This window comes from Polyodon spathula, chromosome 6 (genome assembly GCF_017654505.1).
Source record: "Polyodon spathula isolate WHYD16114869_AA chromosome 6, ASM1765450v1, whole genome shotgun sequence".
Lineage (NCBI taxonomy): Eukaryota > Metazoa > Chordata > Actinopteri > Acipenseriformes > Polyodontidae > Polyodon > Polyodon spathula.
Genome location: NC_054539.1, coordinates 4,946,649 through 5,090,827, shown reverse-complemented (window position 1 = coordinate 5,090,827; position 144,179 = coordinate 4,946,649). Strand labels below are relative to the sequence as shown.

Sequence of the window (144,179 nt, the reverse complement as noted above, 5' to 3'; positions counted from 1 at the left end):
ATCAAACATTGAATGTCACAGAATTTTCTAAAGTTGAATTCAGATAAAGCAGCGGTTATGCTTTCACAGAACCAACTAAAAGAAGATGTGGGACTACATAAGAGCATAAAGTTTACAAACGAGAGGAGGCCATTCAGCCCATCTTGCTTGTTTGGTTGTTAGTAGCTTATTGATTCCAGAATCTCATCAAGCAGCTTCTTGAAGGATCCCAGGGTGTCAGCTTCAACAACATTACTGGGGAGTTGGTTCCAGACTCCCATAATTCTCTGTGTAAAAAAATGCCTCCTATTTTCTGTTTTGAATGCCCCTTTTATATAATCTCCATTTATGACCCCTGGTCCATGTTTGTTTTTTCAGGTTGAAAAAGTCCCTTGGGTCGACACTGTGAATACCTTTTAGAATTTTGAATGCTTGAATCAGATCGCCATGTAGTCTTCTTTGTTCAAGACTGAATAGATTAAATTATTTTAGCTTGTCTGCTTATGACATGCCTTTGAAACCCGGAATAATTCTGGTTGTTCTTTTTTTATAGCTTCCCCATATTGTCTAGATGAAAACATTTCTGAGTCAACATAAACACCTAGGTCATTTTCATAGATCCCTTCTTTAATTTCAGTATCTCCCATATGGTATTTATAATGCACAATTTTATTGCCTGCGTGCAGTACCTGATACTTTTCTCTATTAAATGTCATTTGCCAAGTGTCTGCCCAGTTCTGAATGCTGATCATTTTGAATGACCTTTGCTGCTGCAACGGTGTTTGCCACTCCTCCTATTTTTGAGTTGTCTGCAAATTTAACGATGTTGCATCCTCAAAAAAATCAAGCAGGTTAGTTAGACACAATCTCCCTTTCCTAAAACCAGGCTGACTGTCTCCCAGGATACTGTTACCATATAGGTAATTTTCCATTTTGGATCTTATTATAGTTTCCATAAGTTTACATATAATAGAAGCCAAGCTTATTGGTCTGTAGTTACCTGGTTCGGTTTTGTCTCCCTTTTTGTGGCTCGACCTTTGCAGTCTCTCATCAAAACTTAAATTTGAAATTAAGAGTTTGGGGGTTATCTCCGATCCTGATCTATCATTCGAGACACATAGGGAAATTACTAAAGTATTTATTTACCATTTGAGAAATATAGCCAAACCAATTATTTTCATATCTGATGCCAATACATGCCTTTGTTTCATCTAGATATGATTATTGTAATGCACTTATTTCTGGCGTCCCAAAACTCATGGCATGTCATTTGCAGCTTCTTCAGAATACCGCTGCTAGAATTCTGACTAAAACCAGGAAAAGTTTACATATTGTCTCTATTTTGGCCTCTTTACACTGGCTGCCGGTGCAGTATAGAATAGATTTTAAGATTTTGCTGTTAACTTACAAGGTCCTGAAAGGATTAGCACCTAGTTATTTGCAGGAGTTACTGACCCTGTATCTTCCAAACCACACTCTGAGATCACAGGATGCAGGGCTGCTGGTTATTCCGAGGGTCAACAAAAGTAACACAGGAAGTAGGGCTTTTTCTTGTAGAGCTCTGAAATTATGGAATGCTCTGCCTTCGTTTGTCAGGTAAGCTGGGACCATTGCAGTTTTCAAGTCAAGACTAAAAATGCACTTTTATAAAATGGCTTTCTTATCTTAATGGGTTTTAGTGTAACTTTAAAATTGCTGCTTTTGTATTATGTGTATACCGTTATTTAAATATGTTATTAAATAGTCTGACTGTGGCAGTTGTATGTGTGACATGCTATACAAATGTATTGTGGTTTGTTCTTTTTTTCTGCTATGTACTGCACAGTGCTTTGCGATACTTTTGTATAACAAGTGCTATATAAATGCAATAAATAAAGAAATGGAGCCAATATAGAATATTGTATACATGGGGGTCTGAAGGTTTTTGGAAGGAAATGAGGGACTGAGCCTGGAGATGTAAAGATATACAGATGTAAAGATATAAAGAGGCCAAGGCTAACTTAAATCCGATATTTTCAGTCACGCTACAACATATTCACACACTCTCTCTCTCTCTCTCTCTCTCTCTCTCTCTCTCCAGTGCGATCCTCTGAGAGTCTGAGAGAGAGAGAGAAAGAGAAAGAAGAGAGAACGAGAGAAAGAGAGGAGAACGAAGGCGAGAGAGGAGAACGATAGAGAGGAAGAATCGCTCTCTCTCTCTCCGAGAGCCTCTCTCTCTCTCCTCTCTCTCCTCTCTCTCTCTCTCTCTCCTTGCTCTCTCTCTCCTCTCTCTCTCTCTCTCTCTCCTCTCTCTCTCTCTCTCTCTCTCTCTCTCTCCTCTCTCGCTCCCACTGACATTCCTTAATGATTTTTGTGCAATGAACAGCAATCATGCCGCAATACGGGACACGCTGAGTTGTGAAATCCCGTTAGGAGTCCAGCAGAGCTTGACCTTTGCCGACGTTGTGATTTTTCTCTCACCGCCCCCACCCTCATTTCCACAAGACGATGAGAGAGAGAGAGATGATGAGTCTCTTATTCCCTAATGCAATTATAAACTGTCACTGAAGATGTCAAAACTCTGATAATTATGCCTGTTCCTTGGGACTTTATTACTTGTTAAAAGTGTAGGAGGCTGATTCCAGTTATAATACAACTATGGCATATTCAAGTACTGTACTCTATGTAGTACATATTATAAAATTAATAACCAAATTTGTGTTGCAAAAAAAACTTTTAGCGATATTGTGAACATATGGTGTCAGCGCATTAGTTATTTGCTGGTCTTAGCCAATATTCGTAAAGCTAACAGTTTGGTTATAAAACCACAAAAAGATGAAATGATGCTTCGGGAGGCTTTGGCTGAATAGATCCATATAACAGCGGGCAAGGTTTATAGTCATCAATTGTGGAATGTTAGCTTTAACCAATGTATTCTTCAGAGTGATGATACTGGTGTAATATGAAGCACAGATGTGACAACCAGGGACGGGAACCCACACATGACCAATTCATTTATTAGTGTGTTCTAGAATAACTTTTCATGTTTGTTGCAGATTTTGAAAGTTAAATGCAAATGTCCTACTTAGAAAGGTATGCAATTAGAATATTAAGTCCTTGGCCTACATTTTCAAGTTGGACAGCAGTAATATTCAATCCATTCAATTGTGAGGGGATTTTTATATTCACTGAATTTGAGTCATTTAAGTAGATTCGACAGTTTTTTGGATATTATTGTCTCAAAACATTATTTGGTCACTGAAATGTACCTTTTTTTATTACCAAAGGCACAATTCAGTATCCATGTTTAACCCAACAACACGAAAGTGCTAAATAATAAAATCACACTTACATTGACAAAGGCATGCCATGTAAAGCACTTTGGAAGAGGCTAGCTAACATATTCAATAATCTCTTTCTGCTAACATTATCACCGGAGTGGGCTCAGTCTTACATCCACATATGAATAAGAAAAGCCCAGAGGCAAATGTGTGGTTTGATAATTCAATGATTTACTAACTCAAGCACTGACAAAGCTTCTGGGTGCTAAGTTTGTTTCTGAGGTTTCCAGGTAACTGAAAAATGCACTTGTTCTGTGCTTAGAAATACGGTATTGTGCAGGTCTACTGCGCTGTACAAGACAGAGAGGTATCCAGCTCTGAAACACTAGAGCAGGAGTCAGAGGCTGTGGTTCAAGCACAGGGTTGCACACTTTTATTGAATGAAATACTTTTAGCCATACGAAAATAAAAGTTGTCTATTAGGAGTCTAACAGAATAGCTCTATATAGCAGAGCAGGTAGCTCCCCTCTCTCCAGGAGTCCAAAGCAGAACTAACTGCAGCACAAAAGGTCAGGCTTAAATACAGGAGGAGTTAGGTTAAACAGCTGCATTCACATGCAAGTTAAACAGATTATTAAGGCTCAAAATGAACTCTTTCCTGGGACATCTATAAAGGAATAAATGTAACGGAGAATAAAATCACAAAAATAAACACTACTTACAAATGTGGGGTGCGCCCCTCCCCCGGAACCCCATCATTGGAACTAAAAAATAATCCCAAACAGAAGAAGAAAGCAGATACTGTATTTGCTTGAATTAAAACTCCTAAAAGGTGCACAGTGATGGCACTACCTACAGTCGAGCACAGTGCCAGTGTGTCATGCACCTCAATCCATGGTATTCAACGCGTAGTCACTAGGGACTAGCTCGAGGCTACCAAGCTCATTTCACTCATGACCTGAACCAGAAGGGCTAATGAATCAGTCAGCTGCTCATTTACTAGTCTTTCACTAGTAATCTTTATCTGTGTTAGATACCCAGGGAGAAAGATTGTCTATTGGAATAGATAGACCTATACACAGTCTCAGGCAGACTGCTAAAACCATTATTTGAAAAGCTTACAAAAAATAATGAATTTGCACACCCCCCAGCCCCCCCCCCCCCCCCCTCGATTTAAATGTGGAATGTATGCAATTGCCTAGGTCAGAGTTAAGATATAATACATTATGTTAGCTATGGGTTAAGGATAGGGATAGGGATAGGGTTAGGGTTAGGGTTAGGGTTAGGGGTAGTGATAGGGTTAGCTTTAGAGTTAGGTATTGTTATTACAGACTTTGTTAAGTGAAGTATTGCTTTTGGTGTGACATTGACTGAGTTCTAATGTTCAAGTAATGCTCCTAGGAATCTCAAATTCCCAATTAATGTCACACAATTGCAGGAGGCTCAGAGGCAGTTGCTATTTTAGGTAACAGGGCATCAAAAAGAGAAAGACAGAGGAAATAAGGATTTTAAAAAATGTGGTGCAAGAGATTGGGAATATATAATTACTGTGAGTCAGCATAAATTGATCCAATCATGTATTTGATATATATAGCTTTACCAATATTCTTTTGAGTGGCAACAGCAGATAAGTTTTTCAAAGCAATGTAAATATAAGCTCTGTCCTTCAATATTCTATTTCTGATAGTCTTAAGTTCAGGCATTTTGTCATAATAATTTTACATAATGATTCAGTGGTTTGTTTGATTGCTTGTTGGATAGCGACTGGATTTGGAGCATTATAAAAGCAGCAATAAGGTTTGAGTTTATTAGCAGTATATTTAGCAATCAGTAGGTTAGTGTGAATGATGGACACCAGGCGCCTCACACCCAGTCATTCTGAATGTATTCCTCTGTTGCAGTACTTCTTGGAAAGGTTGTTACAAATGCAATGATTCAAGCACTCAGTGGAGTCTTCAGTGATTTATTTTCATCCAAAGTTTTGCTCCTCTGTTTATCAAAACTTTTTGGAATTTATGACACCTCGAAGGAACAAAGTTACAGTCGACTCAGTGAAAAATAGAATTTGCATTTATGTATTTATATATTCTATGAACCAAATGATTTCCCTTATGAATCCCTGGAAGAAGGCTCATATTTTATTCATGTTTTCTGTGTGTGTGTGTTCTTTTCATATTCTTTTCATCTTCAGACTTTTTCCTCATCTCTGTGTGCTTCATAAGAAATACATACTTTATATTTGTAAATAATTGTTCACAATGTTGTCTGGTACTATCTGTTCATTCCATGACTTTACATACGCCTACATGTTTGTTTGTATTTCCTCACATACTAGACTGATATTTAATTGACTATGTGGTTTTGGGATCACTAATTCCCCGGATTTAACTAACTGTGTATTAATAAACAATGAGCCCTGCCTTGTGCTGCTCCTGGTATGTTTTTATGTGATTTTCCCATTCTTGCCTCCTTTTATAGTAAATTTATATGAATTGATTCTGGACCCTCCAGTTGCAAAGGTGGTGGCAGAAGCACGTTATCGATTAATTAATCCAGTAGCCGATAAAATCGATTACAGTATTCAAGACATTTCAGTTTCCAAAAAAACTCCCCTCTTTTGGAAGCTCAGTGTTGACAGGTAGGCCTCCTATGTACTATAATACAATCTATTATAACTAACACACCTGGTGTCTCTGAGGTAGATGTCTGTAAACTGCACCTCGGGCCATTTCGTTTGGTCATTTACCCAAGCATCGGCTGGGAGCTTGTAGGGACAGTCTTTGAAATTTGGAGCCGATAACATCACTGCACTTTCCTTAATGACATCTGACAGGCTGTCCATGTCATTGTACATGTCTCAAGTGGATTTAAATTATTATTATTTTTATTTAGTTAATTGTTGTCGCTTGCATTGAATATATTATAGGCTACTGTTGTGTTCATAAACCGCTGTAATTGCCATAGGCTTTATAGACTGGAACAGGGCTGTCCTTGTGTTGTCCAAAGTCGCATGTTGAATTAATTTTTTCAAAGTTTCCCCTTCACTACTGTCTTTATAGCATTCAAACACCGCTGTGGGTTCGATTGACAGAGGTACCACCAACATTTTCTTCACCCATCACAATCGCTTGGTTTCTAAGTGGAAGTGACGAGGTACCGACCACAAGAATACAGCTGCCCCGAGAAGTTTTGTGGATTTTCCAGCATTGTACCTTAAAATGTTATTCATTGAATCTAAGTCCTAATCATAGATAAAGTTCTACCTGATTAAAACCAAATGACCACAAAAGCATTTTAGTTACCTTGTCCAAAAGTTGTAATCCACAAGGTGTTTCTAACACGTTGTAAGTTCCCTGTGTGGACCAGCAAACACTCTTTCATAAACTGGAAATTTCAGTAACTGGTGACCACCACCGTGTTGGGAAGCATGACAATACTTTCAACTAAGCGTTTCCTGTAACTGTTGGTCAGTCTCTAACATGGGTTTTGAGGAATTTTGGCCCATTCCTCCTTACAGAACTGTTTTAACCCGTGACATTTGAGGGCTTCCTTGCGTGGACAGCTCGATTCAGATCCTGCCACAACATTTCTTCTTCTGCAGCCATTCTTTTGTAGACCTACTTGTATGTTTAGGATCATTGTCTTGCTGCATGACCCACTTTCGGTTCAGCTTCAGCTCACGGATGGATGGCCTGACATTCTCCTCTAGAATCTTCTGATACAATGCAGAATTCATGGTTGTGTCAATGATGGCAAGCCGTCCAGGTCCTGAGGCAGCAAAGCAGCTCCAAACCATCACACTCCCACCACCATGCTTGATGGCTGGGATGATATTTTCCTGTTCGAATGCAGTGTTTGATTTTCACCAAACATAACGTTTCTCATTGAGGCCAAAAAGGTCTACGTTTGACTGTCCAGAGAACATTGTTCCAGAAGTCTTGTGGATTATCTATGTGCTCTTTGGCAAACTGCAGTGGTTTCCTCCTGGCTATCCTTCCATGAACACCATTCTTATTCAGTCTTTTTCTGATAGTTAAGTCATGAACACTCACATTAGCCAAGGTGAGAGTGGCCTACAGATCCTTGGATGTTACTCTGGGGTTTTTTGTGTCTTCCTTGATGATTTTCCGGTTTGTTCTTTGAGAGGTTTTGGTAGGACGACAGCTCCTGGGTAGAATGACTGGTCTTGGACATTCTCCATTTGTAGACTATCTGTCTGACAGTGGATTGGTGGAGCCTTAATTCCTTAGAAATGGTTTTGCAGCCCTTTCTAGACTGATGAGCATCAATAACTGTTTTTCTGAGGTCCTCAGAGATTTATTTTGATCGTGGCATGACCAAACTCACAGTTTCTGATCTTTATATCGGGTGGGGCCTCCCAAACTCACCCCTGAAGATGTGCCTAATTATTTAAACACCTTATTCTAATTGTCCCCTTAATTGAGCTCATAAAACCCGGGGTTCACTTACTTTTTCACATACTCTGAATCTTAATTATCCATTGTTGGTCTAATTCATACATCATTTTGTTTCAAAAGGCATAGAATTGATTAATATAAACCCTATTAGATATTTAAGAAAAGACCAGTTTTGATTCAAGAAGGCTATCATGGTAAAACATGGAATTTCCATAATTATCATTGGGGTTCACAAACTTTCTCGGCACTGTGTGTATGTGTGTGTGTGTGTGTGTGTGTGTGTGTGCGCGTGTGCGCGTCTATATATATTGTAATACAGCAGGGAGGGGGTTAAAATCCTCCCTGCTAAAAACATGTGCGTATGCACATTTTGTTAATTGTTTTATTATTAATTATCCCCTGCACCTGGTAGCTATTGTTAAATTAAACTCAGTTGCAGGGTATTTATAGAGAGCAGCCAGTCTGTCCGGGGCTGCTGTGAGTGAAGAGCCCGGTTGCGGCAAAGCAATCGTAAAGTGTCGTGGTGCCGAAAGGGTACGTGGGCGTGTGTGCATACGTCTTTTTGTGAACCGGTAAACAGGTTAGCTGTCGGGTCCTGAGTTAGTTAGGTTCCGATGTGTTAGTTAGTGCTCTGAATAGGAGCTAGGTGTTTTGTTTTGTTTATTTTGTTTGTATTTTGTGTATTAAAAATAGCGCGTAAGCGCTTAAACTCAATTTCTTGTGTCCGGGGTCTATTATTAAAGGGGCAACGAACGATGTGAGTTGTGCAATCTATTACATATGGTGGCAGTGGTGGGATACCATAACAAAACAAACAAAATAAACAAAACAAAACACCTAGCTCCTATTCAGAGCACTAACTAACACACCGGAACCTAACTAACACAGGACCCGACAGCTAACCTGTTTACCGGTTCACAAAAAGACGTATGCACACACGCCCACGTACCCTTTCGGCACCACGACACTTTACGGTTGCCTTGCCGCAACCGGGCTCTTCACTCACAGCAGCCCCGAACAGACTGGCTGCTCTCTATAAATACCCTGCATCTGGGTTTAATTTAACAATAGCTAGCCAGGTGCAGGGGATAATTAATAATAAAACAATTAACAAAATGTGCATACGCACATGTTTTTAGCAGGGAGGACTTTTAACCCCCTCCCTGCTGTATTACAATATATATATATATATATATATATTTTATATATATATATATATATATCTATACACCCACACCACACACACACACACACACACACACACACACACACACACACACACAAATCTAGTTGTTTCTTTATTTGACTTTCAGAGCTTTTCATATCAGTAGTTAACAGACCACAAATAAATAGACAAAAAGTGGCGTATCAAGTTTATGTAAGTTCATACTGCAAGAAGTACTGCAGGGACCTGCAGTTGGGTAGTGGAAACAAAACAGACACAAACAACCTAGCAACCACTTCCTGGACCTGCACTTGAAACCACTTCCTGATAAACCAGTATAGTGGATTTATCAAACGTACCCCTTGTGCCTTTGCATACGAGAGACTGATTTATCTCGGCTTGAAAACATTATCATGTTCAATGTACATCCAGATAAGAGTTTCGTTTTCACTTGGAGGAACTTATCCCACTCGTTAGCATTCCTTTTAGATTAAATCGACACATTAGTGGTGATCTCATTCATCTAAACAGTAAAATATTACAGTCTTAAAAAGGAATATTTTGCATTTGCAGAGCTTCTTCCCGTTTTTAGTGATTTCAAGGACTCAGTAAATAACTGACACTAACTGCTGATGTGCAGGCCCACATTAGGATAGTAATTTACTTATTACAGCACCTATAGTATTGTAATGAACTGTGCCCTCGGAGGTGAAAGCAGAAGACAGACATGTTGCCAGGGTGCAAGGAATAACCAATTTATTGGTGAAATTAACACGGTCCTTGTTCAGGCCAAGAACACGTCACAAACAGAATAAAACCCTAACTCCTTCCTTCACTCACTCTACCCCAGTCTCACTCCCAGGCCCCTTCCTCTACCAGTCTCCCACAGGCCCCATCTCACAGGCCGTCTCCCCCCGGGCTCCGCACCTGAACCCTCCCACTCTACCTCTCTTTCATTCAGCTTTCATCCTCCTCACATTCCTGCGTAGGTGGTACTTATACCCCCCCCCCCCCCCCCCCCCCTGCTGCTCCCGCCCACCTTACCCAGACTGACCAACCAGGTCTATCCCTGCTCTTCTTCCATTCTTGGTGACGTGGTTGCCCCCGTAAAATACATGTAACATGTACACAGGACAAGACAGACAAGACAAAGAAACAGGACAACATACAAGTCCAGCAGACACAGAACGGTGCCCGGATCACTGTACACAGCCCCCCTCTTAGTCGCTCGTCCTCAACTGAAATACTACAGCTATAAAACCCCAACATGCTAGATTTACAGTAATTTTAATTAATTTAAGAATGTAGAAAGCATGCAATTTACTTGACAGTTGTATTTTCCTGAACCAGCTCACCAATCTACAGTGTCTTGAACCAGCAGGACTGGTTGAAAACCAATCACCAGCTCCACCACCAGTTCATAGCAGTGCTGGAATTTCCATCAGGAAAGTTGTGTACAGCAACCCCAGGCTGAGTAAGCCATAGGCTGAGATTAGCTGGTAGTACTTTATATGATTATACTATGTACCAACCTACTGCCAAATAAATAGTTGTTTACATTTTAGATTAATTTAATTACCACTTTCCCTTTCTCTAAACTTAAGCAGGATCAAATATAAATATTGCACAGCATTGACGTTAGTGGGGCATGAAGTTTACATTTTTTATTTTTTATCTTGACATTTTTTATTTTTAACTCTATTTGAAAAAGTTAATTGTAATACTTTGCTGTATGACTATTGTCTATTACGTATCATATAATGATGTGAATTTATGAACAGCAAATAATGTAGTATTTGTCAGTTAAATCATTAAAATATCCCTAGTATTGCAAAATAATAAAACGGGTTAAAAACTTTAATACAGCAAAAAAAATAAAATAAAAAAAATAAGGCTTACAGCTATAAAGTAGTTTAAATAAATACGGATACAGTATCTCATAAGTTGCCTCTTATCAATCATGTATAAACTTTACATTATCAGAGTACATACAATAGGCAAGTACACACAAGCGTGGGTATTTGAACAGCAAGAAACTCTTCTAACAGCAGTATGACATCATAACAAGCAGCTTCTGCGTCTTTGCATTGCCATTGGTCGCTAAGGAGGGCTCAGCATTACTTGCTTCCTGCTGGTGCGGTTACCTGGGGTGTGTGTAAAGCTGTTAACGTCACATACAGGGTGAAGTCATTGCCACATCAGCTTCTGAAAAAAGCAATGAATGTTCAGTGACAGAGAAAAGGGAAGGGAGAGAGAAGAAAAACAAAGCCAGACCATACAAACTAATCTTGGCGGGATTATAGCGTTTATATTAATATATAACACAGTCCCTGTAGACGGTCAGGACAAAACAGAATATCATTAAGGGGAAACCGTTCTACTTGTTTTTAATTAAGCGCTGTAAGATGTTACAATCTCTAGCCAGTAACTCGTGTGTACGGCTGATACAAAGCAATACATCGGCATGGTATTTCTTTTTTCTGGTCCTCGGCTATGTACTGTACTTAATCTTCGGGGCCATGGTTTTCTCCTCGGTCGAGCTGCCTTATGAGGACCTGCTCAGGCAGGACCTGAGGAACGCGAAGAGGCAGTTTTTGCAGGAGAACGAATGCCTTTCAGAAGAGAGGCTCGAAGAGTTCTTGGGGAAGGTACTGGAGGCCAGCAACTACGGGGTTTCGGTGCTGAACAACGCGACAGCTAACTGGAACTGGGACTTCACCTCGGCTTTGTTCTTTGCTAGCACTGTCCTGTCCACTACAGGTATGCGATCTTGCGTTGAGCATATTAAAAAAAAAAAAAAAAAAAAAAAAACACGGTAATGTGATCACCACCATCACTGTAATATAAATATGCTTAATTCATAAATCCTTTTATTCCCGTTGAGTTAAATACACATAGTCGCCGGGGCTGGTGCTCTGCTGTTTATGCCGAGTGTTTTAATGCGGTAGTGTTGAATTTCGTGGGTGCTGCCATCTAGTGAGCGAGTGCATCGTGGAATGTTTAACCTGTGAATATGACCAGTCTGTCAAAGAACGCAACGCCCGATTTGTTGGAAGAGATCTGTTCTAGTCAAGATCTTATACGTAAATCTATCTTTCTATTAGTACAGATGATTACAAACACTTGGTTTGTAACTCTGTGCCGTATACCTTGTTACATCAACTCAAAGTATTTTTTTTTCCTTAGGCCAGGTAAAGCAATCCCCTCTTTTGTTATAAACGTTACATGTTTTGGATCGGAGATGTAATAATAAACATTAAGGAAGATATTTATTTCTCAAAATAAATATCTTTAGCTACCGGTCTACTCATTGAACTGAACTGATGGACCTGTTTATTTTTTTAAATACTGCTTAGTTCATTCTTTTGGATATCAAAGATACAGTGTGTTACTTTAGCCAAGCTTTCAGAATAGGAGTTAATTACATTATTAATTGTATTATTCTGTTAGGGAAGTTTAACATTAAAAAATGGGAATGGTCTAAACTTAACCTTTAATTTTAATAAATATTTTTATAGCATTGACACATATAGGCACATATTGTCTATGCAATTACTAAATTAAGGAACACAAAAGCAAGTAAACTCAGCTTTATTTAAAAAATCTGTTTGAATGGATATGTCGAAAAAAAAGGAATAGCTAACCTAGGAATATTGAAAACCCTGCAAATTTTGGACACCTGGCAACCTTTACTAATTTGAAAGATTCATGTTATTTTAAAAGATGTCTTACTCTTTTTTTTCTTTGTACTCAGATAACCAATTAGTTAACTTCCTTTTGTTTTGTTTATTTAACGCATAGATTTGTTGGACAAGTTGAAAAAGACTGAAGGTACATTTACTTTTCTTTTTCTTTGTCTCATGATATTCAATTAAAATAATTTGTTGTGTTAATAAAGCATTTGACAAAAAAGAAGAGAATCAGCGCCCAGGCCTTACTGTGTGAAGAAGTGCTAATCGTTTTTACTGTGTGAAGAAGTGCTAAGGGTTTTTACTGTTTGAAGAAGTGCTAAACTTTTTACTGTTTGAAGAAGTGCTAAACGTTTTTACTCTTTGAAGAAGTGCTAAACGTTTTACAGGTTTTGCACGTTTTTGTGTTGACATTTATTTGCTACCTCTATTTAATTGTGAGTTGTACTGAAACGCTAACAAATACTGCAGTGAAAGTGTGACGTTGTTGTTTTTAATTATAACAATTCTTTTGAGACTTTGGAGAAGCAGCTTACATTTTGATCACATGCTCTAGTTAAGAAATTAATACTGTATGTTATCTAGAATACAAGTCTTCGCACTTAAACCAAGCCATACTTGTATGGATTTTTGCATATATTTTGTAATATTGCCATCATAAAAACCATTGGTGAAGTACAGATGAATATGCTCCAGTTTGTTTTGCGAACATGTTACTGGTTTCTAAGTAAATGTGAAATAGAGTACCAGACTGCCTCTCCTACTTATTTGTTTGGCTCATTCTAAGTCATGCCATTCTGATTTCATCTTGACGTTTTGTTTAAATTACTCAGCCATACTAGACATGCCGGCATGTAGACCCGTGTTAAATACAGAGCTCAATTCGGTTGGCCGTGTTTCACAGTCACTGTATTTCTCACATTTCGTGGTTAAATACCATATATTGTATGAAAGTTGGAATGCCACAGGCCACAGGGCAACTGGTTACAGTACTGAGGCCATAGAAGTTGCAGAATAAAAGAGGGAGACTCTGAGTTAACTCTTACGAAAGTTTACCATAGTAAAAGCATATCAAAGTATAAAAAAGCATACTGAAGGTGTGCTAAAGTACAGGCAAGCATTGTAAAGCCCAGAGAGGTACGTTTGAGTATTTAAAAAAAATGAAGTCCAGTCATTTTGTATTTGCTGCTGGCAGCAGCGGTGCGTTTATAGATCATATTGTGACTCTATCTGTAGGCCTTTTACCATCCAACTTTTAAGCTCAGTAAAACTTATGCAAATAAGAAAATATACGTGACAAACGCTATGGAAAATGTTTTTTGCTCGCACGACAAACTCGCTCGCTAGAGGTGGTTTTATTTTTTACTCACAGCGACATTTTATTTCACACCTATATGGTCGTGCGAAGGAATACAAATTTTACCGCTCTTTGGGTGGGCATATTAAACAATATATGTGTGTGTGTGTGTGTCTGCGCATGTGTTGATATGGCTATATGCTGTACTGTATAAATAAATAGCATTACACTTACTCGCCATTTCATTAACAGTCCGTACGCTGTGGAGCTTTTTAACAACAACACAAACATCTTTCTGCATTTGTAACGGTAGCAGGTAGCGTGACCAAAAACAACAATAGACTTCTGTATCCTGAATACATCAGGATACAGAAGTCCTAGGTTGACGTTACCGTTGGTGAATAAGCGGTTCGCAGTTCGCTATTAACGCTCACTTTAGTCCAGCTCGTTATTCAAGCCTGCAGTTCGCAATTCCAGCTTGCTATTCGCTATTCCAGGTTGCTATTCATTTTTCTACTTTGCTGTTCGTTTCTACAGCTTGCTATTGATTTTTCTAGCTTGCTGTTCATTTCTACACCATGCTATTGATTTTCACGTGCTATTCAATTTTACTTACTTATTACTAGTTACTTTCCAAACTGAAAAACAGCCCCAGGGACAGGCAGGTTACCAGATGACATGGACTGGAGTTAGTAAGAGCTGAGCCGCTCATCATTTGCATATTATATATTTATTTTGTTCACAATAGTTGTAAACTTAAGCAAAATGAAGCGTTCCAAATATTTGCACCATAGATTTATTTTTACCCTGTGCTTTCTAGATATCGGCTCATTACATTTTCCCTCCAATTTTTAATTATTTCTATTTTTTCCAGTTTTCAGAAATTGGAAAACTGAACATATTGTTAGTTCTTCATTTTTCTGTTTTTTATTCATCTACAGTTTGAAAATGGTGCATCGTGTAGTGGCCTGATACCTAGTCTCCTGAAACCAAGTTCCAAGCAACAAAGTGGCTCTGTGTACCCTCAGCTTTAAAATTAAGTTAAAAACTGTTTTTTTTTTTTTTTTTTTTTTTCTTAATAAGAGCGTTCATTTTATATTTATTTATAGTTATTGCCATGCGGGATGTACGTTTTATTGATGGTTTTGTGAACTGCATGTGTGGTAGCAGGGCCAAGGTTCATTGATTTTTTTAATTAAAAAAAAAAAAAAATATATGGAAAATCATCTAGCGAGTATATTTCTTGCGAATAACCTGAAAAAGTAACGACACATGCAAATTAGGCTGTGACATCACAAAACATCAAAGGGAATTCCTTTTGACTCGCTAGAATTTGCTGTGGATGGAAAACAATTTTTTTCGCCCTTGTTAGTATTTTTATAGTAATTTTAGAAAGTAACTTATTAACTCCCTCAACAAGTGGATGGAAAGCGCAGTAATGCGCTCCAATCTAATTACTTTGAGAAAAAAAAAAAAAAAAAATCTGATTTAAAGGAAAAGTTTTCTATTCTCCATTACAAAAAGGAAAAGTGACAGTGGACAGATTCCATCTGTTCTCGATGCAGGTTTTAACGCATTGAAAACAGATCCGGCTAAAGATTTTCTTACTATGTACCATGTACCATTAAGCCATTACTTCAAATGGATCATGACCTTATATTTGTAATACTGCAGATATAAGCAGTGGGATAATCTTGGAATACTTTACATGTAACAAATGGCAGTACTCAGAAAAGTCCCCTATGCCCCAATGCATGGTGAATGTTGTACAGGTGGTAGCTGATACAAAATACACTATACGCAACAACAACAACAACAACAATAACAACAACAACAACAAAAGACTTCAGTCACTTAAGAGATCAATAGTGATGCAGTCACCCCAAAGGCTAATTTTTCATATCAGACCAGCAAAAGAAATCTGCTTGCCAGAGAGAAACAATTCAAAAACGTGCCTTTTGTGCATGCAATTATTTATTGAAGAGTTAGACAAGATGTATAGAATGTATGCAGCATGTATAGAAGTAAGGATTTTTAGTTTCAACTAATTGGTAACATGTATATTTAAATCAATTATGTTAATTACTAGCTTGCATGCAGAGTTACATTTCCACCTTCATTGTGTATTGCATTGCATTTTCAGCAGCCAAACTAAAACAAATAAATCAGTTTCCATCATGATAACGCTCATATTGTTCTCTAGAGAGGTTTCCCTGACTACGCTGCTCTCAATACATGTCTGAGGATCTATTTTGAAGGTATACTGTTCAACACTTCTGCATTTATTTTGGTGGATTTTCAGAATTTCAGCCTACTTCAAACTGGTTTCCTGTTTTGTTCTGGAGACACAGCAATTGGACAGCTCTGTTCCCACCAATCAAGGTCCACGGTTTCTTCAATTTCAGCCACATTCTCACATAAAAATCATGCATTTAAGCCTACGCCTGGGTTTAGAACAGACCCCAAACTGTTGAACATGTATGCAGTAATAAAGTTAACACATGTAAATATGACGATGAAGATAATTCTGTTATTGATGTTGTTGGTGGAATAAGTATGCACATTTATACTTCAGAATATGGGAGTGAATGAAAACACAAGCAACGCAATTGATCAGCTAAACTTATGCAAAAGCATTCAAGTTAGAATACAGTGAGCTGCCATATAAAGATGTGAAATTTAGAAAGGAAAAATGCACCAAATAAAGTTACCAAACAACAAATGAACAACTCCTCCATTGTACTGATGTGTGAGAAGTCTTCAGTTGTTGCTTGTTTTCTCCTTTCATAAAATATTGTTCAAGTAACTTTTCTCTCTGTTGTTGATTAATACTATTTTCATTTAAATGGTGGCTGTATTTACATCCACCTTTTTTGTAGGACTAGCAGTTATTGTAAGAAAGGGTTAAGTTCAAAAGTAACAAAGCAACTATAAATCATTTCTTTCAAATGAAGACTGCAGAAGTGCAAGAGGGAGCTTTAGGTTTGGTGTGTTGTGTAAAAGCTGCTGAGGACCTTTGGGGCCAGTGAAAGGACAGATGTAGGTCAGCAACTTCAGGGATGTAATTAATCAGGGGCTGTGCACTGTTGCTTTCTGTGCAGGCTTCTTTCCACTCAGCAGGTTCAAGGACTCTATAACAAAGCACATTGATTATTAGAGGTAAATGTCTTTGCGCTTGTTACGGTAAAGTAATCCAAGTGGACCATTTGTGTCTGGGAATAAACAGCCGTGGAATTGCATTTCTAAACTGAAATTGTGAAAATGTTATCGGTACAATATTGTGCCGTACTTATCATTTATTATGTATTTATTATTATTTTTTGTTTAATATTTTCATTTTCATTCCAAGATTCAAATTCCACTTTATGACTCCATAGTGGTCAAACCTAAAGGTAAAACATACAGAGGCTTGCATCATGAATCACATGCAAACCAGCATTTGTTTATGTGTGTGTTGTTAATATACACAGAGAATGGTTTAGCAAACCATTAAACTTTTATGTTCAGTAGCTTCAATGATTTACAAAATGCCATCCTAACAATTTAAGGTGGCTTGTAGTCCAGTAGCTAAAGAAACAGGCTTGTAACCAGGAGGTCCCTGGTTCAAATCCCAGCTCAGCTACTGACTCACTGTGTGCAAGTCACTTAACCCCTCCTTGTGCTCCATCTTTCAGGTGACACATTGTTGTAAGTGATTCTGTAGCTGATGCATAGTTCACACACCCTAGTCTTGTATCTTGTAAAGCACTTTGTGATGGTGGTCCACTATGAAAGGTGCTATATAAAAATGATTATTTTATTGTTAATAACTGCACAACCTATGAATGTTAGGGATTATTACTGAAGATCCATTATATTTTCTACTTCATTGCACTATCAAGTTACATTTACTGTATCAGATAAAATAGGACAGTAAGTTAGCGCACAAAATTCAGCCTATAACTAATGACAAAAATATGAACAATTTTGGTGACAGGCAGGGTTAATTCAGATTTTAGTGTCCTCTATAGTACTAAATCAGTGTAATTGCCAGTAACTTCAGCTTGTGATCTGTTTAAAAGAATGACATGTTCAGACCCTATTGTCGGAAACAAAGGCACTTTCAAACATATCTCTACAACCATATCTGAATCCAAGCATAAAATGACATGAAGTGAAATCTTACCAAGTGATTCTGGGGAATTAACAGAAAAACAAAGACAATTCAGGTCAAAATAAAGAAGTACATTACACTCTGGTAGTACAGGATATATGTACATGCTCTTATTATTTATTTATTTTTTTAAACATGTTATGTTGGTTGTATTGAAATTGTGGTTTACAAAAAATAAAAAATAAAATTATCCAGTTTGGTAGCAGTAGTTTAACATAAATAATGGTGAGGATGCAGTCAGGGTCAAACAGGGACAGGGTTACAAGAAGGTAAACAGGTCATAGGGGACAGTTATGCCAAAGAATTCAGCTGACAGGCTTTGCTTGCTAGCCTCCATCTGGTCGCTACGTGTAAACCAGCTCTACACATTCACTTAAGAATTCTTTACCCCTTATCACCAGGAGGTGGAGCCAAGACCGAACCCTATGTTATATGGAGACTCATAATAAACGATTTTCACCTCCATGAACACAGTGTTACCCTTATGTATATAACAGGTGCGTCACACGACACAAAGGTTTGCGAAATGCAGAAAACTATTGGGTGAGAGAGGGGAAAAAAGTAGAGAGTGTAAGAGAATAGTTAAGGAATTCTAATACAAGACGAATATGCCAATCCCAGCTCTGGTCAATAAAACCTGTTTGTGTCCCATGTGTCTGCTCACACCCAAACTCAACAGTGATACTAAATTTGGAATCTTATCTCATACTTAAGGAGTTGGGCTGCCAGAATTTACCATTTTTGATTTCAACTTAGAGGGTTTGAAATAATTTTGGTTGTGCTGTGGGGTTGCTCACAAGATTTCTAAGGGTAACAATTAATATTTAGTCATGCTGTTTTTTTGACTGCCTCAGTAATACTGTGCTTTTTCCCCCCTCCATTTCAGGTTATGGCCACACAGTCCCTCTCTCGGACGGAGGAAAAGCCTTCTGTATAATTTACTCTGTGATCGGAATCCCTTTCACCCTCCTGTTTCTCACGGCTGTGGTGCAGCGTGTCATGGTGTACGTCACCAGGAGTCCGGTTACATACATTCATACACGCTGGGGTTTTTCAGAGCAGCTGGTCGCCCTGGTCCATGCTTTGGTACTGGGCCTCGTTACTGCATTGTGCTTTTTCTTCATCCCAGCATCAGTGTTCTCTTCTCTCGAAGATGACTGGAATTTCTTGGAGTCTTTCTACTTCTGCTTCATCTCTCTCAGCACAATCGGTCTGGGAGACTACGTGCCAGGGGAAGGTTACAATCAGAAGTTCAGACAGCTTTATAAAGTCGGGATTACATGTAAGTAACAAAAGAAAAGGGTGAGTTTTATTTGGAGAACTGGCATTTTCAATGCTGTTCTAAAGATCTGTATAGCCATGTACAGATCGCTATTAACTGATGTAGCAAATTAACTGTTTTTATTATTCACATCTTGGTGTTGGTTGCACTGTTTTCAAGTTGATTTGGTAACTATTAAAGTTACTCCTGAAAAAAAAAAAAGTATTCTAGCCAATGTGTTTCATAATATAGGAACTTTAACCCAGTCCTACAGTGGGTTTAGTCTTACACATATACATGTGGCTTACGGGAAGAAATTCTGTAAATGCTCCTTTTTAAGCATTGTAACATTATTTGGAAAACTTCTGAAGGCTAGGTGCACCTCGATAATCTGTCCCCCGGGATACCTGAAGCCAGGAAATCTGATCCTGTGATATATGGGAAGAGGGACTGAAGAAAGCAGGGAATTGTATCAGTTTTAGGGAATCAGAAAGGCTAAAGCAAATACAAATCATGCTTATCTTTAACTGACTGTTTAGTTTTAATTCACTTTTTTATTTTGCTTTTTTTTCCTTTTTTAGTTTTGCAAGTGCAGCAACCCTAGCAAAGTGACATTACAGTGCATAGAGTAGTGATGGGTGTAGGGAATTTACCTTCAGCAGATATTATCAATCTAGAGCGATGTAGTTCACAAGCATTTAGGTCGCTGATAACATGGTCAAGCAAAAAGTGTCTAAAAGGGAAGCAAGAGATGAGAACAGCATTTGATGGTCTTGCAAAAAGAAGTCTGCAAAAGCATCCACTGTCAGCTGGCTCCCTGCTCTTTCACAAATACTAGTTTAGTTATGATTTCTCAAAGGATGCCCTTTTTGAGCTTTTAATGCAGAAACCAAGCAGTACACATACACATGCTAATGTGAGAATGTATGATGTATCTTGTAGAACTAATTTCAGTCTAAAATTTAAAATACTGTACTTAGGCCTAGTGTCAGGAAAATGGTATTTCCCCATGAAGAGGTGATTGTATAGGTTTTTCAGACTTAATAATCTACCTATTAATGTGAAACATGAATCAGTTTTTATTAATTTAAAAGCACATGTATGCAATAAGAGTATTTTACATAATACAGTAGGATTTACTATTAAAACAACTTCCACTTGTCTTATTAATCTGTGTTTAAAACTAGTGTACATTTACTTTAAATAGCCCAGATTAAGAGATCTATAATAGAAAAGTAAATGTACTTTCAGGTAAATTGAAAAGAAGAAACAAATGATACAATACATGGAGGAACTTCTATATTCCACCAGTACAGTATGTCTCAATGTTTACTTGTACATTCAATTGATGTAGGTCACAGTGAAACATACTTATTGTGCATAAGTGCACAAGTGCAGGCATTACTGTATATATATTATACAATAGAGACAATTCTGTGCATGTTTTAATTAAATTGCAAATAAGGATGGTCTTTTTTTCTGATTTTGGAACAAACCGTTGTCCATTGGTTCATGTGACAGACAGAATAATTCTTGGTGATTAAATCTCCCTCCCGACCTGTGAGAGCACTGTGTAAAGGGAACAGAGTGCCCTGGACTGCATGGCCAGACAGTTCCCAGGGTTAGGCTGAAGTCAGCCATCTAGAAAGAGGGCAGAGCTAAGTTACACTAAATCATCGACCCGGAAGAGAAACGATGTGGCAGGCACGGATTGGAGGAGCGGTTGCACTCGTTAAACAAGGGGACATGATTGACGGTACAAAAGGGGACGTAGTGAAGTGATCTGTTCCTTTGTATGGTTAATGCTGAAACGGAAGGAAAACCTGTTTTGTTATCGTGAGTGTTTTTGTTTGTTTTTGTCGTGTCTAAAGAACTGCTTGTTTGCTGTTATTAGATGGCTAATGCGAGCCGGAGCTGTTGCAAAAGGCCAGCACTTACCCGGACAACATTGTTCACGATTAACTATGTTTGCACCACGAACACTATAGCACTCACTGTGGACTTGTGATTGTGTTTGTGTTATGTGTGGGTGTTTAAATATCAGGAGTATTATTTCAGGACCAACTGTTTACTGTTTTTGTTATCAGACTTTGGATTATAAAAATAAAACCCCATTGCACCTGGATTATCGTTGTCTGTCTGTTTATTGATCACCGCATCACTCCTGCACCTGCACACTGTTAACCACTTTGCCACAGTTGCTTTCTTTTTTCGTTCCTATCTCATGTCAAAAGGGTGATTCCCCAAAAAGAAATCTAATCACACCAAATGCATTCATTAATAATCTCAAAATTCATGGTTGTAGCTAGTGCAGTTTGACACTTGTTCTAACATATAAATTAAAGTCCTTTAAGAGGTTGCTTGTACAGTATATATTTTAGTTATGTCCCAATATTAAATTTATGTACTAATTTTTTTTCTCCCTTTTTTAGTTTATCTGATGCTGGGTCTAATTGCGATGTTGGTAGTTCTGGAGACGTTCTGTGAACTGCAAGAGTTGAAGCGGTTTCGGAAGATATTCTACGTGAAGAAGGAAAAAGCAGAGGACCGCGTCCACATCATCGATCACGAGCACCTTTCGTTCTCCTCCGTCTCCGATCAAGCTGCTTCCTTGAGGGAGGACAAATTAAACGAGCCCTTTATGGATGTACCACCATTAACTTACACTGCCTCTGACTTCTCTTCACTTAACAGATAGCATTCCTCTGTACATTAATGTTCAGCCTGCTGCATAGTAGTTGTTATTTTAATGCCTCTTTGGAAAAAAAAAAAAAAAAGTCTGTCAACAAATGATAATAACGGTGCCTGTACTCTTAAGGGAGAGGGGGTGTATGAATATGACTGTTTGCCTAATAGCTCATGTGAAAAGTTTAATATCCTGCGCATTTATTCATTAACTGTATACTTGAAATTCTAGCTTTGGGATATGTAAGGGATTTAAGGGAGAATGATGTAATATTTTAATGAGACAGCTCTCCAGTCTATGTGTACGATATGAAGAGGATAGTTTTTACTTTACAGGGGGATAGTTGACGTTCCATGTTCTCCATGGTGGTGTTTAGGTACTGCATTGTTAAATCAGTTGAATAGATTCCAGCATTTATTCTTTTGCTAAAGAGTTTAAGGGCTGGCCCCTGGTCGTGCATCACTAAAAACAGACTATGTCAAGAGTTTTTTTCTGATTTCAACGGACGGAAGTAAATGGTTATTAAGAAGTAGAGTAGCACAAGGTTAGCAAAATCTTGCAGCATGTTACTGAAATGCACCAGTATTCACTGTAAAATGAAATACATACTGTAAAATATAAATAAAGGGAAAACATTTATCCTCAAAACCTAGAATGTTAGCGTTATAGACATAAAGCGTTAGGGTTCTGGTATGTACACTGTGGGCTTATATAACTGCTGGTGTGGTAATGTTTTACTAGTAAGTCTTTAAAGGGGAATTTAAGCACAATGACATAATGCACTATATCATTGCATTTACGGCTACATCACAAAGCAGTGCATGCGCTGTTGTGGTTTTACCTTTACAAAGTATCTTAGCAATTTTTGGTTATTATTTATTTTTATTTTTTTTTTAAATAACAGTTTATATTAGCACTAGATAAATAAGCTACAATAAGTGCAGGAATTAAAAGGGATATGAAAAATGTATGATGATCATACCATTGGATAATTAAGTGAAACTGTCCACTGATATTTCCTGTTTTTTCCTGTAGCAGTTTCTAGACACATCTGTTGTAAAGCTGTCTTGTTTTTTAAGGTCAAGTTCTGTTGCAAGCTCTGAAGCCGGGCTGGAGAGGAGCTTATGTTTTCTCTGTCAAGCTTGAACTACTACTTCACCTTTTAAACATTTCTCTCTTGGGAGTGACTTAGCACAAGAATGTTACCACAGCTCTTCGAAATAATAATAATAATAATAATAATAATAATAATAATAATAATAATAATTGCTGTAAAAATGTGTTGTCATCAGGAGCCTGTATTTATTAAAGACACACTGTATTGAAAGTGAATTATGTAAATGAAAAAGAAAAGTTAAAATAAAGTGTTTTTTATTTATAAAATGTTTGTTTTTAATAGCGCATGACAGATTTAGAGCACAGTCACTGAATTCTGTTTTTTTTTTTTTTTTTTTTTTTGCTGAATATGTTATCAAAATATCTTGCCATAATTGCCCTGATAAGTTTACCACAATAATTTTGCAGTGTCAGTATGGTTATACTATATATTTACCACAGTTCACATGGTTTGTAAATGCCACATTTTTAATATACTTCATACCTTTACAATGCTTATCTAAGCCTTACCCTGCTTGTGTACACTTTGCTATGTGTGACAGGATAGCCGAGTGTCTAAGGTGGTCAGGAGGTAGGAAGGAGGAGTCTCTGAGCTGAAGAGCTGCAAATGTTTTAAATTTACAAATAAAAATGACAATCAAAAACACAGCGCACAGAGCCAAAACAAAAGGGTTAAACAAAAGAATCACACATCACAATCAATGAGCAGAAAATCCTTCACCCAAGTGTTGCACTATCACGGTGAGTTTGACCATAAACAGGAATGTTTGTGTGTGTGTGTGTGTCTTCTATAAGGGAGCACCCGTTTAACCCCTGGTTTACCTCTTAATCCCATATGTTGCTATATGTTGTGTACTTCCATTTGTTATCTGACTCTCAAATGTCCAGTTTTGTAGTAAACTGGTATTGCACTCGGTTAAATAAATGGTTAATGGCTTCAGTGACAGTTCCTGTCATCAACCGATCAACTGCTTCCCTTTTTCTAATCTCTCCATTCGACACGCTTGCTAATGGAAGTGCAAAACAGGTGAGATTTACTTAATTCGCTAGTTACTTAAAAGTGATTGTGTTTGATTGTTACTTAAAAATGATTGTGTTCGCTACAGTTACTTTAAAATGATTGTTTTCGCTACAGTTACTTTAAAATTGACAGCTAATGATGAGAAAGTAAGATCTTGAGGAAGTCTGGGCCTGGGCTTGTCGTTTTCTTTCACAGGTTTTCACAATCTTGTTTTAGTTGTCAGTTTGTATTGTGTCTTAATGGGTTCCTTGGGATCTTTGAAGTTAGAAGCTGCATCCACTTAGTTACAATAAACAGCAACAGAAGAAAAAAAAAACTGACAGAATATTCAATAATAACAGATTGATACCGAACAATACTTAGATTAGATTTACTTTGGAAAGTATAGCAACTTGCATATCTCCTTAGTTTAAACATTTACAGTAAAGGGTAAAAGGTGCAAGTGCCATTTTAATTTAATTACATTTTAACCACCATATATTAAATATATTTATTTCAAAAGCATGACAAGAAACCATGATAGATAAATCATTTTAATCCTAAGCGCGATCCCTCACAATCCATAAACCATATTTCTAGCGTATGAGAACAGTACAAGGCGATCTAGCAGGAGGCAGCTTGTATACTTGACAGATGCATATGTCTAGTGGACAGTCCTGTAACACTCTGCATTTCAGCAAGAGGCTAAAAGAATATGTCACTGCTGACCGTGACCGGGGGTTCCTATGGGGCGCACAATTGGCCGAGCGCCACACAGGTGCACCAGCGACCCATGTGGCCGATAGGGTGCCTGCGGTTCTGCAGTGGAGCCATCTGATCTGAGTTGTCCTCCGGCACTATAGGTCTGGTGGCCTCGCTGTGGATCTGCAGTGCGAAAAATTATGGATTGAGAGGACACGTGTTCCAGCCTCCGTTTCCTGGGTTGCCAAGGGGTTGTTGCGGTGAACCGGGATACAAATAACAATTAGGCATTCCAAGGAGAAAAAAAAGAAAAACATTGTCGTTGACAAAAGAAAATAATTAAATAAATAAATAAACATGTTGCCTAGTTCTCTACTTCTGTTGATAACAGAAACGAAATGCATTGTGCTAGAAAAAACTAATCAACAGTAGGCATTGATTTTTTCTATTGCATTTACCACGTTCAGCAGGTGAATGTATAGATGCTGCTCAGTTCTAAATGCAGGTCTGTTTGTTCATGCAGTGCCAGCATTTTTCTTATCAAGGCATCTGCTTATATAGACTCTAGACTTGCACATTATTTGCAAATATTGTACAATAAGGTATGTAAAGGTAACAGTGCACAGATTGAAGTTCGTTAATTGAAAGTTTTACAAGAAACATTATTTTAAAACGAGATGCACATATAGTTACAATTACAATCTTGAATTGCTTACACATCCTTGATGCATGGTGTCAGTGCTACCCATTATCTTGAGCAAAAAAAATAAAAGCAGGATGTCAAATGAAGACCTTTCCTAGGAGTAAGAGAACCTGCTGCAAAGATGGATGAGGAAGGGAGTAGTACGAATGAGACAACAAAACAGCAAGGTGAATATGAATATTTGAGGCTATGTTGCAGGAATGTTACTATATTGCATTTATGCATGCATAAAACAAGTCACTAAAAGCATTTTTCCCTTAGAGTCCACAAAAATACAATTATTTACCATTTGCCTCCCTCCTAGCATGTTACTCCTTTTTTGAGCAAATAATTTTTATTGAGCAAAGCCATTATATTGTCTTGTAAGGCAGCTATACTCAGTCTTGTCTGTAGGGATCTCATCTGAAATCTTTTTATGAAATGAAACACATTGTTACCAAGGTAACCACAGCTTTTAAAAAAAATATATATACGTCATCATTTATTGTAAGTTATTGCTCATGAAGCAATGGCTGTTTATGCTTATTACCCAAAGGAAATTGGTTGTGCATTAATATAATTTGATTTAATTTTGGGGAATAAATCTATTTATTAAAGGAAACCTTACTGAAACTAAGTACTTGTAACACATTTTTTTGTTACCACTCTCATTCCTGTATGTTAAAAAATCTGTTACAAAACATTAGGCCTACATTTATTACAACATACTTTTATTGCCTGTGTTAATTGCAATAGTTTGAACAGATTTGTGAATACAGCCATGTAATTATCATCCCCTGGTGATGTGAATGTAGTGGACACTGCCATATCCGGAGACCTAGGCAATTCAATTTGAATGCTATAGTGTTACCCAAGGTACTCCCCTCTAGATAATAAAGCAGACAGTTGCTGCTGAAAGCTGAGGAGTCAGTTATTTCATTTCCTGTTCCGTAATGAGGGGTCAGCCACATCTCTAGTCAGGATTTTTTTTTTTTTAATTCAGACTGGGATAAAACCCTTGGGATCTCGTTTTAGAGCAGAAGATTGGCAAAAAGAATAGAAGCCTCTTAAACACTACTTTCACAGGCTTATTTTTATATGGTTTCTCCTACTTAACTTCCCAAAATCAAAATACAATACACTTTAAAAATAGCATTGTATTTATAATTGGGCAGTGAAAAGGACAAGCTAGGTTGGGTAAATGGATGGTTAAATCTTAGCATAACAGTTTTAGTGTATAAATCAATCAGGAAGCTATTTCTCTGTGCCAGTTCCTTTTTTTGTCACATTTACACAGACTTCAATGTGTTGTTTTCTTTCATTAAGAGCGACGAGTCTCTCTTTACATTCAGCAGTCATCTCCAAAAACAAACCAAAAAAAAAAAGTTTGATTGAAACAATCTACATGTTAATGCCTAGTTTCAAATAAATTTAACAGTAAGAATTATGGCAATACCGTCACCGTAATATATATATATATATATATATATATAGATAATATATATATATATATATATATATATATATATATCAGTTAAGTCTCATAGAGTGGTGGTATTCGGATTTTCCACTGTAAAATGAACTCCACAGTGCTACAGTAACATGCTCTTACGCAGCACTTCCATTAGTGCTGGTACTGAAGTTTTTGAACAAAGAGGAATTGGAAAGCAATTTTAAACACTTAAATAACTTAAATAATTATAACCCACAATGAAAACGTTTACAGAAATAGTCTTACAATTCCCCATTCATGAAACATTATTTTGCACCAATGACTCATTTCTGTGCTCGGCTAGCTCTCTACCAAAAGTTTAAAACTCACAAATAGCATAGTACTGAAAACTTCAAGAATGTTTTCAAAATAAAAACATTTACAGAGATCTAGATACCCATCCCCCATGCACTGTAGACACGTACTGTGCTCACTAAACAATATTTCACAATGTAATTTCAAGACCATTTTGATTTTTAAACACATTAAGAAAAAAATCTGTGGAGGCTTCTGTTATTCAGTTTGCAACAAGGCCCCAAAATCGCAAAAGTCAAACCAGACAACATTACCTGAGAGTGGTGTTGCTAGGTAACGCTCATGGAGCAAGCTTTCCAAGCCTGCGAAAGAATGACCAGGGAACATTAACAAGACAGGCAGCAAGAGAACAAGCTCTGGTGAGAAAGAGCTCAGGAGACTGATCACCTTTAACCTAACAGAAGGGTTCTTGCCTTGCTTTACCTATTAGAAATTAACTTGCTTACTTGCTGGATATTCCAGCAATGCCCAGAGAGGCACATCCCTTTCAGATCTGGTAGTTTGCTGGGTTTCAGCTGATCATACTGATCCTAAATAGTGGAAGAGCTAGTTTAGCTGATTCAGTTGGAGTTACATTTCCTGACAAACAGTCTTGCAACTGGAACTAAGTCAATCCATGGTTCTTTACAGTGTTAAATGCATCTCATTTTGTAACACTTTACATTAAGTGTATCTAATTACAGTGTATTGACATAGTAGTTACTTAGTAAATACATGTGTAATGTTCTTAATGTGTAAAAAACCACACACATGTCTTATGACTGTATACTTATTATAATGACTAAGCTACTGCCCATTGTTGAGCCTTCATGCTTCACATCTGTGAGAAATACAAAACCCCTGAATATTACAAAACAATCACATGCAGACACTCAGCAATAAGCATAGCAAAAATAAAGCCATGTTATCTTAACACTGCCAATGAAAATGTATCACCTCCAGTCAGTCTAATTGAGAATCGCAAAATCTGTATTTTCGTCTGGAGCGGCTTGCTGAAAACTTAGATATTAATTGGAATGTCAGCTTAACCTATGTAACTCAAACCGAATAAAGACAATATTTGAGACATTGCAGAATGAAAACCTCAGAGCCCAGAGTGAAGTGATAATTGTGCAGAAGGTAAGAAAACTACAAGCAATGAGGTTATCACTGGAATAGAAGCAATTGCGTCCTAGCTGCTCTGCTCCTGTGAGGAGCTTATCATTTATTTAACACCCTTCCTGCTATCAACATGTCTTTTATCCCAGCAATTATCTATCAGTCCATGTACTTTCAATCATTTCTCCCTCATTTCTCTTACAGTATCATTGCCGGAAGTCAAGAAGCTTTCAAGCAGGAGGAAAATAATAGGCTCAAATGTTACTCCTGGCTCAGGTCTACCCCAAATGACCCTGTGCACGACCTTGGCTTGCTTTCCGAGATCCTCCCACCGTGTCTCATTGGTTTGATCCCCCGTGAGGGTCTATTTTAGGCATTGCTGCAGAAATCCCTTTGCAATCCAGTTTGTGTTGAGTCTTTTAATTAGGTCACTTACACCTGCAGAGTCCTGACTGTGACAAGCAACATTACTGTTCTGGTAGTTTGTAAGCAAATATGAGAAAACAGCAATGCTATTATTACACAGGAGCAAGGCACAGCAATGCCGTTATCACTGTTATGCTACAACGTTTTAAGTGTTGGAGCATTTTACCAGTAAGCAGTGGTTTTAGTGTCGTCTCTCAGCCATGCTTTATTCGCCGTTCTGTTGTTGAGTAATAACAGAACGGCTGACCTCTACAGAACTCTGGGTCTACTCTAAACATATGTGCACCTAAGGGGCTGATTAGATCAACCTCATTGGAAAAAGCCACAGGTTCATTTTTAAAACATTTTTCAGCACTGGGGAATCATCTTGGCTTGTATAACCCATCTATCAAACACTCTTATTTCACAGGACAGACATTACACAAACGCATTCAAAACTGATCTTATTTTTCACATAAATAATTATTTGGCATTGATGGAGGATTTCAACACTAATAAAAAAGGGTAGATTTTTTTAGTTAGTTTCATCAAACTATTTTATTGACCAAATCAGATATTCTTTTAGGATTAGCCCCCATAGCAGCTGAACAATCAAAATCAAGGAACATAGACCAAGCAGAAAAAAGAAGATTGAGATACTGGCAACCGTATTACATTCACACACCACTCATTAAAAATTACAGATCTTTTTTTTTTTTGTCTAATCCCAAGTCATACAGCATAACAGTTTCCATAAGTATGTGAATGATAATATCATTTAAGAAAAACTTAAACAATGAGAAGTCATAGGATACAATATCACCACCATACAGTAATTACAGCATAGAAGATCATAAATCATCTTGCAGTTAACTAGGCTGCATAAATGACCCAGTCTATTTTTTAATACTCAGTGAAACTCTGTCTTCCGATTGGGAACTAAATTGAATGTCATCTTTGTATCTCCCAGCCGTGTGTTCATGCGGAAATATTATACCAAACCATTCTGTTTCATGGAGGTAAATCGTAGCTGTCTGCCTACTTTCCAGTGTCAGAATAAAGAGTATATTAAAATGCTATAAGAGGAACATGTCCCAATAGAAACTGCACATTATTAAAGGAACGTGTCAATAACCCTCATAGTGATGGAAATCAACCACCATGCTGACACAATCATATGTAGTGTGTATTATATATAATACTAAATATGGACTGAGAGGAGGCGTATAATAGGAAATTATGGCCCTCAAGAGAAGAACTATAGTTACCAACAGGGGACTAAAATGCCCGAAGCCACAGGTAACTATACATTCTCCCTATGGACCTTTAGTTTCCCACTATGAGCCGAGATCTGCAGTCCAGATTTGCTTCATGAATCAGTCAAGAAAGCAATGTGTTTGAAGTCCACAGCACAGTTATTACAGGTTTTTTTGGCAAAGAACTGTCCGTCATAGAAATCTCGAAGGAATCAGTTGAGTGAAATTTTGAATTGGATTTGTTTGAATTTCAGGAAGGCAGAAAACACTGAAAGCGAAGTTTTTCTGACAATTTTGGTGTTTGCAGTGTCTTTGTTTTGTGGTATATTTTATAATAGGTTTCCTGTTTGCCATTTAGCTTTGTTGTGTAAAGAGAGGAAGGATGTTCAGCGTGATTACGTCATTTGAGTGATGACTATTGACCGTAAGCAGCATAACGGGGACAACTGTTAGGTCTATTTTGGTCATGTGATGTGGTTTTAACCAATGACAGAATTATAATATAATATAATTATAATATAATGTGTGTGTAATGGGCAGTGTCGTATGATACACTGCCGTTACGGATTGTGTTCATCCCGTTGATGAAATGAGGTTAAAAGCACTAAAACCGTTATACCTGGATAACCAGTTGAGCCTATGCCCACATGCTTTACACTCATACAGACGATCTCTAACAGCAGTCTACCACTCAGTAACCGGGGGCCTGTGGACCATGCAAGGGAAGGCATAGCTCGGATAGGTATGGGTGGCCACAGTCCAAGAGCCCTGCATGCTCGGCTCGAAGACCCGACAGCGCACCATCGCCCGCAGCCAGCATATGAGCCTGTCTTCGGTGGTGGACAAACCAGGGGGACCCACCATCAACATGGACTACTTCAAGTGGCCAGAAGTGGGGCAAAGCGCTGAGAGACTGAGCACTCCGAACTGCTGCAGCAACAAGTGGGGGGCGTGACCTGTGGACTCTGTGAGTGTGTGTTGCATCGGTTATTGGTTGTTTTTTGTTGTATGTAGTGAGTCCTATCCCACAAACATCATTTAATTTACTTCAAAACAGATAACATGTTTTTTTTGTAAAACAAACAAAAAAGAAAATGACCACGTACATCATTTACATCAATAACAAGCTCGCTTTAAATCAACTCTTAAAACCTACCTGTTCTCTCTTGCTTTCCATGCTCCTTAAGCCTGATATCTATTATTAGCTGCTGCCTCTATTTCACATATTGTTACTATCATGTATTCTGCACTTTCCACTGTATTTATTGTATTATTTCATGTATTATGCACTTTCCACTGTATCTACTGTACTATTTAATGTATTATGCTATTATCATGTATTATGTACTTTCCACTGGTATATCATGTATTATGCATTCCTCTATTTGAAGTATTATGTATTTTTATGTATTTACTGCATCTTGTAAAGCGCTTTGTGATGGTGTTCCACTATGAAAGGCACTATATAAAATAAAGATTGACTGATTGATTGATTGATTGATTGTTTTTGTTAGTTGTCTTTGAGAATGCTTATAAAAGCCACTGCGTTTAAATGTGGGAGCAGTTAAATTCAGATTTTTGCTTCCTCATCCACAATATTGTCGCCTTTAAAGCACCTTCTTTAATTACCCAAGTCCTCTCTAGCATATCACATCTGAGTTCATCAAAATGATATGAATTACATGCAGTATACGCTTATAGAATATAGTTCCTAGTGACTTGCCCCCTCAACATCTGTTTATAAATTACATCAAAGCAAGTAATGTAGACAGTGATATATAAATCATACAGTATATTATTGTAATGCAATATTAGTAGTTTTGATTTCAAGGCTGCTGGAAACCTAATACATCTATCATAATAACCCCTCTACCATAGTTCATAATTTACAATCGAACTGAAATTATTAAAATACTTATTTGTTTGTGTCCTTTAAAAAAATAAAATCAGGTTTTCACTTATTTCTCGGCGGGCGGGGGAGGGGTGGTAATCGTATCTTACTCATTGCTGGTCGCGTTGAAATGGCTTCATTGGCTGCTTCTGTGGTGAAAGCTGTGTATTTCTGACACACCATAGTTTCCTTCTCAGGTCGGGAACGAGAGCGTTTACACAGTCGTTAATACAATGGATTGCCCATTTCTCCTTAAGCTTTGACACATTTCACTCGTTTAACAAACCACCTTTAGTACACGTTTTTTTTTTCTTTGTGGTATCTCGTTTCTTATAGGGAGCATAGAGTTTCGTAATAAAAGGAACCGTTCAGCATTAAGGTAAGTATTATTTCAATTACATTGCTGTAGTACTGTACTGCGAAGGCGGAGTTTTACAAACTAGCGGTGCTCTCTAACTGTAGCCAAATGCGTTATATAATCATATACAACCCAACTATTTCTTGTCGTGTTTTTATTTTTATTTTTTTATAGATGTTAATAATTGAAATTGAAATAACATACCGGTAGTATCATTGTAACCATGTTATTTAAATTAGCCTACACTATGCTGCACATTCACATTATTACACAGTACAGTACACCCAAGTTGGTTTATAGGCTATGAGTATGAATGACAATGGTCTTGTTTTTAAAGGGATGAAGAGATCTCCTGACGTGAGCCCCAGAAGGCTTTCAGATATCAGCCCTCAGCTACGGCAGCTGAAATACCTGGTTGTGGACGAATCAATCAAAGAGGATTTAAAATCTTCCAGGTCTGTGGAAGACATAAACAGCGCATGCATCGGACTAACTTCAATCGAGGAGAGGATTTTAAGGATCACGGGGTACTACGGGTATCAGCCGTGGACTGCAATTTACAACAGTAAGCTCTGATTTCATTTGCTACTCTAGGTGTGTTTGAAACTAATTTTACATGGAATGTCCGAAACAAATCAACGCGCGCATGTTGCATAGAAATAATAGGCTATTATTAATTTATTCACAGTAATATTTAATAACTGTTTAATTGAACAAATACGGTAACCATATACTGTAGTCACAAAGGCGCGCAAACTCTAATTAAATATGTATCTGGTTCACAGCTTCTGTCTACTGGAAATTAGTTGACCCGTTTAGGTTAACAATAGCCAACCAAAATGATGATAAAACTCATTACATGTACCCTAAATCATGCCCATATATAGAAGCTCATAAATCAAGCAGTAAATTGGAGACCGTTTTCTAGGCTGGGAAAAGCTTGTGTCTATTGATTTATTATATATGTATATTGAATAAAAAAAGGTTAGCTAAACCATATTCATGAGCAACAGGTTTCTTCTAGGACAGCAGAGTTCATCATTTTCACAGGGACAAATGCCCTTTTGACAAGTGGCATCTATCAAAAATCCACAGTAGTTCATTGCTAGCTTTATTTATTGCCGACCTGTTCACAGTACGTTTGCATAAAGTTGAATAATATTTAAATACATTTTGAAATATTTTTTTGAGAAAAAGAGCCTTTTGGGTGCCAGGTATATGTTTGTTTTTCCAATCTCTTTTGCTGCAGTATGTGTGAGTGTGCAATGCACTGACCAAGGGAGGAGAGCCAACTTTTTTCTACTTGACTTTTCTTGCAGGCTTTGAGATTTAAGTGGAAGTTTTGCCTTGTTCAAGGTTTTTATACCTGTCATTCTGATAGTTTATGTGTTTTGTCAAAAGTCACATACATAAATATGCATTCCAAAAAAAGATTGTAAAAAGTCAGATTAAACCTATTTGTGGTTAATTATGTACTTAAAAAAATGTATATGGTATTACAGTAACTTGAGACCATATGTTCATTAGTGGAAGCATCTAACATTACCTTGACAGTGCAGCTCAGCATGCTTTTTCAGACCACCCTTGAGGGTGTCGTCCAGTTATGAGGTAATGGAAAAGAAACAGAGTCCCTGCAACACAGAGCATAAGACGGTCCCCAGTACCTGTGGAGCAGGACTAGAGCAGGAACCAAATAGCAGTGAACTGAGAAGGAAACCAATGAAGGAACCTTTATGTGCAACTTGAATCAATGCATGAGCAATGGCAAGAAAACACAATTAATTAAATCACTGCCTCATTGAATCACATCATTACTGTAATAAAAAAAAAAAAAAAAAAAAAGCTTTTGTCTGTCTGTTGCAACTAAGTCAGTTTCCTGAGTGCTGGTGTTTTTGTATTGTTTATCAATGTGGTAAGGATGGATAATTATAACAATAACTACACAGTTATTGTTTTGTTTATAACTTGTATTTTGGCCTTCGTGCCGTGTTTATTTTGCTCCTGTGTTTTGTGTTATTTTGTTAAATAAACGTGTCCATACGCGGTTCAAACTGCAGCTTTCTGTCCGTGGGTGTAATTCCTGCCGGTAGCCAGCCTGGGCCGTGATGCTCCTTGTCATGCAGGGGTTCCTATGTTTTTGTACTGTTCCTGAGTATTTCGTCTGGTTTCGCAGATTCTGATTTACACTAATCTCAGACTACCTGTCTAAGGCACTGTTGGATAGTCCAAGGTTAGTGCTAGCTGGGATCTGTGAAACCAGCTTTTATGTATCTTGTGGAACTTTATGTTTCTACTGCTAATATAATGCTAAAAGCAGAATAGGAAAGGTTAAACACCCCTGAACCTCTTTGATTGCTCAAACATCTGCAACAAGCATTTATTGTGGTGTGCATTGTTACAAAAACCTTTTTCTGTTACATTCTTTATTGTGCCAAAAACCTCACTGTCCCAAAAAAGAGCATCGTGCATGCACTTCGAGCTGGTCAGCAAAGCATGGTATCAAACTTTGTTTGGGCTTGTTTTCAATCCCCTTGGGTGCCAGTATTGAAAAACTGTGATTCCTGTTCAATGAAGAGAATAAAACAGGTTGTTATCCATATGAGTTGTTGGGATCTGTTTCTAGTAATAAAGTTAACAAGGTCCCAAAAACTAATGCACTTTCTCTCCCTAAAAATGCAGCAACAATCAGTTCTCTCGCCATCATGCATAGTTTTATACTATGTCAGGAAAACAGATTTTTTGCAATACAAATGAAAATATAATTTCTTACCTAAAACATTTCAACCAGAATCCTGAACTAAAATTGTGTTGATTTAATCTTCTATTTAATTGTCTACATTAATTAAATGTTAACCACATTACTTTCTTGTTCATTATTCCGTGGGGAGTCTTTGGGTATTCCAGTCTGTTTTTATTGACCTGTTCTGGATCCAATAGACAAACACATTTTGTTGTTGGATTGTGGTTATAGGCAAATCTGGTTAGGGATTTTAAATTATGAAGCTTTGGCTTTGAAAAAGCACACCGCATGAAAGAGTTTAATAATGTAGTTGTATTGCATTAGCACATTCAACAGCATACGTGGGTGATTGGTTAACTAAACTGTACAATTACCTCAGTCCTCTGTATTTTAGTTTAGATTTCTAGCCCAATATTTTATCCGAATGCAGGCTAAAGTTGATAAGATATTTCAGGTGAAGAGACTTTACAGCAAAGCATTTTGTGGTGAAACTCACTTACCTCTGTGTCACTGTGTGAACCAAATAAACACTGCTGTTTCTGCTTGAAGCAGTAAATTATATCTTCGTTTAACATGCCTTCTTGTGATGATAATATCTAGGGAAGTTTTCAGGTTTTATTTTTTATCACATGATGTACCTTTAAACTTATTTTGAGCTAATTCTGTTTCCTAAATAAACTCAAAAAACAGTGTCACTTGTTTTTACCTTCATATCTAGACTGAGCGTGCTTCTGTTTCACTTCATTTTTATTTTTGACAAAGGTGATATATTGCGTTAATTGCTCATCGCTGATCCTAATTGCATTTCATTCTTTTAGTCGCCTAGTTTATCATTTTGCTGTTGTTATTTTCAGTCTTTTAACAGGGTGTGCACACTGATAGCAAGTGCATCATTTAAAATCAACAACTAATTAACATTTAAAGGGAGGTAGAGATTTGGAAAATAAAAAACAAAAAGTTCAACCCTAATGATGTTTTACTGTAAACATTATAGAGAGCATATTTTAAGAGCATAGTTGGTTCAAATGCATGTATTTTTTTTTTACACCCCCATGCTATTTTGTGGTTCATGGGACTCTAAACCTTTAATACCTAAACCCCCCCCCCCCCCCCCCCCCCCCCCTCCTCCGCTCTCCACACCATACTCTCACCCACAAAGCCCTGTTAATGCAGTCAGCACCATATACTGCTAATATGAACATGCACTAAAATCTTTTCACAGACTCCCTTTAAGAAAATCAATGCAATATGAAATGGGAATGCCTCGAGGCAAAGCCTTTTGTTTTATTGTAGTTCTCCAGCAGAGAGCTGTTCTTTCAGTGTAAATTTGTATTTTCTTTATTATATTCCTTACTCTCCTCCTGTGGTCTTAGTTTTCAATGTATTTTCCCCTTTTCCCCTTTTGGCTTTGTTTAGTTTCACTTTAGTTTTCTTTTTCTTTTTTTTTTTTAACCTGGAAAATGTATTGAGATCAAAGACGATTTGCAGTGGGGTGTCCTGGCAAGACAATGAATATGTGCATCTCAGTTGTATGCAATCAAACAAGCATAGTAAAATATACACCCGAGCATCACTGCAACAAGCGAATACAGTACAGAAATGTATTGAAATGAGGTTGTAATGACAACATCATCCACAGAGAAAAAAAACAAAAACAACTCAAGAGCATTTCAGAATGTCGCCTGGTTCAAAAGAGGGTTGGCTCAGGGATGACTCACTCATCTTGAGAATCCTCTAAGCCACAGCGCTATTCGCATTGACAGCATAGGTTGACCAAGCTTGCCCTCAAAGTGCAAACAAGGTACTAAGGAATCTGTGCATTGATTTACACTTCTACTCGAAGGTCAGAAAATAGAAAACCCTTTGGTAACTCAGACCTATAAATTACCATTTCAGTCACAGTGATGGGCTGTGTAAGGTCAGTCAATAACATTTCTCACATAGATAGGGGCAAGCTCCTCTGGGGTTGAGTGGGCGGCTGCTTCGTCCTTTAAAGATCTTTAGTATATACTTTGTGTTGTGTTCTACTGCCACTCTTTCTACATTATGGACAATTGTGCCTTACCTGAAAGAGTGTTCATTCTGTGTTTTCTCATGTTTTCATGACGGGAATGCGTTCATTAGTACAACACCTCTAAGGGAGCTGAGATATTATGCCGAGAAGCATCATTCATTCATATAGCCTGAAACAGTGCTGTGTGTGGTAAAACCAATTAAGGCCAATAAAGGTCAGCTCATTGTAAGAGTGACACTCGCTTGTTTAAACATTGGAAGATGAAATATCAGTACTTTGGATCCCAGCCAGGTGGGTGGGGGGGGTCTCATTCTGAAACCAGCCTTGTGCCAGTGAATAATTAATGGCCTGCAAAGTGAAATGATTATTGTTTTTAACCACGGCTTTGCATTTTCAGTGCAGTGTCTGGAGTGGGCAGCTCAAACCACTGTTAATAAAGTTATGTCACTCCGAGGGGTATATCTTCAGTCAACTCTTTTTTTCTTGAAAGGAAAAAAATATGGTTCATTTTACAAAACTAGAATGAAACAACACAGTGTTATAACCCAAGGTCCCCTGAGCACTCTCAAGTTATTTGTTTCTCAGCAAATGTCCCCCGTAGTCATTCAACTCTGAAGGTAAACGACAGAGAAATCAATTGGGTGCATGAGCAGATATTTTAGGTAACTGGAATCTGCATGGATAAAGTCTCTTATGACAGGCATTCTGAGAATTTCACACATCTTAGAGCCCAATGAAGCTTATTACTGCTGCTGGGGGGGGGGGGGGGGGGGGGGGGGGCGAGGGGGGGTGACCTGAGCTGCTGCCAGCAGCATGACCCCCTTCAGACTATTGATTAACTAGCAGGAAACACAGCTTATCTTCCCCGAAGGCCCACACAGTGACATTTTTGGCAGCAGAGTAGCCTCTCCCAAAGTTCATACAGAACTGTATATAAATTCTACTGAAAAGGCAATGCACTTTCATAAATGGCCTAGGTACAGTATGCCTAACCTACCTCAAGCTGCAAACTTCCTTTTTCTGCAAAGCTTTATATGAAGTCTTTTTCTCTGTCTTGTTGATCTTAAACGTGTTGCACTTTGTTTTGTTACACTACTTTTTTATTCGGCTCAACTGTTTATGATATGTGCAAGTACCTCATTCGGCATGGACTACTCTTTGTAGTGCTGTGCCTTTCCAGCAAGTCAATTAAAGCCTCCATCATGCAGTTGCAATATGATTCAGTGGTGAGCAAGGCTTTTAAATAGTCCTGAAGAGGTGTGTGCTGTGAAGCTTACCATTAGTCATCACTTTTGAAACATCAGTAATGTATGCACTCTTCTCTCAACAGCTTTGTATATTTATAGTTTTGAAAGATAAAGTGTTGAAAAACTTATTTTGTAATCAATGCCACAGCAATACTGTTTCTTTTAACTACCTGTCTTGCTCCGAGTCAAATCCAATGACAGTACAGCTGGGGAAATTAAATTGCTTCAGATTATATTGTGCCTCTAAGCAGACACAGAGCCCGACATAAGATATTACACTGATTTAGGGTTAAACTTACTTTCTTTCCCATACATTATTGTGCTGGTTATAGAAACAGAGTGCTCTTTGGGCAAGGATGAAATGAGAATCAACCCCCCCACTTGGGAGGCTCTTCGGTTATTTGACCATCCTCATTTCTGGAATAACCACACTATGAACCTTCTTGGGTTGTCCTCTGTATAGCCTCATCGGTGGCACTACTTTGTTGACAGAGATTTGGAATTGGCAACCTTAGCCTGTATCTGAGACCGCTGTTGCATGAAGTGATTTGTGTTTACCTGTAAATCATTTCACTGCCCATGGAATGCCAGTATTTTAACAGTATTCCTGTCTCCTTGCTTCGAGTCACCTCTCCGTGCCACAGGGGCTGCAGGCAGGTCGATCTATGAAGTCCTTCCTACTTGACTCTGTACAGCTCAGTCATCACGGCCTCTGTATTGATGTACTGTATGTGATCCCGACCCATTGACGTTGGATTGGATAGTCATCTTGCAGGTGCCAGTTAGGAGTGTGTTGGGCAATTGACTGAAAAGTGAGCAAAACAAACATTTTGTCTTCTGTATTGGACTTTACAGGAAAGCGAGCTCAGTGAAGTGGCACTGTGGTGGGATTTTTAATTGTGTTAAAAGACTGCATTGCTTCCAGCAAGGTCTCTTATAAAAGGAGGCACAGAAATGCCATGGCTGATTGAAGAGCACTGTACAAAGCAAGTAAAAAATCTGTTTTAGAAAAGAATATCGAGGGGGGGGTTTGGTGAACAGCTTAACATGATCATGGCAGACCAGCAAGACATAGTGAGGTATCAGAATATGCAAAGAGCTATCAAGAAAAGTTACATGAATATCATTATATACATATTTATAAAACTGAGTGTTTGGATGCTGCACACTGATTGGCTGCTGAGGGATTTTAAACTGTGCATAAATATAGCTTAATGCACGGCATAACTTTTTTTGTCTAATTAGAGTTCAATTGATAAATTATCAACACACAATGTATTAAACTTGCAACAGAGAGCATAGTTTTTTATTTCTACTTTATTGTGCCTTATTACTTGTTTTTCTCGATCATTTTCTAAAAGCAGTATATGTATTTACTGTCGCTAAGTTTTTAGCTGTGATTTAATGTTATTTTAATCATTATGGCTAGTTATCCCCCGTCGTGTCCTTAGCGTGTCTTGGCTGCGTGTACTCTCGTTTTAACTAGCTTCAGACATTTGATGTAAGTAGCTGGACAGAGCTACAATTTGATCCCAGCTGGGATAAAATAGTTTTCTATTATTGTATTTATTGTGAGAAATGTTGAAAACATCCAGTTTAACCGTGTCTGTTGGACTATTTTTTCTCCATAGTGGAAGAATATACAATAAATTCGTTTTTTAAAGAGGGATAACACACTCCAGGGCTTGTGGGTTGTGTTGCATAACGTACGGCTCAGCTTCGCTTCTTGCCTCCAACCCAACCACATCCATATGTTAATGAAACACAACCCATGCCCTGCAGTGTGTTACCCCTTACATATATAATGTCTTTATCAGGATTTTTTTTTTGTTATTTTAAATTGTACTTGGTTTTGTAAGGTGGGTTTTGGTGCTTAGCATATAGCTTAAAGTAAATGTGTTCAAATATCTGTTCAGTGGTGTAAAAATCAGAGGCAATTATGAAGCACGATAAAATGTCTGACCTGATTACGATACAAAAAAAATGTTTCTGGTTCAAGTAAGGCCTCCCTTTTCCATATATACATCAATTGGCAATAGAGTACCAATGTAATTCTCTCACTCTGCCAAGTGAGAGCCAACCCACGTCACAATACGTGTCACATTGATGCTTTTTAAAAGAACAGTTTAGTATTAAGACAATTAGTCAAGCATAAAAGTCCAATAGGATCAGACAGGGAGTGCAGAGATTGCATATCATGAAAAAATAAAAGATGCTGCAGTGAGCAGATGAGACACTGGTCAGGTGCAGCCGCATGGAGGAGAGTAAGAGGACACACAGGCTGGTTTTCACCGTCAGTTCCCCAGGGGAAACTACAGACTTTATTGTCCCTAAACAGAGGGAGGGCAGACCAGCTAACTGTCTCTAATTATTGGCAGGTCCAAGTGGAACAGTGCAACAGTTCAGAACATAAACAAGCCTAAACTCTCCCTCTCTATTCCATCCTATTTCTGTAACTGACACATCCCAACCCAATCACATGTGCCACCCTTCTAGAACCCGCTATGCTCAGCCTGATGTGACTGTTAGAACCCAAGTACTGAATGTAACCCATTACCAAAATTACTGTCCACTACTAAGCCTGACAACATATAGTCCTCCATTAAGAGCTATCTACAGAACTGCCCAGAAGTGGCATTGTACACAGAAAATGAAAATTTTCATGTGAAGAATTTCACAAAGCTGGTATTGCCACAGTGTCACAGTCTCATATCACAAAACCTTTTCAGTTAGACTTCACATTTTCTCTTAGACTGCCTGCAAAAGGTTCCCCTAGGCCAGTTGTGTTGTGTTACACTTGGTTAACATGTGAAAGGATAGACATTTTTGTCAGCATCTTCTTCATCTTTTTTCTTTCTTGCATATGACTTACTTGATGTAACACAATGCAAGTGAGTATAGGGTTTGGTGTCTAGATATTTATTGATTTTAGGGGCGAAAGCCTTACGGGAAAGGATAATCAAATACACTGAACATGTGGTACTCTACCACTCCCCTCCTGCGGTGTTTCTTGTAACTAGAAAGGAAAGTGCTTCCCTTATAATAAGAAGCACAGAGGAAGGGGCAAACAGACAGTTTTCTGGTTGGGTGTTTTTTGTGATGTCCACTGAGACCTAAGTTGATTTAGTGTTTGATTCGCTGAAAATCACCTGCATTTACCCACAAAGATTGAGCTTTACTCATTTCAGTAACGCATCGTTAAACAGCACATCTTTTCTTGAAGGTTCATTTAATGTAATTTCCTTGCTTTGAAGGTCTGAAAAAGGAGAGGCATTTTCTGAAATCTACAATTTAGTGCTGTATGAAATCATTATTCTTGAACTTACTTTAGTAGAAACTTTTCATTAATGAGAAAACTATTTTTGGGTAGTGTGACGTTTTTGTGTTAACGTGATAAATATGATTCACAAAAATGAACGGCAGAAGAGCATATTCAGGGTTTTGGTCTCCTCTTCTATTAGTGATCTATACTAAACTGTGCTCAGGGGTTGGCACATCTGTTCTTTGAATGCTTAAACCCTGAAGAGCTATAGCTTTGGCAGGACATACATAAGGCCGGTACACAGCACTGCAGTGCACCAATACAGCATTGCCTTGTTTGCATATCAGGTGCAGGATTTGCCTAGAAAATAAACTTTAGATATTGTCAAGATGCAGTTTTGAATTTACCTGATAAAATGGTATTGATATTGTGGCGCTTGTGGTAGTATAACCTAAAAGGAGGATTCATAATTATGTATCCTACTATAATTAATTGAAAATGGTAAGTGTTGCTAAAATCCCTGCCAAACCACATCTACGTGAATGTATACAGCATGCACATTATATGGTGGTAAAGCAGATTAGGGTTTTAGTAATGATTGAGAGCGATGGCATCTAGTCACTGTTGCCACATGGCATTGGATACTGGAGCAGCTGCGGTGTGCTGCAAGAATTGTGAAGTGTCACATACACTGTATTGTCTTGTGATGCTTGTCAATGAAGACCAGCACATTAATTACCACTCACAACCATGTCATTGTCACTGCTGTCAAAAATGTATTGAACTGTGTCAGTGACTGACACCACCGTTAATGAAATGCATTATGTTTTTACTGGTCGTGTTTTTTATGTAAATGATAACGCTGGATTTTGCTTCCAGAACATTTTTTTTTTTAATATTGTGTGAACAACAAAAAACCCTGCAGCAAAACAAAATGGTAATGTTTGATATTACTGGGCATTTAGAAGGAACAGAATTATTGCTTTGTAGATTCGGGAGTAGGTTTTAGAAACATGCTGACTGAATGAAAAAATATACTACTGCTCCATAGTAAAATCAGACTTTTGATGTATCTTGTAGGTAATTGTGATAGCGGGGAATTGAACCAATCTTCTCTTCGTATGTCCCATTAGAGAGAAAGATTGAGGTACACACAGTGAGAAATGAAAGGTGACATATTGTGTGGGTGCACTGGCAAATGGATGTTGTTTTGTTGATAAGGAAATACACACAGACTGAAGCCTGAAGGCTAGAAAAAAGATGGCTGTAGAAAAGCCTTGAGAAAGTAAATGAAAAGGGGACAGGAAGCACATGCCAAACAGATGGCATTTAATAACTGGTGCAGGCAGATAACTGCTTCATGTTAGTTTATCCAGAGCTGGAATTGAGACCCACATCGTGCTATAAGATGATGACGTTTTGTATTTTAAAGTAAATCTGTGTGCACTTTGTTTAGGCATTCCCTTGCAAATTCCCTGGGTTGTTCTTATTGTAAATAATTGACTCTTGACATTGTTCTAAAAACAAAGCAGGCTGATCTTTGGAGAACTTCTTCTTGTGTTCTTTTTAATGTATGCTTATGCATTCACCCTTGTTGACAGATGCACACCCTGACACTCAGAATGAATTCTGTCAACCCCTTTGTCTTTTTAAAATATGATTAATGCTAGCCCCAATGCTTTGCACATTGTTTTCTGTTAGTGTTCTTCTACCTTCAGTTTTTCAAATGAGTCTTGGGTACTCCCCACTTTTACTTTATTTTACCAACATTAAGGTTACAATATAGATTTTGCACCCCCTATAGAATTAACACATTTTGCTTCATAAAGTCAAATGAAATGGGCTGAATAATGTAACAAAATGCAAATGAACACTCAGTCATGACCACATCCCCAGACATTGACTTAACAAACATGACTTAACAGATTTTCACAAACTGTAGCACACCAAGTAATTGTAATTGTTAATTGTGACGTTAATATACTGCACTCTCCAAGGCTTTGAAATACAGCAGATTCTGTCTGTAACAATAGATGATTAGGCGTCAGCTAGCTATCTTCTACATCTACTAAATTGCACCTATTCTTCAGTAAAGGCAGCAGGCCAGTGTGGATTCTGCAGCTTCTGTTCTAGAGTACTGGCAGATGAAGCTCTTGGTTAAACAGGCCATTTCAGGTTAGGACCAGTCTGCCACTCATAACAGACTTAGCAATTAAAATTTAAAAAGCTCTTTACTCTTAAGTGATTCCTTTCTAAAACTATTTCTATAGCTGTCGATCTGGCCCACTCTGGAATTGACAAGTTAAGAGTGAGCCATTGTTCCTCAAAGACTCCCAAATGCTGTCTGTAATGTTTAACCAACCATTACGCTGTGGTTGTCATGGTGGAACATAAACTATTCTGTAGCAAGAAAAGAAAAAAAAAAAATCTTGTGGATTGGTCTATCAGACAGTGTAAAAGGATTTGCTGCCATTATAATTCAGCTCTTCAAATTAAAGACCCATTGACTTCCATATCTGTTGAAAGATTTAAAAGATTTAAAAGTGATTGTCTTTTTCATGGTCTTTTTGTAATTTGACTCTATATATGGTACTGTACAGCAGGTGCCATTGCTGTTTGCATTACAGTGTGGAAACTCCTGGTTGCTACCAAAGCTACCAAAAAAAAAAACATATTTCAAGTCAGGATTTACAAACCCAGACCATTTTGCCTGTAGCTGTTTTCAATAATTAAAAGGTGTGTTCAGATCTCAGTGGGAGCTAGTGGATACATAGTGAGTTTCACCATAGACAACACTGAGTGATTGAAGAAATTAAAATCCAACTGTGAAATCATGTATGAGAGATGAAAGAAGGAATTCCGAAAAGTTCTGAAAGTCTAAACACATGCATCAATTACTGGAGATGATAAAAAAGTTATAAAGTTAAAGAAATAAAATTGCTTTGCAGCAGAACATTTGTGACACAATGCTAGACACTGCTGGCCCCTACAGGTAAACTGTGGTATTGGAATATGAACTTGAAAATAAAAATAAAAATAAATGAAACACTTGACCATGGGGATCAATACTCTGTTGGAGCCCTAGCACTATATTACAAATCAGTGCAAACAAGCCACTGCAATTTGGTTGTTTAAATAAATCAGGTGGGACATTGATACCATTAATCAACCGGGACATTGATACGTAATCTCATTATGATGCACTCGTAGGCATTGTTCACCTTTGTCAAAATGAAAATTAGAAAAAAATGCATTTGATATGACATATATCTCCAGGAACCCGGCACTAAAGTAGTTATGAGAAATTGTAAGAATTTTGATTTAGATTTTGTTTTAATGTTTTCTGTATCTTTCAGAGCTCAGCATTCAGGGAACTTCATGTTGGTGATTCAGAGGTGATTCATCTGTATATGATTCAGCTCATGTATTTTCTCTGGTTTTTTTTATTTGCCCTACAAAGCCTGGTGGGACCTGGACATGGATTGACTGTACTTAAGTTGGCCTGATCGTAACATTTTAAAAACAGCTGCGTAAACCAATGTTTCCGTTAGGTAATGGTACGCACTCAATATGATAAACAGTAGTGGTTAATTTAGCTATTTGCTATTAGCTGTACCCTACAAGTAAATAGTGCCACCTGCTGTTTGACATGTAGGTATTTGAGTTGAAAATGAATGTAGCTAATTGTTTTATTTCCACAGACTATCTTTCTGCTGCTCTCACCTCAGCACAACAGACATGCTGATGTTTGCTAACACGTCCTCTATCAGCTTGTTTGGCAAGCGGGTTCATTGTTATATATTTATTTCTTTAAACAGACAATCACACGTGTGTAGCTTGTGCGCACATATTCACTGTTGGAAGACAACATTATAAATCAATCTAATAAGATTTCCAAATTATCACAGGAACCAGATGCTTATACAGTAGACTATATTGTGTGCCTTGTTTGTTTTTCTGGTCAAGCACGTCAAAAAATGCATGTTAGACATCCACTAAATGCACCCATCTACAGTCATTCGTTAAAGAAATGTGATTGAACTGGTGAGCAACACAGGAGCATTGGGTTGGATTGTCTTCATCAGGATCAGTCAAATTATACTCCTGCGTACTTGCTTGATATTAAACTAAGCAGCGACTTTCTATAATAATTGCTCTTTAAGGTGTTGTCATTAAAGTTAAAATTAAAACACACACACACACACACACACACACACACACACACACACACACACACACACACACACACACACACACACACACACACACACACACACACACACACACACACATATATATATATATATATATATATATATATATATATATATATGAACACAACTTCATATCTATGTACTTTCCATTCCAAAATGTGTGATTCTGCCCTGTAGTTTCTATTCTGTTTAATAATGCTAATAACCAAGCAAGCCTAGTCGTTATTTAGATTAACAGCTTGTGCACAACACTTAAATAAATGAGTGCATAATTGTATTTTATAGTATTTTGGTTTCTCATATTAGGTTTTCATGATCTTTTTTAAGATGTTTTCTTACTGTTTAAGTTAGACTAAAACAAAGTGTGTGTTTGACTTTGACATAGTTTCTACTTTATCTAGGACAGTGTAGCAGCCATTGAAAAGATTACAGATTATGAACTGTCAGCTGTAATAGGGAAATTAATGCACATGTAGATGTGTGTTTAACCTACATGAGAAACTCCTTTCCACGCCCTTAATGCAGAGTATGCTTTTACTTTATATCACCACTAGGTGGAACTAAAGAGAATGCTGTGTGTGCTTTCACATGCATGTCTCTTTAACCCCAACCACCCCCCAAAGAAACTGTAAGAACAAAATCAGAAAACACTGTAACTGCAAAGGCTCTGTACAAAATTTATGGTTAATATGCTATTGGAGCCTCATAACATGAATACAATTTTCAAATCAAAACAAAATATTGAGCATTTTTGCAACCTGTGCCAAATGATATAATGCATTGCACTTCAGTTACTGAGGTTAACCAGAGGTAAAAATCCATCTGTTAAAGGATTCCCAGCAAGGACATGTTTTTTTCAAGCTGTGAGCTTGTGATTTATTTTTTCTTCTGAAAGCTGGCAGTAAATACTTTGGGGATGATGTAAGGATACGCACAAAGTGATTTGCGGGTGCAAAACACCCATAACACAGCTGTAAATTGTGATAAGCAGCTATAAAGTCTGATTTTACCAGTCGCTAAAAATGCAGCGTACGTAAAGAAATTTCCACTTTGCCGCCATTAATCCATTACAGTTATATTGAAATGAATTCAAATGAAAAAGAAAGCATAGAATTAGATGGGATGTGGATACTAAGCATTATTCTCTCACTCCGCAGGTCATCCTAGACCTAATAGCTGAACTGAGGGATGAGCTAGACCCCAGCGTCAATCTAGGGACTGCTATCCCTGCACATGTGAAAGTGTTGTGTTCTCTGCACTACTTAGCCTTTGGTTCTTATCAGACCACAGTTGGAATGTCTGGAGGGATAGCCCAATCCCTTTCCAGAGTGCTAGGCATATTTCTGGATGTCATGCTAAAAAAGGCAGGCCAATGCATGTCATTTCCTAAGGATACAGCATAATTGATGTTGGCTGAGGCTTGTACAAACAACTCTCAGCTCCTCAGAAAATGTTTATTTTCTTTTCCATTCTCTCAAGCTTATATTGGGTGCAGTGCATAATAATTGCCTGGCCGCAATGCAATTTGAATTTTGCATTTGCAGTTGTTTGCACTGAGCCTATACTTACATCGCCCCCTCTTGTGGTAATTACGATCGTGCATTTCAATATGCTAGAGGATCCCTGTGACATGCTGGAAAAGCTGGAGGCAGATGCAATTAGAGAAGATGGAGGCAGACTGTAGCCTTCTGCTTTGCATCCCACCTCAATATGTCAGAACCTATAAAAGGTGAATTAGGTGTGATGGGGCATTACTATTTAAAAGTTATATTTTAGCATAGGTCATAAATATTCCACCATGGTATCCTTTACTGTGTAAAAAACTCCACATTTATTTAAAAAAAAAACATGGGATTGTCAACCTTTATTTTACTTTGAACCCACATGCCTTAAAGAACTCATGACTTGAAGATTTGTGAATAGTTATAAAATTCACATTTCTGAATGATGGAATATGTAGGGGTTCTTCCAGCACTAACTCGGGGACTTTGCTCTTACTGAGTACACTTTAAAATACAGGTACATTAACTAGTGGACATGTAGCTACACTGTAGTTACATTTTTATTACATTACAGTAAAACCTCAGAGTTACAACCACCCAAGTTACAAACTGACCGGTCATGGAGAAGGCAAAATTACTGCACCAACAAATTTATCTAGAAAGGTGGGGCAGATTCCAAAGCAAGGTTTTCATGGACTTTTAAATCTGTGTTTTTGCTACAGTTACGATTTCAATGGTAAATTAAGTATTGCTTTTTTCCATTTATAGTCCCGTTTTAAAGACTTTAGAACCAAAACAATATGAAGATTGCATTACTGTGCTGTATCCTTGTATTATTAGCCATATTGAGGGTGTCCACATTTAATAAAACCATTGAAAACTCATTTTTAGAGTTACGGACATTTCAGATTTATGAACAACCTCCATTACCAAGGGGTTCATAACTTTACGGTTCTACTGTACTTATTACAGACAAGTATCACAAAATCACAAGAACAGTAAAATAACATGAATATTCTACTGGGCTTTTACTGTGTCATTTGCACATGTGTCTTGTTGTTTAATCCTCTTACTTTTCTTTCACACACAGATTCGTAGCGGTTCCCTTAACTGAGGGGTTTTATCATGAGTTACCAAGCTTCCAGGGGCTTCACTATCAGTGCATTATGTAAGATCCATTTATGCCCTACAGAACTCTATTATCTCTGTTACAACTGAAGTGTAGAGGCAGTTTAATAGATGAGAGCTTAGCAGTGTTCTCAATCCTGCTAATTAATATCACTAGAGCTGTAAGTGAAGGAAATATGTTGAAAATTATTAGTACTATATGCAAAACATCAAAACGCCCTTATTAAAAGCAAACCGTGCAGACCACAACATCAAGTATTGTACAGTAGAAAGAATTCTGAGCTGGTTTATATTGTCTACCAAAGCTATAGCTTACAGGGTGTAGCAGTGTCAGGAATCTCATCAACATTAAAAGGTAATCTGTTTTCTGTTCAAGCCCAGAGCAGACATGCTGCTGCAAACATGAACACGTCATCCTTATCAGAACTGAGGGTTTTCTTTGAATTGCTTGAAGTTGTATGTTGCTGCAAACTTGAGTATAAACCATGTGTCTTAATCTTTCAATCTGTGAGGTACAGTATAATACTGTCTTGCTAATATAATTAAGCGTCTCTCTTGAAGGGAGCTTGTATGAGTTTGTAAAGCTGCTGTCGCTGGACCTACTACAGCTGCTATAGCTTATCAACCATTTCAGATGGCAACATCAGTGTTCTGGAAATTCCTGGGGCAAAATTGAATGCTGCCCTTTATTGTGACTTATCACCAAAGATATTTTATTACCATGGGGCAACCATGTGGGGAGCTGATGTTTGTGGGTACCACAGTGTAACAGGCCTCCCTGGAGTCGAAACCAGGTGTATTACTGCCTCAGGCCAGCACACAAGCCGACAGAAAACGGAGCCAGGATGAAATAGCAATTTTACAAAGGGTGTGTGTCTTACAAGATATATGCAGAGAAATATGCAGAGATTGTCAGAAATGAAAATATTTATCAGAGCAAACATGTTTAAACTGCAATAAACCTTAGGCAGCAGTGGAATCTTCCCCCCCTAAGGTTACATTTTACAGCAAGTTGAGTGAGAACAATGAAATCCTTGGAAGCATCATTTTGAGGTTGTCATGTGCAAATGCATTGCAGAATTAAATTGCTACATTAACCAATGATGATGTAATTAGCCTGTCTGGTGCTGAAAAGATAAAACTGTACTGCATCTATGATGCTAATGTAATTGAATCTATGGTAGCTTTACTGGAACAGGGTACCAGTTCTTGAAACACTCTGATCTTTAAAATCACATTTTTGCTAAATTATCTTCTCTCCTTCTCATGTAATTATTGCTAACATTGTATAAAACTACAACTCCAAACACTGGATTTCTTTAGTCGTTAGAGCTTTATGACATCACTCGTGACCTCATGCAGCCATGAGTCATGGCTAACTCATCAAATAAATCAAATATTTTTAGCTGGATGTGGCAAAGTGGTTTGTAGTGTGTGTATTATATATATATATATATATATATATATATATATATATATATATATATATATATATATATATATATATATATATATATATACTATATACGGCCGAGGCTCATTTTGCCCTTTTCATTCAGACCAAGACCCTGTGCCTCTGACAATTCTGTTGTCAATGCAACACTCTTTCTATTCCCTAAGGATATTACCTTCAAGTATTGTTCATTCTGTTAAACAGCTTTCTGGGCATTCCAGTCCTGGGTTTGTCAATTTCAGATGACGTTTCACTGTACTTGTTGATTATGCTTCGGATACCACACCTTGAACATCAAGTGATGCAAACTATTTCACTCAGTGTTTTTCCTTTATGCAAGTCAAGGTTGTTATAATAGTAGAAACACTAGTGGAGGCTTTGAGTAAATTGTTGATGCTCATAATGCATCAGAGTAGAAAAATGCAAACTTTTGCACATCAGTGTATATACAGTGCCTATAGAAAGTCTAGACCCCCTTGAACTTTTTTCACTTTTTGTTGTGTCAGTGCCTCAGAGTTTCATGCATTTAGATGAGGATTTTTTCCACTTACCTACACACCATACTGCACACTGTTAAGGGTAAAAAAGTTTTTTATTGAGAAAAAAATTTATGTTAAAAATACAAAACTGAAAGATCGTAATTGGATAAGTCTCCACCCCCCTGAATTAATACTTGGTGGAAGCACATTTGGCAGCAATTACAATTTTGAGTCTGTTGGGATAGGTCGCTACCAACTTTGCACACCTAGATTTGGCAATATTTGACCATTCTTCTTTACAAAACTATTTCAGTTTTGTCAAGTTTCATGGGGAGAGTTGATGGACAGCAATCTTCAAGTTATGCCACAAATTTTCGATTGGATTTAGGTCGGAGCTCTGAATGGGCCACTCAAGGACATTTACCTTTTTGTGCCTTAGCCACTCCAATGTAGCTTTGGCTGTGTGCTTTGGGTCATTGTCATGCTGAAAGGTGAACTTCCGTCCCAGTTTCAGCTTTCTTGTAGAGGGCAGCAGCAGGTTTTCAAGGACTTCTCTGTACTTCTCCATTCATTTTCCTTTCTATCCTGACAAGTGCCTCAGTCCCTGCTGATGAGAAACATCCCCATAACATGATGCTGCCACCACCATGCTTCACAGTAAGGATGGTGTTCTTTGGGTGATGCACCAAACATAACACTTCACATTTAGGCCAAAAAGTTCCATTTTAGTTTCGTAAGACCACAAAACATTTTGCCACATGGCTACAGAATCTCCTGAGTGTTTTTTTTTTTTTTGCATACTTCAAACGGGATTCAAGGTGTGCTTTCTTGAGTAATGGCTTCCTTCTTTCCACCCTACCATACAGGCCAGATTTGTGGAGTGCTTGGGATATTGTTGTCACATGCACACTTTGACCAGTCTTGGCCAAAAAAGCCTGTAGTTCTTGCACAGTTGCCATTGGCATCTTGGTAGCCTCTCTGATCAGTCTCCTTCTTGCTCGGTCATCCAGTTTGGAGGGACAGCATGATCTAGGCAGGGTCTTGGTGGTGCCATACACCTTCCACTTCTTAACAATCATCTTGACCGTGCTCCAAGGGATATTCAAGGCCTTTAATATTTTTTTATACCCATCCTCTGATCTGTGTCTTTCAGCACTACCCAGCAGAGGGAACCTACAGGAACTGCTGAATTTGTCCTGAAATCATGTGAATCACTACAATTTAACACAGGTAGAGGCCACTTAACTTGGTGTGTGATTTTGAAGGTGATTGGTTACACCTGAGCTAATTTAGGATTGCTATTACAAGGGGGGTGGACACTTATCCAACCAAGCGATTTCAGTCTTTATTTTTAATATTCTACAAATTTCAAGAATATTTTTTTCACTTGGAAGTTGTGCGACAGGATGTGTTGATAAATGAAAAAAACAACTATTTTATTGCATTTTAATTCCAGGCTATAAGGCAACAAAAGGTGAAAATTTTGAAAGGGGGTATAGACTTTCTATAGGCACCGCGTATACCAGTGTGTGTGCATGTGTGTCTATGGTAGTTTCCTATAAAACCTCAATGATATATTTAACAAAAAAATAATAATAAAAAAACACATTTAAGTGTTTAAAGTAATTTGTGATAAGTACAAAATGATAATAGATCCATACCTGTGTTACAGAAACACTCAAGTTGAATCTTACAACCTACAAGTCTTGTTGTATCCTACAAACCTGTAGGCCAGACGTAGAGGCCCAGAACATTGTTCCTTTTGAAACGTCACACGGGACGTGGTACAAAGCAGTCCTGTTTTTGGTAGGCGTGGTCTGTGATCCCCATTAATCACATTTTAGTGGCCTATAAATTTTTTTTTTTTTTTTTTTTTTTTTTTTAATAATAATTCTAATATTCTTAATAAACACTGCTGCATCTATTTCAGTGATAAAGTTTTTTTTTTTTTTTAAATCTTAAATAATTGCACATTTAAATAAAATGAGAAGTATGGTACAGTATGTCCAACTGGTCTGTAAAGCATCAGTTAGAAATATGTTGAGAAAATGTATTCACCATGAAATGTGATGGAGTGAATGAAAGCATTATTTCAAATTATTTTATATTTAACTGTTGTGTGTGAAAGTAGACGATTCGTGGTGCAGTAACGGAAAGTTTCTTTGACATGTGCTCCTTGGTAATTACTTGTTTGATTTAAATCAAAGGGTGTTAGTGTTAATGGGGTGCATATGACAAATACATGTTTACGAATAACGATGTTAGACTATTAGTGAAAAACAATACAACAAAATACAAATTAGACTATTGCAGCACCTTTCATACATAAAGATATAATTTTAAGCCTGAGAATTATAACATAGGCTTAAAAGTCCTCAATATGCCTTTTGTTCTATTCTCACATGCTATTCAAAATGAAATCTAGTATTTCAGTCATCAGAGTGCTGCTTTTTCCTGGTTGCTAAGGTGATTTTTAAGGCTGGTTCATACTTTTGCCACAGCTAAATTCTCTATGTAAAACACAGCAAACTCAGAAAAACTGCATGGCATACAGCTATATACAGCCATTATGTTGCATACATCCAAGCAGCTATTTTGATACATTCTCAAAGTTCTGCTTGTTTTCTTATTTCACATCCCTTTAAGACAGTTATAAGCAGCAGACCAGTAAGGCCCTTTGGTGTTTTTACCTCCCAACCTGTACACATGCCATGGCCAATGCAATACTCACAGTTGGATCACTGTCCGAAATCGACAGCTTGCACATAAATCACATTTCACTCTCACTGCAATGCACCCTTTTTTAAATTGTGATGAAACTCGGGTTATTGAGAGCATCAGAAACCATTGAGGCACCCCGCTGTCTTTATGGTGTGCAACCTATTTAAACAGTTTGTACTTGCATCTATTTAGCCAAGTGAAATTATGTACTGGCTTACTACCTGTCCCTTACTGATGAAATCGAAGTGGTCAGCTGTAGAAAAAGGCTGTCAGCTACAGTACTTGTATAGATCTTTCGATTTATAAGTCTCTTCTTGTGCGTTAAACAAATCTGCGCCTGCTTATCACATCTTGAGATGACGAATGGGAATGGGATGCTAGGAATACAATGGTGAGAGCAAATGTAAATGTTCATGTCCCACACTTTCTTAAAAGGATAATTAGTGGAGCGGAGACAGGGAGAAGATCTAGATGACCTGATGCTATGTTCATCTCACGCCCAAGCACTAAAGTGAACACGGCACCCCAATGCCCAGTCGCCATTAACTGCTGTAATAAAAGTGACAAAAATAATGCTCTGATAGTTGAAGGAGCCTTGGCCGTTTTCCTGGAGAATATGACAAAGTAATAGATTTGCCTCGGAATCAGGCAAGTAAACCCTTTGTATTGCCAGGACTTTCTTTGCATGTGCTCCTTTACCTTCACAAATTCAAAACCTTTCACCAGCCACCACCATAAATTGGCTTGGGGGGTGTATCCAGTGAAGGAGTGCACATTAGCTATAAAATGCCTGACTGGTTCATAATATTGTTGTTTTATTACCTGAAACCCCCTGTGACAGGGAGAGCCCTGTCACTGGTTCCTGCACAAATGTGTGCCGCTGGGACGCAGAACAGGAGACACATTGCTTAGCAACCAATGGAGCAGTTAGGCTTGCTTAGGCTGAGCTGATCCAGAGGACTGGATTGGCTGGGGGCATGACCTGGGATGCTGCGCAGAGCTCTAAAACCGTCTGCGTCACAGTCTGAGACGAAAGCACCGCCATCTGCAGGATAACTACTATGGAACCGCTTGACTGCAGGATGGTGCTTATGAAGTGAGGCCGGGACTATGGGAGCAACAGCATCAGATTAGTTTAGGGGATGTTGATCCCAACCCAAGTATAGAGAGGGTTGCTGTAGTGTAGTAGTTTCTTGGACAGGACATCTCATTTAGTGAGACTAGCACCTGTGTTAATGAATCGGCGCACCTGTGCGGCATGTCAACACCCAATGCTCTAGATGCATTAAGTAACCAAGCGGCTCAGATCACTGACGAAATCTGCTCTGCAGCTCTCTGACCTGCTCAGAGGGAGCGGAACTGAGCATGCCTTTAAGTAGTTTTTTCACTGAGCTGCTCTGAGCAGCTCACTTACTTAATGCGCCCTCTGTGTCTGGCTCATTATTATCCAGTGACGACCCACACACATAACAAATGCCCCTGTTACATGTGACGTTCACACTCAGTATTCAAACAGCTGGGTTTATCACACATGTAGTGGTTATTGAAACAGCTTACAGGCAGTATAAATCAAACATGTGGGGGGAAAGGAAGTCATTAAACCTGTATAATATCCATGGCAAGCTTTCACAATGTCATGGTTACCCTGTTGAGCAATCTTGTTTTCATTAAGGAAATGCTAATATGCACACTGCATCGTATGAGCCTACCACAGGATGAGGTATCTGCCTGATTTAATAAACTTCTTATTCCCTTTTATTTATTTATTTACATATATTACAAACACATATTGCTTCAAAACATCCATGCTACATATTCTGGTGTCTGTGATATTAATTTATATGAGATTGGGAAGGGTACCTTGTTTAGTTAAATTGATTTTTTAAACTTTGACATTTTATTAGAAGCAGAGGTACATAAACTCAAGGCTATTCGTCAGAAAAAAAAAAAAAAAAAAAAAAAAAAACATAGATAGGCTAACCAGTGCATGCCAGAGGTTTAAAGATGGCATGTCACATACAATTGTGTACTGCAGCATGTTTAGGGTACCCTTACAGAACAAGAGGAATTGTAAAAAAATAATTACAATACAATGCCTGGTCTCTGTGCTGTACAGGCAAGATATTTCACTTCATAATGTCATAGCTACCAATGAGAACCATTTTATAGATGCACATCCACCTGTCCTAAGTGGTAATAATATCAATGTGAATTAGCGCATTTTGCATTTAAAAGACAAAACACAATATATGTATATAACACCTGGAGGTGGGTCTCATACAGTAGGGTTGTCCTTTTTCATATTCATTCATCTTCAATTCGGTGTATATTTCAGTTCTTTAAAATGCTTTCCAATCTTTAGTGAATGCAGGTTAGTCACAACAGGTTTTAATTCACTGTCACTTGGATGGATGGAGTTCTTTAGCAGGTCTTATGAGAGGCTGATGCTCATTTTACTGTTGGAAACACAAGAGCGACTGTAAATAAATAATGATATCAACAAAACATGTCTCAACAACAGTTGCATTTTTTTGTCGAATACCGGAAGGTTGTGTGTTTGTAAACTGTATCCACATTCCTCTTCTTGGCAGTAACACATTTGTGAGGAGTAAAAGCTACACCTATTCATATTTCAAACGTAGTAAATGATATTAATATTGGGAATTAACACAAAAGTAAGGGCCCTGCTATAAAATGTTATGTGTTCATACAAAACAAATGGTGGACATCTTTGGTTCTTACTGTGGTTGATGACAGGTTATTAGGGCTTGTCGTACCGTCTACAGCTGTGGCCAAAAGTTCTGCATCATGTGTTATTTATCATCATGTAATCAATGACACTACAAAATGATATTGCAGAAATCTACCAGAAGCCATAACAGTGGGAAAGTGTTTCATTTCAGATTTTGAAATGCCATTTTTTAAAACTGTTGTCAGTTTTTGGTTAAGTATATGGAAAACTACAAAGCAGTATGTAATTCAATATGTTAGCGTAACATTCAACAGGTTTCATTCAGCTTTATGAAGCAAAATGTGTTAATTCTATAGGGTAATGCAAAACCTTTGGTCATAGCTGTATCCAGGTACAATTTGAAGTGTGTACAGATTATTTATTTCTACTCTCCTGTAAACAAGCACATAATCCATACTGGTCAGCCAAACAGCTGGCAGATCAATGAATTAGTAAATCGTTTTAATTAACAACAGGTTCTCTTGAGCAGTGAAGTCAAAATAATATCTCAAAAGATCTGCATCTCCTCTATTATTTTCCCAATAAACTAACATACTACCTGCATGCCTGGTCTTCGTTCCCTGCTCCCTTTCTCCTGCTCTTCAAACACACTTGAACTTTCTTTAATGGAAACTAGCCATGAAGAGAAAGCTTTATACAACACAGCCTCCCTACAATAGAAATTAAAAGGCTTTGGTTCCACTCTGCGTTCCAGTCCAGAGACTCCTCACAAGGTCAGCTCTGCTCCAGCCTTTTGTTACATTCATCCACCTCACTTTTCATTTCCATGTGCTGAATTCATCAATTCAAATTCCTTGCATACTAACTGGCTTCAAACCAATTAGGGGTAAATAAGCGCAGGTGACACACCGGCATTTGTAGCAGTTTATCTGGTATCCAGTTAACTTTTTACATCCCCAGTATGTTTTTTTTTTTTTTTTTTGTTGAGGTTATAACTGTCACAGAAACATGAGATGGAATTGTTTTCCTGTAACTCACTGAAAGGGCCCATAATACATGGATATCCCTGTGATGCTAATATTAAAGAAGACGAGATTCAGCAGTACAGTTGTTTTTTTTTTTAAACATAGTGTTTCATTGCTGTACAGACGTTCTGTGTCGTTATCCATTAGTGCTTCAGCTTTATTTAGATGATTGCCTTTACCTTGTTTTAATTTCCCATTCCTCTTCAATTTCTCTGAGATACTAATATACCAGCTTTACATATTTTTTTTTTTAAACGTATTCTTATTTTGTTGCTCATTAACATTTCTGTATTGTAGGTGTTGTCAAGTGACTGAAAACAAGACATTTTGTGTTTGAATTGAAAGTGGTCTCAAGGAGTTGAATGCGTCAAAGTTCAAGCATATTTTTCCTCTAGAGGAATTATCACTTTTTGACATCGCTGCTGTGCTATTTTGCCTTTTTTTCGAATGGCTCAGAATGCAAACATAGCCTTCATCCATGTATTATTTATATATTGTGATCAAGCAACCACTCGCACACATTCATTGCCCCTTTAAATGCAAGACCCAGGACACAGAAATGGAATTTCAAAAGCACTTGCACGCTATTTTTAATAAACACACAAAAACTAAATAAACAAAAATAAACACCTAGCTCCTTTTTGAGCAGTAACTAAACAAAAACTGGAACCTATTCTAATAAACTGGACAGCTAAGCTGTTTACCGGCCGGAAGAACACACAGAACCTTTTTCTTTGATATGACTGATAACACACACAATCACTGCCCAGCAGCCCTTGCTAATGTTCTTAATATGTTTTTTTTTTCTCCATTTTTTTTTTCTCCAATTGTGTTCACATGGCTGGAACAATGCCATGGAGACAAGCGGATAGCGTGCCAGTGCTTTCCATTGATCCTGTTCGGGTTTTGCATTCAGTCAATATCACAATGCTAACAGAGAAAACAGTTTTGCATTAATCTTTTGCTTCTAAACCTGTACTACCTGATTGGAATCTGCTCTGTGTGTGCTCGTCTTGCTGTAAGCAAAACAAGGTCATTTCACAGTGAGTATTGCTCAGTGTTCTCTTTTAATAAGTTGTGGTAAGCAAAAAATGAGTCATTCTCCCTATTTAAGTGCACATGTGTTTCAAAAGAAGAATGACTTTAATCAAGAAAGGGAGCTATAATTATTTTTTGTAATTACACCTAGTTCAGTAAGCAATAAGTGAACAACTGTACAGGTAAAGGGATGTTAAACATAATGAAAGCATCAGACAATTTATACAGTAGTCCTTTAAGGCAAAAAGCCCTTCCTTTTATCACAATGAATTATTGATACCTCTGTGGTAGCATTTCCTACATAAATAGCATCTTCTGCATGTACAGAAATATCCTCATGTAACCAGGGAGTGCGTACTGTCACATGATTTAGGTTTTGTTTACCAGAAGCCTATGGCTAGCAGTGACATTACTCAAAATACATCCACTGAGAATAATCTATACTGCATCCCAAATACCATTACTAACAATAGACAGCTGTTGTGTAAAATAAAAACTACCAGTGCATTCACATGAATGGCGATGGGTAGAACATTAAGCTGGAAAAGTTTGAAATCCACCTGCTATCCACCATCTCTGACCTTGACCTCCACCTGCAATAGCACCAGCCAGCTGGAAAACTGCAAAAGCCAGTGCACTGCAGATTAATTGGAACAGTCAGACAACCTCCTCCAGTACACAAGACATAGTTAACAATAAACAGATCATAAAATACAACATTGCACAGTGACATAACCCTAACCTTGGTGAAATGCCTATACATAGTGATGCGTTTTTAGTTGTTTTTTTTAAAAGCTTTAACGGTATTAGCTCCTTGATCACCTGCGGAAGGTTATTCCAAAGCCTAGGCACATAACAGCAAAAAGCTGTTTTGTTGAGCGAGCTTAAGAGTTTTCTTTTAAATAATAAAGTCTTTAGTTTATTATTCAGAATCCCGTTGAGAGATTATATGGATAACTGCATTCCCTTTTATAGCTTACATCAGTAGGTGCACTTGCTTGATGCTGGTTTTAGGTAATAACTCTACCAAAAAGCAAATAAACTAACTTCAGAAGTCCTTCATCAATTTACAGACTTGCCATTAGAAAATGTGTTTAATTCCAATACATTTCACAGTACTTCATTTTATTTCACACTGTGAAGAAGCCTTGCAGTGTACTATCAATGGGCCTGATTAACGAAAGGGCGCTAAACTTTATGGTGCACGGTAATTGCAATTACTGTGCATGTTAATGATTTCCAAATTTGCTATTGCAATTTTATTCATTATCTCGTGAAATAGTGGCCATATTCATTTTATTATGTCATACTATTGTAATCAGAATGAATATGTGATTTGTATGGTAATGCATGATAATTTATTCAAATGTTGCACCGCTCTGAATAATGAGATGAGCTTCATTGACACCATATTTAATAGAGGGCGATAATTGTATTGTGCCCGTTGGTCAGCGATAATTAGTTTGTTTGGACACCAGGCTTTAACCACTGATAGGCGCTATTTAAATTTAGTTTTCTGGCCTGAGAACTAGTGATATGCAGTTTGATTCTTTTTACTGACTCGATTAATTCAGTTTAGTGAATCAGTTCAACAAGGACTCTAGGTTACCTGCTCCGCACGCAACAGCGGCTCACAACACATACACACCCACACTATCGAAACTAGTGGTATGATCCCTCCCCATGGACAATACAGATAACAACGTGAAGCTACAAGACCAGACGAAAAAAAGACAAACAAACGGGACAAAACAAGTTTTGCCGACCAGAACTGACCGGGTCGCTACAATACATATACATTTTAATGTACGTCAAAATAGCCACATAAATTATATATAGGCCAATATGCTCAAATATACTACTTTACACAAAACGCATTATCTGGAAGCAGTAATATAATGGAGGAAATATAAGAGTATTTTACTTTCAGTGGAAATCTCAATAATAATAAAAAAAATAATAATAATTAAAAAAAAGATGCCAAAGTATCTAAGTCTCAATATTTAATATGTATTCCAAAATATAAAATTTTTAACAGCATTGAACAAAAAAAATATACTGACAAGCTGTGAAAATGCGAAATAGTAAACAGCACCACTCCGAAATGTGCCTTTTTATGACTTATGTCAGAACACGACTTCTTTTCTTGCACACATGATAACAATGCTGAGTACAATGCTGAATACATAATGCCTTTGAAGCAAAATCCAATGTAAGAAAATGGGTACTTCTGCATTTCTTTAATTTTTTTCCAGCACTGCTAATAGCCAATCCACTCTTTTGCTCAGTCATATATGGTGAAACCTCTGTTGTAATCCCACAAGTTCGTTTTTTCCAAGGTAATTCTACACTTTCCATAGTTTCTTGAAGTTAAAAAAAAAAACGCTCTAGTTGCTCACCATATTTTTGTAAGACATTGGACCTCATTTACGAAAGGCTGTAGCTGTATCATGCACATTAAGTGGTGAGCCTAACGTGCATCATAAATCTAAATGTATTGCCCCATTTACTAACAGAGAACGCATTCATTTGCGTGCACACTATTTGGCTAATTTACATACCATAGCGTGCACACTACATGTATTGTGAGCGATAATTTAATGTACATAATTAAGTTCAAGAGAGTTTTCCAATGTGTTTCCACATGGGGACTGTAAAAAATAAATCCTTTCTGTTGACATGGAATGGCAAGATATTATTGGTTACTAGAGCACAGTATGACCACAGATGCAATACGGGTGTCCCAGAAGTCAGGCATTGGCAAGGCAATATAATGTATTACGATTAGGATGGTCACGGTTAAATTGGCTGGCCACACCCCGTTGACTATCTGCACCACATATCAACATGATCTTAATTCGTTTCTCTTTGCTTAAAGGCATTTTACACTTGATGCATATGATGATTTATGTGGCACGCTGTAGTATACTGTGCATACCTGCATGTCTTGGAATCAATATTTTATTTGAAACCTATATAAATACTACATTAATATATATATAATATATGATATATATATATATATATAATATATATATATAATATATATAGATATATATATATATATATATATATATCAGTATCTGAGCATAATCAGCCTGTCAGTGTCTGAGCATCGAGTTTTGCTGCGGTTAAATCCATCTTCTTAACAGATCTAGGGGAATATACCATTTACCAGTTGCGTTTTCATATGTATGGATTTGGAGATCTGGAAGGCAAGGGGGGGGTGTATGGATTGTCCGTGACGTTGTCGAATTGCAGCATATTCTGATGCTGTGAGTGTGACAGATGAGCAAGCCCAGGCTACTGCAGTATAAACGTGAGGACAGGGTGGGAAGAAGAATCGGAAATAAAAGATGAGCTGCAGCATTTGCAGCGGCACAGGCTTCAGGAATGTAGACGACCGGGAAAGAGCTCCTTAAATCGAGCTCGCCAATATGAAGAAACACTCCGCTCGCGTGGCTCCACTGTCAGCATGTAATAGTCCAGTCCTCACCATAACCAAAGTAGAAGGTAATTGTTTTGTACATCAAATCAGAAATCCGCTGCTAAAGAGGCTTTTGATTGTAACGGTTTTTTGTTTTGTTTTTTGTCATCTGTTTTCCGGGTCCAATACCAAACGCCACTCAGGTGTTGCTGGACTATTTCTAAAATGATGCATTTGTCATGAAGAAAAAAGAATAAAAGTTTACGCGGTGTTTAGTTTTATTTTAAGCAGTCCAGTGCTTGTGCCACGTTTATTTATGAGGCAATTGTGTCACAAGTGGCCGGCAACTTTTATTTTTTCAGGAAAAAAAAAAAAAAAAAAAAAACCAAAAAAAAAAAAAACTAGCCTTTTGGGTCTAAATGTTGTTTACCATTTTTTTTTTTTTTTATCGGTTGTGGTCACTAAGGACAATGAGAGCCTTGAAGTCTTATGTTTTATTAATATCGTTGTTTATTTTTATTTTTTATTTTATTTTTATTAATTTTTTTAAGTAGCCTGTGCATATCAACTAAACTAACACCACACGATAGAGGTGGGTTTTAACAATAATGCAGGATTCTGTATGGTTAGATTCATTATTAGACTCGTTTAAGGGATTATAAGTATATCTCTATATGTTTTAAATATACAGATATTAATGTAATGAGCAGAGAGTACCTCAGTTATTAGTTGCCTCAGTAGCCCCTGCCTGATTAGTGAGTTAATTTATTTTCTATGAATATTGTGTGTTAGGTTTTTCTAACTGAAACAAATCGGCAGGCTCGTTTTTGTGTTCAGTGTTTACAGGTTTGGAAATGGTTCAACCAGCATATTGTAAAACAAAAGAACTGCTGCAATAATATTAGTATTTTCATATGTTTATTATATTTTTCGTTTTATAAATTTCTTTGACATTTATTGGGTTATTTGATCTCTTTTCTTTTGCTATTTTAACACAGACACACACAGACACACACACACACACACACACACACACACACACACACACACACACACACACACACACACACACACACACACACACACACACGCACACACACATTACTCAACCATTTCTAATTAATGTAGCCTATATATAATGGGCAGATATTATTACCAATAAGATTTTTACTAGCAGCTGCACAAGACACATTCTTAATATAATCACCCATTTCACACTGTTTAAACTTAACAGTTAACTTTCTTCAGCCATGGGAACTGGCTATAAAGACACAGAGGTCGTACCCTCCTTTGATTTTTTTGCATCTTAAATGCTGATGTGCATGTAAAAAAATTGGTAAAATACACAAAAGAGTCCATAATTGTCTCGGTTGGTTTGCCGTGTAACATAGATTTGGAGGTTGAATAGTAACTACAAGCAGTCATATAAATGCTGCCAGCTAGAGCTTGAAACCTAAGTTTGACCTCGGTAGATGGTTATGGCCCTACATGGCAATGGTCTTTTGGGGGTTTCTTACTGGCAGTAAACTTTGTACTGCTAATAGGATCCCCAGAAGACTGATGCCAGGAGGTTTTGTGCTGTTTCTAATCACTGTGTATTTGAAGAATTCGAATACTGCACTTTATAGTTTGCTATGTGCTTTCCAGGCTGTTTTATTTATGTCTGGATTCAGCGCTTGTTTTTAGCTGTTACCAGGTATGTTTTTTTATGATTTCCTCCGCGGTGGCTCTGGTAACCTGCTGTTTGTGCAGGCTGCTCATTGTTGCACAGTTCCTCAGTGTTGCCATATAAATGATAAAGCTTGCCTTGAAAACCGCAGGACGAATGCCATGACATGTTGTGTTCATTTTAAAGAGGTTTCCACACTTGTAACAAAAGTATATGATCTGGAAAGTAGCTTTGTTAAATGCATGCTGTTAATGTAGTCCTATATAATTCTGTCCTCATGATCACTTGTGTGCATGCAATGAATATTAGTACATCGTAAATACATTGTAGCAACATGTAACTGTTCTCTATTAAGATAATTTTACTCTCTTCTTGTTGTCGTTACAGAAGGATTATTCCACCAAAACTTCATCACTCTGTCCTCGTGAAGTCCTCAGTAATACCCTAAATTTTGGGTGAACAAATGTTTCTATAGCTGTCTTTTAGAATAGCCTAAAAGCTATTTAGAGACGGTATAGTTGTATTCTGTGTAATTGTCTGAGCAACATTCATGCAGCAACTTAATGAATATTGACTTGATTGGAGCAGGGCCTAGATTGGAGCGGGCTGTAGTTTTATGGCTTGGTTAGGATACTTTATATCTGTCATGTCCTTATAAGACCATGTGGATAGTTGTTTTGTTTTTCTAATACTGTGTAATGTACAACACTTTATATCTGTCATGTCCTCATAAGACCATGTGGGTAGTTGTTTTGTTTTTCTAATACTGTGTAATGTACAACACTTTTTATCTGTACACATTCTGAAGGGCTTGGTGGTGACTTCCTCAGGAGCCCTTGGTTTGAGTGTCTCGGGTCACCCTTGAACTGATGGTAAACTTAGCTATTAACATCACAATGCCAGCACGCTCTTCGGCACAGTTACTGAAGACAGGAGTTGTTCACTTTAGGAATGTGAGAGGAACTTTTTTTAGCCAGTGCTATTGCTACTCACCTATCAGGAATACTAGATTTCAGATAATAAATAAATAAATAAGGAAGGCTTGTATTTATAAGAAGCACAAGTGACACCCTACATATCCCCTCCTTTTTATTATTTAGTCATTTAGTAAACACTTTTATCCAAAGCTACTTAGAGACTAGGGGGTGAACTATGCATGAACAACTGCTGCTGTAGAGTCACTTACAATAGGACCTTGGTTATGTTTTGTCCAAAGGACAGCACAAGGTGGTTAAGTGACTTGCTCACGGTCACACAGTGAGTCAGTGACTGGGATTGACTTGGAAACCCCCAGTAACAAGCTCCTTGCTTTAACCACTAGACCACCAAGCCTCTATGATTGACTGTGAAGAACAGCATCTTACTCTGAATGTCTGTGTTGTCCTTGTAGAGCTGGGCTGAGTCAATAACACTATCAGGTTCCAGTTGCTTGAGTACCTGTCGACACATAATCTGTAATCTCACCCTGACCATGCACTGTAATCTCACCCTGACCATGCAGCCACAGAAATAGCCAGGGTATGTGTATGTCATCGTATACTGAATAAATAAGCATTAGAAGTACAATAGATGGAACGGAAAGTATGTGAACCTAAACTGAATATATGAAATTAGGGGAACTAATTTCCTTGTTTCAACCACTGCATATGCTCAGCAGCACAGAGTCCACGAATATATGCAAGACAGATTCCAGAGTAAGTTAAAAACTACAAGTTTTTTGATACTGTAGCATGGAATATGAAAAAGGTATTCAACAAGATATATTCATATATTCATCAGTATGGAAGGCACAATTTGCAATATTAAATGCTGCTTTTAAAAGAAAACCATTTCAATAATATCTAACCCACTGAAGTCCCTTTGCCTTTAAAGCTATATACTGTAGCTGCAAAGCTATATCTTTTGCTAGTAGAACGATCTTGTTTCAAAGTGTTGTGAAATAGATGCATTGTATCAGCTTTCTAGTCAGTCAATACAAACCACTTCCCAAAGCAAAGCCTTTTTGTTTATTTATTTATTTTTTACAAATAGCGGTACCGAATATATCAGTGTACCTTTCTACTGTGTATATTATTTCTAGACATACAAGACTGCACTAGACATTTAGTAATCCAATGCTGGCCCCATTGAAAAGCGTCCAAATGAAAATGACAGCTTTGGACAATGACCCACCCTGTGGTGACATTAAATAAAGCTGGTCCAATGCTGCCTGTGGATAGTATTTGTTTGCATTCAAACACACAACATATGCCAGCACTGAACAGCTCCTCATACAAAATTGCAATTTACAGTAAACTTGGACCAATAAGTATTGGATAGACAAATATCCAATGCTGTCTTTGGATGAAAAGAGAAAAGATGGTCCAATGTTCAAAGCTGCCATTTATATTATTTTGGTGTACTTTGGATTTATGTTCTCCAATGCTCATGTGGTCCGTAGATTTGTATTGTAACTAAGGCCCTGTGAAAAGTGCGGACATTTTCTTTAAAATTCATGGCAGTGTCACGGGTAAAGTATTGTATTTCACGGAATGTGCACAGAAATATATTATAAATTATGTGTACAGATTATTATTTTTTTAATCTGCAAATATACAGGTAAATGCACTGACATAAAAACTAACATCAAAAGTTATTGAAGCACTTTATAGCTTGTAAAACAGTGTTGTAATTAACAGCCTGTAGGTAAAGTGTATCTTCAAGGACAGCTTTCAGTTCTAGTACGTGCATGTTCACCATTTAGGTCTTGCAAAACAAATTCAATGTGTAACCCATACTGATCTTGGGCATTGACCACTGACAAACAAGCAGACTGTTTTACCAATTCCATATTCTCCTGCTTGTGATACTCGGCAACTTTAGGTAAGTATTCACTTCTCAGCTGGGCTGATGAAGGAATCGTTCCTTCATTTGCTAACTTTTGGTTGTCTGATTTTTCAAAAGGGATATTTCCGCAATGTCTGTCATGTCAGAATGTAATAAGTGGATGTTTGGAATATGGAAGTCTCCATTTTTTGTTACTTTGCAAGTAAAGCAGTGTCAGTACTGCTCTGGATTTCTGCCTGTCTCCTTCTTTGAATACTTGCTGTCAACAGACAAGTTTTGGTAGTGATCTACAGTAACGTTGCAGGACGTACAGAAGAGCTTACTTCCATTGCTGTGTAAACTGCTGGATACTGCTTTACGTGATCTTGTGCATACACATTTTTAGCCTTTTCAGAGATACCCATTTTCTTGTTTACAGTGTGTAGTATTTTAATTTCCCGCCTAGATTGCATATAGTGACATGACAGAATAACTGCACAGCACTGCTGTATGTGCATGGTGAATAATGCATGCAGGCACACAGCAGAGCTGTACAGTTTCGTTAATGTGATTTATTTTTGTAAGAAATGCAAATAATTATGAAATTACTTTTGTTTCATAAGAATATTGTAAAAATCGCGGTATTGGGCAAATTTCACAATTTTCGCGCAGCCCGTGAAGTTGCGATTTTCACAGGGGGTTTATTTACAGGTTTGTAACAGCTACATAGTTTATAGGTTCTATTTAGAACTGTATCTATTATATGTTCCATTTAAAACTATATATCTATCCCATCTCCTGATTTTAAAACCACTGTGGTCAATAATCTACTTGATTATTGATTCTGAAGGGGGGTTCTTAGTTATCGTCAGTACCTTGCAATGTGTTTTACTCATTTGATGAATTTATATGTACTAAAATGTCTTTCAATGATGAATACTGTTACTCGACAGGCTTATACCGGGTCAGATTCAGGTTCATATTTCCCCAGCAGTTTTCAGCAGTATATATATATATATATATATATATATATATATATATATATATATATATATATATATTATATAATATAACCAAAATTTTTTTTGCCAGACACCCCTGCAGTGTTGTCTATATATATATAGCTATATATATAATATATATGCGTTGTAATAGCTGGCAGGCAATCAGAAACGAATTTTTTAGATGTGAAATTTGTTACAGCCAGACACCCCTGCAGTGTTGTCTACAAACTGTAGTTCTGCTAACACAAGCTTTACACTTGCTTAATATGCACATTGAAGTGCGTTGTAATAGCTGGCAGGCAATCAGAAACGAGAATTAGATAGATGTGAAATTCTAAGTAGCCTACAGTCAGAACATCATATATTGTCTGTTCAGGAAGATGAAGCTTGATTTTATTTTATTATATTGTTATTTTTTTTTGTAATGGTGAAAGCTGTGTGTTTGCTATTTGATTTGATTTTTGTAATGGTGAAAGCTGTGTGTTTGCTATTTGATTTGTTTTTTGTAATGGTGAAAGCTGTGTGTTTGCTATTTGATTTGTTTTTTGTAATGGTGAAAGCTGTGTGTTTGCTATTTGATTTGTTTTTTGTAATGGTGAAAGCTGTGTGTTTGCTATTTGATTTGTTTTTTGTAATGGTGAAAGCTGTGTGTTTGCTATTTGATTTGTTTTTTGTAACGGTGAAAGCTGTGTGTTTGCTATTTGATTTGTTTTTTGTAACGGTGAAAGCTGTGTGTTTGCTATTTGATTTATTTTGTTTGATCAGAAGTGTGCACTGGAGTGGTTTGTTTTCAAGGTTGGTGGATTAGCCCTATGCTGAAATGCATGCATATGTGTGTGCACGGGTTATTGGAAAAATAATACAGCATTTGAGTCAAACTGGATAAAGATTATCTAATGCTGTCTTTGGGCAGTTTTTTCTTCATCCAGAGACTGCATCTGAATTGGTAGATTGATTGCAAATATTTATCATGAAAATTCAAGTGAAAACTGCAGACAGGGAATGCTATTGCAATATGGTGCAATATGATATATTACACAATGGCACATACAATCACTAGTACCATATACAGCACTCTCATAAGGACCTTGCAGAACACAGCCATTAAGTGCACTTGCAAGTGATGGTCAAAACCCTTTCTATTAACAATTGTAAATTAATATACAGTATTTTGATTGTCAAATGTAACTTGAAATGACCTTGAGCATAGTGCTGACAACTGAATGTGTCTCAAGCTTGTTAAAGTAAAGGGGTTGCTTTTTGTCATTGCGCAGTGTTTCACAACCTGGATTAAAGGGATTTATATATATCGAAGACACAGGGAGCTCTGTGCTTGAAAGGTGAAAAGATTAATTGAATTCAGGCTATGTTCAATGATGATTATATTTTGGCTGGATCCCCTGGATAGAAACCTGCAGTACTCTGGCACTATCTGGGGGACTGGACTTTCCTTTTCTACCTTCTATATTAAGTCTGAATGTCCAGATGGACTAATTATCCTGCTGTTGTTATAATACATAAACAACAGTTCCATTAGGTTTTGGTGGGATTACAGTGTAAAGGCTTGGTGGCTGATTCATGTATTTTGCCTCTGGTAACCTGTGTTTATATCCAGCTGTGGTCAAATGTGAATTGAATTTGGTAGTCTCAACCTAGTCCGAAATGGACACAGATAGAGATCCAGGCCAATGGCAGGGGTAGTTCAGCTCAGGACTGAAGTGTGTCTGTAGAGCTGTGAGATTAAACTCTCCTGGTTGATGGTTGCTGGTTCAAGCCCTGTAGATAACACCATTGCCTCTCAATTTTTTTCTTGTCCTCTTTCACTAAAGTCACAAAAGCAAAAAAAAAAAAAGTGAATGCATAAATAATATGAGGGATTACATGACAAAATATAACAAAGCCATGGACACATAATGTAATATAATATAAGGTAATACTCGCTCGGGTAGAACTGTGAGACCTCAGTGCAGTGGCACTGTACACTCCAGTGCCACTTATTCATGCCTCAGTGAGGGCAGACAGCTGAAGTGGAGGAAGTTGCCTACTGGGGGAAGTAATCCTTGAGAGAGGCACTCACCATGATAAGGATGCATTTATTTCCAAAACTGAGAAGCCAAAACTGTGTGCAATGATTCATGCTTTGCATAAGTACAATATATTTTGAGACATTGTGATGTGGAGAATTCAAATGTAACATCTGTTAAATAACCGCTATGTTGCAGTGGGAACTTCAAATGTTAGAACTGGGTCTTCAGTGTCTGGCCTAATAAAAGCACAAACGTGTGTCATGCAAGAGTGAGTCATGTGATTGAGAGCTTGTTTTAATTACTGGTCCCCCGCTGTGGTCACCAAAACCAGTATGTCTGTTTCTCTACTGTAACTGTTTTGTGATTATTCCAAGTGTGAAACTGGTTAGAAAATAACATCCACTCTGTGAATTAGCTGAAATCCCTTGCAGTCAATTACAATTAGGTTTACTGCAATCTCTACATCAGAGCTCATGCATACTTCAATATCAGAACCTGTAGCAAAACTTGGTCTTTAGGGGATTTTGGGTGATTTCAGGGTCTTCACCTGTGTAATACCGCTTACAGCGTTACCTCTTAGGATTGTGTTGTTTAAGACAAATCACCGCTTTTCATCTTCTTTATTGCATGGAGTAGTGACCAAGTGCCACTGATGTGTGAAATTACAGTAAACTCCTTATCCAGCTGGTTGTGTCTGCCAGGGGGGTGAGTAAATGTTCTGTCACATGACTGTATCCCTGTTGTAAACCAGTTTGGCGAGGGACAAGCAGCACTGGCTTGCTGATTTCAACCCCGCCATGTTAAATGAGTAGGCCTAGTTGCGCAAATCTCAACATTGTGCACTCAAATTGTTGTCTTTTTTATCAAATAAAATTATAGCTTGTGGGTAGATTTCTACTGTAGTGAGTTTTGGGTGAACATTTTGTCAATAGTATTTTACCCCCCACCATTATAAAACTGTATACTGATAACCAGTTTAATCCAACAAGGCATTCAGAAGTCATTAGCCTCACAAGCTTTCTTAGAAACTGCACTACAGCTTGTGTTCATCAGGTGACTCAGTCTGACTTTCTTGGTTGTTCTGAAGCTTGCCTTTTGTTTGTATGATTTCCAGTACTCCTGTTGTTCTGCACTAACAAAAGATGAGGTTTGTTTCTTATATCTGGAATAAAACACAGTTTTTTCAAAAGACTAACTTCAGCTGTTTTCAGGATAAAAAACTTTAAGTATTTTGTTGCACTGCACTTTTAAAATAGAGTGGGTGTTTGGATTCAATCACAGATCACGGCCATTGTGGGTCAATAGTGTTTGAGAAATGTAAGTAATACAATTGATTTAACATTTGACTTGTATTAACAAAGTGGAAGACAATACAGTTTAATCAAAAGAAGATTTATGAGTGGAACTGGAACTAGTAATGCTGTCTAGATATCAAAGAAAGTACCTTGGAAGATATATTGAGGCAGGTAAAGCTTGGTAATGTTGGTGCAATATTGAGATATTATCATTTTCTATTGTATGGTGTTTTCAGTCATTCTCCATGGTTCTTGGTAATGTTGGTGCAATATTGAGATGTTATCATTTTCTATTGTATGGTGTTTTCAGTCATTCTCGATGGTTCTTGGTAATGTTGGTGCAATATTGAGATGTTATCATTTTCTATTGTATGGTGTTTTCAGTCATTCTACATGGTTCTTGGTAATGTTGGTGCAATATTGAGATGTTATCATTTTCTATTGTATGGTGTTTGCAGTCATTCTCGATGGTTCTTGGTAATGTTGGTGCAATATTGAGATGTTATCATTTTCTATTGTATGGTGTTTGCAGTCATTCTCCATGGTTCTTGGTAATGTTGGTGCAATATTGAGATGTTATCATTTTCTATTGTATGGTGTTTGCAGTCATTCTCGATGATTCTTGGTAATGTTGATGCAGTATTGAGATGTTATCATTTTCTATCAATCTGCCTTTACCTGGCTTTGAGCTACTTTGAATCTGGAGAACTGCTGGCAATGAACAGCCTTCCTCGTGCCATTCAAATCACGTGACAATGTGACCTTTCAACTCTGTCAGCCCACCTACTCTACATAGAGAGAAAAGTCAGCATCTGAAAGTTTCTTCAACAGTCAGGTGTCAATTGAGATATAAAAAATAATTAGAAAGGGATTTCATTTTGTTCCATGTAGTTTGCAGCAATAATAATTTGCTTGTGGTGAAGTTTGACAGGGACTGAAAGATCAGATTGTTTACAATCAGACTGCAAGCCTGTTATAATTTTATACAATGTGCAAATACTGTTTAGACTTTTAAACAGTGTATAGCTGTAAAATAATGCAATCAGATTCCAAGCTGTGTAAACTACTTTTGGCAAACAAGAATAGAATATTCTTCAAGGCTGGTAAATGATTCACGAGGAGAATAACAAGGAGCTTTCAATTTCGGTTTTATTAAATTACATGGTTTTGTACCATGTTTGTTAGAATCATTACAATTCAGTTTGAGGTCAGCAAAATGATAGCTCTTGTCAAGGTCCCGAGCAGTGTTATGTATTACCATAATCACTGTAGAGGATGCAGATTATATGTACAAAATGACAACAATAAAGTATCCCAGGCCATTATTAATATGAAGTCACCAAGAACACACGTTTTTTGCAGAGATCAAATGCGGCTGAATATGAACGTTGCAGCTAATGCCATTATTGCTTACTGTAGTTCAACAGATTAAAAGATTATTAAAGGAATAATGATATTGTGTTGTTGTACAGTAGGTGGCTTATTAAAGGCATTTGTCACTGTAAGGGAACTGGTTTGAAGACAATAAATTAACGATAAATCATAATTGAACTGTGTAGCAGGGATGCGCAAAGCAAGGTTGCAAAGAGTCTGGGATACAAAGGAATATACATAACGTTTTGTACATAGTGGACACATGCAATTGCAATTAACCCTATTTAACGTTTCTATTCAAAACCTGCCTCTGAATGTGAGGTGCTAAGCTTCGCTAATAAGAAAGCAGTAAGATCAAACAACTGTGTTGCGCTATAAGGGGTTGTGGGGTCTGGGTGTTAAGTTGATTAAACAAGTAACTATTCTGTAGGCTTCCTGTATATGAATCAGCAGCTGTTTCATGCAGCATATATTGATGTGCAATGAGAAACAATATATTTTGGAGGTGACTGACATTACAATAAGATGACAGTGTACTTAGCCAATATACTGTATGAATACCAATGTGTGACGTTTATGACCTATGGTTACGAGCTCGGTAAACAACTATAATGGGTCCCAGGAGACCTGTTATATTATTATTATTATTATTATTATTATTATTATTATTATTATTATGAGAATAATATATTAATATAATGATAATATAATAAGTCGTACCATAAAGTGATTTCGTGAACCCACTTTGGTGTAACACATTGAATGACATGAATGGCGAGACATTCAAATTTCTACACTTTTTAAAAAAAAAATTTATATAATAAATAATAATAATAATAATATAATAATAATAATAATAATAATAATAATAATAATAATAATTAACAAATTGGTAAATTATTGTAACTGGATTGCTAAAGCTTTTTTTTGAAACTTTGAAATGTAACATGGGCTAGTGTTTCTTTTATGCATTTTTGTATCATTTGCTGTTGTCCCTTGCAGGAGATGAACACCCTCGTGAAAACCTGACAGCAGCAGACGCGCATGCCCCGGCTGAGCCAGACACCGGAGTGCAGAGAGTGACCCGCTGCTGCTTCAAGCTGACTGCCAGTCAAGTCAGGAAGATCTGCTGCGGGGTAGTGGTGCTTTTGGGTGTGTGCCTGTCCTGGACCGCCTCCACACAGCTCGCCAAACTCACGTTCAGGAAATTCGACGCCCCTTTCACCCTGACTTGGTTTGCAACAAACTGGAACTTCTTATTTTTCCCACTCTACTACATCGGCCATCTGTACACATCCACAGAGAAGCATTCTCCAAAGCAAAGATACAGGTGAGTCTTCACCGGTTTGAATTGATGAACAGCTGTCTTCTGATTTTCTAGGTCGACTCTTGTTCTGCAGGTACTTTTAATCGTCATGCTTTTGATGTCTCCAGGTTGCAACTCATACTTCTGATTTTCAGCAGTTTCATAATAGCTTTTGGATGTTACTTCTGGGCTGTCTTAGAAATCATAACCTGGTAGTATATGGGTGCTGTCTGTATGCCTATCCGACTGTCAATACTTCATGCTTACATTTTTTTCCGTTGTTGATATAAAGTGAGTTCTGAGATGTGAGATGTTTTTTAAGAAAATACACAGTCCTTTTAATTCAGTTAATAATAGGTTTGTTATAACACATGCAGCTAATCATGTCCCAAATAAAATGGTTAAGAATGTCAGCCCATGCTGTTGCATGATCCGAGTGAGATACTTAACCCTTTGCGGTCCTGTGTCGGACCAGGTCCGTCATTACAAATTTCCCTTTCTGGTCTGATGTCGGTGAGACCGATAGGAGCCATGAGAAGCCGAAAAAAAGGGCGGATCTGAGCAATTCACAAAGGCCCTGCACTGCCGACCTAACACGAACATTAAAAAACAAGATATAACAAATAGCATGTGGTACCTAGACACCAATCAATGGAATAAAATAGCTAAATAGTACTTTAGTGTGTGGTGTTTGCCTATGAGACTGACAATGATTGGTATGTATAGGGTTTGCTGTGTCTTAATATAAAATAAACTTGATTATAGTGTGTTTGTATTTTTAGCAGTATTAGCAATAAAAAGTATGTCTCTGTGAGCGTACGTGAATTTCTTTTAATCCCACGATATCGCGATATGGAAATTATTATTGATATCGAACGATATCGATACCATATCAAAATGTCGATATTGGTGCCCACCCTATAAAGAACATTCTTTCGCACAGGTTGTAAATATTTGGGTAAATAGTGTGTCTGTCTGTATATCACAATTACCCTTTCTGATTCTACTGAAACTTGATAATTGTAATGAGCCCAAGTTCATAGGTGGAGGGTATATGGAGGCTGTCTGGCTATATGATCACTGTCAATTTTCACACTTACATTTTGACATATATCTAGAGAACTACTTATTTAGTTATAATGAAAGGATGTTAAGAGTATCAAAATCTGGGGGCACCCTATCTGTCTCTCTTTATGTCTTACATTTTCACTTATATATGCTGTGGATGTAGTTCATGGTGAATGTATTTTGTCTGTTAACTAATGCATTCTAGCACCTCGATTTCCTCACTGATGTTCAGCTACTGTTTTTAATCTTTTTTCTTCTGTAATCTTGAATGGAATGCAGTGAAACAAGTCATCCTTACCCTGGAGCTAGTTTAAACAGGTTTATACTTCAGATGTGAAATCCTTAAAAGTGTCCATGAAATGGAATCAAAGAGCTTAATGTGTAATGAATGCTGGCTTGACTGTCCAGCAGTAACCCTGCAGCACGAACAGCCTGCAAACCAGCCTTAACTACTTCCCTATTGAATGTAGTTCAGTTAAAAGCTCTGTAATCCGCATCAGCGCACTTCATTGTGGTGCTAATGGGAACATGGCAAATACGTATTTGTTGAAGGCATTATCTTGCTCAAGTTTGCATTGAGACCTTCTTCATCTTTCAATATAATATTATGTTCTTGAATTTATGTGGTTATTTTTTTATTTACTTGTTAAGGGTTCTTCAGGGTTGGTTTGATCAACCTATACCCAGCTAGGGTTAGTCAGAGCTGTTTTACAGTTTATTCCAGCACAACCATGGATAGGTAGGATTATCAATTGAACATTTCTATAATATCTGTGCAATGGTGGTTTTACAGTAAGTCTTCCATTATGGCAAAGTAACACAGTAAAGGAAATCTCCATCACAGCATCACTGCTGCTGTGTTATTATCCCTTGAGGAAGCATGGGTATAATGTGTGGGAGGCACTTGTACACACGTTTAGCTTTTTACATGTTAGAGAACCTAAATCCAATTGTAATAAAGGTGCTTAGGATATTTTGCAGCTCAAGTTATTGAGAGTATCACAGTCGGTGGCTGTTTGTCACACTTGCCTGTGCACACTGTGCATGTAATATGTGGTAATTTAATGGATAGCTCTAAGCTTTTGACAAACATAAAGGTATTATACCTGCTCAGTGTATTTGCTGAAACGTATTGGTATGATTGAATTATTTCTGTCTAAAATCTGAAATATTAAACCAATGCGTAGTGATTTATTTAACTAGTGTACACATTGGCATCAAGTTTCTTGCGGCATTCCTGATTAAATGACCTAAGCTCTCTGTTCCATCAAAGCCGGGTCTATGACTGTGTACATCTGCATTCTCAGTGTGTGCTGTAATGGCTGTGAGTCATGAGAATAAATCATGACTTGCTGGCAAGATTCACGTGGTCTGATTTACAGTGTTGGAAGCGTGCCAGCTGCTTCAGTGCTATATATGCATCAGCGTTATTTAATATAGTCAGTACAGTGACACAAAGGGAATTTCATACATGCAGAGCCAGCAGTGAGTGATTTGTTTTATATAATTACCAGGGTATATCAGGGTGTCACCTGCTGTTGTTTTGTATCAAATAAATACATGTATAAGACACAAATAACATGAAACAGTTATAAATGAAACAGCCATTGACAGACTGCTAAGATTCTGGTACGAATAATACCTCGTTTGCACACATTTGGTCCTTAAGGCTGAGGCTCTTGTCCAGATGTCAGTGGTTCTTACTCTTACATCATAACTAAGTATGTAATTATCATCAGGGTAGACGATATTGGTAACAAAGCCATGTATGACACAGTAGTTACCACTCAAGAGCAAGAACCATTGATAGTTACCCGGTTATTACAATGTACTAATATCCAAATATCCATATTTCTGCAGTACAGTAATACCCCATTCGCTATTCCTAAATAATACGTAATCAACACGCATTGAAACCATGAACCATTTACTCCGTTCACAATTTTCAAAACATTATTATTACACTACCCCTCATTGTAGGGGTAGTGTGCATGCTAATGTTTTCAGACGTTGAAGTTGTATTGCTCCTGATGTTTAATCCTTTTCCCTCTGTCTTTTGTGTTCCTAGAGAATGCTGCAAGTTTTTTGGTGACGACGGATTGACTGTGAAGGTGTTCTTTACAAAGGTCGCCCCTTTTGGTGTTTTGTGGACATTAACAAACTATCTGTATTTCCACGCACTGAGGAAAATAAACACGACAGACGTTTCAGCGCTGTTCTGCTGTAACAAAGCCTTTGTGTTCTTGCTTTCCTGGATTGTTCTAAGGGACAGATTTATGGGAGTAAGGGTAAGTTAATTCAGTTAAGATCGTCACTATTACATATTACATACACAGCACTTATGTTTACATGGCCAAAACTACTTATTCTACAAGGTATTGCTCTTTTCTTATATTGATCATGGCTATGTCAATTTCCTGCTATGGTATCAACTGACAAACAAACATAACACATATCTCTTATCAAGAGATGAAAAAGAGAATCTCCATCTGCAGCACAGTAAATGCATCTTGGCTGCACCTCTCACCCCTACAAAGTGCTTCAAAAGAAAAGCAGAGATCAAACGAGGTGTATTGAAAGACTATTGCTTTGTTATTCAGTACAAAAGGAACATTAACCCTCAGTGCCCCTTTCCACTGTCTACACGTGAGGTACTGACTCTGAAACATTCAATATCTTCTCCTCAGAAGTGCAAAGCACTCGTCAGTAGAGCTAAATAAAACTAAATAATTAGAGTCCTTCGGTATTTCAGTAAGGTGCTCTTGAGCTGTTGTATACTGTATATATAGTTCAGTTTACTGTGCCACTGCAAATACATGTGTTAATGCTCTACTTCCTTGACTTGGAGCACAATTTAAAACGGTTAATTTACAAAAAACATAACAAGGTGGGCACAAAACTGATCTGTGGCTTGACAAGCTCCCTGCAGGGTCACTTTCAGCCCAGATATTCAGGACTGGTGTTTTACATCCCAATCTTAGGAGTACCTCAAGTCAGATGGTAATTAGCTCCTGGGAATTAGCAGTGATGGTGTGTAGCTTTGCCAAAACCCTGTGAGCCACCTGATTAAGTGAACATTGAGAGAAGTACTCCTGCAATCCCTGCATTTAATTTAGGAAACTTCAAATCAAAGTCAACTCAGTGCCGCATTTTCCTGTTTTATGGGTTGTTTCCAGTACATGAAAACAGTTTTACACTTCAAGGTAAATTGAAGCTATAATGTCATGCTGACTGCAACGAGTTATGATTCATTGTCAACACGATTATCTGTCAACCTGTATGCAGACACATGTGACATGCACAGCTCCTGCTGATACATGATCGAAACGACTCCCTGTTTAGTAACTGGTTTTGTTCAGCCGTTAGATTTTATTTTTTTTTTAAATGCAATAACAGTCACTGAGATAGCGAAAAGTATTGATAATGGTTGAGCACGCATCAGGATGATCTGAATTAGTTTCTCTTTGCTTCATGTCTGACAGAAATCGAGAAACACCCAATAGTAATACTGTCTATGCTGTCTGATATATAGGACACCCCTTACAAAGCTAACAGAGTTTCTGACACTTTTGTTAATGCAGTGGTGTGTTCAGTGTCCTTTGTCTGGACGTTTAATTGAATTTCATCATTAAACATGATGCCGGTCATGATGCAGAGGTGTACTTTTTGACTGAATCTACCATTTCTCTGCTGACAGGTGGTGGCACCAAACAATGAGCAACACATTTACATGACTACCGGCTCTGTTCACAGGGGGCAGTGTTACCCACACCTTTATGTGCTGTAGCATTAGCTTCTTAAATATGGCTTTCATTCTTATCATACTCATTCTTACCACTGTTGAGATTAAAAAGGCAGTTTTGACCCAGGGACACAGGACACCTCTTGTGTGTTGGTGTGCTTCAATTAAGAAGCAGAGCAGCCTTTGACAGTATCAAACCGACAAGCAACACATCTTCAGTGGCTAACAGGAATGGAAGGTGCCGAGGAGGGTAGTGCTGCAATCCTGAGAGGAACGTTGCTCAGTTTGTTCCTTTCTAATGTGTCAGCGACCTGTTCGTTCTGTGAAGTGACACTAAATAAAAGAGGCACCTGTTTTTTTTTTAATGTCTTTTTGTATTTGATGTTCTATTTATTTAAGTATCTTTTTTTTTGCTTAAAATAAAAAAGTTTCACAGCTTTTGTAAGGTGGCTTGGCATTTGCATTATATCGCTACATAGACTAGCTGTAAATGAGTGTTTTCGATAAGCTTGAAACATTTAAATCAGCCTTAACATATATGTCTGTTACGTGCTTAAACAAATATACACACAAATATGATTCTGCATGGTTGAAAATGAATATATAAATGTGTCTATTATAGTTATTTACTGTCAATGATCTTACTGAAGGTGTGTGCTCAGAGTGGAATGACGTTCTAGCATAGGTAAGCAGAAATGGAATAACCCAACAATGGAACATTTTCAACAAAAAGTGTATTCCAGGAGCATGGGACCTAATCAACTTATTGACAAGGCCCACATGAAAATTCACTGAACTGTTTATTTCAAATACAGTTTAGCTAGTTCAGCACTGCACTTCTCAATGTGTAAATCATTATGCTTATCCAACCAAGACCTAAGGGTCTGCTAATATTTAGAGGAATGTGATAAAAAACAAATTTGTAACCTCTCAAGTGGGCTTATATTTGTAGTTTTCCATGTAAAAAAAAGCAATTTCTCTGTCTTCAACTCTGGATGAAGTTTGAGGGGCCGGCTTTCGTGTCTTTTATCAAAATGTTTCTGCCGTAGCTCCAGGGCTAGCTGCAAAATTAAGTCCCTCCAAGTGATTGTGTTGCCGGTGCACTGCTTGTACAAAACCAAAGCGTTGATGGCTGCCAGGTCCAAAACATTATAAAAAACAGCCATAGGCCACCTGCGAATACCACCAGAATGCAGCCATGCTGTTTGATCCAGTATATCCACACCGTACTTTGTTGCTTTTTAAAATACAACAGCTTTCGTTTAGCATCAGTCCCGATGGTCACTGGTTTGTGCAGAGAGCTTAGAATTAGCACTTTTATTTTTTACACCTGTACACACTCAGGGTGGCACAGTTGTTCTGCCTGAAGAGTGTAGTGGAGTGCAGGGGGGCTCGCACGACTTGAGCTGTTGGTGGTAACTATTTGGAGGACAGGCAGACGAGAAAAAAGTAGAGTAGCTATATCACACTCTATTGTGATTCAATGTGTATATTTTGTGACAACTGCTAATAAAATTAATAATAATAATAATAATAATAATAATAATAATAATAATAATAATAATAATAATAATAGTATATGACGTGTAGAACGACTTTCATTAATTAGTGCTTGAGAACTCGACAGGCGTATATAATACATTCTTTCACGATGACTTTATTTTTATTTCAAAGTCCAGTCTAAATTGTCAGCTATATTGTATTGATTTCAATATGCCGCATAAACTGAGGGTCTGACGGCGACAGAAGCAAGTCTGTAACAGGGCGAGGAGCCCTGTACAGTTATTTAGTTATTTATTTTTAGAACAGGGTCTCCCCCTCCGCTCCTGTGCTATTTTGTATTTTTGTATTATGATTTATTATTTATTTGAATGACGGCAAAACCCATGTGTTTTGTTGTATGATTTATGTATTGTATTTATGATGGTGAGACCCGTGTTTGTGTGTGTTTTGGCAGAGGCAGGTTTTGGCAGCTCATCCTCTGCCAATGTAATTTAAAGAAAACTTATGAAGAAGGTGGTCATCACCTGAATTAATTGGCCACCTGCATAAAAGCCTGCAGCTCTCTGCACTCAAGGGGGGTGTTCAGGGAAGAGAACATGAGAGCGAGAGGAGAGAGAAATTTAAAATAAACAAAAGTATAGGATCAGTGAAGACGATTGCCCACCCTGACCTGGGTTTTTGTGTTCGTGATTTGTTTTTGTTCATCTTTTTGTTTTGCTCTGTGAGCAGTGTTTTCTGTTTGTTTAAATATTTATTTCATTTTTATTTAAAATAAGACGGTGCAAATGCTATTTGCACTGTATCTGCAGTGTCTTTCTTTTGGTTCCTGCATCTGGCCTGACATCACACTAAAGAACGGACTTGCATGGGATTCACAAACGAAAAACGTCCTTCTCTTGGTTTACAATCGAGTACCAATCAATGGCAATTAACTTCTGCACTGAGTGTTTTAAAAGCCAATTAGAAGATTACCTTCCTCTCATCTGAGGCGCTGACATTTTTACTGGCTAAATACTGACTAAGCATGATTTGCACAGGACTAAAAACCAGGTGTCCTCAGAGTCGGTCAAAAGCAGAGGACATCTAGTACCCTTTTAGACATGGATTCGTTTTCATCAATGAAAGTCAGTACATTCTAAATGAAGTGTGATGTTGTGGATGATTTGTAAACAATTAACCAGGTGTAAATAACTCATTTCATTGTACCTTCTTTTCCAAAGCTAGAATAACCATTTTGTCCCGTGAGTGATTTGTATTTCCATAAATATCTTAAAATGCACCATTAATCAAAGCATCAGTTATGTTTTGTATTTTGGCCCGTCCTCGATTTATGCACATTCGTAGCATTTTGCTGAACTGGAGAATCTCATACAAATTTTAACATTATGTTATGGTTTATTATGAAGGCTTTGAGGTGAATACCTCGGAAATGCTATATCAATTCTAACATAACACTGACTTGGCCGATTCCCACAGGACTATAAAGACACAGGACGCCTGAGTTTGCAATTTTACAGAAGATTCTGATGTTGATGTCCTGTAAAAAAAAAAAATCAGAGCACCTCTGAGAAAATAATCTGGCTTAAAAAGAAATGGACCGTTCGCACGGGACTAAATTTCACAGATGTCAGTAATTTTTTACCCATGCAAATTGGGCTTTAAAAGCAATTCCAAGCACAAGTACGAGTAACGTGACGTGTCGGGGCAGTGCCCCTTCTAAGTGTCACTTTCTATGCATTGTCTGTGTTGTTGTTGCTGATCTATGAGCTATATAGTCCATGTATTTGAGGATGTATTAATTACAAGAAAACAAAAAAATAAATAACAAGGAGATCAAGACTTTTACCTGGTCTTAAAGCACATACTGAAGGACAGGGTTCAGGGCTATAGTTTTCAAAGTGTTTACTCTTCAGTCTTTATATTTACCTTGTGTTTATTTATTTTTTTTTTTTTAGAAATAATCTATGCGAATGTTACAAAACAAGAGCAAATTAGAGACCTTGAATTATATTATGTGTTTTGTAAAATGAACTGGTATTTTTCTCCTTTAAAAAAAAAAAGGTTAATTAAAGACTTGAGCGGTGCTGGTAATTTGCTGAGCTGCACATATTAGGTGTGTTGCTCGTTACATGGTGTAGTAAACACGGCAGCTAGTTGGATTGTTTTTAAATCATACTGATCTGTAATTAATGTAGAGCTTTGTATTCACATTTAGATGATTCACTTTGGTTAACATTCCCTGATGAATACAATTACAGTGTGTGGCAGAGCACAGCTCTGCTCTTTAGAAATTGGAAGGGATGGGGTTAAATTCCCCTACCTGCCTTGGTTCATTGTGTTCAGGTGGCTGGGGTTGATTAGATGATTAGTTTAATTAATGATCAATCAGCGCCCAGCCACCTGACATAAAAGGAGGCCTCTGCTTTTCATTTGGGAGGAGGGAGCTGAGGAAGCAGGTTGGTGTTTTGGTGTTTGTGATTTTTGAATGTTTTTGAATCCAGTGAAGGCATTGCCCAGCCTGGAAACCTTTATTTTTGTGAGTGTGTTTTTGCTTTATTTTGTTTATTTTGTGTTTAAATTGCTTTGTTTTGGCCCTTGTGCCCTTTCATTTTTGTGTTTATAATAAAATAGTTATTTTTTTGAACTCCAGACTGTCTCTGGGCCTCTATCCACTCACCAGCCTGCCACATTTGGTGTCAGAAATGGGATAGCGCCACCTAGAGGCTCAGAGCAGTATTTTGTTTTATTTTTTTTTTTTTTTTTGTAATTTTTGGGATCTTTTTTTTTTTTTTTTTTTTTTTTTTGACATGGGAAAGAAGAGCAGACAGCGGCAAAGGCAGGACAAGCAGCAGCTGAAGAAATGTAAGCTGCTGCAGCCACCGCTGGAGGACCCGGCCAGCCTCTTCCCCTGGTGTTCCTGGTGCGGGAAGGAGGACCATCGTTGGCGGTCCTGCCCAGATGTGCCACCGGCAAACTGGTGTGGCCGGTGTGAGGAGGACGGCCACAACTGGGCAGGATGCCCCTACAACCAGGCCCAGGAGGAGGTGCAGTGTTCACCCCGAGCATTAGGGGCCACCCCACTACCTCCAGCACCACCACCTTCACCACCGTCCCAGGAGATCTGGGACTGGTTGATGCACCCTGAGGCAGACCTCGTCCACGATCTCCCCATAGTTATCAACACACTGTGGCGTCGAGATGGGGAGAGGTGGGAACAATGGAAGGAACAACACCACCCGGCGTCCTTCCCAGAGGTTGCCCTCATGGTGGTTAATTACCTGGCGGTAGACATGGGAGATGCCCCGGTCACTCCAATAAAGAGGGGTGAGCCGTCGCACCCAGAGCCAGAGAGGGGTGAGGAGCTGCCGTCGCTCCCAGAGCCAGAGAGGGGTGAGGAGCTGCCGTCGCTCCCAGAGCCAGAGAGGGGTGAGGAGCTGCCGTCGCTCCCAGAGCCAGAGAGGGGTGAGGAGCTGCCGTCGCTCCCAGAGCCAGAGAGGGGTGAGGAGCTGCCGTCGCTCCCAGAGCCAGAGAGGGGTGAGGAGCTGCCGTCGCTCCCAGAGCCAGAGAGGGGTGAGGAGCTGCCGTCGCTCCCAGAGCCAGAGAGGGGTGAGGAGCTGCCGTCGCTCCCAGAGCCAGAGAGGGGTGAGGAGCTGCCATCGTCCCCAGAGCCAGAGAGGGGTGAGCCGCTTTCCCGAGAGCCAGAGAGGGAGGAGGAGCTGCCGTCGCTCCCAGAGCCATTGAGGGGTGAGGAGTTGCCGTCGCCGTAGCCAGAGAGGGAGGAGGAGGAGGAGCCGCCGTCATCCCGAGAGCCCGAGAGGGAGGAGGAGGAGCCGCCGCTCCCAGAGCCCGAGAGGGAGGAGGAGGAGCCGCCGCTCCCAGAGCCCGAGAGGGAGGAGGAGGAGGAGCCACAGCTCTCGGAGCCCAGAGGGGAGGAGCTGTGGCCCAAGGATGCCTGCCTTGCACCGCTTGGGGATGACGCATCCGCATCGGCTGGGGTCGCCTGCTGCTCCGCATCGGCTGGGGTCGCTGGTGTCTCCTTTTTGTTTTTTAGGCCTCCCGAGGGTCTGCTGCCGCCATCGCCGCCTCTGCCACGAGAGGGAGCCGGGCTGCCGTCGTCGCCTTGCTACCTTGGAGATTCGGCACCATCTTAACCAAAGAAGTCTTGGGGGTGCTGACATCAACCCCGCCCACCACCACCCACCAAAACAGCCCACCCAAGGGACATAATTGGACTCTTGGGGGGGGGGGGGCGAGTTGGCCGATTGCGGCCGGTGTACGTTGTACATGGGGGGAGGTATGTGGCAGAGCACAGCTCTGCTCTTTAGAAATTGGCAGGGATGGGGTTAAATTCCCCTACCTGCCTTGGTTCATTGTGTTCAGGTGGCTGGGGTTGATTAGATGATTAGTTTCATTAACGATCAATCAGCACCCAGCCACCTGACATAAAAGGAGGCCTCTGCTTTTCATTTGGGAGGAGGGAGCTGAGGAAGCAGGTTGGTGTTTTGGTGTTTGTGATTTTTGAATCCAGTGAAGGCATTGCCCAGCCTGGAAACCTTTATTTTTGTGAGTGTATTTTTGCTTTATTTTGTTTATTTTATGTTTAAATTGCTTTGTTTTGGCCCTTGTGCCCTTTCATTTTTGTGTTTATAATAAAATAGTTATTTTTTTGAACTCCAGACTGTCTCTGGGCCTCTATCCACTCACCAGCCTGCCACACAGTGATTCACTGTATGATTGTTATTACTGTTTGAAAAGTCTTGTGTTTTAAGAGTACACTGGAGAGTAAACAAGCAACACACTTTAAGTGAGGTTTTCTGCAGTAATGCAAAACGTGTCATGATTGCTCAATTGATGCATTATAAATCTGCTTAAATGTATTTTATTTTTTGTAGTACAGTTTGCACCTCACTTTTTTTCTGTTTTTTGTTACTGGAGCGCAGATCAAATTGGAATTCAGTATGTAGTTACAATTTCCCCTGCAGGCAGGGTGGAAATCAAGTGTGGAATTACTGGGGGATTCTGGGTATAATAAAGAAAATGGTGCATCTGTTCTTTAGTTTCACATCAATACAGTATGTGATAGTTACATTGCAAATCAAGTGGGACTAATCTCAGTGAAGACCCTGGGATACATTGAAATACAATCACAAAAGGTAATGACGATGTGTGCAATAACTTTCTCCACCCCAAATACCCCTCAAGGAATTGGACACAGCGATCATTGAGGAATTGCAATGTTAGGGCAGTTGTTTTAAATGTTTTGCCCATTCCCTGTACATTATTCTGCATTTACTGATTAAAATCTGCACCAGCTACATAAAAAAGCTAATAGTTTCCATCTCTCTTACCTCCCCCACCAGATTGTTGCAGCAATACTTGCTATTGCAGGTATAGTGATGATGACCTACGCTGATGGATTTCATAGCCATTCAGTCATTGGCATTGCACTAGTTGTTGGAGCCGCATCAATGTCAGCTCTGTACAAGGTACATGCATTTTTAACAACCAATAAGATGACTGCTATCCTCTAATACACTAGCAACCCACTGTTATTGTTCATCTGTACGCACGGTTGTAATTGTCTTGTAATTGCTCAGTTACTGTAGTCAGTGATTAGACTGTCAGGTTGTCAGAAGCCTGGTGTTTTGCTGTGTATTTAAACAAGAAAAACAAAACAGGAAAAACAACCTTTTTTATGTGGCAAAGGCCCTTATTGTATATATATATAGTGTGTGTGTGTGTGTGTGTGTGTATGTGAATGTAAGGTTGGCAGGGATGGGATTAATTCTGTCCCTGCCAACAATCACAGGTGTGGCCATTTCCCAATTAAGTATTAGTGCTAATTGGAGAATGGCCACCTGTATACAAGCAGGGAAAATCATTTGTTTAGAGAATAGAAGTTAAGTGAGTGTAACTGCGTTCATTTGCAACTTTGTAGTGAAGGCGAATGCCCAGCCTACAACTGTTTAATCTTTTATTTGAATATTTATTTTGTCCGTAGTGCCGTGTTTTGTTTGTTCCTGCTTTATTTGTGTTCGTGTCATAAACATCTTTCTGCCACTGGGTCCAATTCCTGCCCGTAACCACCCTGGGCCGTGATGCTACCCTGTCTCACCATCCAACATGATGCAATTGTCTCTGACTTCAAAATCAGACAGGTTTTGAAAATCTGTCTCAGTATGCTTGGCCGTTCACAAAAGCTCATTAAGTTGGTCTATTATGTTTTGCCAGATGTGCTTGTAGATTATATCCTCACCAAACTGACTTTGCTGCAGGTGTTATTTAAACTCATCCTGGGCAGTGCCAAGTTTGGAGAAGCAGCCCTGTTCCTGACAATACTGGGAGGAGTTAACTTTGTGTTCTTCAGCTTCGTCCCTGTCATACTCTACTTCACCAAAGTGGAATACTTTGACTCAATTGACGCTGTTCCCTGGGGGTATCTCTGTGGGGTCTCCGTCTTTTTGCTGAGTAAGTAAACTGGGCTCTGATCTTTTTTGATTATGAGTATATAGTTAAAATAATTGGTGACAGGATCATTTTTGTCCAGTTTGCTTAATCAAACTGTGGTTCAACGCCCCTTGAAGTGATTACACTAGTCAGTACTAGTCCTTGTTGTATATTCTAGCCCAGCAATAAATAACCTACTTCAATATGTATTCTTTTTTACACCTTTAGCTGTCCCATGCTCCTTACCAAGTCCTTTCTCCTCTATCCCCATATGCACATCTTTAATGTTGTATAATAGAAACAATTGCTGGAGATACATACTGCTGTAGTGGTGTAGTTAAAACATTCTGTGGTGGTTCTGCTGTTAGACAGTCTGCTTTCTGGGATAAATGCGATCTATCGCAAGTCCTCATGATGCTGGCGAAAAGTGCAGAAAGCTACATAGACCCTATAAAGGCCCACTGACCACATTTACAAACCAGTATATGTTGACAATTTATATTGTTTTATTATCTCAAGTGAAGTTATTTAATTATTTTCAAATACAAATATATTTTTGTGTTAAATGTTCTGTTTTTGCTCATGTATGTTGTCTATGCCACTATTTTTTATTTTTTTTTCCAGCCTTCAACATCCTGGTAAACTTTGGCATAGCTGTCACCTACCCCACTCTAATTTCCCTTGGCATTGTCTTAGGTGTACCTGTAAATGCTGGTAAGTAACCATTTAAATCTTAAACTAAGGGGCTGGTTACATCAATAGCTTACTTGCAGCCTGGAAAAGGTGACAGACACAGAGAGAGGCAGAGACAGAGAGAGAGAGCTGGGGTTCTGCAACACTCTGTCAATCCCACGATCGAGTGAGGTCATCAGTTGACCATGTGATCTTTGTTACTGGAATATTTGGCCCATTGAAGCCGTGGTGAAGGAATCTCAGGATAGGTGACAGCAGAAAAGGTTAAGTGATTGGGGTACAGTGGACACAAAGCTTCTTCTAGCTATACAAAATCAGCAGAGATACTGCACATTATTTACAGTACGGTGCTTGCTTATCTCTGTGCAGGTTTTAAATCTTCAGATCAGGGTTTTGAAACTGGCAATCAAAAAGTCCCACTAGATTTGAGTACAGATATGTGGTGGCTGCTTTTGAGTCATATCTCTAACTTACAAACTATTTTTTTGCCTCACCGTCTGCTGTGTGTATGGCGATGTTCCACAGGGATCCAGTTAAGGTCATTTTATATTTCTCTCGCTTGTCAAAGGCAGACTTAAACACACATGAGTCATTCTCTGCTAGCATAGTGTTGTATACAAACTTAAGTTTCCTTATTGAATTGTAGTTTAAGCATCGAAAGGTTGTTGTTTCCTTTGACCTCACCTCAAAATTGACTTTATTCTGACAAATTAATAGTAAAAGTCAGTGCAGCGTTATCATGCAACAAGACGTTCAGCACAGCCACTGAGGTATAGACCCAGCTTTAAATAGCCTCTATTTTATTTTTCAGTGGTGGATCACTGCACCAGTGAAATAAGCTTCAACACTGTCCGTGTGATTGCAGTGCTCACCATCAGCCTAGGATTTCTATTGCTGCTCTTGCCAGAGGAATGGGACCAGTGGATCATTAAACTTCTGACTCGGCTCAAAGTGCGGAAAAAGGAGGAAGCAGCCGAAGGGAATGGGGAAGCGGGACCAGGACTCAGCTGGAGTAGACGGGCTCGATCGTCAATGTCCACCTTTACTCATTGATGTCAACCTATCGTGAACGTCTCCAAAATCTGCTGTCCAACAATAACACAATTGTGTGATTTTACATTTCTTACCAAACGAAGCAAAAAATGCACACTTATTGTTTATGGTGTATGTTTCTGTATATTTTTTTCTATATCTCATGAAATCAGAAAGTGTAAAGCTCTGTGCATGTTGTCCTATTGCTTGAAAAACCATTGACTGTCGCTGGGACTTCATTGTGATTTTGTTTTAAAGAAGTTGGACTGCATTTCAGAAATAACGAGTGAGCTCAACCACAGGGTGTAAAAAAAGACAGTCGCTTCTAGTGACTTTGGTTTGAGCAGGAGCCTGACTAGCTAATGAAATACTTTTTATATTATTATTATTTAATTTGTATCCACCAGGAGGCACCCATGCATTATGAGCTGTTACCATAGTGTGTCTGCCCTGGGGAGAGAAGTTTCTTCTGATGTGGTCAGAAGAGTGTTTCTGATACTGGGGAAAAGCCTTTTTTCAGATCTGCCAAATGTTGGAAAATTGCCATGGGTCTAGCCTGGTGAGCCTTTGCAAACATTTTAAGCTAAGAAACTTTTCTAACATAATCAGGTCTACTTGTGATGTAAATACTGCTTTCGTTTGAGTCACTGGATGGAAGGGCCCTGTGTAAAATGCCATGGTCTATCATATTTTAATAGTTTAAACGCTGGCACGATTTAGATTACCTGAATTGATCCCGATGCTGTTTGTCAGAGCTGATTTCTCCAAGGTGGAATTTACAGCATTTATTTTTTAAAGGAAAGCAAAATGGTAATATTTGCAACAAAAACAAATGTGTCATCTTTTCACTGGAGTAAAAAAGATTTCATAAATATGGGTGTCACAAACATCAGTAGCACTGAATACTGACAAGGTCTACCCAAGGCAGAAAACATTTAGTGTTTCTAAAACAATATAGCCCTACCTGATGGCAAAAACAGAAATCTACAGTATTGTACATCCTGCAGTTACATCCCAATTTAAAGAAAGTTGATTGTGCTGTAGGTTTTTTTTTTTTAAATCCTCTCTCTCTCTCTCTCTCTCTCTCTCTCTCTCTCTCTCTCTCTCTCTCTCTCTCTCTCTCTCTCTCTCTCTCTCTCTATATATATATATATATATATATATATATGCTGGTGGATTTTACACTGTGATTACAGAATATGTACTGTTGTTACCACTTCCTTTTCTGCCTTGGTTTTAGAAAAGTGGGCTGTAAAGCAAAGCTGATGAGAACCAGGATTTAAAGCAAAACTGGATTATTCCCTGCTTCTTCACCTAGGGACATGTTTGTTTTATATATATATTTGTTTGCATTGTCTTGAATATACCATTCTTAGTGAGAAGTGCAAACAGCCCAGTCTACTCACAGCACCCACAGTTATTAATAACAGTTCACCCATTGCCTTCCTGATAAAGTAAATGTCCAACACTGTTTCCCATTGTAATTTTACAATGGCAATAGCAAATATACTATTATATTCCTCTGGAATTATTGTTAAATATGAGAGTAAACCTTTGTAAGGAACTATTTTAAAAAAAGTTTATAAACTACAAACTTAGTTAGATTCCATATGATCCAGCTACTGCTTACTATTATACTTTGTAATGCAAAGACATGTATACATTGTTTTCAAACATAACCACACTACATTTTTTTTTAATTATTATTTTAGTGAGGATTTTGATTTATATTTTTTATTGAATGGTTTATTAAAAAAAAAATCAAATAGATTTGTCAGTGCTGATCTTTCAAAATGCCGTGCATGTGTCTTAGTTTTAAACGCGTGTGGCTTTTGCACAATAATATTAATAATATAAATAGTCTGTTATGTATCCGACTGTGGTGAGACCAGAGTAAGGGCGGATATGTAAAATGAGTCCTGTTTTAAATACCATTACACACAGCTGTAACAACGACTGCATTCACACAATTACTGTTTTGAGATTCAGCTTGTATCAGGGAGCTCCCTTAAATCCCTTGTTTAGAACAATACAGGGTATTAAAGCTTGTGACAGAGTAGCCGTCTGCCGTGTGGGTGCGTGCGTGCAGTCAGTGCTGAGTGACAGGCAGGAGATCGAGATGGAGGTTGAAGTTGATATGCCCCGCAGACAAACAAGATTTATGTACATATCAACACACTGAACAGCTCACATGACACTACCAGCAATGACAGCGCATGGAGCACATACAACACAGTGTAGAAAACATTGGTGGGATCTATAATCTCTGAACTAATCTTCTCTGTTCAATAATAAACTAACATTGCTGAAGAGCTTGATCATGGTGAATTAACGGTTAAGGTGGACATGTGACGGGCGGATGCATAATGGATTACTGTGTGTGTGTGTGTGTGTGTGTATATATATATATATATATATATATATATATTATAACACTTTCATGAACATCTGATAAGCCTTGGCAAAGCTGGGTTTTTCCAGTATTAGGGAAAGCTGTATAAACTCATGACACTGTTCAGACCCTGTTTCAATCCTAGAGCCTCATTAAACACTATGCTATTATTTCACCATGTACCATCTGTTAGGCTATTCTTAATGGCACAGGAGGGTAGCTACTTGCTTCTCCGAGTAGTTACTGAAACTCAGTTACATGCTTGTGAGTTAGCCTGTTTTTCATTATTATCATCTATTCTAGGTTGACAATAATGAAGTGAGAGGGTTGTTCCATCATCATTGCTGAAAAAGAACACAGACAATGTCAAGAACCAGAAGGCAAAAACAAATTGGGCTTACTGAGATGCTACGATTGACCATTAAATAGTGATTAAGATCTAAATCAGTTCATAGATCCTTATAGCGCAGGCTTACAAAATAAACAGGGTGGGGAAAACTACCCGCAAACACACAACATCTTGACAAGGGACCCTGCTGACTTAACTTGAATGGGCTGCGATGTAGGAGCGAGGGTGGAGTATGGTTTTCAGATTAGCTAAGCTCAGCTTTTAGAATAAGGGGAAATAACATGTATGCTTGAATTAAGCACGGTTATGGTGCTGCCACATGTTGACTCGCTGTCGATGTACCCTACTGTCTTGAGAAAAAGTAGTTTTAAGGTCTAAAATCCTGTGACCTTGGGGGTAATTCAGTGAGGTCTGATGTTTTCAATGCTACACATAATTTTCCTCCACCCTTCTAAAGTTCAAAGTGTTTAGTAGAATGTTCTTATCTTTCTATTATTATTATTATTATTGGATTTGCACTAAAAACATTTTTTTATTATTATTATTATCCTTTTTGCTCTGATCCTGGAACGATGGAATTTTAAAGGGATTGTATGCTTTCAGTTTGCTTCTAACATTCTTATATTGTTTTTGATAAATAAGGTGAATAAAATACACACAGTCGAAGACAAGCTTATGGTGAAGTGACTACTGAAGAGACGTTTTTACTGTTTGAGAGATCAACTTACATCTCACTGGATTTGAGCTTTGTTAGCTTACTAAGTGATCACAGATATTCTTTATACATTTCATTTTTTATATATCTTTACCATGAAATTACTGTACATAGAATGATAAATAAATCTGAAAAACAAACAACTGCTTTTTCTTTTTTTGGGGGGTACTTTTTGCAAACAGTTTTATGAGAAACAAAACCATGATATTTTATAAAGTGTATCTCATATATTTAAATTGTCTAAAAGCTGAAAAATATGCCAGAACTACCATGTTTGGTTCTGTTGGGAAACTTGGAATATTCACATTGTTAGACTATTTATAACATTCTAATTCTTATACTTGTAATATTTTAGTAATTTAAAGGTTAACCTGATTTATTTTATCACCTCAATTATTTCATTAATTAGTAGGAGGCTGTGTGGTCCAGTGGTTAAGGAAAAGGGCTTCTAAATAGGAGGTTCCCAGTTCAAATCCTGGCTCACTCACTGACTCATTATGTAACCCTGAGCAAGTCACTTAGCCTCCCTGTGCTCCATCTTTCAGGTGAGATGACATTGTAAGTAACTGCAGCTGATGCATAGTTCACACTAGTCTCTGCAAGTCGCCTTGGATAAAGGCATCTGCTAAAAAAACAAATAATAACAGTAAATTACTAATTAGTAAAATTATTTAATAAAAATGTTGATTATAGAAAAAATCAACAAGAAGAATACATTAGTTAACATAACTGTGTACTATTTCTTAACCATACCACATCGCTCTTTAAAGTGGAAAAAATAACAATGTGGTCCATAAATGTCAAGTTTCCTGCCAAGCATTTCTCATGTTCCACCTTAACTGTTATTTTTCCATAAACACAAATTGATGGGATTTCACATGCTGTACAGGTGGCAAACCTTGTCTTTCATTTTCTAAACATTTTTTATGAACTTGCAAGTGCTGTTTGGAAAGCACCTCAGGTAGATAGTTATGAAAGTGATCATTGCACCCCACTGGTACAAAACAGTCAACGGAGAGCGCTGGAGAAGTTGCAGCACCTGCCAAGGCAAACCATGTGATAATAGAAGCACCTCTCAGCTTGGTGGAATGGTGAATTTTCTGCACTTGGTGCTCCCCTGTGTGCCTGCTCGTCTTTCCTTTCTGTTTCTGGTGCAGGTTTGTGAGGGCTTTTTGGAAGTGCTTGCAGAGCATGGCATAGAGCAGAGGATTGATGAGCCAGCCAGTATACAAACGTTATGACGTTTGAGGGGATTTGCGTGGGTTCCTGAGTGCTAGCAGGTATAATATTTGCAATCATATTTCTGCTTTAGCATCCTTTAAACACAGTACAGAGTTTTACAATATTCAACATTATTATTGCCTCTAACATTGTTACAGGTAACACAGTCTTTTTAATCACATTGTCCAATTCACATCCCAAATATCAGTCTGCTCCAAGCAAGACTGAAAGTCTGTGTCAGGCTCTGCTCTCAGGGGATCTGTAAAGGTAATATGGCTCTGGAATCCATCTCCAAGTGTCGCAGATGTGGGTCAGACTTTTGAAAGCCTGATACCTGCAAAACACTTGAACCCTGGTAGTCAGACTTTCATCTGAGCTTTCTAGTTTTCCAAAATGATCCCATCTAACTTGATGAACTGAATCACAACTCAGCCATTCAATTCTTTTAGTATTTTTTGGATTCAAAGGAGAGATTGACACACCTTGTACATCATTACATTCAAACATTATCTTGCAATGCTTAATGATGTGTGTGCACGGAGGGCTGGTCTGTGGTCCTGTTTGGGGCAGTTTAGTTTTGCACCTTTGACATCTACAATCCAAGCTGGGTGTATGTCTGTCTTGTCCTCTCTTCAGAGAAAGGCTCCCGTCAGAAGTGAAAGTTCTGGAGAGATAAGTATTATGTGTATGCATTTCTTGCTGATCACATATGGTTATTTTATTTGGTGGTCCTTCCATCCAAAATATCTGAGTCGGCCAGAACTCACTATTTTTCATATCAATAGGTTTCCAGGTTTCACCCTCACTTCCATCTTCAGTGGGAAATTCCCAGAGAAATTAAGTTGGCTTTATCAATGGGCCATACACCTCTGCAGCATAGGTCTTCTATTCAAAAGGTGTGAGGTACAAGGGAGGAAGGGTTTTGGGGTCACTTGTGACAAAGCCATGCTCTCTTTAACTAGTATGCTACCAGATATCATTTATATTAATGAAAAACTCGAGTGTGACTAATTTAGTTCACAGAATGGCTCAAACAGCTGTGCAAGAGGAGTCTGTCCACAACTCAGTAAGTGAGAGTGGTTTTCCCATCGCTGATTACAGATTGCTTTGGTAACGACTAGTCCTCACCACCATAATCTAGGCAAATGTGTTATTCAAATAATAATTAAAAAGATAGTCACGTTCTATCAACTTGTTCATGCCTGCAAAATAATTTCAATTTAAAAAAAAAAATAGAGCGGACATGGAGAAGGCTGGCAAACAGGTGACGTTAATGTAATAAATGAAACTGTTTTTTGATCTACCTTTTGTTATACGGGCATGGCATCACCAAGTTTGCTTTCACTGAAAGGAGAAAAATGTATAGAGAGAACCTTAGTTCTTGATGCAATGGAATATATACATTACAGACACACAACTGTAATCCTTAGCATGTTCTAAAAGACTGTGTGCAATTCATCTATATGAGATACAAAACCATGGTCTACATACAAAAGTATTACAAGTTTAAATGCTTAAAAATGTTTAGAAAAGTTGCATATAATACACAGGAGCACAGTTTTTCCATTTAATACTGGCGTTCGCTAGTGTGTTAGATTTGAACAAAAATGATGGCAATTTATTTTCATTAGCTTAATCCTTTTCATTTTTCAACATAAATAAATAACTAAATAACAAATTGTAAAGCAATATGAACTGATAATACAAACTCCAAAACAACACTGCCACCGTTCACTGGTCAAGGGCATTTAAAGAAGGGCATGAGAAATCACATTTTAAGTAAGAAAATAGATTATAAATGTATAGTTGTTGGTCACAGATTTCAGTGTGATACAACTGTATAAAATGTATTACCATCGTATGGCTTATTTAGCATGGCAATGACAATAGGGATTCAGATTGTAGTTACCACAGTACATTACAGCATACAATGGAGTGCTGAACACAACCACTCCGCCCTCTTGTGGAGCTGTATAATATTGCACTGTGCAGCACCCTATCTTATATTCTATATATAGCAGAGCTAAATTGGTTTACTTGTTCGATAAGCAAATTTCAATCAAAACACTGTCTCAGATAACAAAATGACCATTATTATAAATAAAAGAAATCTATGGTACTAAAAACAAATGGAATAAATCATCTGTTTAATAGGCCTGGTCAGTACTAATCTTGGACTAACTTACCTGAAATCACTGTGTAGGCATACCTTAACAACTTTACAGTAAGCAGGAATTGTTTTAAACACTAGTTTACTGTCCAAATGTTAAGCTGTATAAACATAATTTAGTCACATACACAATGCAATTTTGTAAAATTTTGCTTGTTAAACTACTAGGGGATGCCGTTTGCTATTGTCCAAAAGATGGCTTAAAAAATATTACAGTGTGTATTCAAACCTTTAGTCCAACCTGTTTCTTCATCACTACCAGTTGCTGCCTTCTTTCTCTTACACTATATAGTTAATCATTGCTCCTTTCTTCCCTTCATTTCTGTACAAAACACCCTTCAACAACTGAGAGACAGAGAGAGAGAGAGAGAGAGAGAGAGAGAGAGAGAGAGAGAGAGAGAGAGAGACAGACATGTGATTTACAAGTAGTAAATTCATACAACTAGAATTATATTTATAAGAATGCATACAGTTTATTTTAAAATTAAGATAATTTTTTAAAACAAGATAATCTTTCTAAACAAGGGATTTAGGGGAGCTCCCTAATAAAAGCTGAATCACAAAACAATAATTGTGTAAATATAGTAATTGTTACAGCTGTGTATAATGGTATTTAAAACAGGATTGGTTTGTCCGCCTTTTTAAATATCCACCCTTACTTTGGTCTCACCACAGTGGGATATGTGACAGATTACTATAGAACAAAAAAATGGGTTTAGGGGTTTAACGAGGCCACTATTTAAATATGACATTTATCTCATTACAATAGACCCTATAAATTGACATTGACATTTATCTTTGTAAATTTGAATACCTACAGTATTTATTCATTTATTTTTTTGCTTGTGAATTCAGTGCTCAAGAAAGGTGAGGGACAATGATATTGGCTACAGTCAGGCATGTTGCAGAGAGGTACCATGGGATCTTCCTCCCATAATCCCACAATACGTCCATCCTGATCGGAACACACTGTGTCACACAGTCCCGGGCCTCAAGCGATGATTGCCAATTGTGTGAAATCATGTGGTGTTTTTGTGATGTGGACTAATGTCCACTGTGTAGCTTGAGACCAAACTTAATTAGCCAGGGAACTGAATGCCTACAGAGTAGCCACTGTATACATACATTGTTCTCCAAGTGTTTAACTACAAATTTAGCAAAACTAGTTATAAAAATGCTTCACAATTCATGCAAATGTGTCAGAAGGTGCATATATATTCACAGTTCAGTTCTTGTTCAGTTAGCTCTGAGGTATATAGGGATTTCCTTTGTTTGTGTGGCCCTGGATATTTGTGTGGCCCTGGATAAATAGCATCCTTCACACATAATGCTTCTGTTCCTCAGGCAACATTTCCTCCACTGACAGCACAAAGGCAGTAAGACACACTGACATCACTTTCCCAAGCCTTATATCAGTTGCAGGCCATGATTTTTCCGAAGTGTCCTGGGAATTCAAAATCGCGGCTGTCTGTCCCTCGATTTAGACAACAAACTCGAGCAGCTGTTCATCCCCCAGCAGGTCCGGTGAAAGGCAGTGCATAGACCTCTCCCAGTAGAACGTTGGCTTGGTTTGACATCCCGCAGGGGAGTAGGAATAGCAGCACTGAGCCTCCTTCTGGTTTCCACAGCTGAACGTGTAGCTCTGAGAGGTGTCTGAATTCAAGCAGGCACTTAGGGCCGGGGTCTGCTGATAAAGTTGCACATCATCTAAACTCTGGCTGTTCCTGTCTGGAGAGTTCCTAGGTTTCAATTTTGCGACCTGGAATGAAGGAGAGAATACAGTGTAAGAAAACTCCAGCTGACTTGTTTTTCTTCTTAATGACATTCAGTTTTATTGTAACTTCACTTTGAAGCATATCCTACCTGCTCAAGAGAATCTATGCTTTGTAATTTCACCAGTGACTCAGATGTGTTAACAGGTTGACTGTCGACATCTGGAAGATAAACATGAATAATTAGTATTAAGTCTTGAATGGACAGATTTGCATATCTCTCCCGTCAGGTATGTTGGCAGGCTCATAAAATAAAAATTTCACTCATCAGCTAGCATAAAAACTGGCTCTAGTCTGTAGGTTTAACACAGTCCTCCTTGAATAAACAAGCATCATGTAAAAATACTCCAAAGAAATATTGTCATGAATAGATACTGCGTGACCACAAGATGGCACTGCAGTATCTCAAGGAGGAAGGTTTTAAAAATTAAAAACATTTAAAAAAAAGAGCACATTGCTGGTCTGTTTCTAACCCGCCACTGTTAAGATCATTAGAATAGACTAATAGAATAGTCTGATCATTAGAATAGACTCTTGGTTGTGACAAAGGTCATGAAAATCAAACAGGTAAGAAATTAAATAATCTGAAAATAAAGATAGCATAAGGCATACATATAAGTATACCTTTAATGTAAACAATTTAAATTAAAACAAAACACAGTTTCCATGGTAAATTGCTGATCGTAAATAAGGCTTGAACAAGAGTGTGTTTTGTTAAAGAACAGAAAAACACCAACAAAGCCCTGCCTTTTTTTTTTTTTTTTTTTTTTTTTGCCAAGTTGACATGTCTGCAGAGACAATGTGACTGATTCACTGCATGCCAGGTGTGTTTGTCCTGGGCTTATAGAACAACAACATTACACTAAACAGACCCTCTCAGGATTGTGCTTACAAACCTTTAAACACAGAAACAGCTTCAAGATTTAAACCTCATATTGAAAAAGGATATATATATATATATATATATATATATATATATATATATATATATATATATATATATAAGGATATAGCTATATATGTAACCAAAGTTAAAGAGTCTAAGATCTGTGAAACTAGGAGGAAATATTTTGGTAAAAGGGTGAAACAGTCAGTGAAAAACTGAGAATTGGCTTAACAAGTGCACTTCTATAATCATTCAGAAAGAAGACATCCACTTAGTAGTAAATACAACAGTTTACTGGTTGTGAAAGATATGCCTGATGGCACATGAACAATTGAGAAACAGTTAAGGCTGACATGAACATGATAACCGACAGATACAGAATACATTCACATTGCAATTGGCCCATGACCATTGGAGCTCGATGCTGGCCGAGCTGAGATTAATGCAGTACAGTGATTAAGAATGGCTCGGCCAGCGGGCAGGACAAGTGGCACTTGCGGCCACCTTCCCCCTATACAAGGCACACTGCAGAGTGGAGGCAGGGAGGAAGAGGACCAAACAAAGAAACAATAGGGGTTTGTGGGCAGAAAGACCTATTTAACTGGTCAAACTGGTACATATGAGATTGATGGGTGGAGTCTCCTGTTGAAAAGACAACAAGTTTCCAATTTTGAGGTGGTTCCTCTTCTGTGTGGGACAGACCTGGCTGCATGTATCACAACAATGATTGTGAGAAATTGGTCTCAGCAGGTAGAGAGGCAGACAGAGACACATACTGAACATACTGTGCTCACCCTTCCAGTAGAACTGCTGGTTAAACTCGGGGGAGTCCACAGACACACCTTCGATCAGCTCAGCCAGACGGGACATTTCTTGAGGGTCGTCTACAGCCAGCTCCACTTCTAAAAACAAAAAAACAGATTTCAGATGCCCTGCTTTATCTTAGCGCTGTATGTTCATATATGCCATAGAGAATCACGCTGCAACCTCGTGGGACTCCTAGGTCCCAATCTTAAGCTGTTTATAAATAAATAAAATAAAATTAATAAAATAAAATAAATTTAAAATGCGAATGTCGTTGAATTTCTGTCTATTGATTGTTTACCTGTTTGAAAAGATGCTTGATGAAATATTTATAGGAATCAGGCACTTAGCCAAGATGCACCTTTTCAATTATAATGGTAATGATCAGGAACACCCAGCAATCACTACTCAGACTTAAGCATTAGCATTCATCACATGACTACAGTTCTATGGAACCCCTACGGCAATACACTGTAGGTGTGACTGTATTCCTCTATTCTAGTCAATGCTTGCCTTTTACTATTCAACACCTTGCAAAGGTTTGAAGGAAGGCACTATTTACCATTGCAACCAATGCAGATATACTATATTCTTAAAATAGTGATTGACACTTCTATTGGCATGTTCTGGCTGCTTGTTAATCAACTGGAGAATGTTGTCAAACACACTGACAGTATTAAATGATGGACATCAGACGTACTCCATAACATCCTTCTGCAGCAAACAAGAACATTTTGCTGTTGCTTGTATCTCTAAAGCTACAAAACTACCGTAAAAACCCCTGTATAAGTCGATTTTCTAGGCATTTTTGCAAGGCCCTTAAAATGGGAGAGCGACTAATACACCAGTATGACGTATGCGCCAATGTGTGTAATATTAAACTACTGTACCAGCGCCACAATGGGATTACTGCAGCCACGGTTACACACAAACTTAACTGTCAACAATTTTTTCAGGATCTACGACATTCAGGGCATGTTGCTGGGGAGAAACACAAAACAACTGCTCTAATTAAACATTTGAATTTGTTACTATCAATATCCTTAGTCATTTTGAATGTTAAACATAAGCTTTAGACTCCTGACTGACCTCCTATCAATTCTTGGAATATGAACACATCACAGCTATCAATTCTTGGAATATGAACACATCACAGCTATACTGCTTCACTGTTAACACAATAGCTGTCAATCTCTATGAATTTCCTTATTCCCACCCTCCCGAACCATTGATTTGTCAACGTTCAGACTGTACCAAACAGCTATTGGTTGGAAAGCCGAGTAAACTTACCATGTCTTCCGTTCGTTATAACTGCAATGCTATAGTAATGCAGGTGACTTTGAGACTGGATAAAGTAAGACAGTCAGACAAAAAACAAATATGCCACTCAACAGGTTTGAAATTGCGTGTTGTTGAAATGCATGTTAATCACAATGCTGAAAAAACAGCAGGTGACTGGAGACAAAACAAAGACAAACTTTAAGTGGCCAAAGAAAAATGAGCTGACAGAGGAGGAAAGTGTTCATGGCCCGATGTCAGGGTTGTCCTTAGGGCAAGGCGAGCACAGAGACTGCCTAGGGCCCCCACCATTAGGGGGCCCCATGCTCAACCGGACTGCTGTGAGATTTAATGCTGCAAGTCTTAGTGTGTTCGTTATATGCACGTAAAACGCTCTGGGGTCCAAATTTGGTTTAGCTCATATGGAGCCAGCAACATTAAAATCTGGTGAGGAGCAGACATGTTTAATTTTTTTTTTTTTAATTGTATTTTTTTTTATTCCTTAGCAACCACAGAGGATGATAGCTTCTCATTGGGTCTGGACTACTCACATGACCCGCCCACACTCATCCACATACACATACACAGGTGAGAAGGTTTGTGTCATGTGGGAAAGTGTGTTGCAGCACACTTTCATAGTGTTATAAATTACATCTTTGTTCAGCAAGTCAAAAAGGTATGTGGGCAAAAGTAGACTTAACAGGTAATACATTGTAAAATAATGTTTTGTGTTCGCAAGCCTCTTCATTTACCGCGAAAGTTAAGCTTTGCTAGTTTATAAACACGTTATTGATTAAAAAAATCCTCATGCTTCGGTTATATGCATATAATCATGGATTTATTATGCATATAATCATGGAGTTAAAACCAATTAACACAATTCAATGAGAATTCATGAGCTATTTTTCATTAATATGTTGAATGTTTGGTGAATGCAGATCTGCCTGCTTAGGTTTCTTAATACTATAGAAATGTTGGTGTTAAGCGATTATAGAAATATACAGCATGATTCTTTCTAATACCATTCATCATTTTGTGAATTCAATTTTTCAGTTTTTAATACCTTATTTCTGAATGGAATAATAATAATAATAATAATAATAATAATAATATAATAATAATAATAATAATAATAATAATAATAGCTAGAGCTACCCACATCTAAAATAGCATCTTTGTAAGTACATGTTTGTTTATGAAAATGTTTTCTTCTAAGAAAAAAATTAAATAATATTATAGGCTGCTACAAGTCTTGCCATGAATTTTTCTTTTTTTTAACAATATATTACAAATATGGCTGTGATTAGAGATGGGGTACATTTTGTTAAAAACATTTACTGTAACACAGCACACTATAAACTAACTGAAGACGTGTTTGTGCTCAACAACGACTCAAAAAAGTTTGTCAAATTTGGCCATACTGTCAAAGTAGAGCGAAGTTGCCAAGACTTTTGAATACTCCAATTTGATAAAGGGCTTTGTTGGCGCTAAAGCTAGGAAAATGTATTTGTAATGTATGTTCTTACGTAATTTAGAATATAAAAGGAAAAAAAGGATTTGATAAAGCACAGGGGTTAATTTGTAAAAAAAAAAGTACAAAGGGGCATTGCACACAGAGTCAAGTGTCAAAGAGGGATTTTTTGTTATTATTTATTTATTTATCTCTGCCTGGTTATTCTCGCTGCCGACCTGTCAGAACCCACTTCTAGTCGGGCATTACAATATTTTTCAATAGGCTTACTGGGGCATGCCATTTTAGGAAGAGTTAATACATGATATGCTTGAAGTAGACTGGAAGTGTTTTAAAGTTGTGAATTATATAAAATAATAGAGTCTAACAAATGAACGGAAACAAGTATTCGTTAAAATTGTAATATTATATTATTTACTGTATCTGAATGTTAGTATATCTAGGTGTGTATGATCACGTGATGCAGCTATACACTAACTTTAAGATACAGTTGCTACTGTAGCATTCATTTAATGTTCTGGACCCCACACTTCACCATCACCGCCTAGGGCCCTGCTCAGCCTAAAGCCGGCCATGCCTGATGTAGAAAACATTTTTGTGAATGGAGTACTTTGAGTGACTTTAATACATATTATAACTTCTTCTACAGGTCAGTGCAATGCAGTGGTATAATTGTAAAGTATGTGTATGGTTATGGTTCTGATTACAAAACAAAATGAATGTATTTGTACAGCTGGAAACTGAATGCAGTTGTACTGCACCGTATGCAACACCAAAATGTTTTGTTCACTGGTTATTAGATGGCGCCCTGTTTAGTTTATTGTTTTTTTTTTTTTTTTTTTTTTGCTTTTTAATTGATGAAGCAGCACTGTTTTCTTTTAAATTTGAACTAATACAACAAATTTGTAAAAGCCAATGCATTAGGAACTGTTGTCTAAGTATGGTTTTGGAAAGAAATGTTCAGTAAAGCAAAGATGACATGTTCTTGAACTTGTTTGGGTACTTGATAAGCTAAAATAAAATAGGTTAATGCAGATGTGATGTGGGATGTATAAGTTGACTTTACGCTCTGTTAATTATTACTTTTTAAATTTTAGAAATTTTGAAAAACTGAATAGTTTCTAGAGTTTAACTAAAAACGAAAAACAACACTGTAAAATTATTAATTGAACAAATGTTGTAAAAAAGGGTTATTTCGAAACTAAATCTTTATTTATCAGTTTTCAGCATGTAGGAAAAAAACAATCAATTGTAAAAAAAGGATTTTAAACATAAAAAAAGGTGTTTTCCTAAAATCAAAGTCTCAAAAAGGGGGGAGCGACTATTATGCCAGTGCGATCTATAAAATGACTTTTATGGTACTTTTGGGAAAGGAAGAGACTGGACTGGGAGGTCTCATAAAGAAGAGTTAAGTAACGTAGGGTAAAAATACAGCTTTGCTACATGTCCCCCACTAAGGGGGGAAAGGTGTTGGGATGGACATCTTCCTTACCATCGTCCTGCGAAATGTCCTCTGCCCGGTCCTTGCTGCCCATCTCGATGCCTGAGCTGCCGTGGCTGACGGAGCTAAAGGACTTCATGGACTTGTGTGCAGGCTCGATAGAGAAGGGCTCGTCCACGGCCATCTCCACGGAGATGTGGTGCCGGGAGTCGGCTTCGATACCGGAGCTGCCATGGCTGCTGGTGGAGTGGCGGGAGAGCCGGTTGTTGCGGGCCCTTCCCTTGCTTCTCCTGCTACCTTGGGAACACTTGTCCAGTGGGTCTAGGTCCATCTCCCGGGTGTCGCTGATGTACGACTCCTGGTACAGCTTCTTTTCTTTGAGGGAGGAGCCAAGGAAACCAGGCACTTAATTCAACAGTTACCATATCCCTTCTCTTCATTTACAGGAATATTACTTAACTGTCTGAAACAATGACAACCTTTAATTACAATCTTTGCTTTAATCTTATATACAGTGTTCTTAAAACACACGGGAGGTTTGGATCCTTACCCTGGGTCTCCTCAGCCCCTCTGATTTGCTTGAGCGCTGGCTGGATATTCAGGTAGAGTCGGTGGCTGTTGCTGAGGAGCTGGAGGAGGTGTCTGGATCTGAAAGCAGAGCCTGTGTAATAGACCAGCTTCCTGGCGGAGGGAAGACCATCGGGCTGGATCTCAAACTTCTTCCCCTTGATAACAGTAATGAAATTAATTACGTAACGCAGGACCATCCAGCAGAAAGCTCTCCAGCCATATGTGTCTCACTGAGCTCTACAATATGGCTCTTTTGATTTAGTCCCCAATATAACAAATCCTTTAAGCGTCGGCACAGCATAAAGCTAAGCTTGTTACTACTGGTGTAGGGGTGGGTATTTTAAAGGTGTTAAACATTAGCTGCCTAAATATGGATTTATTAATGGTTTGCATGATTGCAGACTTAAAATGAGATTACAAGAAACCAAGGATTGTTCTTGCTCGCGAGATTTAAAATGAGATTACAAGAAACTGAGGATTGTTCTCCCCCCCTCCCCGAGATTTAAAATCATATTACAATTCTACAGGGACTATTTACACGTTCGTGGAATTTAAAACAGAATTGCAAATTGTGCCGAAATGTAAAAAAAAGGAAATAAGGTACAATTGAAAAAGTACTGTCGAGTTACTTACATATTCTGACAGAAAAAAGAACTAAAGTAACTGAAAACAATAATTTCATACAGTATATAAAAGTCAACCCCCCCCCCCAAAAAAAATGATTTACATATAACTCGAAAAAAGTTCAAAATAAGCACCGAAAAATCAAATGAATAAAAAACGAAAAACAGAAGCCCTATTCTTATCATATACACTGTTCAGATTACATCCTAGATAGGCATATAATGTGTCTTTGAATAACCTGGAAAGAGTAAATCACACTGTTTTCAGTAAGCTTTTACTTCTGAAAAGAAAAAAACAAAAACCTGTCTGCAGCAGGATCCTGTGTTAAAAGCAGTTCAGTTGGTGGGTAACTCTGAAACAGGTTCTGTGAGATTCCAGACACACATACCAAGAGGTAGAGTGAGCATTCCTTCTATCAACATACCAGGAAAGTGAGTCTGCCAACGTTTGACCAAGGGAAGTCATGCAGCAACTGACGCATGTTGTTTAACTCCTACAAAAAGAGAACATGAGTTAGGGAGGCAACACACTTCCGTGCTGGCATTCTGGAGGCATAAAAAAAAATGACTTTCTTTAGTTGTGATGTGAGCAATTACATTAAAAAGCTGGCAGATTAACAGCTTTATTTTGCCACACATCTCTGCCATATGCTCTGACTAATTCCAAATAAAGACGTCAGGCCTGTGAAAGAGCAAGGTGAGTGACATTTATCAGATGCTCTCCAATTAAAGCCTACTGCTATGACCATTAAAATAATCTATGTGAAGATAATTTTGATATTTTATTTAACATCATATAGTCTAACAAACGGCAAAACTATAACAGAAAAGAGTCACTTTTTTCGCTTTTGTTTTTCATTAAGCATATGGAAAACTACAGAGTGGTATGTAATGCTAATGTTAATGTAAAATTATTCAGCAGGTTTCATTCGACTTATAAAGCAAAAAGAGTAAATTCTATAGGGTGATGCAAAACCTTTGGCCACAGCTGTATACGCTGGTCATAGTCCTTTCACTAAGTTCTAGGTAATTTGAAGCATATAATAAATTATTAACAGCATGAACACTGCTTGTTGTAATAACTCCAATTGCATGTGTGCTTTCCTTATTAAACAGTATGGAGCTGTTAACTTCCTTCCAAACCTAAACTATCCTCATTTACTCCTGAAAGAAAGAAAAAAAAAACGAGATGGCAATCCTTAATAACCTATAACCAATCATAACCCAAACCTTCATCACATTGTCTGGAAGACAACCAAGAAGTATGGCTGCTGTTTAAACAACATGTAAACGTTACTTTCACTCTCTTGCACTGGCCCTGAAATACCTAAAACGCGGCAGTGTTTGAAGCCTGCAGTTCATTTCTATTCCGTTGCTTGCTATTCCTGGAATCCACACTGCCCAAAAATCTTAACTGTGTGTGGTTTTGTAAATACAAACACGGCAGGCCTGTAAAACAGCAAGGTGTCTGACACGGTCAGAAATGAGCCACACATTGTGTACCTGATAAATATGCATTCCTTTCAGGGTCAGCCACAGCACAATGGAGGCACATTCCTCTTTCTTATCCTGCAAGAACAAAAAGGATGTTGTCAAATAACAAATAAATACATATACATATTGTATAGGGCGTATAATGATAATGCACACTTTTCACTTGTTTAAACTATTTTCCATAAAATCACTCCTTTTTTTACCTCCACTAGTTTTACATCTATCTCTGTGACAACATTTGGTTAGGACATGTCGAATTGCAGCAAAATAGAACATTTCAAGAAGAAACATAAAAGCTATTTCATGATACTTTAATTCAATCAAATTCAGTTCATTCAGAAAAACTGGGCTATATTTTCATAGCATTACCTCCATTCTTTAATTAACTCCAGTCTTTTTTAAAAGGTGAAAAAAATATTTTTAATGTTACAAAATGAAAAACAAAAAACACATTTAGAGTGTTTAAGAGGACTTAAGATACAGAACTTATGCCCCGTTTCCACTAGCCATGCATAGGTGCACCTCAGCTGGTCTGTCTGAGTCCAGGGCGATTCCACTTACGCTTAGGTGCACCTCAGCTAGACCGTCCAGCTGAAGTGCAGCTAAAAACAGCTGCCTGCGCATCCACTGCATTTTCTCAGTGGATGGAAGTATTTGCGCTATGCCAGAGGTCAAATGGCATTCTGTGACACAGCATGCTGGGATTCTGTGGCTTTTTAAAAACAACAGACCTTTTGTGAACATGGAGGTTGAAAGAAGTCTTTTTGCTGTTATCATTTTTGTATTTCCACACTATTGACAGTCTTATAAATACTGATTTTACAGCAATGGTAAGTATTTGTTTGTAAAGCTTGCATGGTTAGTATTTGTTTGTAAAGCTTGCATGGTAAGTATTTGTTTGTAAAGCTTGCATGGTTAGTATTTGTTTGTAAAGCTTGCATGGTTAGTATTTGTTTGTAAAGCTTGCATGGTAAGTATTTGTTTTTAAAGCTTGCAAGGTAAGTATTTGTTTGTAAAGCTTGCATGGTAAGTGTTTGTTTGTAAAGCTTTCATGGTAAGTATTTGTTTGTTGTGTTGTTGGTGGTTGTTAAAATGAACTTTCTGTCCAAATATTTAAAAATGCTTCCAAGGTAAGCAAACATTTTCTTTTCTTAGCTCGCTAACAACCGTCACTGCTGTAGTGAAATCCACAAAAACATGCGTTTCTGCAGTGAAATCCACAAAAACATGCGTTTCTGCAGTGAAAGCCACAAAAACATGCGTTTCTGCAGTGAAAGCCACAAAAACATGCGTTTCTGCAGTTCCACAAAAACATGCGTTTCTGCAGTGAAATCCACAAAAACATGCGTTTCTGCAGTGAAATCCACAAAAACATGCGTTTCTGCAGCGAAATCCACAAAAACATGCGTTTCTGCAGTGAAATCCACAAAAACATGCGTTTCTGCAGTGAAATCCACACGCACATGTATCATGCTGTATAATGGCACTTCCACCTGGATCAGCTGGGACTCATTGCACAGTCACACACCCTTCAGAATTTTTTTTCAGTGCTTAATTTTATTGAGGTTACTGGAAAAAAGGAAGGGTAACTGTGCATTGAAAATCCTGGCACAGAATTAAAAAATACCTTAAAAAACAGAAGGTTATCATAACCTTGGTTCACTACAAAAGCCACTACCTTTCAGTGATCAAGATTGGAAGCTTTACAACACAGCGTCAACACACCAGGGTTAATTATTGTATGTTGTACAAAAAATTAAATACTTGCAGTAAATAAAGAACATAGTTCAGGCTAAATATAGCCACACATTTCAAATACACAAAGACCTTTTTGACAAAGAAACAATGGGTGTTTTATTGACCACGATCCCCTCAATGACCTTGAAATCTAATAACTTTCTCAACATCTAAGAAAGAAAAACACCAAAAACAACAACTCATACTATAAATACATGAAATAAAAAGGAGTTTAAAAAATATTTTCTTTTGAAGGATAAATTAGATTTAAATTTACTAATCAGGTCTAACTGAAGTATCATCCTGAAAACAAGAGGGTCTAAATTATCAAAGTTATTTATTCCAATTCATCATTAGCTGTTTTTTATTCAAAAAGGAGAAATGTACCCAATAAAGTTACCAAACCAGAAATAAACAACTAAGACTTTGAATTCAGGGGGTTGAAGTTGTTTCCTGTTCATTTTAGACATTTTTACTTGGTGTTTTACTGACTACCCAGACAGTATTCAATTATTGTTCAATAAGAATTCATATAATGAAGCTTCCTACGGTCCAGTGCCCTGCTCCTTCTTTCACAAGACGGATAACAAAGGAAGCCCTACCTTGCGGAGTCTGTAGTAATGGACTGGCACGTCTTCCAACAGGCAGGACTCTCTGATGAACTTCAGCAGTGCCTCCCTGGCTGTCAGTCCCTGCTGCTCGCTGTGGATTTCTGGAGTGTGTTTCAAGATGTACTCGAACCCTCTTTTCGCAATTATCTGGGAGAGGGTGGTTACTGTTAGCCTCCTGTCGTCTCTGTCCCTCTCCCTGTCCTGTTCATGCACTGTTCTGCAGGCTACGTGCTAAGCTGCATTGTGTGCACAGCCTCGATGGGCTTATTTAGCTGCCAGTGCCACTCTCCTCTCCAGCACGAGCTGTGGTACTGAGCAGCTAATTCTACTTCCATTGTGATTCCTTGCTAAACCAAGCAGGATTTGCCTACTGTGAGGGATGTACAGTAGTACTCTGAGATCCAGTGGGAGGCATTTTCCCCAAATCAGAACACAACGAGGAGGCGACTCCAAATGAATGAACAGATTTGTCAGAATTTTAATTGGGCTACCATAACTACGGATCGGTCTACATGCACCCTGACGGGACTGGCGAATGACAGGAGTTGGATAAGGGTTAATAACAATGAATGCAGGTAGTGAGCAAGCTACATCAACTTATACCGTTTCTTCTTTGTTTAATGTGTGCATTAATTGGCCATAAGATAATATACACTGTGCACTTGGAGATGCCACCAGAGTACCATAAATTCTCCTACATAAACAGTGTAGAGTGCTAATAGAATCAAAGATGTGGAGGTGGGAGCTATTGATCCACTTGGTACAAAATCTCCACTCAGTATTACCATATAACCTTACAGCCAGCTCCCTGCGGAGCCCAGTGCAATTTTCTTAGTGTAATCTATTCAATCCTGGGTCTCTCCCAAGCAGGGGCTGCTAACTGTGACAAACTATGGAGTGGTTCATTGACGTGACTTATATATCATCAATTACCAAGGTCATTTTGTTTGTTTCTTAAGAGGAATTATAATCCCACCACTGAGCACAATGACATTTCTGACACTTTACTAAAAACGTCTGGGATTCAGTCAGACACTTACCCACTGTGGAAAGTAAGCTTGAGGCTCAAAGTATTTTCCCACATGCACATTGTTCTTGTAGGTTCCCAGATCAGCTTGGAGCGCGTAGGCTGCCAGGAGGAAGTACACTTCCTCCTTGTGAGTGCACTCAGACCTCAGAACTTGCTCCTTCACCTGGCAGTAGTAATATCTTCTCGCTGCCTTGTCACTGACAGGTAAAAAGACAAGAAGGTTACAAGAGATACAGCACAGGTGAGCTGCACTCAATGATTATTTAACTGCATGGACCTCCTGATACATTTTTGTACCAATTGTGTAAAAAATAGGATTATTTTGTAAGAAACCGCATTATGCCCTGCAATATGTCTGTTAAAGGACCATTATGATCTATATATCCAACTGACATACTTTAAAAAGTATAGAGAACGTGAGTTCTTTGAAACCTTCATAACTTTCCATTAACACCTACATTTACGTCCAGTGCAATGTGTGGATACAGCATTATAAACAACACAGAAAGTTATGTAAAAATAAGTGCACAGTATGTGGTATTTGATTATAAAATGTTTACCTTATTAATCTTCCATTTTCCACATAATACTGAACTCGGAAGCAGACAAGGAAAGGTGGACCACATTTGCCTGTTCCCTGTAAAGAAGATGAGAATACAATTAAACAGTGTCACAATACATACTAGTATTAGTCTGTAAATCATCTAGGAGGAGAGGTCTATCCGTCTGCAGGACCTCATGTGTTACAGGACTTTTAAAGTCCGTTTTGATTGAGTGATTACGCTGAGTTTTGTAAGCTTGCAATTGCTGTAGATCTGATTTTGAACAAGCCAGCAGCTATCTAGAACACTTTCATGGAAATCATAAAAATCATAATACAAAAAAATAAAACAATACATGGTATATGTAGTTAATTACACTGTACAATGACAACAATGAAACAAGGATAACCTGTTTTCTGGAATGTACTTGCGGATTGGGTTCAATCCCACTTCTCAGGGCAACTGAAATACTTTTCTGCCAATATTTGAAACCAACAACACTTCAAAATTATATGGACTCAAAAAGTAATAGTTGTACCAAAAATGTTGAATATGATATCTCAGTTCCCATCAAAAGGTTGCTGTTTTTTAAATCATTTTACTGATCTTCAACAGCTTTTACATACAAGCTTAAAAACTAGACTTTATTGGCCTCATACTTACTTTACTAGTTTCTTTCTTCCATTCCTTTGGAAAGTATTTGGTGAGTTTTTGCTCCAAGTCAATAAATATGTGTTCATCATCTAAAAGAAAACGTGAAAGTTGGGGTTATGAGGAAATGGGGTGCGTCACATCTATGAATACAGAAGTACTTTAATACGTTATTGCAAAAATACACATATTCATGTTCAGAATTTCTTTTTTGTGTTGTACTTCTTTTGAAAAAACTCAAGCATTCCACAGGCATTGCCAAGTTAGATCTGGGTTTAGAAACTGCTCTTTGGAATTCTTTAACTCTCTCCAGTTGTTCTGTCCAGCAATCAAATTAATGGTGCCAGCTTGTAAATCCCAGTCTATAAACCTTTGAAAAACAACCGATGCGATGCTTCATCTTGTCATTTTCCAATCCAACTGCCCTCAAATAAACTTGAAATGTACTGAATATTTGATAAAAATTGCTTTCTTTTTGACAAGCAACCAAAAAATTAAAAAAAAAGACTGATTTGCATGTAATCTTGTTGTCAGTCAAAGCCACATATAACTTAGTTTTCACTTTGCACACTGCTCTCTGTCTCTCTCTGATCAAGGAATGTCAAGTTATATTCTGACCCTATCAACGGAATTGATATTGCTAGAATTCAAGCCTGTGGTGAAACCCTCTGTCTAGCAAAAACAACCATCTCTTGTGGTGCAGGTAAGCTTCGCGGGATCAGTCACAAAAAAATATACACTTTGCTGTTGCTTTTTATCAAACGACTGTGGGCCCTTAGTTCTGCCAAATACTTTCATTTGGTCAGCCAAACACCCTTGTGCAGGAAAGTACAAGATTATTACAAAAGAATACCAGGAAACAACGACTGGCATCACTATTTCGTGGTGTAATCCTCTGGGACAAAGCTCCAAGTCTAATTATTATTTTACATAACTGAGGCATTCATATCAGTTTGGCTCCAAGCAGTTAAAGTAAGGTAATGCAACCTAATCTGCTCACTTTATTTCATTAATAATCTCTGTTCCGACATCTAATGTTGCTTCCATAATCTTCAATGAATTGTTTCTTTCCGAATGCCAGTCATGCTTTTTGTCAGAATTGCAATGTGTGAATGAATGCATAAATAAATTCAATCTCATGTCAATACTGCATGTTTATTTATACATAATATAAGATGGGCTCTTTTTCCACCAGCTTCTTTCTTTCTGTCTGTGTTGGCATGCATACTGAACAGTAAATCAACATTTTTTAAAACTTGATTTCTTAATGCAAACAAACCTTTACCTAATCTCTGGACAGAGATGGCTAAATGTTTAACCTAAACATTTAAGTTGATTCATCCCTGGCTAACCTAACCACCTTCATGCATTCTAACCACAATAACAACATATATACAGTAGCTTGATTTGGTGCATTATAATAAAGGTATTTTTTTGTTTACTTTAATGCACTTGTTCCTTAATCAGGCAGCATCATTGCTTCATTTTTTTCCCAGATTTTGGTGTTATGGCAGAATTCAGTGTGTCCATTTAATTTCTGTGTCTACTTTGAGGTCCTGAGGTTAACATCACATACTGTATTGCACATGCTTTAACCAAACATACATCTAGAAAATAAAAATGAAATAACCAATGCAGCTTCTGTACTTACTCTTTACAACACTTAGACCAAAGAAGTGCGGGTCCTTGATATTCAAACAATCACACACTCGGCTGAAGAGTTCATGACCCGTAGCTTTCACCTGCAATAGACAAGAAGAACATTCAGCTTGTATAGACTGGGTAATGGAATGAACCATGCCATATCTTTACACGCTGCCCATTGTGAAAAATGGAAAGCATTACACTAGTTTCAATTCATTCACATTTGTTACTGTAAAAAGGCATAACCTTTTTTGTTTAACAGTTCTCCCCTATTATAAGTTGTAGTTGGGAGTCTTCATATTGAGACTGCACTGTGTTCCACCTTATAATGAGACGTACAAGTTAAACGGCATTATGGAGAAAATGGAAGCTACAGCCTTATAGCCGGTTCTGCACAATACAAGGGCTGTAGTTTAATGAGAGAGCACTGTACTATACTATCAATTAAATCTGACTTTGTGGTAAACAAATAGGTCTAATGCTAATAATTTATATCAACAGTGAATCGCCAGTATGTACCAGAGTTTATAAAGAAAGCCCAATACCATGCATTTTCAATGAAAACTGAATGTAACCACTCTCTGTGATGACAGTACCTTTGGTGTTTATGATTAGGAAGCAGCCAAGTAGAACAGACTGCATTACATAACGAGAAGGTTTCCTTGAGTGCATGATAACAGAAAAACGCAGGTAGTGGTACAAATCAATACAAACAGAGACTGTTAAACCTTTAATCTGCTGTACATGTAACACAAGATCTCAACTAAGCAAACTCTGTGCCCTTGAACAACTAGTTATGCATTGATTCTGAAATGTATGCAACATTTAATAAAACAATCAGTGCTAAAATGTAACCTCTCCCATTTAACAAGTTACACTGTAACACAAGGTGATGTGAATTCCGTTAAAAAAAGGTTTTTTTTTAATGACATTTGGAATAAAAGGTTTATTTTGAACCATAGCGTTAGGATTTAGTTTTGTATGACAAAGGGCAAAAAACACAAACAAAAAAAAGCTATTATTGATCAATGACATGCTAACTGACCCAACTTTGATAATATACAGTGTGCTAGATTTCATGAAACAAAAGGTTAACACATGTATTGTATCCTGCTCCATACTAAAGTATAGTTCAACTCTCCAACTCCACCCCTCTAAGTGGCTGGGTTAACTTTATTAGACATGTTCAGTGTTGCATAAAATAACAGCTTTATTCTTATGCCAGTCCTCTTTTTTTTACATCTCCTGTCTGTCTGTACAGCCCTGTATTAATGCACTGACGGGTAACTGGCACTCACTTTTGAACCTTGGACAAGCAGCTTCAAAAAAGAACATTCATGGATGGGCTATTCTTTACAAAATCACAGGGCAGTAAATCCATCTATAATTACCCTGACATCACAGTAACACACAAAGAACAACTCAAGCAGTTCTCTGCCCTTATTATGCAATATTATATACAGTAAATAGCTGTTTTGTTGTTTCAAGAAAGAGGAGCCCCCTTCTAGTAAGTGTACTGCAACATCTTCTACAGGGCTTTTAGTAAAAAACTCAACTAGAGATTTGTCTTAACCCCTTAAGGTACACAAGAAATTCAGCACTTGTTGTTCAACCAGTTTCTTCTTAAACACATTTGAGAGTGACTCAAGTATTACAAGAAAACTGGCCATTTGGGCAACCAGATCCAACCTGTCAGTACATTTTAAACCCTGTTCGTGCAACTCGTTGCAAAAATAAAAACACTGGCATCATTTTATTTGTGGGACACATGTCCCTTGTACCTTAAAGAGACCCCAGGATGAATTGTCGGGGTGTTCAGGTCAGAATTGAGGTGCACGAGCTTGCACAGCTGTGAGAAGGAACTCTCAACACATTGGTCAGCAGCAAAATTACGGGATTCAAATGTATCTAAGAAAATATACATACACAAGCCCCTAAAGGACGCTCATGAACACTGATTTGATTGGGACATCTATACTGCTACAGTACATGTTTAAGCAATGTTTCCATAGCTTCGGCAGGTACCGGCTGAAGAGATCAGCTCCATGAGCTTGGTGCCACAATGTACCCCACATACCAAAATCACCGGCTTCAAATAAAACCCTACCCCCAAAGCTGACTTGCACTGATAAGTGTAGTCAGTTTTCATTTAAGAGTTATTAATGATTTCAGTTATGGTGATATTACAATTCAACTCTGTTTACATCAATTGAAACACCCGATCAGTTTTTAAGGAAGTCAAGGTACTCACTCCTATTGCAGTGTTGAGCTGTTCTTTACTGGGCAGCTGCACGCAAACGCTTCGTTCCTGTTTGCTCATGATGGGTAAGCTTTTTCCCTTATTTTGTTAATAAGCCTTTTTTTAACGTTGTCTTCTTCTGTAAAGCTTTCTTCTTCACTCAATGACGCAAGAGGGAGTTTGCCTTCATCTGCCCTGCCAAACGACAAGGATGAATGTTAATGAATCAATTACAATGGAAAAGCAATAAATGAAGAGGGTGGAGGAGTGCAGGAGACCAGGATTTTGTTGTTGTTTCTCTAGAAATAGATGCCTCGCCACATTCCGCATTCGTTTTTAAAGATCAGCTGTCTATCCCTTTGTGTCTGAAAGTGCCATTTTCATAAAGAGATGAATCAAAGAGGCAACCTATTTACACATGGATAAGCCAATGCCATTAAACAAACCATACAGTATCTCTCTAAGAGGCACTTTATTTAGTAACAATGGTCCATTCTTAAGCATACAGTTCACACACAACTAAATGTGACTTGTCTTTGCAATAGGACCTCAAGAAGTATTAAAAACAGCCAAGATTAAGACATCCTGTACAGCACTAGATTAAAGCTTGGAACATGTAGACTTGGACAGAGACACAAGGACCCATTTTTATGACTCATGTGGCTGCAGAACATTCTGATTAACACATAATTCATTGCAAATAAATCAGGCTCAGTGGCTTAGACAACTCTTTATATGTGCAAAGCTGTGATTTACAGTAGCACATTTCAAGTATAGGATTCTCATTAGCAAGCTAAGATAGACAGATAGATAGATAGATAGATAGATAGATAGATAGATAGATAGATAGATAGATAGATAGATAGATAGATGAAAGCTTATCTAGTAATAATGTGCACAAATGTATTTCATCATAATGCTTCTTACTGTGTATTACTGACCCATGTAAAAAATATTCCTTACTAAATATTATTAAGTAGTATTATTGAACTGTACATGAAACTGGTAAGCTCCCTTACCTGTATAAGAAGTTGGTATGCATTCACAATGAGCCTGAACTGTAGTCATGGACTGTGAAGCCTCTACCAGTGCTTTAAATAGCATAATCCACTAATATAATCCAGGATACAGATGAGAAACACTCTGTTTCAGTAGTTGATACTGTAACTGGACTGTAGTGTATATAAGTCATTCACAACTGCAAAGGTTCCACTCAATCAAAAAATATGAGGGGGTACTAGAAGATGCTTGCAAAATTAGGACAAGAAGTCACCATGAAGACATTGATAAAGGCTCAATCTCACTGTTTTGTAGATTATAATCAAACAGCACTTGTTGTTAACTGCAGATTACACCATCAAAGTTATCAAATGCATCCAGTTTGACTGAGTACTAGTGCAGGCGTTCCCAAACTGTGGTCCCTACAGAGTGGAAAATTCCCAAAACTAGGCTGGTATACCTAAGCATTCTGACACAGCTAAACCTTTAAATCTGCTGTACACCTGCAGTAACATCTCAACTAAACAAACTCTGTGGCCTCAAACAACTACTTATCCTTTGATTCTGAAATGTACGCAACATTTAATAAAACAATCAGTGCTAAAATGTAACCTCAACCATTTAATAGGTTACATTGTAATACAAGGTGATGTGTGTTCCTTATTTAAAAAAAAGGTGTGCTCTTTATGAAATCTTGAGTAAAAAGTTATTATTAAGCGAACAGTGCCTGTTGATGGTGGCTCTACTGTGTGATAGTTGACCACGACAGGAGTTATGTGTCCTGAGCCGAAGGAGAGGGCACTAACGAAAGTCAAGGACAACTATCACACAGTACAGCCATAATCAAGAGGCACTATTGATATTAGAAAATGAGTTTTACCATTGTTTTTTTAAAAAAAAAAAAAAAAAAAAAAACAACTTAAAACCTAGATTTACCTTGAACTTGTACTGATTCATCGGGCAACTTTTTTCTGTAAAGACTTTCTAAGAAAATAGTCCTGAACATTTTTTAAAAAAAAGAACAAGGATGACATACATATAAAGAGAAAAACAATGTGTTTTTATTTAGTAAATCGATTATTATTTTTAGGGTTTTATTTATAATCAGGACATTGCCTGAGGAATGAACAGAGCAATTACAGGACATTCCAATCCAATCTCTCATTAAATTCCACTCTAAATTGCCTCCTCACTCAACATGTTTCTAGCTTCCAAAGCATTTCTCTCCTGAATAGAGCAATATTACTGAACTGCCGTGTCTTGCTTTGTTGTTGTTAATCCAGCGTTTTCTAGACTTTTCTAGAATTAGGTTCTGCGTTATCATATTGAAATTTCTATCACCTTGTAGACAATACTATCACAGCATCAAAGGGTATAACACTTTTGAATTAGCATTTTGAGTTTTGCAAAAGAAATTGCTGAAATAAATAACTGTAGACACCTATTTCTTGTAACTTTTTTTTCCTCATCCACAAAAGCAGAACTTTTGCTACAAAAGATTTTTCCTAAAATTCTTTGTTTTTGAGGTATTTCTTGAAATTATACATTTCCATTTGGGTGTGTACATTTTTGACTACAACTATATATATATATATATATATATATATATATATATATATATATATATATATCCCAGGATCCCCGCTATTGACGTTGTTGTTTTAAATGTTACTGTTCAGATTTACATGTTTCATGCAGCTGAGGCAGTCTGAAAATGTCTGTGCATCTGGGAATACAGTGATTTACTAATTCTGAGAACACTTTAAAGACAACCCCCTACCCGACTCTGTTTTCAATTAAGCTTTTCCCCCACACCACCCCTCCGCTTTGGTTCACGTACATCCTTTCCTGGTTTTCCTTTGAAATAAACCGTGGGCTTTCGGGTTCCTCATAAATCCAAGCCGTTGGAGAAAAGGGCTGCTGGTTTGTGGAAAATCCCTTTGTGATGGACTAGAAAGGAGCACAGAGGTGCTCTGCTGTGAGAGGAGGGTTAGCCCTCACAACACTGAATCAGACATGCCCTGACAAACACTACCAGCTCAGAGAGAGTTCTAGCAGTGAGGGATGGGCTCCCCTGTGACGAGCATAACCCAACATTCACCCTACTGACAGGACCGTGCCATACTGTACTGCTAGAGGGTCTGGTTTTCAGCTTTAATTCTGACTCTCTTTATTTAGCATTCTCTGGCTTTACTTTAGCACAACAGTACACACATAGATCAGAGAAAATGGAGAGCGAGTACAACTTTATCATACTCTGCATAAACAAAACAACATCAACAGCTACTGTACACATTGTCATAATACCTATATAATAACAATAATTTTAACAATACTTGCATTGGTGTGTAATTTTAAAATCAGAGATTTACTCTAAAATGAAGTGTAATATCCTTCTATGACTAAGCCGCTTATTTTAGGAACTTAAACTTAAAATGGTTACAGATTGGGATCTTCTTCCTCATGAAGACACCCTGAAGACATCCCTTTTTTGAATAATGCCTTTGGCTGCTGAAGAAGATACTAACAGGGTGTGACAGTGATTGACCGCACAGCTGATCCATACCAAGGACTGTCTCCCTGCTAAACCTGGTTGCAGAATATTGGTTTTCAGGGGTCTTCTCAAAGAGGAAGACAGGGCTAAAACTACAAACACAAGCCAATAACTGAGTTATTTAAAAAGTGATACAAGATAATAACCCCATATTATGGAACATTATGGAGAGTAAAATGGCCAAGTCAAGAACATCATTTTAACAATAATACCTGTTACATAAAAAAAATCTCTATATATATATATATATATATATATATATATATATATATATATATATATATATATATATATAGATAGATAGATAGATAGATAGATAGATAGATAGATAGATAGATATAGCACAGTTTTTTTAAGATATACTATCACCTCTTAAGATATTTTAAAACAAAACTCCGTGTCTACAGCATTTACTACATAGTGTAACATGTATTACACATTTGTACACCTATCATTTCATTGTGGATAGTAAATTCCACATTGAACGACAATATAATGTCATGTACTGACTCAAATGCACGACTACCATTTTTCGAAAAGTCATAAAAGTCGAAGAAACAGATATTTTAACTTAACATAAAAGAATCAATAAAATATTCCGAGATGCTTTGCGACCGGTCTACCGATATAGATACGATATATAGATCCGATTATATATATATATATATATATATATATATATATATATATATATATATATATATATATATATATAGTAGGTATTGTAGGCTACCCGATTCGACATTCGCGGACTACAGAACTGGCACGTATACTGTAAATAAATTGTGATTTAAACAAATACAGTATACATAAGTCGAGGGGCTGTGTATGTATAAATGATCAAGTGCATAATAAGCTTTAAACAGATGCAGTGTAAATCGGAAACTATAAAATCACCACTTTCAAAATGTATATCCAACAAAAATAATAGCAATAAACCACTGTCAATGTAAACCGCATAACTGCAGTACCCATTATGAAGTTAACGGGCTAGAACATACCTGTCAAATGTGAACATATCTTCTGTTGGCACGAATGACAATATGTAGTTAATATGTATTGCGCTTGGATGCAGGACACCCGTTTCCTATGAAGAATACACACACACACTATGTAAAGCAACCTGTTGCACTTGTTAACTGTAGTTTCAATACTCACCGTGAAAGAATTGGGCACCTGTTGAAAAAAAAAAAAAAAAAACAAACAAAAAAAACCAACTGTTTATAAAATCTGTTTCTGGTCTAAATGGAAGTCGCTTGCGACAACGTCTTTACAAACAGGGGCATAGTTCTGCGTGCTTAATCCGGAGATGTTATCCAAAAACAACCAGACAATTATGACAGCAAAAGTACATATTTTTCACACCTCCTCTCAGTTTCGACTGCGCAGAGCACAGAGTGAGATGTGATAGACGCTTGTCAAATGGAATGTACCACTAACGCATTCTGGGGGAGGACCAACTATTTTATTGTACAGTTCCTTCAATATTTTGTTATTATTTAAACAAGAAAATAATCCGCAGCATACTTTTCATTTTATGTATTTTACTGACTATACGACCATAACATATAGCCAAAGCTGTTTTATTTTTTATTTATTTATTTTTATTAGCTCTTTTCCAGTATTTGTATTGAACTAATTTCAAGCTCTTGTAGTTGTTAGAGTCCGGGTGATGAAAGTAAACACAGAGAACAGATTTTTAAATCACGAAGCAAACCACGTGGGATACACTTCATTAACACAAAAACTGAACAAATAAGTTGTATTGTTATTTAGGCGAGTCTACATTCAGCAACTATGTGTCATTGAAACATTTACTGCACTAATAACATGACTTTAGACGTTAATATGAGTATTTTTCCTTATAATAATAATAATAATAATAATAATAATAATAATAATAATAATAATAATAATAATAATAATACAGTATGCAAACGATTCTTCTGCTCCAATGTCAATCAGCAATAATTGTCTTCTGTTATTATATTATATATCAAGTTTGTGTAAGATGCGTTACTATTGGCACATTTAATTCCCTTTTCAGTTAACAACGATGGAAACCAAACAAAACGTATGGTTCTTTCATGAGCAATATTTATATTAAGTGGTGTTTTATAACACAATCTAATTGTTTGTAAAACGGAATCGATGGTAGAATTAATGTACCCGTAACAACACCATACAAAGCACACACGTCATTTTCCATGCGTTCAATCTGTCAGAATTGTTATCAGTAAAATGCGGATACTGTTCGAGGCGATGCAGCCGGGGTAGGGGTACCGCAGTGGGTACTTCTGTAGGGGTGGGTACGCAGAACGACTCAGAAATACAAAGATAAAAATTAAAATAAAAGAAAATAATGATCTTGAATGGATTTTTAACGGCATTAAATATTTATCTATAAACCACTGTGCATATATACAGTATAGAATTTGTTTGTGTGAACCGCAGATAGGTGTTATATTTACTGAGACACGCACAGCTGCGATAACACACAGGCCTGTTTATTTCCGCTGAATATCTTTATACCCCGAACTGCAACTATACACAATACCAAATACTGAATATCAACCTATATCATTACATCTCCATTTCTTAACTGATTCACACATAGTATTTCTAAGTGCAGAGGAGGACTGCCCTGACACTGGTGGCTATATGGGGATTATTCTGCTCCAGGCTGTAAAGACACTCCTATAAAACAAGTCTCTTTAATGTTTCCGAACGTGCGTTTACTGTCAGCTTTGGTTTTCTTTAAAATATGTTTTTCTATTTGCACTGCTTTTTCAGCCCTTCCATTGGACTGAAGATATCTGGGTGAGGCTATTGTATACTTAAATCCATACTCCTTACTAAATTAATGAACATCTGCAGAGGCATATTGAGGACCATTGTCAGATAGAACCTCATCTGGAATTCCAGGTCTACTAAATTGATGCCTACAACACATAATTAATGTCTGACTTTTGGTACTTGTTAGCGTGTTAATTTCAGTGAAGTTTGAGTAATAATCAACTAACAGCAAGTACCTTTCTGCCTCAAACTCAAAAATATCTGTGCCTGCTTTTTGCCAACGCCTTTCAGGTATTTCAAGTCCTATCATTGGTCCTTGCAGTTTTGTCTCCTGTACATGTTGCATGTGGGGCACCTTCCTCTCATGACCGCTATCTGTGCCTTGCCAATACATAATATCTCTAGCCAGTCTCTTTGACTTTTCCACACCTTGGTGGTTTGCATGTTTTTTCTGTAGCTTATGTGTTCTCATGCTTGCTGATATCACTATGTCTTTGAAAATTAAGTCATCTTTAATGGTAAGATCAGATCTACCGTCTCAGTACAGTCGAACTTCATCTTGTACATCAAATCTTTGTTCGAGCCAGCCGTGTAAAATCAGTGACATCACTTTTTTCAAGATCTGATCCTTTTCCGTTTCTTTCTGTATTTCTTGTAGTCTCTCAGTTGCCACTTGAAGACACAACACCATGCACCATGCATGTCAACCTCGGCCTCTTCTCTATCTTGTGTGTGTTCCAAATAATTCCTACTCAGGGTGCCCACCACATACAGTTCCTTGCCTTCTGTCATGCTACGTTTCTGAAGTTTCAATAACATCTTTTGAAGCCGGAGCAGTGTTTCAGCTAATGGCTTTTTCATTATTGATTCCGGAGGCTTGTGGTCCGTTTCAACCTCAAATTCTCTTCCATACAGAAACTGATAAAACTTTTCAGATCCAAACACTATTGCAGCCAGCACTTTTTCAATTTGGACATATTTGCTCTGGGTTTCTGAAAATGTTTTGAAGCATATGCTGTGGGATGGTCTTCTTGAAATAGCACTGCCCCTACACCCTTGCTAGAAGCATCAACACTCAGTTTCACTAGATTTGTGACATCATAATATTTCAACACTGGTGTTTCAGTCACTAGTTGTTGCAACTCATTAAAGCTCTTGTCTTGTTCAGTCCAGCACCACTAATAATTTTTTTCAAGAAGTTTCCTCAAGGGGGCTGTAACCACTGACAGATGAGGCAGAAGTTTTCTTAAATACGTGACCATTCCTAGATATTGCTGTAATTCTGTCTTATTGCTGTTGCATTTATATATATATATATATATATATATATATATATATATATATATATATATATATATATATATATATATACATACACACACACATACACACACACACACACACACACACACACACACACACACACACACACACTACCGGTCAAAAGTTTTAGAACACCTCCATTTTTCCAGTTTTTATTGAAATTTACGCAGTTTAATGTCTCAATGTACTCTGAAATTAAAGCATAGAACAAATAAACAATTGGAGATAAAAAAGAAATCATGGAATCGTTTTGTTTAACAAAATTTAATCTAAATTTTTGACTCATCAAAGTAGCCACCTTTTGCAGATATAACAGCCGAACACACTCGTGGCATTCTTTCTACAATGGAAATCAAATATTGTTCGGAAAATTCTTCCCAACACTGTTGCAGAAGTTCCCACAAACGTGTTGCACTTGTAGGTTGCTTTGCTATCACCCTTCTGTCCAATTCATCCCAAACCAGCTCGATGGGGTTTAAGTCTGGAGACTGTGCTGGCCATTCCATGATTTGAAACCTACCGTCTTGTTCTTTTCTTCTAAGGTAGTTCTGACATAGCCTGGAGGTATGTTTTGGGTCATTATCTTGCTGTAGGATGAACCCCTGACCAACTAGACGTATACCAGAGGGTATTGCATGGCGCTGCAAAATGCTGTGGTAGCCGTTTTGGTTCAGGGTGCCACTCACTCTGTGCAAGTCGCCGACTCTGGATCCAGCAAAAGAGCCCCAGACCATCACGCTTCCTCTTCCATGTTTGACAGTTGGTGTCACACACCGAGGAACCATCCTTTCGCCTACTCGACGGCATACAAAAACCCTGCGTGATGAACCGAAGATTTCAAATTTTGATTCATCGGTCCATAAGACCTTCTTCCAGTCTTCAGTAGTCCAATGGCGGTGGTCCAGGCAAGCCTTTTTTTATTTTGCCATCTTAGCAATGGCTTTCTTACTGCCACTCGACCTGTCAAACCTACAGCTTGAAGTCTCTTCACAGTTGAAACTGAGACTTGCTTACTTTGACCAGTGTTAAGCTGTGCTTGAAGCTGCTGTCCTGTGAGCCGCCTATCACGCAAGCTGTTGACTCTCAGAAACTTGTCTTCTGATTCTGTTGTGGCTTTGGGTCTGCCAGACCTCTTCCTGTCAGAGTTTCCTCCAGTTTCCAAGTGCCTTTTGATGGTGTGGGAAACTGTACTCACTGACACCTTGACTTTCTTTGCAATTTCTCTAAAGGAAAGACCTACACTTTTAAGGGTTATAATGGTCTGCCTGTCTTCCTTTGTGAGTTGCCTTTTTCTCGCCATTATGATAGCAATATACTACTTCCTGCAGTACAATACTGTCCAAATAATGCTTAAGAGGGTGTAGTAACACAGTCTGTTCCAACACTGCTTTTATACAGACAGAGGGTTTGTAAATAATCAATAAAAGTTGGGACAACTGTAGGAATTATTAGCATCAATTTTCAAGATTTAATTTACTTCTATTGCTGCAGAACAGCTGTAAGTTGTTAACCCATTACTTGTTCCATGAAAAAGGCCTTTTTGTATAACTCTGAAATGTGCATTATTTTTCAGTTTTTGGTAACCTTAACATTTTTTTTTTAACCTCTGACAATTTATCACTTACCTTTGTACCATTTCAGGTTATTCTCTGGACTTGAACTGCTTAAATTTCAACAAAAACTGCAAAAATGGGGATGTTCTAAAACTTTTGACTGGTAGTGTATATATATGCAAATGTCAAGCTTCTTGGACAACAACGTAGTCTTACATAATCCTACGCAACATTGGAAAATGCATACTTTCTGTAAACTGCAGGTCTTGCAGGACTGATTTTTAACAGTGAGACATGGGAGCAAGAATGTTTGTGGTAAGCACGAGAGAACACAAAAACACCAAAAAGCTAGCGATGCTTTGAAAACCAGCGCGTCAATAACATCTTTTGCTAGCAAGGAAAAACGTAGATCAAGAAAGAAAACGCAGACCTTTACATGTTGTGACTAGTTCAGCAAATCTGTAATAGACATGTTCCCTGACTCACACATTACAAAGTATTCTGCAGGAAAGTGTAAAAGTCATGCAACTAGAGAAAGGCAATTCTATTACAATTTCAGCGTCAATTGCTTCAGAAATTCAGTTTGATTGATAACGTGCAGTGTAGTGAATAACGTTGCAATATCGCATTGCGTATTTTGGCTTTTTTTTTTTTTTACTTTAAATGTATGATGGACTTACTGACCTGTTTACAAAGTATTGGCTGCTGCCAAATAAGCCACCTACAACAATACATAAGAAGTAAGGGCCAAGAGAGAATTAGATTGTGAAGCATTTCATGGTTGTTTTTCCTTTTGATATTCTTTCTTTTTAAAAGCAAGTAGGAACACCGTATCACAGTCTATCATTCTACCAAGTAATGAAGTGGAATAGTTGTATGGCTTTGTCTTATGTAGGTATTCACTTCAATTAAGATTTCAGTTTACAAAAGCTCCCTTATTTTGAAAACTCAATGTTGAGAGGTATGAGTTATAGAGGCCCTTTGGATATTTTATGAGCATCAGTAATTTAATTCCATTACATATTTAATTAACATTCATATAATGTAACTGAATCTTCAACATAACATTACAATTAAATTTACTTCAAAACACATTTAATACAAGTTCAATAGGAACTTTGGCTTAAGGTTTCCCAATAATAAAATAAAATAAATCTGCTCATTTTTCTACTGTGAGTCTTTGTATAGTTTTTGATCAGCTACAGCTAAAGAAGTACAACCTTCAAAATAACAATTAGTGATTACCAATAGAAACTAAATGAAAGGGAATGATATGTACATTTCACAATATGTCCCCAGTCGACCAGTTCCAATTAGGGTCAATCATTTTGTATAAAGAGGCACCTGTTTAAAGTACCCCTGTGACTACCCCATCTGTAATGCCAGTGGTATTTGGCACATCATTGCATTAGACAAGGATTACATGCATGTTTTATTTGGGAGGCAAGTGGTCTCTTTTCCCCTCCTTTGTGAAGTGTGCAGGAATTCTCCCAGGATCTGAGTTAAGCCAGGTTCCAGCCAAATGCAGAATGCATCAGCAGCTGATTTTGAAATGTGGCATTCCCATGGAAACACTAGCCCCAGCTGAAAGCATCTAACCCTGTTTTCCATTGTAAAAGGCCTGTTTGAAAGGTTCTTTGTTGGATGATTGGATGATGTAATATGGTGTATGTAAATTGAGAGAAGTTGCTGTAAGTCCACTCGCGCAAATAAAAGTGTGTCGAGTCAATGGTGGTGGTGTATGCAAATCAATCTCTGAGAGTGATGCAGATATCACATAAATTATTTACCATGGCCAGCTCTAGCTAGCAGACAAGACCTATACCAACCACTGGGGGATACCAACTTAAATATTGTGATTACACAGTAACTTCACAACGGTTATGCCTTCATAAAACACAAAACCCCTCCTTAAGCTTATTACAATGCATTGTAGTATACCATAGCAAAGTGTTACAATTGAATAGGGAAGGGCAGAAGTATTGTTAAATAATGGATGCTGTAAGCTTCCAAATGACTGCAAATGTGCCATGGTAAATTAACTGCAAAAAATACCCATCATAAAAAAATAAATGATATATAGTATATAAGCTTTCTAATGCAGGGCTGGCAATGGCACATGAAACAAGCAATGCGATTGGTCGAGCAAGGTTCCAGCTGTCCATACATTGGATGGATGCAGACAATTGGAACCTTGTCTCATGACCAATTACCAGCAAGTAGTGATATGAACTGGAAGATAGCAAAACAGAATTTTTTTTTTTCTTTTTTTTTTTTACATTGCAGTCTTTGTATTCACTCACCCCGACTTTGTCACTTGAAACCCCTCTCACTTATTAAAATCAGAGACATCATTCTTCTTATATTTTTGTACTCCCATTCTGCTGAAACAAGAGTCTTGTACTCACAGAAAGAAAATTCACTCAGTCTCATCTCAACTCCGCCTTCTGGTGGATCTTTTCAATGGTAATGGTAAAACACATCAAAAATAAATACAGAGGTCCCCAAGTGGCTCATGCAGTTAAAGTGCTGTCGCTGGGAGCGCAGGATGAGCCGTACAGCTTGGATGGTGCCAGTGTCCTCGCTGTGCAGAGAGGCAGAACTTTGCCGGGGACTCCGAGGGGGGGTGTCACATTGGCTCCGACGCTTCTGGGGTGGGGGGTGGCAAACCGGCAGACTCCTTCTCCTCATCGCGCAACAGCGAACCCTACTGGTCAGACACCAAGCACATTCAGAGTGGATAAAAAGCAGGGCTCTGTTCGGTAGTCTGCCCACCTCTGCTCTAGATTGCTCGGCTTAAAAGCAAGTCTGTCTTTAGGCTTGTGAGATCAGAGGATGCTTATTTCTATCATATATTTGTTTTAACAATCTGTATTTTCAATAATTGAGCATAATTAATACATAAACCCTTCAAAAAAAATGTTTTGCCAACTTGGCATCAGCGTACAACATGATGTTTTGTTGGTAACACTATTTTTTATTTTTATTTTTTTTCATATAGGCTGATGACTGTTATATATCTAACCTCTGGGTTTTGTTTCTTTGCAATCGCTTTCCAGAGCTTTGAAAGGAACGATAATCCAGTCAGAAGGCTGGAGAAGAAATCCCCCCTGCCAGCTCGATTCTGCTGGGTGATGTGCTGTGGTGGACCGGCAAGGGAAGATAGCTGCCAGCCTCCACTGAGGAGCAAGAGGAGCTACAGGTACAGTATGCAGAAATACAGGCAGCACATGTGAAGCCTATTGTGCTATCAGAAATCTCAAGCACTTCCCCTAGATTCTTATTAGCCTGAATTGTGTGGTGGCTTTAAAATGTGATGTGGACTAACTGAGGGACTGACCACCAAACTCTTTTCACTTGTCACCTGAACAGGCCCTCCCAAGGTGAAAGGCATTTTTTGTTTGAGAATGAAAAGTTTGGAAAAATGTAAGTAATAGTGGGGATTGGTTGGGCCAATAAGACAATGCCATGGTTAGAGTGATTGTATCGACTGCATGAAATAATTACATAAAACGTATATTACTATGTTCTTTAAAAAAAAAAAAAAAAAAATTGTAAATGTGCTTGTTTCAAAACTGCACATTTGAGATCTCTATAAGGAAATGAAGTGCACAACAGATAGGGTTATGGAGTGATGATGTTAGCTACAATCACTTGTGAAATATGATTGATATTTTTATTTAAGAAAAAATACCAAATGAAGTGGGGATTTCCACAAGAAAATTGACCATACACAATTAAATGAATAAATAACGAATGCACATGATTTCTAAATACACTTCTTTATTATTTAGGCTACCATCCATGAGCAGATAACCAAGATCAGCACAACGTACAGCCTCTTCCAACACCTGCTCACCAGTGTGAGAAAAGCAGATAAATATGCAGTTCCTTCTTCAACAGATGGAGGGCCAACCCTGGAACATACATGTGAAGACCAGAACAACTCTGAAACAGTAAGGGCATTAGCGGATACTGGGATCTCAATGATCATGCTTGAGAATGACTGCAGTTTCTGACAATGAGCTGACAGCCTGGCAGTATGTATTAGTTTGCTTCAGCTGAAGTAATAAAGACTGCCCAGTATTATATTGTTGTAGCTGAATATACATTTACGATTTACTGGAAAGGGATGAGGGTGTGGTTTCAGCCGAGGGGCTGCTAGGGATTATGGGGGTTAGGATTGTGTCAGAACACAACATTGTCCCTTTCAAACCAGGTTTCACTAGACTGGTCAGTCAGCAGCTAATTTAGTGGACTACATGACTCTGGACGGAGCTGCAATACTAAAGTAGTCTAACAGAATTGAGATATCATTATATAGTAATGTATACACATGGTCACAATTTTCAAGTCAGCAGTGGATTTCCAACTTCTACCTTCCAAGATTACTTTTTTTTTAAAATCTTGAAAATAGAAAAAAAAAAAGATTCAATAAGGAATGTAAATTACAGTTTACATCATATACTGTGCTTTACTACACTTTGCTATCATTGTTTATATGGGTGACTTACAACCTTCAAAAAAAGAGTATGACAATCTCTGTGTGCAGAAATCAACTCAAAATGTACACCACAGCACCACCCAGTGGAAAGTCTTAATACTGATAAACTACATTTTATTTCATGATATAAAGGCTTGGGTTAGTTCCAAGTATTTGTGGAAACAGCGTATTATATTTCATTGCATATTTCATCATAACCTGTATCTGAAACCTCTCAATTATTCCCACAATGGTCTTATGGCCACACAGGTGCTAAATATAATGGTTGCATCTCAAACTAAATCTTTTTTACATTAGCATGTTGGAAGATGCTCCGACTTTAACTTTCATTAGTATTTTGGGGGCAAAATCAGGCATTATTGACACACAATTAACAGGAATCAAAACATGCCTCTATTATCAGAATGTTCCCACACTGAATCGTGGTATTCTTACAAAATTACATATTATGAAGCTGTGTCCCCTTAGGCACATGAACTCATGTGGTTTTATTTTGCAGTACCCCTTAAAAGGTGGCACAGCATGTACTATGCTTGCCCGGGCATGCGCAAATTATTTTAGCTCAGAAAACAAGGAAATGCCCTTTTAAAAGGGGTACGATGTGATAACTCTGAGCAGTATTTCTGTTTGTTCTCGCCAATCACTTACACAGCTAGTTAATAAATACTTTTCATATCATTTTTTCTTGACTGTTCTACCCATCGCCCCCTGCATATTTTTACTATTAATTTATTTACTTAATCTACCGAAAAATAGCTGCATTTTACAAATGCAATGTTCAAACCTCACGTAGTAGCGTACCCAGCAATTCTCCAAGTGGAGTCCACACTGTTTATTTGGAGGGATGGGTGGGGTTATAATAGGGATGTAGTAATGAATGTGTTGTTTAAGAAGTTTGAAAGGGGGAGTTTGATAGTCATGAAGCTAATTAAGCTTGATTAGGTTTGGAGAGATAAGAGATTCCTCCTGGAGCTTACTTTTGTGTTTTGTTGTTTGTTTATTTTTTTGTTTTTTAAGTTACTTTAGCAACTTCGGTCTCCCTTGTTTACACACTGCAAATTATACCCACTAGACTTCCTTGCTGAAAAATAAATGGCACTCTGCCACACTAAATTAGTTCAGAGCCAGGATCATCTGTAGCCTGCATAATAACGCTGCTTACATTTACAAAGTAATATTTCTATGTATAGAGTAAAGAGGTATACTACAAACACCATTTTATCTACAGACTTCATTATCTGTTAGCTATAGCCAACATAACATATCCAGTGTTGAGTCCTTGGTATACAGTATCACCCAATCTGATTGAGATCAGTCGATCGAATGGGACATTATAAAGGAAAAATCATCCCATAGGAATGGGCCAGTAGGTACCTACTAGCCTACTAACAGATAGAGCCGGTCCAGATCAAGTACTTTAATGGACGTCGGATGTAATAGCCGCTAGAGGGTGCTAAAAAGCGTTGTTGAAATAATAGTAAAAATGACTTTAATAGTAACACAGTTAGGTTTAGGGGTAGACATTAGGTTAGTTGTAGAGTTTAGGGGTTAGTAGGCTAGTAGGTACCTACTGGCCCATTAGAATGGGATGATTTTTGCTTTGTAACGTCCCATTCAATCGACTGATCTCAAGCAGATTGGCTGACAGTACACCCAGGCAGCATGAATATACATCTCATTTAATACAATTATTATACATTCTGTTCATCTGTTTAAATGATGGAACACAATCACATGTAAGCATTTTAAAATAACGTAGATTCCACAAGCTTAAATCTGCATATTGTTTTAAGGCAATGTTAAAAAGTAGAGGGGTTCCGAAAAATATAGTGCTACATACCCACAAGTGTTGCTTCAGCTGTTGAAATAATTGTTCACATTCTGACAACTTTTTATGCTTATAACTTTAAATTCTGTTTTCAAACTCTCCGCTCTAGTGCACTGATAGCGTCAGGATTATTGCCCACATTATCAAACAGGTAGAACAGCAATAACGATCCATGAGAACAGAAAAGCCAGCGCACAGTGTATATATTGAAAAATGAAAAAAAAAAGAACTGGTACACCAACTGGTATATGCACTATACTTGAAATACAAACGTACCACTTTTTGACAGCATACCATTTTCTGACCTAACATGGGTCACCTTTTGGTACACATACCACATTCTGAGTATGTAGGACTACCACTTTCTGGCCCTACACCTGTACTTTGTAGAAGAGTACAGTATTATCAAGCTGAAGCATGTCGGGGTATCCTTTTATATTACAATGATGCAGTTGTAATACAAGACATTTCCCCTATGCATCTGTGCGAGTAATAGCATTGGGGTAATTTTATCCCATTATCCTACAGGCACATCCTATATATAATTCAACTGCACTGGCACGGTACTGTATTAAGGCTGACTAATTATTCTAGAAGGAAGGGACACCCAATTTGCAATGAAATTAGAGTGACGTCATCTACAAATAACTAAAGGCTACGATAACTAAATCAATGACTGGAGCTAATGAGATAATCTTTCACAATAGTTGTAGTACTAAAAGTCTAGACAAAAATTTCAATTACATAACATAATGCATTCCATAAGCAAAATCTAAATTGTTTTACTGTATTATTTTAAGTACCACAAATATCCCAAAAAAACAACAACCAATATAACAATGAAAGAAATTGACGGTGAAAAATGATGTGATTCTTGGACAATAAACCTACTTCTCCTTGCCTTTGGTTATAATGGAATCTGTGCAGTGGCACCAGTGAGTATTCAAGCATGCTGACACAGACAATAAGTAACAGATAGGAGGCCGCTTAGTTACAGTAGAGTGAATTCGAAAGCTGAAAAAAACAAAACAAAAAAACAATGGAATGTGCAATGTGAGGTGGTGAGACATAGACAACGTACAATGAGATCCCAACCAAACATGCAAATGGCTGCGGAGTTACCTGCGTGCACCTTTTACTGGTGTTCTCGTTCAATAAGAACCGTGTATGTCAGAACACACTTTTAATATGAGTTTTACCATTAAAGTATGACTTTACAAAACATATGGTTGAGAAACAATCACCTGGTCTTGGTGATGTAATGCTGATTAAGAGTTAAAGATGAATTGTGTGCATCATGAACAGATGTTCACATTATATCAATTCAAAAGGAAACCGTGTGACCACAGTGTTGTTCTCATACGCTGTCACCTAAAGAACCACATGCTTTTCTAAAAATACTGCACTCAGCGGCTCAACACATAGTTAATGAAAGTAACAGCGCCCTTTGCAAACATCTTTTTCAATGGAGTACTTGGATCTCGTTCTGTATTTTTTATTCTTTTAAGCACACTTCTTAACTCTGGTAATAATGGGATAAGGACATTGAATACTTCCGTTCATTTTTTTTATTATTATTGTTTGCTGATGGTGTACTGTGATGTTGTTGAAGAAGCCATTGTAATTAAAGAAAGTGACACTTTTGTATGATCATTTCTTATCAGTGATTTTGTTGCCTGGCAGTTTTTTTTTCTTCTTTTCTTCTAAATCTGCAAAATGCAAAGCAAAAAGCAATTGTAATACCCATCCTTCAGAATTAATGACAACTGAATATCAATACTATATACTGAATATCAATAAGAATATCAATACTTTAATATAGGGAGCCCAATGGTTATGATACTTCAATGCAGTGTGCAGGAGCTGCTTATACAATTGAAAAAGGTCTAATGTTTGATGAAACCTTTCGTAAACATTTTTACCTATACAAGTTTCCTATGTTTTTTTTTTTTTTTGGATGATATTTTTTTACCATGCTTTTTCTCATGGTCATACTATGCATTTATCAGAGGTAACCTTGGTTTGGCATGTTTGTTAATATGCTTGCTATTCTTTACCATGCTTTCCCAAGCTTTACCACAAGTTCAGGATGCTTCATTACACTTTGCTGTAGTTTTACTATGGTCAACTTTTACATAGGTCAAAACTATTCACAAAGTATTTTATTCCAGTGTGCCATTTATTAGATCCATTTTGTTTCTAAAAAAGAAAAACATCTGTTAACATAAGACATAAGCAGATTAAGCACACCTAAAGCTCCTTGAATTCAATTATTGAGTCATTCATTTGAGGTTTTGTCATGGATGTGATTTATTATTCAGACAAAATTATACTTTGGAGTACATGGCTTTGTTAATTTGCCCTTCAGAGGCTAGGTTTTGTGCTGTTAATATACGATGCTGCCTGTGATGCCTTGCTTTGACTGAAATACCAGTATGTACCTGTCTCCAGATTTTCAAAACACAAAGAAATATTGCAGTAAAGGATACAGACACTGGCTGGCAGACTGCAAATCCAAATCCTCTAGCTTTAAAAAAAAACTCTACTTTAGTCTATAAACTGCTCAGGTCCTTACATTGGTTACCAGTGACTTCCCGAAGACCCTAATCCTTCATGAATTAGGACCTTCCTTTCTCCAAGAACTGCTAACTGTGTATATTCCTGTTTGTTCTTTGAGATCATAAAATGCAGAATTCTTAATTGTTCCATTTTAAATCAGCCGCAGTCAAAGTTTTTTGCTGTTGTGCATCGTGTTTGTGGAACTCTGTTCCGGCTGAAACATTGGATTCTTTTAAGTCTAAATTGAAAACATACTTTTTTGAATGTGCTTTTATATAATTGGTTGTAGCTGCAGTGTATTGTGCATATGAGCCCTCTTATTATGTTTTTAACTTTGTACAGTACTTTGGGGTGCCGTGATGTGAAGGGCGCTATATGAAATATTTGTCATATTGTATTGTATTGTATAAAAACCTAAACCTGTAACCCTACTGTACAAATTACTGCTGTGACTTTACAAGCCAATCAATGAGGAGTCGTTAAGACTGCCTCCAGACCAATGCAATGAATCAGTACATTTTCAATAACAAATAACCTTGCTTGGCTTATACATGTAGCTCATTTGACCTTTAGCTAATACAACATTTGGTTCTGCCTCTAGTCAGACAAGTCTCTGTATGAGATTCACATGAGGTCCTAAAGGATGCTGAATTGCTGTTTGTAAAACTGGGGGAAAAAAAAAAAATCTCAGCAAACCACCTTAATGTGTATTTTGATTAGAATGACTTAATTAAAGGGTGCTTTAATTACATTTTGTTTTACGCTGTCAAAGAATACCATTATAGATGGTTTACTGTATATTTCAAGTTTTATATATATATATATATATATATATATATATATATATATATATATATATATATATAATATATATATATGTGTGTGTGTGTGTGTGTGTGCGTGTTTGTGTGTGTGTGTGTGTGTGTGTGTGTGTATGTAAAGGTTTTGGACTGGATCACAAAGATTGCTTGAAATTATTACTGCCATTTAAAAAGAGAGCTTCAAGATTTTAAAATAATGTAAGCTTCACCACAGGAACCCGATTAGCTGAGACGATCAATGAGGTTTACTGCATGTTGTTAAATTATTTCAGCAGGCACTCTGTGGAGCATTGCTAAAGTGTCTTTCAAGGATGGCCTTCAAGGATTTCAATAGTAAGGGTGCCATGGGTTTCAAGGATTCCTTAAATAATCCCTAAACAAAATACCTTCACTGAAGGATGCCATAAATCATTTCAGTTCAAAATTAATTAAAGAAACCTAAGTGTGTTTTCCCCCTGAGGCAAATTCATTTAATCTCTAGTTTGACTAGCTCCTAATTTAAGAAGCTTAAGAAGGACTTGAACCCACACGCTTCGGTTGCAGGGTGCTGAGTCACAATGTTTTTCTATGCAGAACAAAAAGTGTTAAAAGGGATAGACATTCCTTCACAGGGATAGACATTCTTAAGCTTAAGGGAAACACTTGAAGAAGTTGCAGCGATAAATAAAACAGACCGTTGGCTTGTATTTAATTCTAATCTGTGGATGCTAGTTGTTTTGTTTAAAACCACATAATAGGGGTTGAACAAATTACCTTATAATGCACATAAACATAAGTAGGGTCTGCTGTAGTACAATGAGAAACAGTCCCTGATGATTTTGCTTGCATTTGTAGGAAGGGAAAACACTATCACTGCAATATACTGACATTTAAGCATTATTTAATAACAAACCCATCAGAAAAAGTAGTTGTTCCCTACTATTCTTCTTAAGACTGATCAGTCTGCACTCCTGCCAGGCTGCCTGTATATATCAGCCACACTCTTGTCTGAAAACCACAGAGATCAGAAAGACTTGTAATATGTAATTTTGGGCGTTCCTGCATTTATTCGCAAAAAGCAAATGGAAATATTACATCTCAAATATTATAATGAGATGTACTAAAGTTGCTGGCAAGAAGAAGAAGAAGAAGAAGAAGAAGAAGAAGAAGAAGAAGAAGAAGAAGAAGAAGAAGAAGAAGAAGAAGGCTTGAGTTAAAATATCAGTGATATTACACAAACGTGCCAAGGTGCTCACATCTTGGGGGGTAAGGAAATCCCATTAAATTATTCTTTATTGTTTTTACGTTGTTTTTTTTTTTTTGTCATAACATCATTTATGTTCAATACTGTAGGTAGATTTTATTAGGATGATCAATCTGTACATTCTCCTAACTATCCAGCAGTATGTGGGTAAATGAACACTTCCTATAATAATAGTCCTTGTCAGGATTGCTAAATGATGTATAACAAAGATTTGAAGGGGCATAGAGTACTTGGCATGGATTCCCATCCAGGGCAATACACCTCTAAATATGGCTTTTTCCATGCAATAACTTGTTCTGGCTACTCTGTAGACTTTATCTGATTTACATGATTAATTTCCATTTGCATGCATATTTTAGTCCACTAAAGACACCTAGATCACCTGATGACACAGATGTCTGGACAATAGGCATATCAGTCAGATGAAACACGATCCTATGGCAGAGATTACAAACAAGATTATGTTCCCTGAGACTAATATTTCATATGTGAATAAGTAAGATGAATGTTCAATTTAGTGCATGAAAAAAAAAAGTTTGCATTATAAATAAAGCACAATGGAAACTAGAAACCAGACTGTATGGGAAAGGTCACCAGGGTCTCACTTGAGCATTTATGTCACCTCCAGACAGGGCAAGCGCAAGGGCTGAAATGAAAAGTAAAAGTACTGGAACACTTCACTAGAGCACCAGTAGAATGGCCATAGCTTGGGTTTCAATACACCTCCTTGAAGAGTCTATGGGCCCTATTTAGCAACGTTTGCAAACCCCTAAGGCAATCGTAAAACACTTTTGCAGACAGCGCACCAGAATCAGGCGCACATGTGGGCAAACAGACTTTGCCCACCTATGTGATTTAGCAACCGTGTCTTAGTGCACACTCAGCAAGTCTACGTTAGCACTGGACATGGGCTGAACTTTAAGGGAGTGTCCTCATTTACATACAAATGAAGCGATTTAGCAAACAATCAACAGAGTTAGCATTTGCATTTCAGTTGACATGTGAATACCAGGTCTGAACTGTGCACAAATTACATGGGTCGACTATAAATACCGGTGAAACTACCAGGGAAGCAGGCAAGGAAGAGAGATGAAGAAATAATAAAAAAAGAAGAAATAAAATAAATATGGAGTGCGCACCGAATTAATGTGACACTTTATAATGTGACACTTTGATTACTGTGATTTTGTAACAATAGTAAGTCACCCTGGATAAGGGTGTCTGCTAATAAATAATAATAATAATAATAATAATAATAATAATAATAATAATAATAATAATAATAATAATAATAATAATTTCTAAGTGGACAGACAAAGAGAGGAGGAGACCCCAAATATTTAGAAGTCATCTGGCTTTTCTGAGCCTGTCTGACACACAATGTATGCAGCAATTTCACCTCAACAGACAAACAATCACTGTCATCTGCCAACTGCTTCAGGCTGACCTGGAAGGAGACAAGCGGAGAGCACGCTGTTTGCTTATAGCACTAAGGTAAGCGCACCAACACAGAATAGGCACCTCTATGTAAATCGTAAGGAGACCTATTCTGTCAATGATCAAGTAATGCATGATCTGTGATGGAAACAACTATATCACAAGTGTGAATGCAAACTATTGTTGTTCCGCTCATTTTGTTTATCCTCGCTAATTCGCAGATGGCAGCTGCGTTTCAGTGGGATGACAGTCTGAGAGGCTGGTTGATAGGGGACAATGGGTATCCACTGAAGCGGTGGCTACTGATACTGTTGCTCATCCCCAGGACCCCTGCCGAACAGAGGTATAACCGTACCTTTAAATGTGCTTGTACTGTAATCAAATGAAGATGTTTGGATGTCTCTGGGGGAACACTACAGTACACTCTTCAGAAGGTTAACAATATAATCCTGGCTTCTTGTGTTTTACACAACATAGCTTTCCGTAATGGGTTTGAGAGAAGCAGATGCTGACCCAGAGGTTGCAGATGCTGCAAGGGCCAGGTAGGTGAAACAAAGCCTTATAGACAGGGGTTCACATAACTAGTATGCAGGTATGCATGCGGACCAATAAAAAAAGTTGTTGTTGTTTAAAACGCAAATGCATACCATCAGTATATTTTTTTTAACAGTAAAGCATTTATAATAAAGGCAGCAATAATGCTTATGGTTTGAAGGTGAGCAATTTTCACTCTACCCCCCCCCAGGCTGCTAAAAAAAAAAAAAAGTAGCCTTGCTTGAGGGGCTTGGTCATCCTCTTCACTTGGTCATCCTCTTCACTTGGGCACCCTCTTCACTTGGGCATCCTCTTCACTTGGGCATCCTCTTGGGCATCCTCTTCACTTGGGCATCCTCTTCACGCAAAATACCTTCCGTTCGCTATCACAGAGAGACAGGTGCTCTTAAAAGGAATGCTGAATCCTTATTGGTTGTAACCTTATGCGCTTTGATTGGCTGGGAGCATGATTTGCTATTTGATGTGCGTTAACCTACACATGAGACCCGACTTCTAATGTCAAGCGGCTGCACACATATTTGCTAAATAGGGTCCTATGAGTCTAGTGCAAAACTACTGCAACATATCTGCCAAAACCAATTATAATGCATGAGGACAGTGCCAAACATATCCTATTATTATTATTATTATTATTATTATTATTATTATTATTATTATTATTATTATTATTATTATTATTATTCTTTCTGCCAACAAAACCATAAAAGTTGCATCAAATGAAAAGTGTTCCACAAAAACTCTTGAAATTTCACACAGTCGTAGACACCAATGGGTACTAATGCCCACAGCTGAATGAATGCGATTGGTCACATGGTTTAACAGCCATATTGGATTTTATGACAACTTTTGGACAATTTACAAACATCTTGTCAGAAACCACTTATCACAGACGTCTGGAACTTGGTATACATGGTTAGGGATTGTTCAAGATACACAGTGCTTGAAATGAAGCTGATTGGGTCATTGGTATGGCGGCCATGTTGGATAACCTAATTAACACACAAGTGCATTCTTCTCCAAAACCACTAATCTGATTGAAGCAAAACTTGGCATCCATGATCCAAGTATGGTTTCCTTTAAAAAATGTCAACATTGCTCTAGTTGCATATGTTGTACGTAAAATGAACACCGTTGAGCAAAAACTCTTGAAACTTCACTACGTAGTATCTACAACTGAGTGAGTGGCAACCAGTCAAAGCTCCTTCGAAGCTGTAAAGTTGCTTGCTCTAAGAGAAGCCACTCTCACTGTTCTGTCACTATGCTTTACTACACTCTACTATAATTTTATCATTCCATTCAACAATTTATTAGGCTCCATACTGTATTTTAATTTTTTTTTTTTTCAGTTATACACGTGTTTCCCCCAAATTTGGAGGTTCTACAAAATCACAGTAATTAATCTGGAGTGGTTTGGTTTTCAGTTTTTACAGCTAAACTAAACACTGGGGTAAACAATACATTCCTTCCCCACAAACTGAAAGCGAATAATTTTAAGCAACAGAAATACTATTCACATGGGAGTAATGATAGGGTTAAACATTTGCTCGTTATAGCATGGGTGTATGCATCTATGGGGTTTAACCACTCATTACATGTTCTGCAGGGAGACAAAACTATGTTAATTCAAGTGCTTATGCAAGTGTTAATAGATGGATGGCTAGGTTTATACAAGACAAAATCTCTGAACCTGTATTAGCAAGCTTGAGCAAGGCTCCCTCCCCCCAAAAAACAATGGGGTTGTTAATGATTTGCAGTGGAAACAGTCAGTTGTTTAGAAGATTTCATAATTACAATTGGAAAAATCTGATTGTTGCTTCAGGAATGTAGAGTTGATGATGTAACTTTCTTACAGTAAGGACATACTTTTAAATATCTTAAAAACATGGCATACAGGATATGTTTAACATCTTTAAAGATATGTTTCATATCATTAAAACATTTCCCACTTAAATGGTATGGCCCAAGTATTTGCATCATATACTATTAAAAATATATGTTCTTACTATTTGGATACCATTGACGAATAATAAAAAAAAAATTAAAAAAATAAGTTTTTCTCTGCCTGTCTTCATTTGTGTGTTTTTAGCTTCCATCATCTCAATAAAGGAATCAGTTGTTTTTTCCATCCACTCTCATTATTTCCAGCTGAAGAACGTCATCATTGAGGGTCACACTAAATATCCTGATGCGTTTCGACATCAATGTCTTTTTCAAGGGAATTCTCACAAAAGTCTAAAAAACTCATGCTGCAGAACAGAAGCAAACCGCAAAAAAAATTAAATCTAGTGTTCAGGTGGCATCAATTAGCAATGAAGTCACACATTCATTGATGATGGGTTTTCCAGTGGTATTTTAGGGTTTGGCAGAGCAGTATTTTGATTGTGTTTTACATAAACACAACGCACCGAAGGTGCTGACAGTATGACATACCAATCTGCTGTTTGACATTTTGCCTCACTTCTGAAGATGCCCGTGACATATCCTCTCAAAAGGTGTGAATGTTTGACAGCTGACAACCCTAAACCATTAGGGTTTGAAAGTAGGATACAGCAGCTGGGATGCCCTTTAAAACATTTATTGTGCCAGAAGAACAAAATGTATCCCCTGCTTCTAAACTGTAAACTAAAATAAAACCAAAATGAAACATCTTTAACCTGAATAACACTGCGTGATCAAGAAAAGGAAAACTGACTTTTGTAAATATTTGATGTTTATAGTCTGCTACCTTAGACTGTAATTTAATACCCTTTTTTTCCCCCACGATTCATTAATAATGCATTGGTGGTGATGTTGTCTATATTAGTCTCCTGGCATCATCCTCGGAACTGAATCCTCTTTGCAAACAGCTGTTTGTTTTAATTATAGAATGCAATACTGTTGTGTTCCACACCTTGAGTTTTGACAGGTGGTAAGGCTGGACTATCATTTCTCAAACACTGCAGTTCAGCTCTTAGGATCTTGTGGCATTTTAATAATCAGATTCAGGTGGGCTTTACAAAGTGTCTAATAATGGTATCTTCAGCAACTGGTGGATATGAGTTTGGTTATGAATAGAGGCAGTTCAACTCTGCAAATAATGAATTCCACGGAAATCGTGGAATTCGCAGTCTTCAACAGAATCGTTATATTCTGCAGCTACATCATCATCATAATTGTCATAAACAGACTGGTAAAGTGACCTGAAATATATAACTGAGTTGTTCGGGTTCCAGTTTTGTTAATTTAACAGATGTTTTGTCTCCTAAAAGTAGTACATTAAAAACAGAAATTAAGGCTTTGAAAATGTGGCCCAATAAGAAGTCACATGTGAGGCAATGCTTTTGTTTGACTAGCTGTAGTTATGAAGAAAGATGTGGGTGGTTGTTGTGTGGCCAGGACAAGTGGTGCAACGTTTGTGCTCATAGCTTGATTTCAAAACTGATTATTCTGTTAAAGAAAACTACAAACCCACATAACTATAGGGATATACATGCACTATAGTACAGTCCAAGAACACTATAGTTTAATTAAATGCTATAGTATATTAAAGGAAACTAGTGCATAGTATTTTGTTTATAGTATTTCTGCATGGAATGTGCCATGTGTCACTGCTTGAAACTGCTTTTTTTGATCAAAATAATACATTTGTTCCTGTACTCTGTCTTTGACAGTCTTTTAACCAGGCACCATACAACCATATGCCTTCTTGTTTTTTTTCCTCGATACACAGAGGAACAATAAAGGTTTTCATCTGCACTTGATCACAGCCTGACTTTCCAGATCTTCCTGTTTAAGGAGTGGGATGTTCAAAGAGACTTGTCCTCGTTCCCCTAGTCAGGACCTTTTAAGTATTGTCTTTATGAAGGTATTTGGAAACCTAATGGAAAACACACAGGATAAATAAACTCTCCTTTTTGTCCTCTGAGACAATGATGCAACTCAATGTGAAAGTAACAGGTATTCCATTTGAACAGGTCATTCTAGTGAGCCAACAAGTTTTCTTTTTATTTGTTTGTTTTAAAGTTGAGGACCTTTTGTATACCTTTTAATATATAACCCTGTATAGTGTTTAATTATGGTTGTAGAGGGGGGCTTTATCAGAATAGGAAATCTGGGATTTATTTAAAGACCAGATAAACTTTATTTTTTCCCATAAAATGCCTCTCTTGCCATACATGGACTTTGCTCTTTTCCTGTTCTGCACTGTGAAATGTAAACAAAATACATGCAATATCCTAATATTTTTGTATCTTAAGGACACTGTATTTTAGTACACTCTGCTAGGCCTTGACGACAGTAAACGGTCACGTTCTACACATTACTGTATAAGGGACTGTTTTGCGGCTGCCTTTACGCAGCCACATGGTAAAATGTTTAATTGTTTAATTGTTTTAAGAGTTATTTAGAAAAGTGTGAAATGTGGCCAGGTGGCAATTGAATGATTGAAGTCAATTTCCCCTGGCCACACCCTATAAAAGACACAAAGAAATGTTTGGGGGAGAGCACATGGAGGATAGTTGGATGAAGGCAGTTTGCTTAGCCTGAACACATAGTGAAAAAGTAAGTGAAACAACTCCAGGATAGTTGAAGCTTTGCTATTGTTTCGTGAGTGTTTTTGTTCAACCCTTTTGTTTGTTCCTGTGTTTCATTTTTTTGTATAGAATAAAAGTGCGGCAGGGCACGTTAAACTGAAGTTCTATGTTTGGGGTTTGCTATTTCTGCTGCTGACTAGCTTTGACCATCCATCGCTATGCCACAGGGCCGTTGCTAATTCACAGTTTTCAATATTTCACTAGGTTTTGATTTATAAGTCAGATAGTGAAATGAAGAGGGAGCGCCATTGTCCATAAACAAACAAAAAAAACTGTCAGTTGGCTAGGATTACACTGCTGTATTTTCTGTAATGTTTGCCTAGTAAAGTACAGTACAATTACAGTATGAAAGTTTCTTCAATAAAGTACTTTTCACATGCTTAATGTCTGTTAGTTTGATTGAATAGTGCCTCAGAACTGGTATATTTGATAGTACCGTGGCAGTGTTTTGAGCTTCCTCTCAAGCCACATAGCAAGCGTCAGGAGATAAGAATGGACGAGTAAATAGCTCTGGCAATGCTCCTGCAATCTCTGCAGCTGCTTTTATATTGAAGACACGCAAACACATTTTACAACATGGTCATTCCCATCTTGATTAAAAAAGGTTATCCCCAGGTAGTCTGATAAGCAGCTGAGTGTCTCTTTGATGGTATCTGGAGGAGAGAGTCACAGCCTTGATCTTCACTACCTAGTCTGAAATGGTCATTTCATGTTCATTAAACACCTTAGTGGGTTGGGATTGGATCAGGACCACGGTTTGCTCAAGATAGAAACAACACAACACAGTGTAATTGATTTCATTCCAAATCCAACCTTGTCACATTCATATTAAATGACAGGTGGTCGTTTTTGTTTTAATTGAAGAACTGTATCTATTGTGGGACCACATGCTGCCATCCCCTTATCCAAACTTCCAATGGTAAATATGCACTGTCATGGTGCAGTCTTCCTATGCATTGTATTTGCCATAGTTTACAGTATGCCCCACCAGACCTGTATGTGATTTACTGTGCTTGCCTACAGTGCCTATAGAAAGTCTAAACCCCCTTTCAAAATTTTCACCTTTTGTTGCCTTATAGCTTGGAATTAAAATGCATTAAAACATTTTTTTTTCATTTATCTACTCATCCTACCCCATAACTTCCAAATAAAAATAAACAAATTCTAGAAATTTGTAGAAAATCAATTAAAAATAAAAACTGAAATAGCTTGGTTGGATAGTGTCCACTGCCTTGTAATAGCAATCTTAGATTAGCACAGGTGTAACCAATCGCCTTAAAAATCACACACCAAGTTAAGTGGCCTCCACCTGTGTTAAATTGTAATGATTCACATGATTTCAGTCCCTGTAGGTTCCCTCTGCTGGGTACTGCATTTCAAAGCAAAGACTCAACCATGAGCACCAAGGCATTTTCAAAAGAACTCCGGGACAAAGTTGTTGAAAGGCACAGATCAGGGGATGGGTATAAAAAAATATCAAAGGCCTTGAATATCCCTTGGAGCACGGTCAAGACAATTATTATTAAGTGGAAGGTGTATGGCACCACCAAGACCCTGCCTAGATCAGGCCATCCCTCCAAACTGGATGACCGAGCAAGAAGGAGACTGATCAGAGAGTCTACCAAGAGGCCAATGGCAACTTTGCAAGAGCTACAGGCTTTTATGGCCAAGACTGGTCAAAGTGTGCATGTGACAACAATATCCCAAGCACTCCACAAATCTGGCCTGTATGGTAGGGTGGCATTTATACTGTAGAATAATATAAATGCTCGTAAAGACACTGTAGTGTTCACTATACCCTTGTGGGGAAACCTCCTGGCAAGGGCTTTACCACTGTATGTATACAAGGACTAGCATAGAATAGGAAATCCCACAGAAAACACTGAAGCCACAATTAGCTGCTTGCAAAGCCTACTGGGAATAGAAAAAAAATAACAAGCAAAGCTACTGAACTACACAATATATAAATGAGGTAACACTATGCAAATAGATACCATAGTATTGCAGGTTGCGGCAGTCTTTTTTTCAGACTAATAAAAATACTAACATTAAAGTACCTTTTTAAGCGGGGGTTAATATCTGGAAGATTCAGCATTGAGATTCAGTCAGGTGGAGTGTCTGCTGTTGGTCTCAGTTTAGCCCTCAGTTGAAGTAATAATAAACCCACAATACAATTTAGCACAATTGGCACTTTAGCACTAGACCAAGGACTGGATGTATAACCCTAAGAGGGTGATTGCATTGTTACTATAAAGTCAGGCTGGATGGAAGGTCTGTACAGTGAGATCAATGAAAGCAACAATTAGGAACAGGGAAACACCAGACTTAACAAATAGATCTTTAAATCTTGTGATTGATTCAGAGCCCATCCTCCTAACATCTGCTGTCAAGTCTGTTTATTATAGCATGTTCCTCCGAACCTCCTGGGATACAATAAGCAGCAGAGGACTGCTGAACACATCCGCTGGAGAGGACATAGCAGGTTCTACGGGGTCTTCACTACCATTTTCTTCCTGCTGAATGCAGGTTATACTTACCTGTCTTAATACCAAGTATCGCTTTCCCCTAACCAGACTGGTTAATGGCTCTTAAGATCATTGAGACTTGTCCCTTTTTGTCTGTCTTGTCCCTGGTATCGCTGCTATTTACTTCAGGACCTGCACATTGCATCACTAACATCAGCTTTGATGAATGGCTTACACATTTGCTTCGATAACTGCATAAAATGTAAAATACTTCATAGTTTTCAGCATTACATGAACTTATACAGTAACACCCCTGATGATAATCAATGAAAACATGACCAAGTGTAATCAAACTTAATCAAAATCAAATAAAAAAAAAAAAAAAAAACAGAAACAAAATAAACTTCTACTTGTTCCTTAAAAAAGCAACAACAAAAATATTCCCAACAGAAACCCCATTATATAAAGTGGAAGCCCAGGACACCCAATAACGAAACAGCAACTTAAAGCTTAAAAGAGGGAGTACGACCCTTAGCGACGTTAAACTCAAGTGCAGCAGTACACACAGCAAAACTGCAAAGACAAAACGACACACTAAGCTTGCTTTAAGTAGAGTGCCAAGCCTGCAGCTCCAGTAATTGTTACAACTTGTTTAATTAACTGCTTTACAGAAAACACTGGTGACTCAAATGTCATGGATTACAAAACAAATAATATCTGCATTTGACTTTGGAAATACTTTGCTGCAATTTTATTATTTATTTTTTTGCTACTATCATGCATTATGCACTTTTCCACTGTGTTTAATGTATTATGCATTTCTCTGTATTTAAAGTATTGTGGATTTTCTTGTTGTTACTGCATCTTGTAAAGCGCTTTGTGATGGCGGTCCACTATGAAAGGCGCTATATAATATAAACATTGATTGAACTGATTGATGTTTGTGTGATTTTAATAAATTCTGAATGGCTTTCTATGTTTAAGATTTAAATCCTGCTGAAATTTTATTTGTAATTTGTATCATTATAATCAGGGATCCTAGTCTTCGGCAATAAAAAACATTCTCTCTGATTAAAAAAAAAAAAAAAAAAAAAAAAACTTAAAAAAAGAGAATCTGCATTATTCTGCAATTAAAATAAAAGGCTAAAATTGAGTCCCGTCCCATCCTGTCCCGTTCCCACAGAAAGTATTTATTGGTAGGCCTACTCTTTCAAATTCAAAGGAAATGATAAGCTCACCAGTGGCATCAATCAATAACATAAACAAACATACAATTTTACTTAAAATTTTACTAATACGCCTGTGTAGTAATAATAATGAAAAATAAAAACCTAAAAACGGTATTCATCCTTGTTTATCTCGAGTTAGTCTTCGTCACTTGGATGGCTATCGCCCTGATCTTTATTTTATCGTTTTCGGCATCTTAACAGCTTGTTGAGTATTGCAATGCATTGAATACAAGTATACTGCAGCTATGTTTCAACATGAATGTAACACTGACACTGTGCCTCTGTACACCAGTTTTGATTGAACAAGTATGTTTTCTAGATTTAAAGCAAAATTGCCTGTGTTGATGATTATATATGATAAGTGTATTGATTTAGTTATCAACAACCAAAAAAAGCCTTGCATGTTTTTTGCACTGCCCCAAGTGTAAAACAAAAAATTCTGCGACAGCATAGAAATAATAATAATAATAATAATAATAATAATAATATTCCAGTGGGTTAAAAATAAATGTTTGTGTTTCCCTGCAGATTAATAGCAAATTTGTGTGATGGATAATATAAAGGAACAAGATAATTGGATAGCTTTGGAACTAATATTGTGGAGGCACACTGGCAGCGAGACCAAAATATGTTTAACTTAACTGTGTAATAATACAGAGGACCATATTATAGTAGGACAGCTTGTGCTTCAATGGAACAAGCCTATTGATTTAAAGCTCTTTAGATTGATACTATGAACTATTTTAGCATGTTTATTTGAACAGGCCTCTCTTGGAGCTGTGGTTTGGGTCACAGCTGGTCAAACAAACAAACAGTTCCAGCTGTTCAAATCTTAATTCCTCGGGGGACAGGTTCCGTGACTCCATACATACAATTAGCCTTCCTTCTGAGTCCAGTTCACTCCTTTTATCTAGCCCCAGTGCTTATTTACATGCTGTTAAAAATGTACTGTTGTTTAAATGGTAGCCAACT

At 37.7% G+C, this 144,179-nt stretch overlaps 3 protein-coding genes across 8 annotated transcripts; 2 read left to right on the top strand and 1 right to left on the bottom strand.

Annotated features, from left to right (window-relative positions):
- Nucleotides 1–10,959: 10,959 nt before the first annotated feature.
- On the top strand, nt 10,960–23,238 carry LOC121316716 (potassium channel subfamily K member 1-like). The gene is made up of 3 exons (XM_041251817.1): nt 10,960–11,582; nt 18,848–19,243; nt 21,655–23,238. Exons 1-3 carry the CDS (start codon nt 11,228–11,230, stop codon nt 21,918–21,920), a joined length of 1,017 nt encoding a protein of 338 aa, XP_041107751.1. The 5' UTR covers nt 10,960–11,227; the 3' UTR covers nt 21,921–23,238.
- An 8,802-nt stretch (nt 23,239–32,040) lies between these two features.
- On the top strand, nt 32,041–88,215 carry LOC121316715 (putative thiamine transporter SLC35F3). 2 transcript variants are annotated; one of them, XM_041251815.1, is made up of 8 exons: nt 32,041–32,244; nt 32,561–32,788; nt 72,342–72,669; nt 75,782–76,001; nt 84,319–84,444; nt 85,234–85,426; nt 86,030–86,119; nt 86,910–88,215. In XM_041251815.1, the coding sequence occupies exons 2-8, from the start codon at nt 32,563–32,565 to the stop codon at nt 87,149–87,151; spliced, it is 1,425 nt and encodes a 474-aa protein (XP_041107749.1). In that variant the 5' UTR covers nt 32,041–32,244; nt 32,561–32,562; the 3' UTR covers nt 87,152–88,215. The 2 variants fall into 2 exon arrangements, with proteins under 2 accessions (XP_041107749.1, XP_041107750.1); XM_041251816.1 differs by lacking the exons at nt 32,041–32,244; nt 32,561–32,788 and adding an exon at nt 61,020–61,251.
- A 3,115-nt stretch (nt 88,216–91,330) lies between these two features.
- On the bottom strand, nt 91,331–117,704 carry LOC121316714 (FERM domain-containing protein 6-like). 5 transcript variants are annotated; one of them, XR_005950441.1, is made up of 17 exons: nt 117,482–117,704; nt 112,783–112,965; nt 110,539–110,629; nt 108,900–108,979; nt 108,255–108,331; nt 107,705–107,891; nt 106,656–106,811; nt 104,326–104,391; nt 103,248–103,316; nt 102,180–102,354; nt 101,681–102,004; nt 97,430–97,537; nt 95,841–95,911; nt 95,200–95,736; nt 94,207–94,322; nt 93,112–93,151; nt 91,331–92,471 (listed from the first exon to the last, which is right to left on the bottom strand). XR_005950441.1 is itself a non-coding variant. In XM_041251813.1 (14 exons), the coding sequence occupies exons 2-14, from the start codon at nt 112,849–112,851 to the stop codon at nt 95,458–95,460; spliced, it is 1,752 nt and encodes a 583-aa protein (XP_041107747.1). In that variant the 5' UTR covers nt 112,852–112,965; nt 117,482–117,704; the 3' UTR covers nt 94,529–95,457. The 5 variants fall into 5 exon arrangements, 1 of the variants encoding a protein (XP_041107747.1); XR_005950443.1 differs by having other exon boundaries at nt 93,112–94,322; XR_005950440.1 differs by having other exon boundaries at nt 91,331–94,322.
- Nucleotides 117,705–144,179: the final 26,475 nt, after the last annotated feature.

Coding starts and splice junctions, on each gene's coding strand:
- LOC121316715 (XM_041251815.1), top strand. CDS start 32,563: ATGAAGAGATCTCCTGACGTGAGCCCCAGAAGGCTTTCAGATATCAGC. Junction 32,789..72,341: donor GTGGACTGCAATTTACAACA/GTAAGCTCTGAT, acceptor TGTCCCTTGCAG/GAGATGAACACCCTCGTGAA. Junction 76,002..84,318: donor ACAGATTTATGGGAGTAAGG/GTAAGTTAATTC, acceptor CTCCCCCACCAG/ATTGTTGCAGCAATACTTGC.
- LOC121316714 (XM_041251813.1), bottom strand. CDS start 112,851: ATGAGCAAACAGGAACGAAGCGTTTGCGTGCAGCTGCCCAGTAAAGAA. Junction 104,392..106,655: donor ATTACTACAGACTCCGCAAG/GTAGGGCTTCCT, acceptor TTGTTCTTGCAG/GATAAGAAAGAGGAATGTGC. Junction 103,317..104,325: donor AAGGAATGCATATTTATCAG/GTACACAATGTG, acceptor CTCTTTTTGTAG/GAGTTAAACAACATGCGTCA.
- LOC121316716 (XM_041251817.1), top strand. CDS start 11,228: ATGTTACAATCTCTAGCCAGTAACTCGTGTGTACGGCTGATACAAAGC. Junction 11,583..18,847: donor CACTGTCCTGTCCACTACAG/GTATGCGATCTT, acceptor CCTCCATTTCAG/GTTATGGCCACACAGTCCCT. Junction 19,244..21,654: donor TTATAAAGTCGGGATTACAT/GTAAGTAACAAA, acceptor TCCCTTTTTTAG/TTTATCTGATGCTGGGTCTA.